Here is a 144,179-nt window from a genome sequence, read left to right on the forward strand (position 1 = left end):
CATTTCCACTTTTCAAGTCCAGTTAAGGGTCTAAAATGCAAGTCAGATGAATCTTGAGGCCATTGTATATGAGAGAGCATTTTATGAATTAACTTTGAGAAAAGTGACTCCAGGACCAGCTTTATGCATACACTAGATGACAAAAATCTGTCTACAGGACAGTCTTTGCTTCGGTGCAGCCCAATTGATAAGACAGAGATTTAACTGAAATTGTCAGAGAGAAAGCTAAAATCCATGGAACCACTGGGAACAAAGCCAGTCATGAGATAAACGGGGAAAGGAAAGAAAATGATGGGAAATTGGGCTGGTCCATTTAGTATCTTTAAATCCTGCTGCCATGTCATAAGCACCTGGTGAGATTTCAATTAAGATGAATGCCTTCAACTTACACTTAGAGATTCTCACTTACATGGCCTGGGGTGTGGTCTGAGCATCTGTAGTTTCAAAATGCTCCCATGTGATTCTAATATGTGGCTAAAGATGAGAAGGACCCCTGGTCTACTATGACCTCAGGTTACCAACATGGAAGTGCCACATATGTGTGGCTACTCCACAGAAAAGGCTGAGCCTCTATCAGACTTTGATGGGATCTGTATTCCCCTCTCAATAGTACTCTTCGTATAGCATAGAAAAAAAAATCAAGAAGAAAAACAAGAAAATTAATAGATTAGACTTTTAGCCTCTGCTTGAAGCACACTTGCTGAATTTTGAATACAAGATAAGTAAGAAATAGTCATGATATTAACACCTAATGTATGGAAATAATACCTGCCATATTACATGTAGTGGAATTTAGTATTTTCTTTTGCATTTTAAAATAAAACTTCCAGTTTACATTTCCCCACACCCATTTTATAGCCCACCAATGGTCTCACCACTGCAATGTGAAAATTTTACTTTTGGTCAATTATTGTCCTTCTGCAAAATCCCCAAAGAGAACTCATTGGTCCCCCTGTCCTGAAGAGCATACAATAACAAATTAAGACTGAAATGCTGCAAGAGATTGTATATGAATACTTCTTCATGCCTCTCTTCACACTGGCATAAAATATTAAAAAGAAACCTTTCTCATAATGTACTTAGGGAAAACAATGAGTGGGATGGGAGACTGTAGTAAAACACAAACTAATCCTTTTCACTTTGTACTTCAGAGTTTTCTTGGTCTAGATATTGAGAATATTTCTAGAAATGCCTTAAGGTGGAACCAGATGTGGAATCAACTTCAGGGCATTAGGGAAAATAAGTTGGGCCATGGTTACAGTCCCTGTTCTCACTTTGCTAACTCCATTTTGAGTCTCTTTTTTTAAACTCCCTTTCTTTCCTGATGACCTTTGGACAAAAACTTATAATTATATATATTTTTTATTTTTTTTAACCAACCAAAGAAACAGCAGCACCATCATATTTATCTGTAAAACCTTATTCCTGTCCTAGCCAAGGTGACCCAACCACCACTCATGACTGTTGAGACCTCCAGATTGGAGCCTTTCCTCTCGCTTTCTCCGATCTTTATTGAAAGGCCTTAGTGGGTGGATTCTAATTCCTGGGTTGTCAATAGCAAGTCATGTGGCCTTAGTTCCATCTTACCCCTGTGGCATCACTACTCCTCTGTTGTAAAATGTGGACCTGGACGTGGATGTTGTCTGAGGTTTCTGCTGCTTCTCATATCCAGGGTTCTTCCCATGGCCCTCCCGCTCCTCCCTAGAAGACTAGGACATGGAGTTGTAAGGGGGTGGGTTTCTCTGCAGAGGCTCCTGTCCTTCTGCTCCCCTCTGTTTCTTGGCATGCATGATTGATGCTGAGTACATGCTCACTGGGAGGAAAAGCCATCACTCTGCTCCAGACAGAGGGCATCAGGAGGAAAGGGGATGATGTTGCCCACTGCTGGTTGGGCATAGGTGGGGTCCTTATATCCTGCACCCCAGGCTGACTGGAAGTTCAGGAGTGTTTTCTTCTCACTTGTGGATGGTGCTTCCCCCTTCCGACGGCCCAGGACTCACCCTTCAGCTCATCCTTCCAGCAGGAGATCCCAGTGAGATATCACTGCTTAGCAATCCCTCCAGACTCAGCCATCAGGTGGACCTGACAAAAATGCTCATTTGATTTTTTTCTCTCTCTCCCCTACAGATACCAAATACTGCTGGAAGGACGCAAAGGATGATAGGATGAAAGAATGTCACAAAAAGCAGCTTTTCCACTTGATAGAAACAACTAAAACAGCAAAGCAAGTTTAAGTCCAAACACAATATTGCAGGGGTCCTTCACTGAGGATTGAATTTCAGACACAGAATACTCTTGATGACTTCAAGCCACTATGCTTCTTTGATTTGAGGAGCCACATTCCATCCCCCTCCAACTGTGATCAATACCTAGGGAGACCAATGCCCAGATGGACAAATAGCATTGACCGGCGTTAGCCCTGTTTCTCAATTCCCATCGTGTAGAGAACAGGAGTCCGCAGCTGCTGACAGGAGACAGCATGTCAGCTGGGACTCTGCCAGGGCAGAGTATGAGCAATGCCATGTTCTTGCTGAAAACGCTTAGCCTGAGTTTCATAGGAGGTAACCCTCAGATAACTGCAGAATGTAGAACATTGAACAGGACAACTGACCTGTCTCCTTCAAACAGTCCATGTCACCACCAAGAACACAACAAAAAGGAGAAGAGATATTTTGAGTTCAAAAAGAGTAAAAAGCCTATGCAGCTTATGCTTTTTTAGTCATTTTGAACCCAAAACATCTCCTCATCTTTTTGTTGTTGTCATCGATGGTGGTGACATGGACTTGTTTGTGGAGGACAGGTCAGCTGTCTGGCTCAACGGTCTACATTCTGAAGTTATCTGAAAATGTCGTCATGATTAGATTCAGCCTAAACATTTTGCCAGGAACTCTGCAGAGTCCATGCTGTGAGCTTCCTACCTCAGCCCATCTGCAGGCAGAGAAGGCCCAGTGTGTCCATCCCCAATGCGGTGATACTAGGATGGTCACTTGGTTAAGGAGGGGTCTAGGAGCTCTGTCCCTTGTAAAGACATCTTATTTGTAAGTAATTTGGAAAGTGGTTTGAAATAGTATAAATATCCTGTATTCTAATGATCTTCTTCAGAACATTTTATCACCAATTAATCGCCCCGCCTGTGTCAGTTATTATATTTATGTTTGTACATTGAAAATTTTCTATCTCAAAATCTTACCTTATACTTGCTTTTGCTGGCATTCTTCGTAAAAAAGATTATTCCCTGCCCAAATTTTAACTTTCATCCAAAATTAATTTTAATTTCTTTTTGCTGGCATTCTGTTGTGAAAAAGAATATTCTCTGCCCCAATTATAACTTTCATCCAAAATTAATTTTAGTTCATCAGTTAAAATTTTAAGTTTTAAATCTGTTTAATTAAAACATTTCTTGCCTCTCACTCTGGACTATTGGATTTTTTACATATAATGTTTTAAGCTTTTATTACTATGATTGATTTTGGCGGAGAAGAATTTAGATTAATAAAAACATTCTTATTTCCTTGTTCATATTCAAAACTCTTCCATGTTCTAGTCTATGTTTACCGTATGTGGTAGATTGTATTTCCTGTATTTCTTTGTTGATGTTATTTGTTTTCTTTTTGTGTTTGTGTAAGTGTGTGTGCTTTTTGTTTGTTATTTAGAAAGAGTTGTATAGCTCCCATTTAACATTGCACTGAAAAGGTTTTAACGTCACTAATCCCCTTTTAACTTGACACATTTCCACTGTTTGGTTTATACATTTTAAATTATTTCTTTGAATGTCAAATTTTTACCACTATGATAATCAAAGACATCATTTTCCTCTTCTCTAACCTCATTACCTACCATTTCTTATTTTTTATTTTAACCCAAACATAAAGTGACAGCCTATGTGACACATTGGTTTTTGGTTGAGATCTACAATTAAATATGTTGATGCACATGAGCTGTTCAAAAGTGTGTCCTAAGCATCACTTGTTGAGTGGAATTTATCCTTAGTCCTCATGAGGGAATCAGGTCTCGCTGAGTTTTACAGACTTAATCATAAACTTTTCCCAATGTCTTGATACATGGATTGCATCACTGGATATAAGGTACTTGCCAAAAATGACTTTTGCTTGGGATTTTAGGAAATATTGTCTGGCTTTGGGGGACAGGCCTGTGTGCTCTCAGTCTGGGATTCTATTTTGTTCAACCAGGACCTTTAATTTCTGCCAGTTCATTCTCTTCACCACAAGTCTCCAGAGGATGCTCCCTTTGTCCAGGCCTCCCCGTCTCCCAGCGATTCTGCCCTTTGAAGATTGGCCCCTCTGGTCCTCTGCACTGTGAAGCCCCTGCCTTTCAATTCCCCAGTAGCAGGGTTCTGACCCATCAGGTCTCAGGCCTGATCTGTGTTTCTCCACACTCGCTTTCTGAGAAAGGTTTTACCTGTGTTTTGTCATTAACAGGCCCTTGCTGCTGTGCTGGCCTCTATTTGCGTGGTGTTTCCTGCTCCCTGTGCTGTTATGTGGCTCCCAGACCTGGCTAAATAAAATCACTTGGGGTCCCCAGTGTTCCCTAGCCCTGGTTGGGGGCAGGATTATGGGTGGTATTTTGGACTCTGTGTTAATCCCTAGGGCTTTGAAGTGTATGTGGAGAAATTCAGCTATTATTCTAACCTACTTCTTCAAATGCAGAACCTCAGCAGTATGAAAAAGGAGACAAAACCCTATACTAGAACATCCCCATAATCACTGGCCAGCTTCAACAATTATCATCGAATGGCTGAGCTTTACAAAATCCAATCCTTCCTACCTACCTATGAAGTGTGTGTGTGTGTCTATATGTATATATTAATATATATGTATATGTATATGGCATATATGTGTGTGTGTGTGTGTGTGTGTATACACACAGTTTAGACATGAGATTCTGGAGGCTGAAATTCCCAAGATGGAAAGGGGGATACCCAGGAAAGTATTTCCTTCTTATTAGGCCTTTTACTTCTCCTCTGGCCTTTGGTTGATTGGTTGGGGCCCACTCACCTTAGGGAGGGCAATCTGCTTCACGTAGACTGCCTATTCCTGTGTTAATGTCATCCAGAACCCACCTCCAGTACAAACACAGAATAACATAGGAACGAATGTCCTGGCACCCCGGGGCTCGGTCACAGTGACACACGACCATCACACAAGTTCTTTGTCATATTACTGATTTCCACATTCTTCTCTCAATCTGTAAGATGTCTTTTTATTTATTCTATGAATAGTGTCTTGTGCTGACCAAGAATTTTTAATTTGTATAAAGTTGAATTTACCAATGTCTTCTTTAATAGTTTTGTTGATGTGATAACTAAGAATACTTAGCCTAACTCCACATCATGAAGATTTTCTCTTATGTTTTCTACTGTAAGTTCTCTAGTTTTGCAGTTTACATTTAGTTCTGTAATTAATTTTGATTTAATTGTTGTGCATGTATGGAGGTTTAAGTGGATTTTTAAAATCGTTGTTTAGTTTTTTCCTTCAACTTTTAAGTTCAGGGGTACATGTGGAGGATGTGCAGGTGTGTTACATAGATGAACATGTGCCATGTGGTTTGCTGCACAGATCATCTCATCATTTAGGTGTTAAGCCCAACATCTATTAGCTACTATTCCCAATGCTCTCCCTCCCCCCTCCCCCATCCCTCACTTCTGACAGGCCCCAGTGTGTGTTGTTCCTCCCATGTGTCCATGTGATATCATCATTCAGCTACCACTTATAAGTGAGAACATGTGGTGTTCGGTTTTCTGTTCCTGCATTAGTTTGCTGAGGATAATGGCTTCTAACTTCAACTGTGTCCCTGCAAAAGACATGATCTCGTTCCTTTTTATGGCTGCATAGTATTCCATGGTGTATATGTACCACATTTTCTTTATCCAGTCTATCATTGATGGGCAATGAAAACCATAAACCCCAAATATCCCAGAAAAATAGTGTATCCTAAGGACAAGAAACATGAAGAAAACTACACCAAGGAACACCATACTCAAATTGATCAAAACCAGTGATGAACAGAAAATCCTAAGAGGAATAAAAGGAGAAAAAACACATTGCATACAGAGGAGTAAATGTAAGGATGACATTCAATTTCTTATCAGAACCATTACAAACTAGAAGTTTGCAATAGTTTTTAATACTGAAAAAAAACACAAGCAATCAAAACTGACATCTGAATAGACTTCTAAAACTAAAGAGATTGAATTAGCAATCAAAAAAACTATATGCCAACAAAAGCCTGGGCCCAGACGGATTCACTGCTAAATCCTACCAAATATCTAAAGAAGAGTTGATAACAACTTTTCACAAACTCTTCCAAAAATACAGGAGAGAGCACTTCCCAGCTTATTCTATGAGGCCAGTATTACTCCAACACTGAAACCAAAGACATCACAAGAAAACTACAAATGAGTGTCGTCTTTAAATACGGACACAAAATACTCAACAAAATATTAGCAAACTGAATCCGGTAACATCTGCAAAAATTATGCATCATGACCAAGTGGGATTTATCCCAGGGATAGAAGGTTAGTTTAACATCTGAAAACCAATTAAGGTAGCATCAGTAGAAAATAAACCAAAACTAATGTGATAATCTCAATAGACATGGGAAAGGCATATGGCAAAATTCAGTATTCTTTCAACAAACAAACAATAGAAGGGAACTTCCTCAACCTGATAGAGGACATCTGTGAGAAAACTTCAGCTAACATCATGTTTAGTGGTGACAGACTGAATGCTTTCACCTTTAGATTAGGAATAATACAAAGATGTCCACTCTCACCACTTGTATTCAATGTTGTACTGGAGATAGTAGCCAGGACAATTAGGTAAGAGAATGAAATAAAAGGTATCCAGATTGGAACAGAAGAAATTAAACTACCTTTATTTGCAGATGTTATGTTCTTATATGTAGAAAACCTCAAGGAACGTGCTAAAATACTACTAGAATTAATAAATTCATCAGGGTTACAGGACATGAGGTCAGTACTTAACAATAAATTGTATTTCAGATTTTCAGATTAGGGATACTCAACTTATACACTTAAGTCTCTGGACAGTGAACTCATGAGTATTTTTTCTTCTGTGATCTACATTTTCTATGTGGTAAATACGTGCCAGTTTCATAATCAGAAATGAAATTACAAAGATCTTTTAAAAATAGCAAAAGAAATTGGTATGAAGGAGATAAATTTAAGGTCGCTGAAAAAAATCATTCTAACATAACCCAGTTAGCTAATGTAGTTTGTTTTTAAGATTAATTGCTTAGACAGCATGTAATCAGAATAAAACAGGTGTATTTTAATCTATTTTTAAAATTTAGTTATTTTATAATAGTTGATTTTCTTAGTCACCACTACTTTCATAAATAACCTTTGTTCTTCAAGGTGGAGCATGGTAACATTTCCATGCAAGCAAAATGTTGTTTATAATGCTGTTCATTGATGCATCCTGTCGGGTCGCAAAAGGCTACCTGGAAGTTTGTGAAAGATGTTTGGTGGGTAGCAGGAAGTTGTGAGGTTTAACAAATAAATTTGGCTAAATAAAATTCTGATGGGTGCACATAGTAGCCAGTACTCCAATTCATTCATGTGCATTCTGGATTACTGCAGCCACGTCATAATTAGGGTGGTAATGACTTAATAAACCAAATAATTGAATGGGCTGGTGGCTCACACCTGTAATCCCAGCATTTTGGGAAGCCAAGGCGGGCGGATCACTTCAGGACAGGAGTTCGAGACCAGCCTGGCCAACATAGTGAAACTCAGTCTCTACTAAAAATACAAAAATTAACTGGGCGCAGTGACGCATACCTGTAATTCCCACTACTTGGGAGGCTGAGGCATGAGAATCACTTGAGTCCAGGAGGCAGAGGTGGCAATGTGCCAAGATTGCTCCATCGCACTCCAGCCTGGGCGACAGAGCAAGATTCTGTCTTGAAAAAAATAATACTGATAATCCAAATCGTTTTTTAGATTCAGCGATACAAATGAAGAACAATGGTCTTCATTTCTCTACTTCTATTTTTGGTAGCACTGTTATTGTTTTTAGACCAATATACCTTTTTTTAAATTAAAAAAGATTGTTTTAGAGTCGATGTCTCACTCTGTCACCCAGCCTGGAATGCAGAGATGTGATCGTGACTCACTGCAGCCTCAAACTCCTGGGCTCAAATGATCCTGTCACCTCAGCCTCCGGAGTAGCTGGGACTACCAGGCATATGCCACCAAATCTGGCCAGCTTATGCTTATTTTTAAACATTTTTTCTTACGAGAAGACATAACGGCATTTAGTGTGATAGTATATTCTAAACAATTTATGATGATGATTTTTGGTCCTCAAACACGTTATTACTTCCAGTATAATTCTTCTGTCTGCGGAAGAGTGAGGACAAAAGGTATTGCTCTCTTCCACCAATAATAGTATTCTTGAGTTAATGGAGTGCTTTAGAGTGTAGTGTGTGTATCTCATGATTCTTTCAATATTCTTTGGAGGACGGCAGAGCAGGCATTATGAATTTGGTCTTGTACATAAGGAAACTGGAACTTGGAGATTTTCAGTTAATTTGCTAGAAGATGAAGATGTCTGAGAGAAGGAAATGTGAACTAAGATGATATTTAGAAAGGACAAGGTGGTTGGAGCCAGACAAACATGGATATGAGTCATGATTCTGTCATTCGGGAAAGTCACTCAACCTCACTGATAATCACTTTTCACATACGTAAAAAAAGGTATTAAGTCCAACTTTGAGGAAATGTTATAAGACTTAAATAAGAATAATACATGTTAAGCATCTAGAATTTAGGATGTTTCTTTAACAGCTATCTCCGTTCATTTCTCTTAAATATCTTTATGTTTAGGAGACAGTTGTAGCTGAATGTTTTAAGTCTGGAAACAAGCATGCCTGGCAGATGCAATCATAGACAATTTTAACTGTGATTCCCCGGGTCACTTTGAATTTCTTCTGTGGGATAAATTCTTCCCTTGCTCTAGATGAAAGGGCAACTCCTACAACTTACCACTTCCAGTTAATGAAAGCTTCTTCCAAAAAGGAATTCATATGTTAGACCCAGGGTGGTCATCAAAACTTTAACCTCAATTTCAAGCTAAAACTTCTTCTCCCTGCACTCAGGCCAGCTCAGACCAAAAGCCTGCAGTGGAGAAAGTGGATGTGTTTGCCTTTTTCTTTTTTCTCCGTCTAGGATTCTTCCTTCTCTAGCTCGCTAACCACATCAGAGTCACAATAGGATAGCAAGGAGAGGAAGCGGGCAGTTAGCAGGTTCTTACTTGACACTAATACAGTTGTGAGTAGCCCTATGTTCTCTGCCCTGAGAGCTTTTAAAGCCCTCTCTTTCTCTTATGGGTCTGTTTTGTGAGTTATGTGGAGACTCCCTACCCCACCTGTTACTATGGATCTCTCATGTAGTTGCTTAGTGGGGATCATGTACTCTCCCCCTGGCTGGTCACTTATGTCTCCTTTTTCAGGTGCTAGACATCTGATGGTGCCTCAACATTTTTTCCCCTGCTGAAATCTGTATTTCTTCCAGAAATCCCTTTCAGAAAAAAATCTAAGACAACCCCACCCTGGCTGTCTTGCACAGCTCGCATCTGGTACAGGAGAAAAATTCACATATTCTTTGTTTCAACAAACTCTGAGCAAGTAACTTGCCCAAGGCAGCAGCTTCTCTTTCACTTTATTGTGAGAACTGTTAGCTGACATTTCTTAATTATATTTGCTGTGTCCTCAAAACCCATGACACTTGCATCAAACTTTGTGTCTGTCATGAAGAGGGGATAAGAAATGTGGTGTATACATGCAATAGAATATGATTCCGCTTTTAAAAAGAAAGGGATTCTGACATGTTACAAATGAATGAAACTTGAGGACATTATGCTAAATAAAATATGCCTGTCACAAAAGGACCAATGTATGATTTACTTATATGAGGTACTTAGAGTAGTGAAATTCATAAATAGAGTAGAATGGTGGTTGCCAGGGGCTTCCAGGAGGGAGGAATAAGAAGTTACTCTTAATGGGCACAAAGTTTCCATTTTGTAAGATGAAGAGTTCTGGAGTTTGGTTGCACTAGTTTGAATGTACTTTATGCCACTGAACTGTACACTTAAAAACGGTTAAGACGGTAAATGTTATGTTATGTGCATTTTACCACAGTGAAGAAATAAGGCCAGGCATGGTGGTTCATGCCTGTAACCCAGGCAGTTTGGAAACCCAAGGAGGGAGGATTCCTTGAACCCAGGAGTTTGAGATCAGACGGGGCAAAATAGTGAGACCCAGTGTTTACAAAAAAAAATTAAAAATTAGTTGAGCATCGTGGTGTATGTCTGTAGTCCTGGCTACTCGGGAGGCTGAGGCAGGAGGATCACTTGAGCCCAGGAATTTGAGGCTGCAGTGAGCCATGATTATGCCATTGCACTTCAACCTGGGCAACCCCGTCTCAATAAAATAAAGCAAGAAAAGAAAAGAAAACTAACTTTAACCATCTCAGTCCATTTTTGCAGCTTAAAGTCACATTATACACTTCAGGCTTAAATAGATGACTGAGTCATGGATAAATCATTCACAGGAATCATAAAAGTCCTGACTCAATATGAACCTTTAATTTTATTATTGGTGGAAGGATGCTGATGTAATCGATTTTGCAATATATAATATAATTTTAAAAGATAAATGTATTACATTTCTTTTGTTGTTGTTTTTTCGTTATATTGTAGTGCACAGTGAGTGAATATGGACAGAGAATATTTTTTAAAACAAAAAAGTGTTACACTCAGGTTTTAAATCATATTTTAGCTCTGTATCATTTGTTGGTGTATTTCAAGGATCTATAACTGTAGTGATGTACTTTCAAAAAGTAAAGATCCACTTATTTTTCTTTCCTCTTACCTCCCTCCTCCTGCCTGCATTCACCTTTCAGCTTTCATAATCTATCCGAGAGCCATTCTTCAGCTTTAAGTTACAGCACCCTCTACTGAGCTGTTAGCAACATTACATTGTGGCCGTTTTTCTTTTTTTTCTTTTTTTTTTTTTTTGACACAATAAATTTTATTGTTTCCATAATAATAGGCTCTGGACAAAGACAATGGAGACAATGACAACACATTTAAACTCCTATAACAAATTAATCTGTTACAAATTTCCAGTGGCTCAACATATTAAAATGCAAAATATATAAAGAGAAAAACAAGAAATATAAATATTGAGATTTTTGCAGTACAATGAAATGTCCTTTAAATAAAGTTTGTTGTAATTGTGTATGTAATTCTGACAGTAATTCAAAACACAAAATCACACATTTTCCCTAACTTCCCACTATCTGGATCTGGGGATTGCAATATTACAGAAATATGCAAAAGTAAGTTTAGTGCTCAGAGATATATAATTTTCCTTATTTCAATGCATCAATGTGCAAAAATTTCAATTCAAAAAAGCCAATCACTGCTATATGCAGATAAATAAAACAGATTTGACAACACTTTAATAATCAAACCCAACACTATAAAAAATAATGTGTGCGCGTGCATGTACATGTGTGTGCATGTGTGTAGGCAATGCCCATTTTAGAAAAAAGGTGTCTTGATGAAAATGATTTTGAAAATAGTCACTGATACACATTATATACAAAACCTTTTGTATAAAAAATTAAACTATTTTCAATGAAATTCCATGTTCACATCCTATCTGAAAACTGTAATAGAATCATAAATAGGTCTAGTAATGGTTTCTCTCTGAAATCATGGCTAAGGCACTTCTCTTTCCAAGGGTTTTCTTTTATATCCACCTGATGTCACTAATACTAATGTAGTGAAATATACAGATGCAACCTGACATGCCTATGCATTATTACCTGGAGCTCTGTTCACTGTTATAATGGGAGAATTTACAGTTTCTACAAAGAATATTTTTCTTTTTAAAATTATACTGGTTTCTGTATTCCAAATTAAGCACTTACTTAAGACATTAAGTTTTTCCATTAGTGGTTGCCTTTCTTTCAGAAGCAAAATATAATTTTCAAAATAATATTTTGAAAATGCACTACAGAGATGAACTCTCTGCAAATCCAATTGCTTTCAAACTATTTGAAACTTATTACAATCATACATTTACAGCCACATTACTGCAAAGATACAAGTAGTCATGAGTTTGAAGATACAGTCAGACTTTAATGTAAAGGACATTCAGTTTTTGGGTATATTTAGCAGAAAAGCACGAAAGAAAATAGCAAAAAGTTCTACTTTAAAAATGAGTAATAGACACTTTAAAATAAGAAATGTGCATTTAAAATTTTTCTCTGCAGAGTGTGTTAGCTGTTAAAATGAATGTTAGGGGAGCAATTTTTATAGATTCTTAGGTTAATTGTTATTGATATGACCCAAATTTCTTCTAGCTATAAAACCCTTTAAGTGTGATAAAATTATTTCCTGTGTCCCCTGACTAGATGATATGCTGTAGGAAGACTGAGAATTTTGGTTTTCTTTACTGCTGCATGCCCATATGAAGATCTGTGTACGGCACATAGCAGACACTCAATAAATATTTAATAGTTGACTGAACAAAGTATGTGGGAAGAAATGTCTATTCACACCTGCTTAGCACTTTAAAAGCACAAAAGACTTTATTACGGAACCACTTGTGATTAGTCCTTTTATTTCCATCTTACTTACAGCCCTTTTCTTCTTAGAACTTTGATCACCATTATTATAATATGGTACCGAACTCTTCAGTGTTTGGATCTCTTCTTGTAAAACTTTACATATGTAAGACGAGTGGGGGGAAGTAGTTTACATAAGATAATTCATGTAACTGGCCTTCTCTTTAAAGAATTCTATGTAAACTTTTTATTAATATGGTAGCAATTCCTCTGTCTTCTCAAGCGAAGAATGTAGATAATAATTAGTCTTTTTTGGAGTTATGCTTTCCTTGTGTTTGTTTTAATATTTTTGATTGCTTTGCGTTGTAATGAAGTTCTAGCTTGGATGTTAGCTCTTCCTCCACCCACTAGTCTCTTCTGTCACTGTGCCTGGCTCACACATTCCTGACCACTCCCCAGCTACCCTTTATACTCTCCTGCTTTGAATCTGCTCTTCTGCTAGAAAGCAATTAAGCAAATATGACAAGAGCCAGATATTAAATAAAATTGAATATGTCTCCGAATAAGGACCAAAAATCACAGTTTCAGTGCACAGCCTCTGTGCGGGGTTGAGAATTCCATCTTCATATGAATGAGGTGTTATCCCCATGTACCACCCAACAAATAGAACAAATTTTTCTCCTGGCTCATGATATCTTAAAATGAAAGCTGGGAAAGTTTGGAGTCTTTATGAACTTTTTTGTAGAATGTATTATAAAAGTACATAAGAAACAACATCAATTATGCTCAGTGCCCATTACATACATTGCATCTTGCCAGTGCTTATTTGAAATGTCTCCTACACAAGTAGGAAGAAATGTGGGTATCAGGGGAATTTGGTTTATTCTTCATTCACCCTTCTTTTAGACATTTGGCCCCAAAATAAGCAGGAGGAAGGTATTCTAGAGGGAATTTTTGGAACGAATGCCAGCGTAATCTTAACTTGGGATTCTCTCAGGTTAAGGATGGATCATACGCTATGCACCTAGTATGCAATTCCCTTTTTCCTTAGCGACCTTTGTGGGTATGGAATAATCACTGCTTCCACTCACCTTTGCAGCCCTCTTCATGCCAGCTTTCTAATTCCTTCTCTGTGATGCTAGCAGCATCAGAGACAGCATCACAAGTGGAGAGATTGCAGGAAGGTAAATTATCTGCTGTAGCTTCATTCATGGCCATGAAACTAGGCAACAACGACAGGTATTCCATCAGTCTAGCATCACTTTGACCGCTTTTGCTATACTGCGCTGCTGATCTGATACAGTATTATAGGTTGGTTTTGTATAGATCACACAGAGGCAGTTTGCAAGGGAAAATATATCACAGGCAAACCTGAGGAGTGGTACAATCTGAGGAAGTTAGGGAGGGCTTTTTAAAGGGCGTTAGAAGTTTGTACATTAAAAGAAATTAATTGACAAAAAATTTGCAAGCACACTTTAAGGAATGCCTACATATGTTCACCCAGAGATTTCCATCCAAGTTTCACACCAAATGTCCCAACAACATCCTTTGGGATCACATGTTACACTTACTTGTCAGATTTCTTTAGTTTCCTTCAACTCAGAACAATACAGTCATTCCTGATCTTTCTGGACTTTACGTATTTGAAGGTTACAGGCTGGCTATTCTGTAGAATATCCTCAATTTTGTTTTCTCTGATGTTTCCTCATGATGAGATTCAGGTTATGCGTTTTGTTGGGACTATCACAGAAGTGATGTTATCTCTATCACATGACCCATGATCTTATTTCCTGTTACTGGTGATCTTAAGTTTGGTCATTTGCATAAGCTAGTATTTGCTAAGCTTCTTCACTATAAATTCTTTGTTCCATTTGTAATATACAATATTTTATTGAGACACAGTTTGAAACAAGGTAAATATCACATTTCTTATCCAACTCTTACACACTGAGTGCTAGCATTTTTTGATATTTCTTGCCTGAATTAATTACTTTTACCATGATGATCACCAGATGGTGATATCCTAATTCCATCATTCCACTAACATTTATTAGTTGGCATTCAACTTTAGAGAAGGAATTTCTGTTGTCTCCATGGTATGACATCCATGTGGATTAATGGATTCCTGTTTCATCTAATGTGATCTAATCTGCTAACACTATTTATTTTGATGCCCAAATTGTCTTAGGCTTTTCCAGGGAGAGCCCCTTCAAGCTGACTCTGTGTCCTTTTGACACTACTCCGTTCTTTGAGCACTTACTATCTGGTGAAACGAGATGTTCTGTGCTTATTTTGGACCTTTGTTGTCCCTACCCTGCAATCAGCTATTTCTCCGAGGTCCCCTAGTTTCTTTCAGAGAGTGATATTTAGAAAGAAAGATCTGGGTACTGTATGTTCTCATTGCTACTAGGCCCTGTCAGTGGACAGAGGTAGAAAATATATGTATGTACGTGCGTACATACATACATACACGCACATTACACACATACACATCCCTTTATATTTCTATATCTAAAAATATTTAAAACCATGAACTCACACCACTACTACTAATTATAATCCAACACTATAGGGTTCATTCTAGCTTAACTCTTTTCATATTTGTAACTCACTTCTCTGACTTAGCTCTCATTATCCTCAACATATTTATTTGCTTAGTCTCCTTGTGTATAACCAATCCCTCAGCCTCATTAGGCTATTGCCCTTCTCAGCACCTTCCTTCCTGAGTTCTGACTCTGGTTGTGCAGCTTTCCTCATTCTAGCCTGCCTGATGACTTTAATCTGATGAGGAAGGAAGGAGGAAGGAAGGAAGGAGGAAGGAAGGAAGGAAGGAAGGAGGGAAAGGAGGGAGGTGGGGGCTTTACATATAAAAAATAAGTGTAAAATATCAATTCAAGTTCCGTGATTATTGATTCTTGGAAGTACAAAGTATTCTTTTAATTTAAATAAATTCTGAAAATCTAGAAACAGTCTTAATATAGTCTTTTTAATCATTTCAAAATACTGAGGTATGTGGTTTTTAAAGCAGTTTGAATTTAACACAACTATTTTGAAATGAGAAGTATTTACATATTTTAGTGAGGATGGCAACTTTCTGGTAACTAAGAGCCATATTTTTATGATTGAGAATTGTTTGCATTTATTTTGGAGGATAGAATGGGGTTAGGAGATAGGCAGAGCAAGAGATGGAATTTGTTTTACTTCGAATTCCATCTCCTAAATGACTTGGAAAACCTGATGAAATTTCCAATTAGCTTAATGTGATGTAAGTGAGCCAAAAACTTAAAATGATTGTTTCACTAAAGACTAGTAGGACACCCAAATTCAAAATTTATTGCACAATAAAATTATCCTCCCAGGGATCTTTTGTGGGGCAAGATGGCTGAATAGGAACAGCTCTGGTCTGTAGCTCCCAGAGAGACCAACATAGAAGGTGGGTGATTTCTGAATTACCAACTGAGGTACCCGGCTCATCTCACTGGGACTGGTTAGACAGTGAGTGCAGCACACGGAGGGCTAGCAGAAGCACAGTGGGGTGTCGCTTTACCCAGGAAGTGCCAGGGGCGGGGGAACTCCCTCACCTAGCCAAGGGAAGCCTTGAGGGATTGTGCCCTGAGGGACGGTGCTGTCTGGCCCTGATACTACTCTTTTCCCACGGTCTTCAAAACCCACAGATCAGGAGATTCCCTGGGGTGCCTACACCACCAGAGCCTGGGTTTGAAGCACAAAACTGGGCGACCATTTGGGCAAGCACCAAGCTAGCTGCAGGAGTTTATTTTCGTAACCCAGTGGCGCCTGGAACACTAACGAGACAGAACTGTTTCCTTCCCTGGAAAGGGAGCTGAAGCCAGGGAGCCAGTGATCTTACTCAGCAGATCCCACTTCCAAGCAGCTCAGCAAGCTAAGAACCACTGGCTTGAAATTCTCACTGCAAGCTCAGTACTCTGAAGCCAACCTGGAATTCGAGCTTGGTGCAGGGAGGGGTATCGGCCATTACTGGGGCTTGAGTAGGTGGTTTTCCCCTCACAGTGTAAACAAAGCCCCCAGGCAGTTTGAACGGGGTGGAGCCCACCAGAGTGCGGCAAAGCAGCTGTAGCCAGACTGCCTTTCTAGATTACTCCTCTCTGGGCAGGGCATCTCTGAAAGAAAGGCAGGAGCCCCAGTCAAGGGCTTATAGATAAAACTCCCATCTCCCTGGGACAGAGCACTTGGGGGAAGGGGCTGCTGTGGGTGCAGCTTCAGCAGACTTAAACATTCCTGCCTGCCAGCTCTAAAGAGAGCGGCGGATCTCCCAGCACAGCGCTGGGGCTCTGCTAAGGAACAGACTGCCTCCTCAAGTGAGTCCCTGACCCTCAAGCCTCCTAACGGGGAGACACCTCCCACCAGGGGTTGACAGACACCTCATAGAGAAGAGTTCCTGCTGGCATCTGGCAGGTGCCCCTCTGGGACGAAACTTTCAGAGGAAGGAGCAGGCAGCAATCTTTGTTGTTCTGCAGCCTCTGCTGGGGATACCCAGGCAAACAGGCTCTGGAATGGACCTATGGCAAACTCCAGCAAACCTGCAGAAGAGGCACCTGACTGTTAGAAGGCAAACTAACAAACAGAAAGCAATAACATCAACATCAACAAAAAGGAAGCCCATGCAAAAACACCATCCAAAGGTCACCACCATCCAAAGGTCACCACCATCAAAGATCAAAGGTAGATAAATCCATGAAGATGAGGAAAAACCAGCACAAAAATGCTGAAAATTTGAAAAACCAGAATGCCTCTTCCCCCCCAAAGGATCACAACTCCTCGCCAGCAAGGGAACAAAACTGTATGGAGAATGAGTTTGATGAATTGACAGAAGTAGGCTTCAGAAGGTGGGTAATAACAAACTCTTCTGAGTAGAAGGAGCATGTTCTAACCCAATGCAAGGAAGCTAAGAACCATGATAAAAGGTTACAGGAACTGCTAACTAGAATAACCAGTTTAGAGAAGAACATAAATGACCTGATGGAGCTGAAAAACACAGCATGAGAACTTCATGAAGCATACACAAGTATCAATAGCTGAATAGATCAAGCAGAAGAAAGGATATCAGGGATTGAAGATCAACTTAATTAAATAAAGCGTGAACAAAAGATTAGAGAAAAAAGAATGAAATGAACAAAACCTCCAAAAAATATGCAACTATGTGAAAAGACCAAACCTACATTTGATTGGTGCACCTGAAAGTGATGAAGAGAATGGAACCATTTGGAAAACACACTTCAGGATATAATCCAGAAGAACTTTCCAAAACTAGCAAGACAGGCCAACATTCAAATTCAGGAAATAAAGAGAATACCACTAAGACACTCCTTGAGAAAAGCAACCCCAAGACACATAATTGTCAGATCACCAAGGTTGAAATGAAGGAAAAAATGTTATGGGCAGCGAAAGAGAAAGGTCAGGTTACCCACAAAGGGAAGCCCATCAGACTAACAGCGGATCTCTCTGCAGATACCCCACAAGCCAGAAGAATGTGGGGGCCAATATTCAGCATTCTTACAGAAAAGAATTTTCAACCCAGAATTTCATATCCAGCCAAACTAAGCTTCATAAGCAAAGGAGAAATAAAATCCTTTACAGACAAGCAAATGCTGAAGGATTTTGTTACCAGCAGGCTTGTCTTACAAGAGCTCCTGAAGGAATCACTAAATATGGAAAGGAAAAACTGGTACCAGCCACTGCAAAAACATACCAAAATGTAAAGACCATTGACACTATGAAGAAACTGCATCAAATAATGTGCAAAATAACCAGCTAGCATCATAGTGAGAGGATCAAATTCACAAATAACAATATTAACCTTAAATGTAAATGGGCTAAATGCCCCAATTAAAAGACACAATGACAAATTGGATAAAGATTCAAGACCCATCAGTGTGCAGTTTTCAGGAGACTCTTCTCACGTGCAAAGACACACATCCGCTCAAAATAACGGGATGGAGGAATATTTACCAAGAAAATTGAAAGCAAAAAACAAAAAACAAAAAAGCAGAGGTTGCAATCCCAGTCTCTGATAAAACAAACTTTAAACCAACAAAGATCAAAAAAGACAAAGAAGGGCATTACATAATGGTAAAGGGATCGATGCAACAAGAAGCACTAACTATCCTAAATACACATGCACTGAATACAGAAGCACCCAGATTCATAAAGCAACTTCTTAGAGACCTACAAAAAGACTCAGACTCCCACACAATAATAGTGGGAGACTTTAACACCCCACTGTTAATACTAGACTGATCAATGAGACCGAAAATTAACAAGGATATTTAAGACTTGATCTCAGCTCTGGACCAAGCAGACCTAATAAACATCTACGGAACTCTCCACCCCAAATCAACAGAATATACATTCTTCTCAGCACCACATAGCACTTATTCCAAAATTGGCCACACAATTGGAAGTAAAAGACTCCTCGCCAAATGCAAAAGAACGGAAATCATAAAAAACAGTGTCTCAGACCACAGTGCAAATTGAAACTCAGGATTAAGAAACTCATTCAAAACCTTACAACTACATGGAAACTGAACAACCTGCTCCTGAATGACTACTGGGTAAATAACGAAATTGAGGTAGAAATAAATAACATCTTTGAAACCAATGGGAACAAAGACACAACACACCAGAATATCTGGGACACAGCTAAAGCAGTGTGTAGAGGGAAATTTAAAGCACTAAATGCCCCCATGAGAAAGTGGGAAAGGTCTAAAATCAACACCCTAACTTCACAATTAAAAAAACCAGAGAAGCAACAGCAAAAAAATTCAAACGCTAACAGAAGACAAGAAATAACTAAGATCAGAGCAGGACTGAAGGAGATAGAGACACGAAAAACCCTTAAAAAAAATCAATGAATCCAGGAGCTGGTTTATTGAGAAGATTAACAAAATAGACTGCTAGCCAGACTAAAAAAGAAGAAAAGAGAGAAGGATCAAATAGACACAATAAAAATGATAAAGGGGACATTACCACTGATCCCACAGAAATACAAACTACCTTTAGAGAATACTATAAACACCTCTACGCAAATAAACTAGAAAATCTAGAAGAAATGGGTAAATTCCTGGACACATACTCTCTCCCAAGACTAAGCCAGGAAGAAGTCGATTCCCTGAATACTACCAATAACAAGTTCTGAAATTGAGGCAGTAATTAATAGCCTACAAGCTAAAAAAAAAAAATAGCACAGAACCAGATGGATTCACAGCCAAATTCTACCAGAGGTAGAAAGAGGAACTGGTACCATTCCTTCAGAAACTATTCCAAACAATGGAAAAAAAGAGACTCTTCTCTAACCGTTTTATGAGGCCAGCATCATACTGATACCAAAACCTGGCAGAGACACAACACAGAAAGAAAATTTCAGGTCAATATCCCTGATGAACTTCAATGAAAAAATCCTCAATAAAATATTGGCAAATTGAATCCAGCAGCACATCAAAAAGCTTATCCACCCTGATCAAGTTGGCTTCATCCCTGGGATGCAAGGCTGGTTCCACATACAGAAATCAATAAACGTAATTCATCACATAAACAGAACCAATGACAAAAGCCACATGATTATTTCAATAGATGCAGAAAAGGCCTTTGATAAAATTCAACAGCCGATTCATGCTAAAAACTCTCAATAAACTAGGTACTGATGAAACGTATCTCAAAATAATAAGAGCTATTTATGAGAAGCCCACAGCCAATATCATACTGAATGGGCAAAAGCTGAAAGCATTCCGTTTGACAACTGGCACAAGACAAGGATGCCCTTTCTCACCACTCCTATTCAACATAGTATTGGAAGTTCTGGCCAGGGCAATCAGGCAAGAGAAAGAAATAAAGGATATCCAGATAGGAAGAGGGGAAGTCAAATTGTCTCTGTTTGCAGATGACATGATTGTATATTTAGAAAACCCCATTGTCTCAGCACAAAAACTCCTTAAGCTGATAAGCAACTTCAAGCAAAGTCTCAGGGTACAAAATCAATGTGCAAAAATCACTAGCATTTCTATACACCAATAAGAAACAGAGAGCCAAATCATGAGTGAACGCCCATTCACAACTGCTACCAACAGAATAAAAAACCTAGGAATACAACTTACAAGGGATGTGAAAGATATCTTCAAGGAGAATTACACCAATGCCAAGGAAATAAGAGACAACACAAACAAATGGAAGAACATTCCACGCTCATGGATAGGAAGAATCAATATCATGAAAATGGCCATACTGCCCAAAGTAATTTATAGATTCAATGCTAATCCCATCAAGCTACCATTGACTTTCTTCACATAATTAGAAAAAACTATTTTAAATTTGATATGGAACCAAAAAAGAGCCCGTATAGCCAAGAAAATCTTAAGTAAAAAGAGAAAAGCTGGAGGCATCACTTTACCTGACTTTTAACTATACTACAAGGCTACAGTAACCAAAACAGCATGGCACTGGTACCAAAACAGAGATATAGACCAATGGAACAGAACAGAGGCCACAGAAATAATGCCACACATCTACAACCATCTGAGCTTTGACAAACCTGATAAAAACAAGCAATGGGGAAAGGATTCCCTATTTAATAGATGGTGTTGGGAAAACTGGCTAGCCATATGCAGAAAACTGAAACAGGACCCCTTCCTTACACCTTATACAAAAATTAATTCAAGATGGATTAAAGACTTAAACATAAGACCTAAAACCATAAAAACCCTAGAAGAAAACCTAGGCAATACCATTCAGGACATAGGCATGGGCAAAGGCTTCATGACTAAAACACCAAAAGCAATTGTAACACAAGCCAAAATTGACAAATGGGATCTAATTAAACTAAAGAGCTTCTGCACAGCAAAAGAAACTATCATCAGAGTGAACAGGCAACCTACAGAATGGGAGAAAATTTTTACAATCTATCCATCTGACAAAGGGCTAATATCCAGAATCTACAAGGAACTTAAACAAATCTACAAGAAAAAACCAAACAACCCCATCAAAAACTGGGCAAAGGATATGAATAGGTACTTCTCAAAAGAAGACATTTATGCGACCAAGAAACATACGAAGAAAATCTCATCATTACTGTTCATTAGAGAAATGCAAATCAAAACCACAATGAGATACCATCTCACACCACTCAGAATGGTGAACATTAAAAAGTCAAGAAACGACAGATGCTGGAGAGGATGTGGAGAAATAGGAACGCTTTTACACTGGTGGTGGGAATGTAAATGAGCTCAACCGTTGTGGAAGACAGTGTGGTGATTCCTCAAGGATCTAGAACCAGAAATACCATTTGACCCAGCAATCCCATTACTGGGTGTATATATCCAAAGGATTATAAATCATTCACATGCACATGCACGTTTATTGCACCACTATTCACAACAGCAAAGACTTGGACCCAACCCAAATGCCCATCAGTGATAGAATGGATAAAGAAAATGTGGCACATATATACCATGGAATACTATGCAGCCATAAAAAAGGATGAGTTCATGTCCTTTGTAGGGACATGGATGAAGCTGGAAGCCATCATTCTCAGCAAACTAACACAGGAACAGAAAACCAAACACCGCATGTTCTCAGTCATAAGTGGGAGTTGAACAATGAGAACACATGGACACAGGGAGGAGAATATCACATGCTGGGGCCTGTTGGGGGTGGGGAGGGGAGGGAGTGGGGAGGGGAGGGATAGCATTAGGAGACATACCTAATGTAGGTGACGGGTTGATGGGTGCAGCAAACCACCATGGCACATTTATACCTATGTAACAAACCTGCACATTCTGCACATGTATCCCAGAACTTAAAGTACAATGAAAAAAAAATTATCCTTCTAGTAATGGTTATGGCTTTACACTGAACCAATCAAATTCTCTTACAGAGCCTATGCTGTGATTACTCAAATTTGAGGGAGCAATGACCAGGATCTTTTTTTCCTTTCTGAATATTCTTGAAGGATTTTGAAATAGAATTGTTCCTTGTGGAGAGGCAGATTCTTTGGTCTTATTAGCACTACACAACAAGTAAGTGATTCAGTGGATAGAAAGAAGAAATGTGTTTATCAACTGAAACTAGCCAAATCCAGAATGATTATTAAAAGATTCCAAAGTAGGTGCTGAAAGAGGTCTTCAAGGACTGAAACTGGTCAAGTCTGAAGGTTATTCCAGTGGAAAATGGTAGTACATTAGAAGGCCAGAAGTTGGGGACAATAGAAGTAGCTAAATTGGGCTGAACCCTAGACTTCTGTTCTGACCAAGGAAATGAATTAAGGAAGTGTGAATTCTGGGTTTCTACTACTGCCCTCTAGGGATCACTGGTCTTTGGGAATTGCCAGTAGAATTAAGCAGGGGTGCCTTCTTTCGCCCAGATGTTTAAATGTCCATGTAAAGGTTTCTTCTCTTATGCAGGAAGTTGCTAGCGTTAATTACACCTTTTATCTTCATAGTGTTATCTCGATTCCTTGCAGACATAGTGTCGTAAAATACAGTAAAAACGCAATACTAGAAAATTGAAATTAAAAAGACAAGCTCGGAGTTTTATTATTAGATATAACAAAATTACTTTATCAAATTGCTATAAAGTTTCTAAATCCTTCCTCTCAATGTCTGACTCATTGCAGACAGGTAACAGGTTGCACTTCGAGTGGTTTGCTTCATACTAGCTGTGCTTCTCAAACTTTATGAAATGCTCATCCAGGGTTCTTGTATAAGTGCAATTCTTACTTAGTGGGCTTGGGCAGGCCTGAGATTATTTCTGACAAGCTCCCAAGTGACACTGCTGCTGCTGGTCTGTGGCCCACACTTCATAAACGCTTTGATTTTCACAGTAACACTGATGTGACACCAATGCTGCTGGTGTGTGGCCCATACTTCATAACTATTCATAAACTGTTTTGATGTTCACACTGATCTTTTGAGAATTTTTATTCCATGTTTAAGTCAGATTTATTGATACCCCAGAGTAAATTAACCCATGTTAGTGTGCAGCTCTGCTGGCACACACATGCAGTTGTGTAACCACTACCACCATAAGCAAGATGTAAAATAGCTCCATCACCCCCACAAGCCTTCTGATGCTCTTTTGTCATCAATTCCCTTCCCGCGAGTCGCAACCCCTGGTAACTACTGATTTGTTTTCTGTCCCTACAGTTTTGCCTTTTCCAGAATGTCATTGTTGACAGGTATCAGTAATTCATTCCTTTTTATTGCTAATTACTATCTCACTGTATGAATGCAACACAGGTTGTTTACCAGTTCACCCGTTAAAGAACGTTTTGTTTCTGCGCTTGACAGTTATGAATAGAACTGCTATAAACCCTCAAGTAAAAGTTTCGGTGTGAAGATAATTTTCTCAGCAAAAACGCTGACAGGTAATTTTTCTAAGTATTACTTTTTTAAAAAAGTAAAATAGCCTGTAGCCCCAGCTACTCAGGAGGCTGAGGCAGGAGAATCGCTTGAACCCAGGAGGCGGAGGTTGCAGTGAGTCGAGATTGCGCCACTGCATTCCAGCCTGGGCGACAGAGCTAGACTGTCTCAAAGAAAAAAAAAAAATAAATAAATAAAAAGTAAAATGAAAGCATGTAAGTGTAAGATGACTAGTTCAAGCAACCTCTCTTCAAGTACAGAGTATTCAGAGTAGAGATTAAAAGAGGTTTTCAAGGACAGAGAAAATTTGAAGTTTGAAGGCAGTTCCAAAGGAAGGCAATGATTCTTAATAAGACTGGAAGTTGGAAGTAATATAAAAAGATAAATCAGTTTCAAGATGATTTTACTAAGCAGGCAGCCCTTAATTTACAAATTCTAGATTCATATATATCTTAAGCATACAAAATGATATGAGGGGAGGTAAGTTCAGGGTCTGAGTTCCTGGCTGTTGTTGGAACAACTGATTTCTGTGTAGTGATTCAGAAGATGTGAGACACCCTAATTTACAAGTACAGAGGTATCTTCTTTTCTGCAAACAGCAGTACAACAATAGTTCCTCTTAAGCAGCTGTGAATGAACAGAATTATTACAATTAATGATATCTCATTTGATTGGCGCCTTAGAGAATTAAGACCTTTCACTCATAATATACAACCTTGTTGTGAAGGCAGATATTTATACTCTCATTTTACTGATGAGAGACTACCCGGAGACGCTATGTCACATCTGAAGGATTAGGTACTTTCTCTGTTAAGTCCAATGTTCCTTCCGTTATTCCATGCTAGGCAGTAATAAGTTCTGTCTTGCCTGAGTAATAAGCTCCAAACCTCGGAACTGCACCCATCTTGAGAAGGAGGAGGGCGCTGTGGTTTTTTCTGATAAGTGCAGCTGGCAGACACTCTATACGCTTAATCACGGGCAAATCCTAGCTAAGCTGCCTACCAAACTAGTCCTTCTTTTCCCCGTTGCCCACGCAGATGGCTGTTGATCTTTTCTGCAACAAATCCAGGAGTTTCTCCTTTTTGTTTTATAATTGCTCCAATAGATGCTTTCGGATTTAACTCTCTGCTTTTTAAAGCAGAATCGCCATCCCAGGTGTGCAACCACGAAAAAGTTAGACATCCGTGAGAGACAATGCCCTCCATGGCCCAGTTTCCAGGCAGAGAGAAGCAGCTCTGGGCTGACCGCCAAGGCTCCGGCCCAAGGGGGTCTTTAAGTGGAGTAACCAGTCTTCAAGACCCCGCTCCCAAGCCACCGACGCGCTGACGCTGCAGCCCTGGACCTGCTGGGGGCCTCTTCCTCGGACCTGCGCTGCTGACAGCGGGACTGGCAACTGGGCGGAGGTCGACCCCGGGTCCGCACAGCCCCTCCCGAGACCCAGCTCGCAGCTCCCTCACTTCCTGCTCTGCGGAGGCGGGCCCGGCCAGTGCCGCCGAGGCCAGCGCGGCGAGCTCCTCCCCAGCAGCGGCGGGACGGCCACACCCTGCGCGTCGCGCGGGCTCGGGTGGGGTCTCCGCTCCTGCGCCCTGCGCGCCGCAGCCGCACCCCCGACGGCGCCCCAAACGCTGTTGCGCCGCGCGCCCCGCCCAGCCCGGCCTCGCGCTGGTCCCGGTCTCGCCCCGCAGCCCTCGATCTCCCGTGACTTCCTCGGCCAGGCCGCCCGCGCCTCTGGGACCATGTTGCGCTGGCTGCGGGGCTTCGTGCTGCCCACCGCGGCCTGCCAGGACGCGGAGCCGCCGACGCGCTATGAGACCCTCTTCCAGGCACTGGACCGCAATGGGGACGGAGTGGTGGACATCGGCGAGCTGCAGGAGGGGCTCAGGAACCTGGGCATCCCTCTGGGCCAGGACGCCGAGGAGGTGGGTCGCCGCCGGGGCGCCGCCTGAGCGTAGGGAGGGCTGCGGGAGCTGGGGACACTGCGAGGACCGAGGAGGGCGGCCGCTTGAGGCGTTGCCAGGAGAGGAAGGAGGAACTGTGGCGCCCAGCGCTCCGGTGGCTTCAGAAACTCGGGCGTGGGGCCGCGACCGGCGACCCCGGTAACAGAAGTGGGTCATAATACGAAAGTCTACTGGTATTTGTCCAGATAAAATGAGTGTTGTGGACACTCTGGCCCACGGGCACTGTTAAATTTTTAAGACAGTTTTGTCCTGAATCCATCCCAGGTTCTTTGTTTTTTGTTTTAATACCTTGCAGACATGTAATCCGTTTTAGCTGTCAGACTTCAGTGGGTCCCAAGTTTTGTAAAAAGGCGCACACATTCGATCTCTTTCGAAGCTGCTTTGTTACAGCAGCTATGTGTGTTGTCTACTGTTTCAAAACTGAAAACCAATCGCGTGTTTCCCCCACTTCCTGTTGAGAAGGAATGGCGGCATTCCATTGTTTAAGACATTCCTAGGTTAATGCCCTAGGTACATAAATTGATCTGAAGGGTTGACCTGACCTGCGACTGAGCAATTTCATTTTCTCTGAGTCATCTTAACTGTGCCCCTGAACTTCTGCCCCTTTAGTAGGGTGGAGATATGTGGAACTTCTCCAACCCTGTTGAAGCGTTCCCTGACACTGGCATTCTCTTATCCAAAGAGGGAAAGTGATTAGGTTACTATGAGGGCCAACAACTGTTACATAGTTATATTTAACTTCTCTTTTAATGTCTTTGGTAGTTATAGGCCTCTTCAGTTTACTGTTTCTTCTAGAGTCAGATTTAGTAAGTTACAATTTTTTTTTGAAACTGCCCGTTCTGTCCAAGGTTCGTCATACTCACCGATGATTTTATAACACTTCTGACTGAATCTGTAGGTAGGTTCTCTATTTCATTCCTGATATCTATCCTTTTCTCCCCTTCAGTCTTGCCAAAGTTTTGTGTATTTTATTCATACTTTGAGGGAACCAACTTTTGGTACTTTGTGCTGATTGTCCCAGAAATGGCCCAGTTGGAGTTCCCCACCATGTCCAATCATTGGCTGGAAGCAGCCCAGGAAAGGGATGGCCTTGCTGCAGTGCATCAGCAGATGCCAGGGTTAGAGGCTAGAGAGTGGAAGTCAACTGTGTTCCTCACAGTAGGTGCCTTTGAAGGGAGATCTCAGTGGTACAACTCCATGGTCCCTACAATATACAAAAGCTCTTTGGAGTGCTCAATGATTTTTAAGATTGTAAAGGGATCCTGAGATCAAAAAGCTTGAGAATTGCTGCTGTATCACCATTTTTACATAACTGCATCATATTCTGTTATATGTTTGTGTCATAGTATATGTTACCAATTCTTTTTAAATCACCTTTTACTTTATTGATAGTTTAAAAACGATTGTAAGTGAAATTGCAATGGATGTCCTTTGTATTCATTTTCTCATTCTGGTCCAGTTACTTTCATAGGATAAATTTTGAGGAGTGGACATTGCTGAGTCTGAAGGTAACACACATTTTAAACTGGGATACGTATTGCCTTTCGGAAACCTTGGACCCATTTTCACTCTTTTGACTGACAGTGCTTGCTTCTCCACATCCTCGCTCATTCAGGGTATCAGTCTTTGTAAAGTCTCCTATTCTGCAGGTGAAATTCCTTTTCATTTCCTGTCTTAGTCCATTTAGTGTTGCTATAGTGGAATATCTGAGACTGGGTAATTTATAAAGAAAAGACATTTATTTAGCTCACAGTTCTGCAGGCTGGGAAGTTTAAGAAGCGTGGTGCTGGCATCTGCTGGACTCCTGGGGAGGGCTTTCCTGCTGTGTCACAACAGGGTGGAAAGTCAAAGTTGAAGTGGACATGTGTGAAGAAGCAAAATCCGAGGGGTGTCCTGGCTTTATAGCAACCCAGCCTCGAGGGAACTGATCCATTACTGAGGGAACTAATTCAGTCTCATGAGAGAGAGAACTCACTCACTACTGCAAGAATGACACCAAGCCATTCATGAGGGATCTGCCTCCGTAACCCTGACACCTCCTGCTAGGTCCCTCCTCCCAACACGGCCACATCAGGGATCAGACTTCAACATGAGTTTTTGTGGGGACAAACAAAACGTAGCACTTGCTTTGCCTTTTGGTTCTATTCACATCCTCCACAGGATTGCATTATGCCTACCCATTTGGTGAGGGCAGTCTTCTTTAATTGGTTTACTGATTCAAATGCTGCCCTCCTCCAGAGACATCCTCACAGACACACCCAGAAATCATGTTTTACCAGCTATCTGGGCATCCCTTAGTCCAGACGAGTTGATACATAAAATTAACCATCACACATGGGATAGAATTAGGATTACACAGTCAACCTTTATGGGAGAAAATTTCAGAGGCATGTCAGGGGTTTGTGTAATGTCAAGGAGTGAGGACACTGGCTACTTGAGCATAGAAATGAGAACTGTGGGGTGACTCTTCGGTGGAAAGTTTCAAGGTAGTAGTTTGTATCTAAGCCAAATACTCAACTTGAAGCAAAATCTCTATAAATTTTCATCTGATTTGATCTCATCTCTGTGTTTCCAAGCATTTGTAATGAATTGAGCATTTAGAAGAGAACAAATTTCTGTTTAAGTTTCTTTAGATTTTAGATGGAAAGAATGTAGAAATAAGAGTAGAATGTAGAAATAGGCATAAGGAATATAATAGCTAACCATTACTAAGTGTTCCAGAATTATCCAGGGAAGAGAAAAGAATTCAAGGCAAGTCCTGAGACAAAATTAAGAACCAATTGGAAGTGAAAGCGCTACATTTTTTTTTTCTGGTATGACCTTTCTTTTCTATATGTTCCAAATCTCCTCACTATGAAATTAGTGAAAAATTAAAGTTAAAAATTAGAGAAAATTCACATTAAGTTCTCCTAGGACTCAGTAGTATAAGGGTATAGACTGAGAGTAGAATGTAGTGTGAGAACAAGAAGATACAGTATTTAACCATTACTAATTCTCTTATACATGTCTAGTAATCCTATTTCCTTTTAAAAGTCTTCAGTTATTTTCTCTTTATGCACCTCCTTCTCCCTCTTGTCTTCCTTCTTCTACCCCCATCTTCTTTCTTCCTGTGGAGCCTTCATGAATGGGATTAGTGCTTGTATAAAAGTGACCTGGAAGACCTTCCTTGCACCTTCCACCGTGTGAGGACACAGTGAGAAAACAGTGGTCCATGGAACCAGAAAGTGGGTCCTCACTAGACACTAAATCTCCTAGCACTTCGATCTAGGACTTCCAGTGTCTGGAACTGCAAGAAATCAATGCTTATTGTTTAAGTAAGCCAATAGTATTTTTGTCATAGCAGCCCAGTTGGACTAGGACAATTACCAAGAGCAAGAAGGGAAGCAGCAAGCTACAAGAGAGTTCCGTCCTTGGTGTAAATTGACCGTGTAACCCTTGTCAAGTTTGAGCCTTACTGGAGCTTTACTTTCTTATTCTTAAAATGCAGATATCTTGCCTGCATCCTGGACAGAGCTTTTAACAAGGTCATATGTTGCAGAATATGAAAGTTCATGTTAAAAAACCCTTTAAAATGTGGTATCCCATTTACTAGCTGGTGAGCTTCTTGAGGAACCTCTGTGTCCATGGGTATGAAGTGTATGCTGAATGATCACCCAATGTTAGAGGAGTGGGTGGACTGGTAACCTGACTTAAGGGCCATTCTAACTTACATTCTATGATTTTTTAAATTCTCTGTCTTTAAGTTTTTACATTTACAATCACAGAAAAAATAGAGTCACATAGAAGAATAGTAGCTTAGCAAATGTTTATTGCATTGAATGGAATCAGGATTTCACTCCATTAAGTAATTCCTCTGTTAACAAGGAGGGTTCATTTCATTTTTATTTCGTTAATATTGCTTTTTTTTTTTTTTTTCTGGAGACAGAATCTTGCTCTATCACCAAGGCTGGAGTGCAGTGGTGTGATCTCGGCTCACTGCAGCCTCTGCTTCCTGGATTCAAGTGATTCTTGTGCCTCAGCCTCCCAAGCAGCTGAGATTACAGGCACATGCCACCACACCTGGTTAACTTTTGTATTTTCTAGTAGAGATGGGATTTTGCCATGTTGGTCAGGCTGGTCTTGAATTCCTGGCCTCTAGTGATCTGCCTGCCTCTGCCTCTGAAAGTGCTAAGATTACAGGCATGAGCCACCATGGCCAGCCCATTTCCTTAATATTTTAATTGTCAGACATGTTATGGTTTCTGGCACAATATTAAGAAGACATGATATAGAAATCACAGGGTGAATTTTAGGGCATCACAGCAGAAAGATTATGGTATAAGAAAAACAATGGAATTCCAACTACATTTCTGTCAAATGTTCTAAAATATATAAAATCTGTATCTTTTGTGTTCTCTCCTGATTTATATTCTGAATTTGATGTTATCCTCTGCAGAAATAAAGTGTCTGAAAGAATGAAAAAAATGGAAGAATTCTTTAGTAAGGTATAAAATACCCTTTCCATCTTTGTAGCATTCTAAGCCTTTTGTCACCTTTCCAAACTCCCAACATGCCATATTCCCTGACTAGGCCACAGCCATGTACATTGATCCCTTTATTTTCTTCTCTCTGCCTGAGATTTCTCTCATTTCCCCTTCTCTGCCTGGTATATGATTGCCCATTGTTTAAGGCCCCAACTCACCTTTATAATTTTCCTAGCCCGCTTTCTTTATCGGTATTCCAGAAAAAACATTTAGAAAGAAGCTTCCACAAGACAACATTCTGTAATACACTGCTTAACTTCTTTTGACCCTGCTGAGTTCAAAAATCTTATCTTTTTAAGGATCGAATGGAGTCCACCAAGGTATCTATATTTGACAGGATTTATGAAAACAAAAGGATTTGTTGAGAAAGTTTGAAGCCTGACTCTGAAACGTGGATCATAGTGTTTACTACACATTAACTGTTTTAGTGGATATAATGGTTATTATTATAGGCTGTGGAATCAGAACAGGGTTCAAATGTTTTCACTGCTTGCTAGACTGTGGCCTTGGGCATGTTATTTAATGCCTGGAGGCCTCAAATGTTAACTAGGAATGGTGAGACCTACCCATTAACTTAGCATAAATAGTAAATTCGTTCATTTAATGTTTTCAAACAGTGCCAGACATTGTTTAATGAACTGGGGATATAGTGGTGAACAACACTGACAGCGTTCTTCATTGTATTCTCAAAACCCTCCCTATAGTAAGTAGGTCTGTCTGTGTGTGTAGGTGCATGGGGAATAAAAAATAATAAGCAAATAGTGAACAGGGTAATTTCAAAAAGCAGAAAGAGCTATTCAGCAAAACTACCTGCCTTTTATTAGATGAAACTCTCAACTCTATGGTTTGTTCTCTCCTGTCAATTCTGTTAAATGCTGTCAGCCTGTTTTCCTTATCACCCTGGCCATGACTTCTGTCTTTTCTGCTTGGTCCTGTAGACTCTAACCCAAGGCTCATTCTCTGCCTGGCTATCTGCCTTCTGTGGCTCTTTGCCACTACCTACATTCTCTGTGTTGCACAGGGAAGGACCATTCCCCGTGGACCATAAATTCTCTTTTTGAAAGAATTCATTCTTGATTGGGCCACAGCACATCTTGTGAAACAGCATTAGACATTTGCCACTGCTCAACAGCTCTGGGGGAAAATGTTTATTGAAAAGCGTACGGTAGTTTTTTTGACTAACCATGGTGCAACCTCCTCCCAGAGGGAAACCTATGAGTATTTCAAGGACATGTGATGGTCTGTTTTTGTACCCAGTATCTGACATGATGGGTAGTGTAGAGCAAGAGCTTACAGATAATGGCTAAATTAAATTTTCTTTTTGAATTTTAATATTCAACTTTTTAGGGTACCCAATCTCCATATTTAGGAAAATAAATTACATAAAAAGTGGAGAGTTTTTATTGTGAAACGGCACCTCCATATTCCCAGTGGTGCAGGATGAGGGAGCACAGGTGTTGGTCTGGGGAAGCCAGGGCCCTCTGTGGTTCCGGAGGGTGAGGATTAAGAGGAAGCCTTAGATAGTATTTATGAGTATCTCCTGACTTCTCTCTGGGACCCAAGATCACTGAACTTTTGCCTATTTTGAGATCATCTTTCCAATCCAGCCACTAACAGCTGAAGGATAGGCTTGCCCTGGAGCCATTGTAGTGGTTGGATGAAGATAAAAGATAAAAAACTGTGAGGGGAGGTGTCACAGAAGAAAGGGCCCATGTGGGCAGATTTTCATTCAATTCCTAGTCTTTATTACAGCAATTCTCCAGTGCTGCAACCTTAGAAAAGGATTCCTACAACACAATGTAGGTACCCATCAGCAGCAGATTGGATAAAGAAAATGTGGTACATACCCACCATGGAATACTATGCAGCCATAAAAAAGGAGCAAAATCATGTCCTTTGCAGCAACATGAATGCAGCTGGAAGCCAATAACTTAAACGAATTATTGTAGAAACAGAAAAACAAATACTGTGTTCTCATTTACAGGGGGAGCTGAACCTTGGGTAAATGGGGCATAAAGATGGGAACAATAGACACTAGGGACTCCAAAAGGGGGGAGGGAGGGAGGAGGGCAAGGGCTGGAAAACTTCCTACTGGGTACTTTGTTCACAACCTGGGTGATGGCACGATTAGGAGCTCAAACCCCAGTATCACACAGTATACCCTTGTAACAAGCTGATGGTGTAACCCCTGAATCTACAATAAAATTATTTTATTTAAAAAATCATTATAAAGATTTTTAAAAAGAGGGATTCCTAGACAGGTGCAGCCAAACAATTTTTTTTAAATGTTGGCAGGCCGCCACCGCCAGTCACTTATGCTGCAATAGCCCATGTCCCAACATTCCCAACCTACTTCTCTCCAAAAGAGAAGCTATACTTTCAGATGGCCCTGTGCTGGGTTCTCCCTGGAAGTTTCTGGGGAAAGGGGCGTGAGTTGCCCTGACTGGACTCTTCCTGGAGTGGGAGCCGGGGTTTCTGATCAGACGTGAGTGAGGCAGGAACTCCGCGGTCTCCCAGCGCAGCCCAGAGTGCGGTCCCACGCAGGTCCCGGGTCCTGCGCGCTCGCGCCTTTGCGCTGAAGCCGTTAGGATGAGCCCTCTCCTTCCAGAGCTTTAACCCATGAAGGTGCTTTGTGTTTGGCGCCCCTGAGGAGGATGCTGTCTTAGGCCTCTTCCCTCTGGACGTGTGTGGTGGGCAGAGATCCCGTTGGTCCGTCGCACTTCCACCCCCCTGGGGCTCACTCAGGCCGCGGAGCTGCGAGGGAGACATCCTCGATGGACTCCCTCTACGGAGATCTCTTTTGGTACCTGGACTATAACAAGGATGGGACCTTGGACATTTTTGAGCTTCAGGAAGGCCTGGAGGATATAGGGGCCATTCAATCTCTAGAGGAAGCGAGGGTGGGTCTCACTGGGGCTGTAATCAGAGAGACGTTGGGGCTGGGAGCCCTGGAGAGGCATTGGGCAGAGAGGGCAAAATTCACATGTTGTCAAGCTTGACCTGGGCCCACTGCAGTGTTCAGGTGGTTGACCAGCGTTACCGTTTATTAAGAATAACAACACAGGTAACACATTTCTCAAGTATTTTTCTCCGTTTTCTCCCTGGCTGTAGTAAAATCTCCAACTTCAGATTGCTCTAAAGATGTTGGCTACATACAGCCTTGTCTTAGGAGTCACCTTGTTCAATGTGCTCACCTGTCATTAGTCACCCAGAGGGGCGTCTAGGCCAAAGATGCGCCCTCCCCAGTTCAGAGAACTGGGATAATCACTCTACGTGTATTTGGGAGTGGGGTGGTGATTGGAAATTTTCCGATGTTATGTTTTGGTTTCTGTTCCTGGAAGGGGGCAGTGGAAGTGGCTTTTACTCTTGGGTTTCACTAGTGCTGAGGTTTCCTCATAATATGCCTTAATTAATAGACCCTAGTTATCAGTACCGAGCTTAGGCTAACCCTTCTCTTCCCCAGGAGGCTAACCTACAGGCTCCTTCTCAGCATGTTGTGCTTCGTACATACTCCTATTGCAGTATTTCCAAGTCATTTTTCATTTGGAATTTATTATTGTATATAATAATTACTTTATAAGTATGTTTGCTCTTTGGATGTTTGACCCGGTAGACTGGGAGATCATGAGCATGTGGACTATTGAATTTATTTTGGATAATTGGTACTTCGTGCCCAAAAAACTGTCAGTTGAGTTCTGTCATGTTGAAATTTAGTAAAACTCTTTCTATTAGCCATGTGAACTTTGGGAATATTGAAGCATCCATTCAGTCATGGGTCAGTTCTAGTTTGAGCACATTCTATATTCCAAGCCCCATACCCTGGTATCCTCATCTATTATATCAGAGGCCTGGACTGTGTACTTTCTGTGGACCAATTCAGTCCAAAATGTTATTTCTGCAAAGCTTATCTGAATTTTTAATTCCTAGAAAAAAGCAGTGTTTCTCCTTTTAAAGTTAAGTTCTTGTTCAGGTGCAGTGGCTCATGCCTGTAATTCCAGCACTTTGGGAGGCCAAGGCAGGTGGATCACTTGGGGCCAGGAGTTGAAGACCAGCCTGGCCAATATGGTAAAACCCCATCTCTACTAAAAATGCAAAAATTAACCGGGTGTGGTGGTGGGTGTGTGTAGTCCCAGGAGGCTGAGGCAGGAGAATCACTTGAGCCTGGGAGGCAGAGGTTGCAGCAAGCTGAGATTGCATCACTGCACTCCAACCTGGGTGGCAGAGTGAGACTCCATCTCAAAAAGAAAAAAAAAAAGTTAAGTGTTCTTCATATTTGTTTAAAGACACTCTTATATTTAGATTTGCAAGTGTAACTTGTATTTGTTTATTTGATACAAACTAGCCTTTCATAAGAAATTCTGGGTTAGCTATCAAGTCGAATCTTTTGAAACACATTTCTTCCTTATTGAAACAAAAGGGTTGTAGATCTGTCTTGCATTTTTGGCAAGGACGCTTTGTGTACCTAGTGGTGACTGATGAGGGTTCACATGTCAAAACCCAAGGGAGGGGTATCCCCAGAGAATTCTGCACCAACCACACAGAACATTCTGTTTCAGAGGAGCACCACTGTGACTTTTCCTCAAGTGGCAGTCACATCGTTAGGAGGTTTTGATGTGAGGTCTCTTCCCACACGTCTCCACCTCCCCAGTAGGAAAATTTGTTTATATAGACAAAACTCAACTGATTAAAAAAAAAAAAGAAATGGTACTTACATTGTCGTGTTAAGATACAAAAGCAATAACTTTTTATTGTGAAAATAGTCTGTTTTTGAACAATGTATTGTTTTGTTTTTTCCTGTGAAAGTTGAGAAACTAAATATACGAAGAGATAATGGTCAGACCATAAATAAAAATAGAGCTTTGACTCAAAATTTACAGCAGTCTGCCCATAAAACCAGCCCTTTATCTAAAATAAACAGACCAGGAAACCAGCCTGTTATGTCAGACTTATAGGAAGTCAGGTTGCTATCTCTAGAGACAATACACAAAGCTATGCAATAACTGCTGTAACAGCCCGAAATGGTCAGAATTTGATTAATAACCGATAGCCCCCCTAATTTTTTTCTTCACTTCCAACTTAGGATGAACCAGAGAAAGCTAAATATGCACCACCTACTAATCAAATAGGGTGCCGCGTTTCTAGTGAGCCCTCCTACAGCTTCCCCAGACCAGCAGCCCCCAATCAGGAAACGCCTGAAGCCTTCCCTTTTTCCCATTGTAAAGCTTTCCCACTCCTCTGCCTGCCTTTGAGTCTCTGTCAATACACAAGTGAGGGTGTCTGACTCCCTTGCTATAGCAAACTCGGGCCAAGTAGATTTTACTTTTCTCATTTGATTGGTCTTTTATTTCTAGAAGGAACATACAAGAAAATTTAAAGGGGAATCCATTCCTAATCTTTCATATTATAGTAGTCCCCTTTTATCTGCAGGGCATATTTTCTAAGACCCCCACTGAATACCTGAAACTGTGGGTAATATTGAACCCTATATATACTCTCTCTATATATACATATATATATATATTTTAGTATTTTTTTACTTTATCTTTAATTAGCTTTAGCTCTTTTTTTTTTTTTTTTTTTTGAGATGGAGTCTCACTCTGTCACCCAGGCTGAGTGCAGGGGTGCAGTCTTGGTTCACTGCAACCTCTGTCTACCGGGTTCAAGCAATTCTTGTGCCTCAACCTCCGGAGTAGCTGGGACTACAGGCGTGTGCCACCACTCCTGGCTAATTGTTTTAAATTTTAGTAGAAACGGGATTTCACCAAGTTGGCCAGACTGGTCTCATACTTCTGACCTCAAGTGATCCGCCCACCTTGGCCTCCCAAAGTGCTGGGATTACAGGCATGAGCCACCATGCGCCCAGCCATAGACTATATATTTTTGATCTGATAAGTGGTTCAGCTACTAAGTGACTAACAGGCAAGTAGCATCTATAGTGTGGATATGCTGGACAAAAGGACATTCACCTCCTGGGCAGGATGGCACAGAATGTTGAGAGATTTTATCATGCTACTCAGAATGGTGTGCAATTTAAAACTTATGAGTTGTTTGTTTCTGGAGTTTTCCATTTAATAGTTCAGATCATGATTGACCACAGGTAACTGAAACTGTGGAGAGTGAAACTGTGGATAAGGGAGGACTATTGTATTGTTAAGTCAGACTCATTAGGCAATCATAACTCTTGATTTACCATAAGAAATGCTGCAGAAATATGGGTTAAAAAAAAATGTTCAAAAATAGGGTCAGGGATGTCCTTTAACTTGTTACTTCCAAAATGTTAGTGAAAACTGTGGCCCAAAGAGTGAAAGGAACCAATGACTAAGAGAAAATCTTGTTTTCAGGATGACAGATTAAAAAAGAAGCAACTTGCTGAAACACTGAAAATCTCTCCACTTGTAAGATAACACAAAACTGGCTAAAACTGGTTGGAATGAATATGGCCAACTCAAGTCTGCACAGGACTAACTTGGTTAGTTACAGCCCAAATTTCCACCACATATTTTATACTAACTCCCCCCGGATTTTCACACATGATCCGTGAGGTAGCATGAAGAGGTAACTATGCATGCCTAAGGACTTGGGAGACCTCCCCATTTCCTTCCACCAATCACCCACTAATCCCAGAATCCACCCCCAAACCTTTTCTAATAACTACCTTAAAGCAGCATAGGGAGACAGATTTGAGCTGGACTCCTGTCTTCTTGTGGGTCATCTTGCAATAAAAAGCTTTTCTTTTCTCAAAACCTGGTATTATAGTATTGACTTCTAGTTCATCGGGCAGCAAGCCCCTTTTGGTCGGTGACTATTCTTGTTTGCTGATATTTCCATTGGCCAAAATATAAACCTCTCAGATGAAACTTCAGTACGTAAATGGCGCCACAGAATGCTGTGACATTTTTCTCTTGGATTATAGCAGGTTACTTTACTGAATACTGTAGGCAGTTATAACACACTGAGTATTTGTGTATCTAAACATAGAAAAGATACAGTAAAAATATGGTAATTTTTTTCAACTTTTAGTTGAGATTTGGGAGGTATGTGCACATTTGTTACAAGGGTATGTTGCATGATGCTGAGGTTTGGGGTACAATTGAACCCTGTCACCCAGGTAGTGAGCATAGTACCCAATTGATAATTTTTCAACCCTTGTCCATTCCCTCCCCGTTCTTGTAGTCCCCAGTTTCTGCTTTTCCCATCTTTATATCCGTGTGCACCCCATGTTTTGCTCCCATGTGTATGTGAGAACTTGTGGTGTTTGGTTTTCTATTTCTGCGTTGATTTGCTTAGGATAATAGCCTTCAACTGCATCCATGTTGCTGTAGAGGACATGATTTTATTCTTCTTTATGGCTGTGTAGTATTCCATGGTGAAAATATAGTACTATAAACTTACTAAATCACTGTCATATATATGGTCTATCATTGACTGAAATGTATACAGTGCATGAATATATATATATATATAATGTCTTATCCATTTTGTGTATTATTAGATTTGATTTGCTAATATTTTATACAGGAGTTTTGCATCTTTTTCACTAGTTGACATTGCTTGTAATTTTCCTTTTTTTGTGATGTCCCTGTTAGGTTTTAGAATCAAGTGTATACCCGCCTCATAGAATGGGTTGGAAAATGTTCCCACCCTTTCTGTTCTCTGGAAAATTGGTGTTTTTTTCTTAAAGTTTGGTAGACATTATTGTTAAAACCATGGGGGCCTCGATTTTTCTTCATGGAAATGTTTTCAAATTACACTTTAAATTTCTTTAAAATCTGAGTATAGGGCTATCAGACTTTCTGCTGTCTTATGTCAGTTTTTAATAAGTTGTTTTTATAGGCGTTTATTATCTCACTTTCATATTTTTGATATAAAGCTGTTCATAATATCATTAATGTCTATAGTGTCTAGTAGTTTCCATCTTTACTTTCTGACATTGGTTATTTGCCAGTTTTAGGAGTTTATCAATTTTATTAGTCTTTTCAAAGAACCATCTTTTGGCTTTGTTAATCCTCCCAATGGTGTGTTTTCTTTCTCATTACTTTTTGCTCTTTATTTCCTTCAACTTCTTTTTTGCTTAATTTTAAAATAATTTCTTGAGATTGAGATAAGCCTCAATGATGGGTCACCGATTTCCAGTCTTTCTTCTTTTCTAATTATGCATTTTAAACCATAAATTTTTCTCTAAGTGTAGCTTTAGTTGCAGCTCACAAGTTTCAGATCTGTCTCTCAGTCTGGAGGTTGGAGATCTGACCATGACCATGAAACCATCCAGTCACAATGTGGCATTATTTTTTTAATTTTTTTTTTTTTTTTGAGATAGAGTTTCACTCTTATTGCCTAGGCTGGTGTGCAATGGTGCGATCTCGGCTCACAGCAACCTCCACCTCCCAGGTTCAAGCGATTCTTTTGCCTCAGCCTCCCAAGTAGCTGGGATTACAGGCATGTGCCACCATGCCCAACTAATTTTGTATTTTTAGTAGAGATGGGGGTTCTCCATGTTGGTCAGGCTGGTCTTGAACTCCCGACCTCAGGTGACCCACCCGCCTCAGTGGGTGGGATTATAGGAATGAGCCACTGTGCCCAGCCCAACTTGGCATTATTTACCTAGAAGAGCATGACCATCAGAACAGTAGAATTTTGTAAGCTTTGAGTGGGTGACTATGAGTGTCATAATAGGTAGATAGGTTATATTTTGGGTGGTGGTAGGAAAGGGCTTACAGTTTGCTATGACAGCTTTTTATATGGATCATCCTTAGTAAAAGATTATTTAATTTTTGAAATCAAAGGGGAAAACACTATTTTAGGCTTTCTTCTTTCTTTCTTTTTTAGAGACAGGGTCTTGCTCTGTCACCAGGTTAGAATGCAGTGGTGCAATATTGCTCACTGTAACCTCAAATTCCTGGGCTCAAGTGATCCTCCTACCTCAGCCTCCAAGTAGCTAGTATTTACAGGCATGTGCCAACACATCTGGCTAATTTTAAAAATTTTGTATGGAGATGAGGTCTCACTATGTTGTCCAGTCTTGAATCCTGACCTCAAGCGATCCTCCCCCATCAGCCTCCCAAAGTGCTGCAATATTTTAAATCCTGTGGTAGGTCAAGTGTTTGTCGTCTATCTTGGGGTTTATAAAGTACATGTCAAGAAATTTAGGGGGTGGTTAGATTAGCTTTAAAAATGTCATGTTTTTTAAAAATGCATCATTTTTCTGATTGAAAATTTAACACAAGACTCAGAATCTTTTTGCAGTAGTGGAATTACTTTTATTATAGATCTTTGCGATAATGAATGATGATACATCTGGCCAAAAATAGGTACTATAGTCTTTTAGGAAAACAGCTAATCTGCTTGAAATATGTGTAGAAATAATTTAGTGCATCAGCCCATATTGGCAATAACTTCTCTCTAATTTTTTTTTATAGAAAATTTTTACTACTGGAGATGTCAACAAAGATGGGAAGCTGGATTTTGAAGAATTTATGAAGTACCTTAAAGACCATGAGAAGAAAATGAAATTGGCATTTAAGAGTTTAGACAAAAATAATGATGGTGTGTCTTTCTTTTGTATTTATCACCAGCTATGAAGAAGCATTTATCATGCTTTCAAGAGTCTAAAAGGATGCTTATTTAATCTCTCTGGTTTTAGATGATAATTATTATTTGTGTTAATACTTTTTTTTAGTAATGTGATTTTTATGTAGAGTTTATATTATTTAGTGAAGAAAACTTATAGATAGCTTTTCTTTTTCATTACTTTGAAATGTAATGAATTACATTGCTGAATTAAAAACTGGGCAGGGCCTGTTGTAAATGTTAACTATGGAACATTATGCTGATTTGAGTTAAACCTGTAGGTTAAAAATAATAATTATATTTTCTTGTCCTCTGGGTAAAGTGAGATTTCTTTTTATTTGTATAGAAGAATGACAGTTGTGTAGTCTAAAATTTAAAAAACTTTCAGATTATCTGGTATCTGTTAGTATTTTTGGAAGAATTAATTTAGAGAAGATATCTCTGATCCTGGAAATTAGGGAAAAATAGCATATAAATGTTTAAGTATGTACCTTCTGGTTAAGATTATGACTTCTATATTTCGATTAATAGGTTGGAGTTTGTCTTAATCTGTTTTCTGTTGCTGTAATGGAATACCACAGACTGGGTAATTTATGAAGAAATGAAATTTATTTCTTATAGTTCTGGAGGCTGGGAAGTTCAAAGTTGAGGAGCTGAGTCTGGTGAGGGCCTCTTACTATGTCATAACATGCTAGCAGGCATCACAGAGCAAATGCACTACCTCAGATCTCTCATCCTCTTCTTATAAAGCCACTAGTCCCATCATGGGGGCCCTACTCTGAAGACCTTATCTAATTCTAATTGGAAATAGGGTCTTGAAGCCCTCATCACTAGAGGTAACCTTTAACAGGAAGAGAGAATTTATAAAAATTATAATGCAGCACCAAACCCCTCCCTACTTGTGAATAGTCAGGGTCATTTCATTTACAGACTTGTTATTAAAGAAACAGGTTAAGGCCGGGCGCGGTGGCTCACGCCTGTAATCCCAGCACTTTGGGAGGCCGAGGCGGGTGGATCACGAGGTCAGGAGATCGAGACCATCCTGGCTAACACGGTGAAACCCCATCTCTACTAAAAATACTAAAAATTAGCCGGGCGTGGTGGCGGGCGCCTGTAGTCCCAGCTACTCGGGAGGCTGAGGCAGGAGAATGGCGTGAACCAGGAGGCGGAGCTTGCAGTGAGCCGAGATCGCGCCACTGCACTCCAGCCTGGGCGACAGGGCGAGACTCCGTCTCAAAAAAAAAAAAAAAAAAAAAAGAAACAGGTTAAACAAATAGATTGAGAGGAAATGTGGTTCATGTCTGAGATCAGCAAACTTTTTTGTCCAGAAGTCCAGATAATAAATATTTTAGCTTTGTGGGTCATGTGGTCTCAGTTGTAGCTACTTGTCTCTGCTGCTGTACCTCAAAAGCAGCCATGGATAATATGTAAATGAATGGGGATGACTGATTTCCAATAAAACTTTATTTACAAAGATAGTTAATACACCTTATTTGGCTTGAGGGTTATAGTTTGCCATCCCCTGATTTACAATGAATATTAAAGTTTAATTCAAAGCAAGTTCCTTCAAACAAGCAAACTAAACTCTAAATGGTTTTGAAGATTATTCACATCTGTGACTCTCAGCCAGGAAGAGCTGAGTTTGGGTTGGAAAGTAGTACTATTGGAACGTTTGTTGCCCCTAAGCCTTACAATATATGCCCCTAAGTCTAGCCTTAGTCCAATCTTCTAGCAAAACTCAGTTTTCTTTCTTCTCTGCAAACTTTCATTCCAACATCAACCCTCTGCAGTTCAGATTGTCTTGCAGGTCAGATTGTCTGTGTGCTGCTATGGCAGGCAGTAGCTGAGAGATGGAGCTACCTTAAGATCAATTGCCAGATAATCAGAGGTCAATTATCCCAGTGCATAAGTAGTGTACATATCAATTGTTCATTTTATAAAATTCTAAATGAACCAGAGGCAATAATTAAAGATGAAATTTTGATGGTATATTTGTAGGAAATCTACACAATGTTTCCCTAATTTCCCATGTTTGTGTATTTTAAAACAATGTGGCATTATTGGTTCATATTTTTATTTTTTAGACTTCCTTAATGCAAAACATATACAGTTGATCCTAATTATTTGGGGATTCTGTATTTGCAAATTTGCCTACTCAATAAAATTTATCCCCAAAGTAACCCCAAAATATATACTCACAGTACTTTCCCAGGCATTCATGGACATGCACAGAGCAGTGAAAAACTTGAGTTGCTCAGCATGTACATTCCTAGCTACTAGAATAAGGCAACACTCTGCCTTCTTGTTTCAGCTCTCATACTATTAACTAGCAAGTATCCCTTTCAAGGTCTATTTTGTGCCAGTTTTTGCATTTTTGTATTTTTGTTGGTAATTTCCTTTTTAAAATGTTCCCCAAAGGTAGTGCTGAAGTGCTGTCTAGTGTTCCTAAGTGCAAGAAAGCCATAGCATGCCTTATGGAGAAAATATATGCATTTGATAAGCTTTGCCCCAAATTCAATGTTAGTGAATCAGCAGCACACGTTAAATGAGGTGCCTTCAAACAGAAACAGACATAAGACATGGTTATATATTAATCAGTTGATGAAAGTGTTGTAATCAGAGGCTCACAGGAACCTAACCCTGTTTTTCCTGTAGGAACAATGGTTTGGTGTTTGCTAATTCAGTGTTTGCAATGAATATAGAACTTTATGGAAGATGATTGCTGTGAATAATGAGAATTAACCATATCTCTTTAAGAGTGCAGTTCTAAAGGAGAATATTCAGAAGGGTATTTGCATAATTTCTTTACTAACAGATGCTGCCTCTCACTGTCCTTACATGGTCCACATTCTCATGCTGCTCTTTCCCTCTCCCCAGGAGGATTCTCTCAGAATCCTGTCATCTCTCCAGGGTCCTTTCTCCAAGAAAGTCTATCCTTTCACCACTAACAGTAATTTTGGTCTTCCTCTTTTTCTGGAGAAGTCAGCTGTTTATGCTGCTTCAGCACCAGACCCTCTCTTACTTTGTTTTGTTTCATTCTTTTTCATGTACAGTAGTCTTAGGATTCTCATGAGCCTGTGAGCTGCTAGAAGGAAATACAGCAGTGCTTACATTTATTGCTTCTATTTTATTTTCTATTTTCTCTTCCTGTCTTCTGATTGTTCTCCTTCTGTCCACAAACATGCTCTAATTTCCCTAGTATTAAAAATTTTCTGTCTTTTGTTGTTCTTTTATCCTTGCTCCCTTATTTTTACTGCCAGATTTTTATTTTTATTTATTTATTTTTGAGATGGAGTCTCCCTCTGTCATCCAGGCTGGGGTGCAGTGGCGTGATCTCAGCTCACTGCAACCTCCGCCTCCCAGCTTCAAGCAATTTTCCTCTCTTAGCCTCCCAAGTAGCTGGGATTATGGGCACCTGCCACCATGCCTGGCTGATTTTTCTATTTTTAGTAGAGACGGGGTTTCACCATGTTGGCCACACTGGTGTCTAACTGCTTACCTCAGGTGAACCACCCGCCTCAGCCTCCCAAAGTGCTGGGATTGCAGGTGTGAGTCACTGTGCCTGGCCTTTTACTGCCAGATTTTTAAAAGAATAATCTGTGCTTTAGCTCTATTTCCTCATTTACTACTTCTCTTTAACTCAGTCATATATGATGTTTTGCATAGTAAATGTCTAGTAATTTATTAAAAATGTAGAAATAGGTACTTTTAAAATGAATAGATCCTACTTTAATTGAATTTATCTTGGAGTTAGAATATCTTGATTTGGATCTTAGTTCTGCTACTTCTTAATTACATTACTTGGTAAGGCCACTTGAGAAGTCAGTCTCTTTGGAGGAATATTATTTATCTATAAGGCTGTTATACTTACTGAATTTCAAAAAATGTGTATTTATTTGTTTAATGTATTTGTTACATTTTTAGTATTGATGTTGGGATAGGCATTTAAGCAAGTCTATAACTCACCTACATGCATAATTTTGCCTTAATCAGTTTAAGGCTTTCTCTTAAATGAGAGATTTGAAATTCATAATTTCTGTGGTTCTTATCAGTTCTGAGTTTTATTTTTTGCCCTTTTTATTTTTTTAAAGGAAAAATTGAGGCTTCAGAAATTGTCCAGTCTCTCCAGACACTGGGTCTGACTATTTCTGAACAACAAGCAGAGTTGATTCTTCAAAGGTAAGCTCTTCATGTTGGTCAACAATTGACTTTCACTTTAATATCCTGCATTAGAACTCTGTGTTTGTAAGTGTGGCTTTAAAACACCTCCCTAGTCTTCATTATGTATATCCAAGATCTTTTTGTCTTTTTTCCTCCCATTCATTTTGTATGTGTACATTTATCTAAAGTGTAAGAATGGGAAGTGTAAGCTCAGACTGGACTCTTTCTTTCAAGGCCTCAAAGGATAGTGGAATGGCAGGAAGTAAGGTTTTAACTCCATAGATGAGGAGCTGAAGAGTTTTGGTGTTGCTTTTTCTCCATTTGGTTTCTAATGTGACAGTAAAACTCATTGATTCAAACTAAGAAGACTAGCAGATTCATCACATTATTTAACCTAGATGTGACTGGAAAAAAGGGAAATTACTAAGCTCTCCAAGCTAACAAAGAAATACGTGTTTAAACTTTCAGAAAACAGAAATGCAAATTTGAACCTTATTGTCTGGGGCAATCAGTTTGACTATTTAAGTCAGACTTTTATACTCTTAATGTTTTGTTTCATGGGATAGAGCAGGAATCTCTGCAGCCCAGGTGCTCTCAAATACTCTGTTGCTATAAACACAGGGCAGGAACTGATTTTTTATGATAACATAAAACAGAAAAGGACAATTACATTGTATTAATATTGTTGTGAATATTTTCAGTCCTCACATTGTCTAAAAAAACTTTCTAAATGGCTTTGTTATTGAATTTATCTCATTTTATATCTGTGCCAGTAGCATTTTCATCCTTTCTCTCTCTTCATAATTTCTTTTACAAACAGCTGCTCAAGAGGAAGGCTCAAAGTCTCAAGGCTGAGCACTTAATGACTTTTGTTAGTACTAGATGAGAAGGGCTTTCCTGAGGAAATGAAAACCTAAAACATGAAAAGAGGATAAACAGAATTTGGACAGTGAGATATAGAGCATATAATATTCTGCTTCTAAAGTAATATTCTTCTAGGAAAGTGAGGGCGTTTCCCTGGCTGTTAGGGCAGAAATCATATTCCTATATTTTCTTTGATAGCTTTAGGAATAATGCAAATTCTAAGCCCAAGCTTCAGAATAGACTAAGAAGTATTAGCTTAGCTGCCATGACAAAATACCATAGGCTGGATGCATTAAACAACGGAAATTTAGTTTTTCACAGGTCTGGGAGCTTGAAGTTTAAGATGAGAGTGCCAGCATGGTTGGGTTGTAGTGAGGGCTCTCTTTCTGGCTTGCAGATAGACCCCTTCTCACTGTACTGTCATATGGCAGAGAGAGAGAGAGAGAGATCTTTCTCTTGCTTTCTATTATAAGGCCATAGTCCTGTTGGATCAGGGTTCCATTCTTACGACTTCATTTGACTTTACCCCCTAAAGATGCTATCTCCAGATATAATCACACGGTGGGTTAGGGCCTCAACATTTGGATTTGGGAGGGACACAGCTCAGTCCATAGCAAAGGATAATGCAGAGGGTTGGATATTTAAAAGTAGCTACACAATTTTTAATATAAATATTTTATGGTAACTTTTTTTTTTTTTTTTTTTGAGATGGAGTCTAGCTCTGTTGCCCAGGCTGGAGTGCAATGGTGCGATCTTAGCTCACTGCAGCCGCCACCTCCCAAGTTCAAGCAATTCTCCTGCCTCAGCCTCCTGAGTAGTTGGGACTATAGGCACGCGCCACCACGCCTGGCTATTTTTTTTTATTTTTAGTAGAGACGGGTTTGCACCATATTGGTCAGGCTTGTCTCGAACTCCTGACATCAGGTGATCCACCCACCTTGGCCTCCCAAAGTGCTGGGATTACAGGAGTGAGCCACCGCACCCGGCCAGCAGCTTTACTGAGATGTAATTCACATGCCATAAATTCACTTTTCTAAAGTATACAATTCAGTGACTTAAAACATTTATTTATTTTTAAATTGACAGAATTATATGTATTTATCATGTACAACATGATGTTTTGAAGTATATGTACATTGTGGAGTGACTAAGTCTAGCTAATTAACATGATACATCTCATACTTAATGATTTCTGTGGTGAGAACACTTTACATCCATTCTCTTAGTATTTTTCAAGAATATAATACATTATTATCAATTGTAGTCTTCATGTTGTATAGTGGAGCTCTTGAACTTATTCCTCATGTCAAGCTGAAATTGTGTGTCCTTTAACACAAACCATACCCGACTCCCAAAGTATTCTGCTCTCTGCTTCTATGAGATTAACTTTTTCTGATTCCACGAGTGAGATCATGCCGTATTTATTTGTCTTTACCTGGCTTATTTCATTCATGTTGTTACAGATAACAGGATTTCCTTCTTTTTTTTATGGCTGAATAGTTTTCTATTGTATATGTATAGCACATTTTCTGTCTTCATGCATTGGTGGACACTTAGGTTGATTCCGTATCTTGGCTATTGTGAATAGTGCTATAATGAACATGGGAATGCACATGGATCTTTGACATATTGATTTCATTATATATATATATATATGTATACACACACATACATACAGTGGTGGGATTGCAGGATCATATGGTAGTTCTATATTTAATTTTTAAAGGAACTCCATACTGCTTTCCATAATGGCTGTATTAGTTTAACTCCTCACCAACAGGGTGCAAAAGTTCGCTTTTCTCTACATACTTGCCAACACTTGTTATCTTTTGTCTCTTTGGTAATAGTCATTCTAAGTGTAGTATGAGGTGATATCTCATTGTGGCTTTTATTTGCATTTCTGTGGTAATTAGTGATATCGAGCTTTTTTTTTTTTTCTTGTACTTTTTGGCCATTTGTATGTCTTTGAAAAATGTCTATTAGGGGTTTTTGGTTGTTTATTTGAGGTTTTTTGTTTTTATGTAGGCATTTACTGCCATAAACTTTGCTCTTAAAACTGCTTTTACTGTGTTCCATGGGTTTTGGTATTATGTGTTTCCATTTTTTTTTCATCTCAGGAAATTTTTGAATTTTGCTTTCAGTTTCTTCATTGACCCACTGATCATTCAGGAGCATGTTGTTTAATTTCCATGTATTTGTGAATTTGCTGAAGCACCTCTGTTACTGATTTCTAGTTTTTTGTTTTTTTTTTTTGAGACGGAGTCTCACTCTGTCCTCGAGCTGGAGTGCTGTGGCGCGATCTTGGCTCACTGCAAGCTCCGCCTCCCAGGTTCCCGTCATTCTCCTGCCTCAGCCTCCCGAGTAGCTGGGACTACAGGCACCCGCCACCACGCCCGGCTAATTTTTTATATGTTTAGTAGAGACGGGGTTTCACCGTGTTAGCCAGGATGGTCTTGATCTCCTGGCCTCGTGATCTGCCCGCCTTGGCCTCCCAGAGTGCTAGGATTACAGGCGTGAGCCACCGCGCCTGGCCTGATTTCTAGTTTTTTATTATTGTGGTCGGAAAAGAAACTTGATATGATTTCATTCTGCTTAAATTTGTTAAGACTTGTTTTGTGGCCTAACATATGATATCCCCTGGTGCATGTTTCATGTGCAGTTGAGAAGAATGTGTATTCTCTTGCCATTAGGTGAAATGTTTTATGTCTGATCTGTCCATTTGTTCTAGAGTATAGTTTAAGTCTGATGTTTCTTAGTGATTTTCTGTTGAGATGATTTGTCCATTGCTGAAGGTAGGGTGTTGAAGTCCCCTACTATTGCTGTATTGCAGTCTATCTCTCCTTTCAGATGTATTAATGGTTTTTATTTTATTTTATTTTATTTGTTGTAGTTGTTGTTGTTGTTTTTGAGACGGAGTCTCGCTCTGTCGCCAGGCTGGAGTGCAGTGGCAGGGTCTCGGCTCACTGCAGCCCCCGCCTCACGGTTCAAGCGATTCTCCTGCCTCAGCCTCCCGAGTCGCTGGGACTACAGGCGCATGCCACCACGCCCAGCTAATTTTTGTATTTTTAGTAAAGACGGGGTTTCACCATGTTGGCCAGGATGGTCTTGATCTCTTGACTTCATGATCCCACCCGCCTTGGCCTCCCAAAGTGCTGGGATTACAGGTGTGAGCCACCACCCCTGGCCAATGTTTGGTATTTATCTTTAGGTGCTCTGATGTTGGGTTCATATATATTTATAAAAAACAATAGCTACATAACTTATTAAGGGATATGCAATATAAAATATATAAATTGTGAAACTGAAAATTTAAAATGGGAGGAGTGGAGTAAAAGTGCCTTCATATAACTTACTATTATATCCTCTTATTGAATTGACCCTTTTATCATTATATAGGAACTTTGTTTCTCCTTTACAATTTCTGACTTAAAGTTTGTTTTATATGATATAAGTGAAGTTACTCCTGCTCTCCTTTGGTTTCTGTTTCCATGGAATATCTTTCTCCATTCCTTCACCATCAGTCTGTGTGTATTTTTACAGATGAAATGAGTCTGTCATGGGCAGCATATAGTTGGATCTAGTTTTTTTTATCCACTCAGACACTATGTTTTTTGATTGGATAATTTAATCCATTCATGTTCAAGGTAATTATTGATAAGTAAGGACTTTGTACTGCCATTTTGCTTATTGTTTCATGGTTCTTTTATAGATCCTTTATTCTTTTCTTCCTCTCTTGCTGTCTTTTTTTGTGGTTAAGTGATTTTCTCTAGTGGTATGTTTTGATTTCTTGCTTTTTATTTTTTGTGTATCTCCTATTGGTTTTTGGTTTGTGGTTACCAAGAGGTTACAAAAAACATCTTAAGAGTTATAATAGTTTATTTTAACTTGATAACTTAATTTTTATTGCAAAAACCCCCAAAACAAAAAAAAATCTACACTTTTACTTAATCCCCTGAAATTTTGAATTTTTGATGTCAGTTTACATCTTTTCATATTGTGTATCCCTTAAATTATTGTAGCTATTATTACTTTTAATAGTTTTCTCTTTCCTACTACAGATGTAAGTGATTTGCATACCATCATTACAGTATTAGAGTATTTTGAATTTACCTGTGTACTTTCTTTTATCAGTCAGTTTTATACTTTCAGATGTTTTTGTGTTACTCATTAGCATCTTTTTCTTTCAGCTTGAGGAGCTCCTTTTACGTTTCTTATAAAATAGGTGCGGTCATGATTATCTCCCTCAGCTATTGTTTGTCTGGGAAAGTATCTCTCCTTCATTTCTGAAGGACACTTTGCTGGGTACATTACCCTTGGTTGGTATTTTTCTCCTTGAACACTGAATATATCATCCCTTTCTCTCCTGACCTGTTAGGTCTCTGCTGACAAGTCTGTTTCCAACCATATTGGGACTCTCTTATATGTTATTTGCTTCTTATCTTTTGCTGTTTTCAGGATCCTCTCATTGTCTTTGATTTTTGATAGTTTGATTGTAATATATCTTGGGGTAGTCTTGTTTGGATTGAATCTGATTAGAGACCTTGGACTTTTTCTGCATGTAGATATTTACCTCTTTCTCCAGGTTTGGAAAATTTTGTTACTGTTTCTTTAATTAAGCTTTTTACCCCTTTTATCTTCCTTTTCTCCTTCTTCAACTCCTGTGACTCAAAACTTTGCTCTTTTGATGCTGTTCCATAAATCTTGTAAGCTTTCTTCATTCATTTTCATTCTTTTTTCTCCTCTGTGTATTTTCAAATAACCTGTCTTTGAGTTCATAGTTTCTTTCTTCTTCTTGATCACTTCTGCAGTTGATGCTCCCATATTGCATTTTAATTTTGTTCATTGTATTTTTCAGCCCCATGATTTCTGTTTGATTTTTTCTTTTATTATTTCATCTCTTTATTACCTTTCTCGTTGTGGTCACTCGTTATTTTCCTAATTTCATTGAATTGTTTCTTTGTATTTTCTTGAAGTTTGCTGAGCTTTCTTTGAATTCTTTGTCAGTTCATACATCTCTGTTTCTTTAGGGATGGTCACTGGTACTTTGTTTTGTTTCTTTAGTGGTGTCATTTGTTCCTGATTGTTGTTGATGCTTGTGGCCTTGTGTTTACGTCTGTGCATTTGAAGAAGTAGGCACTTATTTCAGTCTTTGCAGACTGGCTTTGTCTGAGAATGCCCTTCAACAGTCAGCCTGTCTAGAGATTCTTTAATATTTAATTAAATATCTTTAATATTTTGAAGAACTTCCAAATTGTTTCTAAAGTGGCTGCACCATTTTATAATCCCAGCAGCAATGAATGAAGGTTTCAGTTTCTCCATAGCTATATCAATACTCATTACTGTCTGTCTTTTGATTTTTTGATTTTTATTTTTTTTTGAGAAAGGGTCTTGCTCTGTCATCCCATCTGGAGTGCAATGGCACAGTCATGGCTCATTGCAGCCTCAACTTCCCTGGCTCAATTGATCCTCTCACCTCCTGAGTACCTGGGACCACAGGCATTGTGGTACAATGCCTGGCTAATTTTTATATTTTTTGTAGAGATGTGGTTTTGCCATGTTGCCTAGTGTATTAGTCCATTCTCATGCTGCTATAAAGAACTGCCTGAGACTGGGTAATTTATAAAGGAAAGAGGTTTAATTGACTCACACTTTTGCTTGGCTGAGGAGCCCTCAGGAAACTTACAGTCATGGTGGAAGGGGAAGCAAACATGTCCTTCTTCACATGATGGCAGGAAGAGCAGTACCTAGCAAAGAGGGAAAAAAACCCTTATAAAATAATCAGATCTCATGAGAACTTACTCACTATCATGAGAACATCAGAATGAGGGTAACCTCCTCCATGATTCAATTACCTCCCACTGGGTCCCTCCCGTGACATGTGGGGATTATTGGAACTATAATTCAAAATGAGATTTGGGTGAGGACACAGCCAAACCATATCATTTTGCCCTGGTCCCTCCCAAATCTCATGTTCTCACATTGCAAAACACAATAATGCCTTTCCAGCAATCCTCCAGCGTCTTAACTCATTCCAACGTTAACCTAAAAGTCCAAGGTCTCATCAGAGACAAGGCAAGTCCCTTCTGCCTATAAGCCTGTAAAATCAAAAGCAAGGTAGTTATTATACTTCCTAGATACAATGAGGGTACAGGCATTGATTAAATATACTTGTTCCAAATGGGAGAAATTGGCCAAAATGAAGGGGCTACAGGCCCCAAGTAAGTCCGAAATCTAGTGGAATAGTCAAATCTTAAAGCTCCAAAATGATCTCCTTTGACTCCACATCACACATCCAGCTCATGCTAATGCAAGAAGTGGGCTCCCATGGCCTTGGGCATCTGCACTCCTGTGGCTTTTCAGGGTACAGACCCCCTTCTGCCTCTTTTCACAGGCTGGCGTTGAGTGTCTGTGGCTTTTCCAGGTGCATGGTGCAAGCTGTCAGTGGATCTACTATCCTGGGTACTGGAGGATGGTGGCCCTCTTTTCACAGCTCCACTAGGCAGTGCTCCAGTGGGGACTCTGTGTGAAGGCTCCAACCCCACATTTCCCTTCCGCACTGCCCTAGCAGAAGTTCTCCTCAAGGGCTCCACCCCTGCAGCAAACTTCTGTTGGACATCCAGGCATTTCCATACATCCTCTGAAATCTAGGCAGAGGATCTCAAACCTTAATTCTTATCTTCTGTGTACCCGCAGGCTCAACACCTTGTGGAAGCTGCCAAGGCTTGGGGCTTGCACCTTCTGAAGCCATGGCCTGAGCTGTACCTTGGCTCCTTTTAGCCATGGCTGGGATGCAGGGCACCAAGTCCTGAGACTGCACAAAGCAGCAAGGCCCTGGGCCTGGCCCAGGAAACCATTTTTTCCTCCTGGGCCTCTGGGCCTATGATGGGAGGGCCCTCCCTGAAGACCTCTGAAGTGCTCTGGAGGCATTTTCCCCATTGTCTTAGTGATTAACATTTCACTCCTTGTTTCTTATGCAGATTTCTGCAGCTGGCTTGAATTTTTTCCTCAGAAAATAGACTTTTCTTTTCTGTCACATCATCAGGGTGCAAATTTGCCAAACTTTTGTCCTCTGCTTCCTGTGGAATGCTTTGCCACTTAGAAATTTCTTCTGCCTGATACCCCAAATCATCTCTCTTAGGTTCAAAGTTCCACAGATCTCTAGGGCAGGGGCAAAAAGCCACCAGTCTCTTTGCTATAGCATAACAAGAGTCATCTTTGCTCCAGTTCCCAACAAGTTCCTCATCTCCATCTGAGATCATCTCAGCCTGGACTTCATTGCCCATATTACTATCAGCATTTTGGTCAAAGCAATTCAACAAGTCTCTGGGAAGTTACAAACTTTCCCACCTCTTTTTGTCTTCTGAGCCCTCCAAATTTCTAAGAAGTTCCCAACTTTCCCAGTCTTCTTCTGAACCTTCCTAACTGTTCCAACCTCTGCCTGTTACCCAGTTCCAAAGTCACTTCCATATTTTTGGGTATCCTTATAGCAGCACCCAACTCCTAGTACCAATTTACTGTATTAGTTCATTCTTACGCTGCTATAAAGAACCGCCTGAGAATGGGTAATTTATAAAGGAAAGAGGTTTAATTGACTCACAGTTTCGCATGGCTGGGGAGGCCTCAGATAACTTACAGCCATAGCAGAAAGGGAAGCAAACATGTCCTTCACATGGTGGCAGGAAGAAGAAGTGCTGAGCAAAGAGGGAAAAGCCCTATAAAACCATCATATCTTGTGAGAACTCACTCACTATCATGAGAACAGCAGCATGGGGTTAACCACCCCCCCATAATTCAATTACCTCCCACCAGCTCTCTCCCATGACACATGGAAATTATGGGAACTACAATTCAAGATGAGATTTGGGTGGGGACACAGCCAAACCATATCATCTAGGCTGGTATCGAAATCCTGGGCTCAAGCAATCCACCCACCTTGCCCTACCAAAGTGCTGGGATTACAGGCATGAGCCACCATATCTGAACTGTCTTTTGATTTCTTTTGATTTTAACCATCCATTGGTTCTGCTTCTCTAGATAACCCTGACTAATATATAATTGGTATGAAGTGATATCTCGTGGCTTTGATTTGTATTTCTTTCATGGCTAGTGACTTTTTTTGTACTTTTGGGATATTGTTATTATTATTATTATTATTACTAGTGTTTATACTTCTTCAGTAAAAGTGTTAGAAACAATTTTTAAAGGCAGAATGTGACCAGAGTTTCCTGTAGTTATATAACCATCATGGACCTTCCCTCAAGTGCTTAGCCATTAGTGTTACTCATGTCACTCCAAGTGTCAGCTTGTTTTCTTCCATTTCACTGTCTCTTTGTGTCCCAAACCTGAATTCATGGGAAAAACATCTGAATGGTGCTTAATATGGTTTGGATATTTGTCCCCTCCAAATCTCATGTTGAAATATGACCTCCGGTGTTGGAAGTAGGGACTACTTGGGTCACGAGAGTGGATCCTTCATTAATGGCTTGGTAATAAGTGAACTCTATTAGTTCATGAAAGCTGGTTGTTGATAAGAGCCTGGCATCTCATTTCTCTTGTCCTTCTCTCACCATCTGACACACTTTCTCACCTTTTTTCTTCAACCATGAGTAAAAGCTTCCTGAAGTCTCACCAGAAACTGAGCAGATGTTGGTGCCATGCTTGTACAGTCTGTAGAACTGTGAGCCAAATAAGTCTCTTTTCTTTATAAATTACCGAGTCTCAGGTGTTCGTTTAAAACAACACAAAACAGACTAACACAGTGTTGATTAAAACAGCTGTGACTGGGTCATCAGGGTGTAAGAGAGGAGTCACTGAGTTGAAATATAGCCTCCTACTTACACCTGTTCAGTAGAAGCTGTAGATATGAAGTAGCTAAAGCAGGCATTCCCTCTGAAACATGTGTTTCACATATATCATAATTATCTTCTGCTCTCATTTTTCTTTTAGGCTTTCGTCTCCATCTCATTTCCCCTGTTTACTCTCATTTTCGTATCTTTACGTTTCTTTCTCCACAATTGTTCAGAAGCTTGGAACCCTTCACTCCAGTTATTCTTTGACTATGCAACTTGTTTCTGTGCTTCATGGCACTTATGGTTTGTAATCCTTGACTTGTTTGTATAGCTCAGTGGTTAGGAGTACAGTTTGGAGTTAGAATGCCTGGGTTGAAACTCTTAATTCTACTCTACTTACTAGTCTTGTGACTGTAACAAAATTCTTAGCCTCTCTTTGTCTGTAAAATGGAGAGTATAGTAAATACATGGGCTTGTTTTAAGGATTAAATGAGTTAACATGTGAAATACTTAGAACAATGCCTGGCAAATGCTCAATGAATATTGAGTATTCCTTGCTTTTGTTTAGTGCCATGCCTGTTGTTCCCACTGAGGGCACAGACCATGTGTATCTGGTTAACAGTTCTATGTCCACCACATTGCAATAATGGACTCTCAGAAAATATTGAAGAATATGTTAAAGAATGAGTAGAATTATGCTACTGAAAAGGGTGAGTGGAAGGTAGGTAGGGGAAAGGACATATACAGCCCTGGAAGCAGCATATATGGGGAATGGGTCACACAGTGTTTCTTGGTACTCTCTAGACCATAGTGGGCCACCTCTTAGCTAGTGGCCTATGGATTATTTCAGCAGTCTGTTGGAAACATCCATGAATATGATAATAATAATGACCCATTTGTGGGTTCTAAGAAAAAGGACAACTACAATACTAGACAATAATAGTATGTAAGTTAGAAGGGAAGGGGATGATTTGTATTAAACTGTTCTAAAATTCTTACCTTATTTAGGATGATGGGGTCAGACATTAACTTTAGACTTTGTTATATATATGTGGTAAAATTTCAAGGTAAACCATTGAAACTGTAGTAGTTGAGTATATAACTTCCAAATCGGGGGGAAACAAATGGAATAAGAAAATAAATACATAAACATAAGATTGAAACAATCCAATGAAGAGTAGAGAGAAGAGGGAAAAACATAGAAAGAATGAGATAATTAGAAAGCAATAGGTAAGATGTGAGAAATAAATTCAAGTACAGTAAAACTCCACTAAAATGTGCCCTGCAATAATGTTGGGGCATGATTTCCCTTCATCCCCATTCTCAAATCGGGCAGGCTAAATAAAGTTCTTATCCTGTTTCCTTGGGGGTTTGAGGTGGGTGACGAGTAAGTTAGAAGATAATCACCTTCTGATCAGTTAGGACTTTCTCAGTTTAGTCTTCAATTAATAAAAATTAATGTAAATTTCGTCAGAAGGCAGAGATTGTCAGATGAAAGAACAAGCAAAATAAAGTCTTACTAACTGAAAAAAAGCTGGGGTAGCTATGTTAATATCAGCTATGGGATAGCTATGTTAATATCAACTGTTAATATTAATTATTATTAATAATCTATTAATAGATTATATAGTAAAAACATTAATAAAAATAGAGTGTCACTACATTTTAAAATTCAGTATGAGGATATACAATTTTTAAGCTGGTTGATAAAATTCTGGGGATTAATTGGCAAATCCATCATAGTGGTGAGAGATTTTAACACAATTCTTCCTTTATTTGATAGGTCAAGCAGAGAAAAACTTTAGTGAAGACAAAAACTTCTAAATACATAAGCTTGATTTAATGGGCATGTAATAGGACCTAGCATCAAAAAATTAGAAAAAATATTTTTTCTTAGGTACTTATGGAACATGTATAAAAATTGATTTCATAGTAGGCCATAAAGCCAGGTTCAACACATTTCAAAGAACTGGTATCACAAGAACTACTTTCTCTGACCACTATGCATTAAAATAGAAGTTAATTACAGGCATAAATTATAAAAATGCCAATATTTTAAAATGTGATATACACTTCTCAACTTATGGTCAAAGGAAATCGTAAGTGGAAATTCAAGGACACGTTGACTTGAAAACATTAAAACTTATGGAATATTTCTAAGATGGCACTTGTATGAATTTTATAGTCTGAAAGCTTTTATTAGAAAAGAATTAAGTCTGAAAATTAATGTGCTAAGTTAGGGGAGAGAAAATGGAATAATCTCGAAGAAGGTAGGAGGAAGGAGATAATAAAGAATATATAGCAAAGATGCAGTAACAGGATCAACAAAGCCAGAAGCTGTTTGTTGGAAAAGACAAGCCTCTGGAAAGATTGATGAAGAAAAAAGAGAAATGAGATGTAAATAAATCATGTTCAGTTACAAATAGGCACATAAGAACTTTTAAAAAACTAATAAAATAATATGAATCATTAATGCCAATAAATTTGAAAACAGACAAAGTAGATGAATTTCTAGAAAAATATAACTTACTGGGACTGAATGAAGAAGAAACAGCTGATAGTACCTAAGCAATTGAAGAGATTGGGTCAGTAATTTAAAATTTTCTCATAAACAAAACGTTAGCCCCAGATGGTTCTTGCAAATGGTTAAAGAACAGATGTACAAACATTTCCAGAGTGTAGAAGTACACTATCCTATCCTTTCTAGGAGATCATTATAACACCAAAAGCAGACAGTATATGAAACAGGGAAATTAGAGGCCAAGATACCTATGACTTATATGTAAAAATTTAAAGAAAATATTAGCAAACTGAATCAACCATTTTAAAAAATATACCACAATCAATGCATTCATAAGAGCAGCTTAACAAAATTTATTAGAAGGCATTAAAGAAGACTCAGTATAGAAAAGATGTACCTTCTCTCCAAATTGGTGATAGAGATTCAATGCCATTAAAAAAACCCACCTGGTTTTTTTGAGGAACTTGTCAAGCTGAGTCTCAAATTTATATCAAAGAGCAAAGGCCTAAGAATATCCAGGACATTCCTGAAGAACTGTAAGGAGCCAGGGGCCTGCCCTATCAGATACCAAGGGTTGTTATTAAGCCATAACCAAGTCAGTGCTGTTTCTATGGAAACAGACAAGTTAACAAGTGAAACATAATAGAGAGCCCAGAAACAGACCCATCCATATTTTGGATTTGTCACGTGAAAGAAGTAGCTTTGCAAAACTTTGGGAAAAGGAGAATGTGTGCAACAGATGATGCTCGTGCTCATGCAGACAAGAAGGAAATTGGGATACCTGCCTCTTACCGTACACAAACATCAACCTAAACGTGAAAGTTAAACTATAACAGCTTGAGGTGGTGGGGAAGAAATATCTTTATCTCAGTGTAGGGAAGAATTTATTTTAAAAAGAAGACACAAAAGGCCATACATAGAAATGAAAAGATTGAATTCAGCTGCATTAAAAAGATTAAATTCAGCTGTGTTAAAATCAAGAGCATCTGTACTTGGACAGCATAGAGTGGAAAGACAAAGAGAAGGTATTTGCCAGCTTATAACTTGAAGGATTAGAATGAACGATATAAAGAACTATGTAAATAAGAAAAAGACATACAACCGGTTAGAAAAATGGGCAAAGACATGAACAGCATATTTCACGTGAAAGAAACAGCAGTAGCAAATGAACATGGTAAGATATGCTCAACATGTTTAGTAATTTGAAGGGAAATGCAAGTTATACCCACAGCAAGACTATCTTATCTAGGAAGTTTGTCAATACCCTAAATGTTCTGTGGTTTTAAGCTACAGAGTTTGTAATTCATTTATTTATTCAATAAATACTCAGTGGCAGGCACTGTTTTAGAAACCTTGGTTATAACTTTGAATGAAATAAAAAAAAATCCTTGCCTTGTGGAGGATGCTTATTTGTGGGGAGTTGGGTGGTGGGGTCAAACAACAATTACGTTAAAATAGAAAATAGTGACATAAATAAACCTATAAATATTGCAACCCAGAGTGATATTATAAATGTAAGTAGTGACTAGGACTCTCATGCAGATATACCTCTGTGCTGGTACAAATGAAAGTTTAAGTGTAATGTCCCATATGCAAGTCAAAATAAAAAGTGACACTAGAAAACACAATAATGAATATCTGAAAATTGCATTTTATTTGACTGCCATCCTTTTGCATCATTTTCATACTAATTATAAAATAAAATTTGTAGGATGCACCAAAGCTTTTTTTAGAGACATCCATTAATTCAATAAATAAACGAGCACCTTCTTTGTGCCAGCCGCTGTAAGAGGTGGCCCAAGGAAGGGAATAAGACAGTCAAAATCCTGGCACACTCAGAGTTTCTTTTAGGAGAAAACAGATACAAATGGCATTAATTACCAAGAAACTTGTAAAACAAGCCAAATATTAATGATAAATATTTGAGTACGGTATGTTAATTTTAAGATTGAAAATGAGGTGCCAGGATTTCTTAAGACTCAAAGGCGAAGATGGCCTAATAGGAACAGCTCCGGTCTACAGCTCCCAGCGTGAGCGACACAGAAGACGGGTGATTTCTGCATTTCCATCTGAGGTACCGGGTTCATCTCACTAGGGAGTGCCAGAGAGTGGGCGCAGGTCAGTGGGTGTGCGCACCATGCGTGAGCCGAAGCAGGGCAAGGCATTGCCTGACTCGGGAAGCGCAAGGGGTCAGGGAGTTCCCTTTCCGAGTCAAAGAAAGGGGTGACAGACAGCACCTGGAAAATCGGGTCACTCCCACCCGAATACTGCACTTTTCCGACGGGCTTAAAAAACGGTGCACCAGGAGATTATATCCTGCACCTGGCTCGGAGGGTCCTACGCCCACGGAGTCTCGCTGATTGCTAGCACAGCAGTCTGAGATCAAACTGCAAGGCAGCAGTGAGGCTGGGGGAGGGGCGCCCGCCATTGCCCAGGCTTGCTTAGGTAAACAAAGCAGCCGGGAAGCTCAAACTGGGTGGAGCCCACCACAGCTCAAGGAGGCCTGCCTGCCTCTGTAGGCTCCACCTCTGGGGGCCGGGCACAGACAAACAAAAAGACAGCAGTAACCTCTGCAGACTTAAATGTCCCTGTCTGATAGCTTTGAAGAGAGCAGTGGTTCTCCCAGCACGCAGCTGGAGATCTCAGAACGGGCAGACTGCCTCCTCAAGTGGGTCCCTGACCCCTGACGCCCGAGCAGCCTAACTGGGAGGCACCCCCCAGCAGGGGCACACTGACACCTCACACGGCCGGCTGGGTACTCCAACAGACCTGCAGCTGAGGGTCCTGTCTGTTAGAAGGAAAACTAAGAAACAGAAAGGACATCCACACCAAAAACCCATCTGTACCTCACTATCATCAAAGACCAAAAGTAGATAAAACCACAAAGATGGGGCAAAAACAGAACAGAAAAACTGGAAACTCTAAAAAGCAGAGTGCCTCTCCTCCTCCAAAGGAACCCAGTTCCTCACCAACAACGGAACAAAGCTGGACAGAGAATGACTTTGACAAGCTGAGAGAAGAAGGCTTCAGACGATCAAATTACTCTGAGCTATGCGAGGACATTCAAACCAAAGGCAAAGAAGTTGAAAACTTTGAAAACAATTTAGAGGAATGTATAACTAGAATAACCAATACAGAGAAGTGCTTAAAGGAGCTGATGGAGCTGAAAACCAAGGCTCGAGAACTACGTGAAGGATGCAGAAGCCTCAGGAGCTGATGCGATCAACTGGAAGAAAGGGTATCAGCAATGGAAGATGAAATGAATGAAATGAAGCAAGAAGGGAAGTTTAGAGAAAAAAGAATAAAAAGAAACGAGCAAAGCCTCCAAGAAGTATGGGACTATGTGAAAAGACCAAATCTACGTCTGATTGGTGTACCTGAAAGTGACGGGGAGAATGGAACCAAGTTGGAAAACACTCTGCAGGATATTATCCAGGAGAACTTCTCCAATCTAGCAAGGCAGCCCAACATTCAGATTCAGGAAATACAGAGAATGCCACAAAGATACTCCTCGAGAAGAGCAACTCCAAGACACATAATTGTCAGATTCACCAAAGTTGAAATGAAGGAAAAAATGTTAAGGGCAGCCAGAGAGAAAGGTCGGGTTACCCTCAAAGGGAAGCCCATCAGACTAACAGTGGATCTCTTGGCAGAAACTCTACAAGCCAGAAGAGAGTGGGGGCCAATATTCAACATTCTTAAAGAAAAGAATTTTCAACCCAGAATTTCATATCCAGCCAAACTAAGCTTCATAAGTGAAGGAGAAATAAAATCCTTTACAGACAAGCAAATGCTGAGAGATTTTGTCACCACCAGGCCTGCCCTAAAAGAGCTCCTGAAGGAAGCGCTAAACATGGAAAGGAACAACCACTACCAGCCACTGCAAAATCATGCCAAAATGTAAAGACCATCGAGACTAGGAAGAAACTGCATCAACTAACGAGCAAAATAACCAGCTAACATCATAATGACAGGATCAAATTCACACACAATAATATTAACTTTAAATGTAAATGGACTAAATGCTCCAATTAAAAGACACAGACTGGCAAATTGGATAAAGAGTCAAGACCCATCAGTGTGCTGTATTCAGGAAACCCATCTCATGTGCAGAGACACACATAGGCTCAAAATAAAAGGATGGACGAACATCTACCAAGCAAATGGAAAACAAAAAAAGGCAGGGGTTGCAATCCTAGTCTCTGATAAAACAGACTTTAAACCAACAAAGATCAAAAGAGACAAAGAAGGCCATTACATAATGGTAAAGGGATCAATTCAACAAGAAGAGCTAACTATCCTAAATATATATGCACCCAATACAGGAGCACCCAGATTCATAAATCAAATCCTGAGTGACCTACAAAGAGACTTAGACTCCCACACATTAATAATGGGAGACTTTAACACCCCACTGTCCACATTAGACAGATCAGTGAGACAGAAAGTCAACAAGGATACCCAGGAATTGAACTCAGCTCTGCACCAAGCGGACCTAATAGACATCTACTGAACTCTCCACCCCAAATCAACAGAATATACATTTTTTTCAGCACCACACCACACCTATTCCAAAATTGACCACATACTTGGAAGTAAAGCACTCCTCAGCAAATGTAAAAAACAGAAATTATAACAAACTATCTCTCAGACCACAGTGCAATCAAACTAGAACTCAGGATTAAGAATCTCACTCAAAACCGCTCAACTACATGGAAACTGAACAACCTGCTCCTGAATGACTACTGGGTACATAACGAAATGAAGGCAGAAATAAAGATGTTCTTTGAAACCAACGAGAACAAAGACACAACATACCAGAATCTCTGGGACGCATTCAAAGCAGTGTGTAGAGGGAAATTTATAGCACTAAATGCCCACAAGAGAAAGTAGGAAAGATCGAAAATTGACACCCTAACATCACAATTAAAATAACTAGAAAAGCAAGAGCAAACACATTCAAAAGCTAGCAGGAGGCAAGAAATAACTAAAATCAGAGCAGAACTGAAGGAAATAGAGACAAAAAACCCTTCAAAAAATTAATGAATCCAGGAGCTGGTTTTTTTTGAAAGGATCAACAAAATTGATAGACCGCTAGCAAGACTAATAAAGAAAAAAAGAGAGAAGAATCAAATAGACGCAATAAAAAATGATAAAGGGGATATCACCACCGATCGCACAGAAATACAAACTACCATCAGAGAATACTACAAACACCTCTATGAAAATAAACTAGAAAATCTAGAAGAAATGGATAAATTCCTCGACACATACACCCTCCCAAGACTAAACCAGGAAGAAGTTGAATCTCTGAATAGACCAATAACAGGCTCTGAAATTGTGGCAATAATCAATAGCTTACCAACCAAAAAGAGTCCAGGACCAGATGGATTCACAGCCGAATTCTACCAGAGGTACAAGGAGGAACTGGTACCATTCCTTCTGAAACTATTCCAATCAATAGAAAAAGAGGGAATCCTCCCTAACTCATTTTATGAGGCCAGCATTATCCTTATACCAAAGCTGGGCAGAGACACAACCAAAAAAGAGAATTTTAGACCAATATCCTTGATGAACATTGATGCAAAAATCCTCAATAAAATACTGGCAAACCGAATCCAGCGGCACATCAAAAAGCTTATCCACCATGATCAAGTGGGCTTCATCCCTGGGATGCAAGGCTGGTTCAATATACGCAAATCAATAAATGTAATCCAGCATATAAACAGAACCAAAGACAAAAACCACATGATTATCTCAATAGATACAGAAAAGGCCTTTGACAAAATTCAACAACCCTTCATGCTAAAAACTCTCAATAAATTAGGTATTGATGGGACGTATTTCAAAATAATAAGAGCTATCTATGACAAACCCACAGCCAATATCATACTGAATGGGTAAAAACTGGAAGCATTCCCTTTGAAAACTGGCACAAGACAGGGATGCCCTCTCTCACCCTCCTATTCGACATAGTGTTGGAAGTTCTGGCCAGGGCAGTTAGGCAGGAGAAGGAAATAAAGGGTATTCAATTAGGAAAAGAGGAAGTCAAATTGTCCCTGTTTGCAGACGACATGATTGTATATCTAGAAAACCCCATTGTCTCAGCCCAAAATCTCCTTAAGCTGATAAGCAACTTCAGCAAAGTCTCAGGATACAAAATCAATGTACAAAAATCACAAGCATTCTTATACACCAACAACAGACAAACAGAGAGCCAAATCATGAGTGAACTCCCATTCACAATTGCTTCAAAGAGAATAAAATACCTAGGAATCCAACTTACAAGGGATGTGAAGGACCTCTTCAAGGAGAACTACAAACCACTGCTCAAGGAAATAAAAGAGGATACAAACAAATGGAAGAACATTCCGTGCTCATGGGTAGGAAGAATCAGTATCGTGAAAACGGCCATACTGCCCAAGGCAATTTACAGATTCAATGCCATCCCCATCAAGCTACCAATGACTTTCTTCACAGAATTGGAAAAAACTACTTTAAAATTCATATGGAACCAAAAAAGAGACTGCATCGCCAAGTCAATCCTAAGCCAAAAGAACAAAGCTGGAGGCACCACACTACTTGACTTCAAACTATACTACAAGGCTACAGTAACCAAAACAGATGGTACTGTTACCAAAACAGAGATATAGATCAATGGAACAGAACAGAGCCCTCAGAAATAACGCCGCATATCTACAACTATCTGATCTTTGACAAACCTGAGAAAAACAAGCAATGGGGAAAGGATTCCCTATTTAATAAATGGTGCTGGGAAAACTGGCAAGCCATATGTAGAAAGCTGAAACTGGATCCCTTCCTTACACCGTATACAAAAATCAATTCAAGATGGATTAAAGACTTAAACGTTAGACCTAAAACCATAAAAACCCTAGAAGAAAACCTAGGCAATACCATTCAGGACATAGGCATGGGCAAGGACTTCATGTCTAAAACACCAAAAGCAATGGCAACAAAAGCCAAAATTGACAAATGGGATCTAATTAAACTAAAGAGCTTCTGCACAGCAAAAGAAACTACCATCAGAGTGAACAGGCAACCTCCAAAATGGGAGAAAATTTTTGCAACCTACTCATCTGACAAAGGGCTAATATCCAGAATCTACAATGAGCTCAAACAAATTTACAAGAAAAAAACAAACAACCCTATCAAAAAGTGGGCGAAGGACATGAACAGACACTTCTCAAAAGAAGACATTTATGCAGCCAAAAAACACATGAAAAAATGCTCACCGTCACTGGCCATCAGAGAAATGCAAATCAAAACCACAATGAGATACCATCTCACACCAGTTAGAATGGCAATCATTAAAAAGTCAGGAAATACCAGGTGCTGGAGAGGACGTGGAGAAATAGGAACACTTTTACGCTGTTGGTGGGACTGTAAACTAGTTCAACCATTGTGGAAGTCAGTGTGGCGATTCCTCAGGGATCTAGAACTAGAAATACCATTTGACCCAGCCATCCCATTACTGGGTATATACCCAAAGGATTATAAATCATGCTGCTATAAAGACACATGCACACGTATGTTTATTGCGGCACTATTCACAATAGCAAAGACTTGGAACCAAGCCAAATGTCCAACAATGATAGACTGGATTAAGAAAATGTGGCACATATACACCATGGAATACTATGCAGCCATAAAAAATGATGAGTTCATGTCCTTTGTAGGGACATGGATGAAATTGGAAATCATCATTCTCAGTAAACTATCGCAAGAACAAAAAACCAAACACCGCATATTCTCGCTCATAGGTGGGAATTGAACAATGAGAACACATGGACACAGGAAGGGGAACATCACACTCTGGGGACTGTTGTGGGGTGGGGGGAGGGGGAGGGATGGCATTGGAAGATATACCTAATGCTAGATGACGAGTTAGTGGGTGCAGTGCACCAGCAAGGCACATGTATACATATGTAACTAACCTGCACATTGTGCACATGTACCCTAAAACTTAAAGTATAATAAAAAAAAAGACTCAAAGGCACAGTCACTGACAGTTTGATTTTTTATAATAGCTGTTAATTTTCCTAACTTCGAGGAAATTGATAGCATGTTTTGAGTATATTTCAAAACTACATTCAAATGTTGCAATAGAACATTAAGAATTATCTTCATGATCCACTAAGTGCATGAAAAAAATGGATAATGAATCTATTCATTACCACCTTTTAATATTTTATCTTCAAGTTTTTGTGTTTTGTAGCTCATTGGCAGAGTTTGACAGAGTGCTGAAAGTAGTCTTTAGTGAGCTGGCTGTAATTTTTGGGCCCATTTTTATCTAGATAATTAAAACTATCTGACAGGACCATAAAATGCTTGCTGCCATTTCCAACAACCTATATTTGTGGATGGGGTTTTTTAATTTAATAAGAATATTATGTTAGAAAAGAAACTGTCATTCTGTAAAGTGGCCAATAATGTTAGTTTTATTTATCAATTTAGTTTTGTACTTTGATCATTTTTAAAAAAATTTCAGCATTGATGTTGATGGGACAATGACAGTGGACTGGAATGAATGGAGAGACTACTTCTTATTTAATCCTGTTACAGACATTGAGGAAATTATCCGTTTCTGGAAACATTCTACAGTAAGTCTACTTTATGTATTTATACTTATTTGGAGCTATAAACCATAGGTACAGTTATCACCCAAGAACACTCTGTAACACTTATGGGCCAGGATACCTGAGTCCCAGTAGCTCCTTAACCTGTGGAGTTCTATTTATTCTATTAGGCATAGATTTATAGAGTATTAAAAAAAAAAACAACCCAAGACTGCATAAATGTCCATTCTGAAAACTTGGAAGAAGTACCACCTTGATGAATAAGCTGTCTAGCTTTTATTGGCATTTAAGTATTCTGCCATAGGGAAGTGTAAAAGTTGTAGGCTTTTACTTTTTATAGGTACTATATTGTCCAAATAATCTCAGCACCTCATGGTTGCTGAGGATCTGTGTCCTTGTTTGGTCAGATTGCCTAGGTTTATCTCTGGCATAAGGCACTTAACAATATTCATTAAAGATTACAGAATCTTTTTGCTTCATCTGCTTAGCATTTCATACCAGTTTGTTTTCCACAAAACTTTCAAATTTTGATTGTTTCATTAATATTCTGCATACTGATGTAAACCAAGTTCTATTATTGTGCAATCTGCTCCTGAAACCCTTGGGAACTCTCTGAAGGAGTTTTATTTTTGTTTTGTTTTTTTTTTTTTGAGACGGAGTCTTGCTCTGTTGCCCAGGCTAGAGTGCAGTGGTGCGATCTCGGCTCTCTGCAAACTCGGCCTCCGGGGTTCACGCCATTCTCCTGCCTCAGCCTCCGGAGTAGCTGGGACTACAGGCGCCCACCACTGCGCCTGGCTAATTTTTTTTGTATTTTTAGTAGAGATGGGGTTTCACCATGTTAGCCAGGATGGTCTCGATCTCCTGACCTTGTAATCCGCCCGCCTCGCCTCCCAAAGTGCTGGGATTACAGGCGTAAGCCACTGTGCCCGGCCTTTTTTTTTTTTTTTTTTTTTTTTCTTTATGGGCTTGTCTTCTACACTTCAGATTTGACTAAATTAAATATGCATTAAATGAAGTCAGGAGTTCACATTGCCACTAGTAACAATGCCTAAGCTTACATAAAGCGTTATAAAATTGTTGGTGATTAGTGCCTTCTCAGCTATGAGTATAAGATAATATTATACTAGTAGTTCAGTTGCCTAGATAAATTGTACACTATGTGAAGTTTTATTTACATAATTCTTACGGTATTTTTTAAGGTAGTTGATAACAGTTGAGACTACAATTGTATCTCCATTTTATTGATAGTAAAATGAAGGAAGAGAGGGTTACTACCATAGGAGAGCTCCTCCCCGTTGCACTCTTGCCTGTAAAAATTTTTCTGCCAAAACAATTTAGATAACAGAATTGTAAAAATATTATTATAGTTTCTCTCAAGCTATAGTAATGTAGAATAGGTTGAAGGGGTGATGATTTGAAACAATACCTCTCCATTAGCTAAATTTTATATAGAATCTATTGCATGTTTTAAATGATAAGTTAGATTTATAAAAATATTTTTATAAACAGTAGGAAATGAGTTTAAGGGTATTCACACACAGTTTTAATTTTTATTTACGTATTTAAAACATATCATGGTATAAAGTATGATGTGGATATAAATTTGAGATAAAGGAAGTATTGTTTAAGAATTGATGAGTTAATTTCTTAAAAGATGTCATCACCAGTTGGTTTTCTAGCCTTATGAAAAATGGTTGCAATAAAAAAGATTGACTATGATAAAATGCTGCCCTTTCATTCTAACCTAGACCAAGAGAAGAAAACATACTGTGAATCTATGATGAATGAAAGAAAGTTGTAGCTGTTGGTTTTGTATATTTGTAATTACTGTTTATTTTCATTTCTTGTGAACTGATACTGTACTTTGTTCATTGTGAGTAGACAACTTATAATCTATGTACTCAAATTGGTTTAGTATAAGTTCTAGGGAATGAAGTTCATATTAACTGGAAAATAACATGATTCTTCTCTAAAACAAAACGTCTTCTGGGATTATTTTTAACTAAGGCGCATGGGGATCTTTTTTTCATTTTAACAGGGAATTGACATAGGGGATAGCTTAACTATTCCAGATGAATTCACGGAAGACGAAAAAAAGTCCGGACAATGGTGGAGGCAGCTTTTGGCAGGAGGCATTGCTGGTGCTGTCTCTCGAACAAGCACTGCCCCTTTGGACCGTCTGAAAATCATGATGCAGGTGAGCTTTATTATCATGTGTCCAGGTTTGCCCTAAATATTCTAAAACAATGAGAAATGTGGTGCTTTGAAAAAGAAGTTTTAAAATTTCTCAGTAATAATCTTTTATACCCTAAAAAATAAATCTATTTTGTTGCTGTTAACTCTAAATTCAGTCCATGTAAGTATGGCAGTGTACCAAACCTTAAATTGTTAGTACATGTGTGTAGTGAACTTTTAATCTTTCGCATTCTATGACTATTCAAACATTTAATTCAAAAAATATCTCTAGCTATTGTTGTAGGATTCTCCTTATTTATAGTTTCCTTCTTTTTAATATACTTTATCAAAAGTAAAGTATTTTTGAAATCTAGAATCTTAGAGCAGCAATGTAATTTTGAAAATTATTCTAAAGCTGAGGTTAGCAGAAAAAGATCTGGCTTTATAGACTGACTTTGCTGTTTACTAGCAGTGTAGCATTGGGCTGGCCAGAGTGGAAAAAGGGAATGGAAAAGAATTAATATGTATTTGCTCACTGTGGTAACCCAGTTAATCCTTGCAGCAGCCCAGTGAAGTAGGTATTTTATCATTTTTCCAGGGGGAATCCGAGGCCCAGAGAATTTACTTTTCCTTTACAACAAATGAGAGGGGGAATGGGGTATCTTTGCCTCCAGTGCTCCTGGTTCTCATGCTGCATGAAACCTCTGAGGTCTCATTTTCCTTCATTCTGGGATGGGGATAAGAATATCTAATAAGAATGGTTTAAGAATCAAGCAATATCAGGTATGTGATAATGTCTGGTACACTGGAATAACCTATTGGAACATAGTAGTTGTTCACAAAATATTTTTAAAACTTTGTTATACTTATGGTCAACACTTTTTATATTTGTCTGTAGATTTCTGTACAAAAAGATTTCTGACGCTGTTTTAAGCCAGCATTCCTTCAGAATGTACCCAAATCTCAAAATTTATTTAGGGGCAAAGCTAATGCTTTAAAGAAAAAGGAGAGGGGATTGGTGTGTGTTTTTCTTTAGGAACAGTAGTAACTTGACTTTTAGAGAACTTGAATAAGCATTTATTTTTTCCTTTGTCCTATTTTATTGTGAAGTTTATTTATTTAAAATAAAATGGATTTCTCTGGAATTTAGTTTCTGCAAATTTGAGGAGTTTCCAAAGTCAACCTTCAGGTTTGATACTTCTCTAGAAAGACTCACATAACTCACTGAAAGCTTATTACCCCTGGTTATGGTTTATTACAGGGAAAAGATGCGGATGAAAATCAGTCAAGTAAAGAAGCACATAGGGCAGAGCTTCTGTTGTCCTCTCCCTGTGGAGTCTCCATGTCTTACTTTCCTGGCACTGTTGTGTGGCACTAGGCATGGAATATTGCAGACCAACCAGGGGAGCTCACCTGAGCCTTTGGTGTGCAGAGTTCTTATTGGGGCCCATTTTCGTACTGGTCACATGGCTGGCCTTCAGAATTCAACCCGTTCTGTGAGTGTGTGTGTGTGTGTGTGTGTGTGTGTGTGTGTCTGTTTAGTGGTAGTCACCCCTTTTATGTGAGCTGAAACAATCAGAAGAATAGCTGATTTGTTTAATTATTTTTGGTGTATTGGACTTAATCGGTTTCTATCTGTAGGTGGTCATAAGGTACAGTATTTTTAAGTGACTACCACATCTGTAGTATAAGCCAAGTAATTTATCAGTACTCACAGGATGGGTACATGTTGTAATGAATTTATTGCCTAGAGAGGGCCTCAAAATATGCCAAAGAGGGTGCAATTTTTATTTTTGGTTTCAGGCTGTATGCATTCCAGTGTTGGTAGCCCTGATATACACAATATCCAAACCATTTCAGACCCATTTACAGTTCATGTCTGTACTACTTCTTGAGGAGAGGGAGTAACATATTACTTTAAATTATATGTAATAATATACATACATTAAATTATATGTAATAATATAATATTATTATCTGCAGTATACTTTTTTATTTCTCTTTAACTGAGCTTCTTCATGTTTCAAAGGGTGATCCATTGCCTGATACATAATTTAGTTAATATTATCTTATGAAGGTTGTTCATAATTTTAATATTCTTCTTGTCTTCTCTTTCTGCTTTCTCACACTGAAGATACCAATTATTCTTAGTTTTAGAGTCAGAGACAGGCCTCTAAAATCATGGCAATACTCCCTCTCATCATTATATATATTTTTCAACCTTTCTATATTTTATTTTCAAATATATCTTCTTGCAGTTAGAAACGGTATTGAAAAAGATTGTGTGGTTGTTTTAGAAAAAGTAATAGTAATATGCCACCAGCATTTTATATCATTCTGCTTTTATTTTTAGGTTCACGGTTCAAAATCAGACAAAATGAACATATTTGGTGGCTTTCGACAGATGGTAAAAGAAGGAGGTATCCGCTCGCTTTGGAGGGGAAATGGTACAAACGTCATCAAAATTGCTCCTGAGACAGCTGTTAAATTCTGGGCATATGAACAGGTAATTGTTATCACCTGTGGAATTTATTAACAAAGAGGAGTTAGTAAATGGATTCAATAAATGTTAATGTATAATGCTTTTGGGATTCTTGTTTTAATGCATGATAATCTTTCACATATACTCCATAAGGAGTATCACTTATAGGAGATTAGACTAAATAAAATCAGAGATTTCTCATGACCAAGTTATGGGATCCTTAATTCATCATATTATTTATAAAGTTTTTTTTTTCTAAGTAGTTCTTAAAGGAAGGGTAGAATTTTAGTTTATTCATTCTGAATCCTGAGCAGAAGCAGCACACTAACATAAGTTTTATGAAAGTGTCACAATCTAACCTCTGGAAGGAAAACTTATAAGTTGAAGTCCTTTGTGTAATTTGACGTTGCTGTAAAATTGAGCTGAGTTTGGAGTGACAGCTCCATGAAGGCAGGGGCGTGGCTTCTTCCCCATGTACTCCAGCACCTAGACAGAGCTTGGCATGTGATAAGTTTCAAGCGAGTGTTGAATGAGTCAATGAATGAACAAATGCATTTACCTCTGAATCACTTCTCTGTCGGCTTTTGTTAACTTGGATTATTTGAGCTATCTCTTCAGCCTAACTCAATGTAAAGGGGAAATACAGAGGTAAGTTTTAGAATTTGGGTTCTTTTTATGGTCATTAGCAGAACTGTCTAGTTGAGCAGCCACAGATTATGTTTTCCATTATTTATTCCATCGTTGTTTATCAAGGACTGTTAGGGCCTTGAAATTCAACTCCCCCCTATAGTTTTTGTATTATTCCATGTAGATTTTAGATTATTCTGGAGAGTGTTTTGTTCTTGAGCAACAGAATACTCTTGAGAAGATTACGAAGTCCAGTGGTATCCTTTTCTTTGCCTAGGAAATAGAGAAGCAAAAAAAAAAAAAAAAAAAAATTAAAGAAAATCTAGTCTCCAGGATTTTAATTAGAACCTATCCTTGGGAAGGCTATTTTCCTTATATGAAGGTTTGAAGATTCAAATCATGATTATTAAGGGCTAATGTTTGAGATACCCTTAGGTTATTCTGACCACATACTTGGATTTTATGATCGGAAAGCCAGAGCCTAAAATAAATAAATATTCAATGCAGTTATTTCAGTATGCAAGAAGTTTGGTATTTTTGAAAGTCCATGGGTATTGCAAGCAAATATGCACGTTTTGCTTTATGCCATTTGTCAGATTCTTACCTTGGATACCACCAACAGGCATCGTCTGCTTCTGTCCACCCAAGCTCCTTCCTGAGACCTCTTTATAGTATTGTGATTTCTGCACACTAACTTTCTTAGACATGAAGAGAAAGCTGTCTACACAGTGTGGTGTAGTGTTCTTATGGGCTCTGGACCTATGGTGCTGTTTTCTCTCCTCCTGCTGAAGGTCCATTCATCCCTCGGGGATCTCTAAAAGCCACCTTCCTGTGACAAGCATATCGTAAGCATCTCAACCAAAACCAGTTCCTCCCCTGTCCAGCCTCCCTTGAGTGCTGAATTGCAGAATATCCCATTTTTCACTGGATGATGGAAAACCCATTGTTTTCCCAGTGGATTGTAAATTACTTCGGGGTAAATAGGTTGTATATATTCTCGAATTTCCCAGAGTATGTAACTAGGTCACTTTTAGATTCAGATAGATTTTGTTCCTTGAATAGCTAGCACTTTAGGAAACTAAGAAAAAGATCTTTTCAACCTGGTATGTAGCTCTGTCAAACACATCATCAGTATGGGGTAAACCTGTGTTCTCTGTGGGTTGTCATTACCATAGTAGTGTCATTGTATCATTGACAGTGTAGTAGTGTGGGGTAGTGTTCTTGTGGTTTCAGCTGCCATCTCTGTACTGACTGTTTTCCACTCCAACAACTTCCTCTTTATCTCAACACTGTAGGTCTACCTGTGAACTGTGTGTTTCAGCATCTCTGCTTGCATGTCCCAGGAGTGCCTCCCACTCAATATGGCCACCATGCATGGTCATCTTTCTGCTACTCCCTGTCTCCTGACCCTGCTCCAGCAACACACACAGACACCCTTCCTCTTTCTATATGTCATATGGTGGGGAATGTCCTTTAGTACTTACTCAGGAGTTAGTTCCTCTGGGAAGCCTTCTGTTCTAGTTTCCTTTTGTTACAGCACTTTCACATTGAATTCTGATGTTCTCTGTACTTATCTGCTTTGTGAGACTGTGAGCTTCCTTAGGCAGTAGCTACTTGTATTCTTAGCACCTTGCCCAGTGCCAGGAAACCCTTATTAAGTAAATGAAAAGACAGAACTGACAGACTGGAATTTGAGCTCAAGCTTGCCTCAATCTCAAGCCATTAAGATGAAGGGGAGCCGGGCGTGGTGGCTCACGCCTCTAATCCCAGCACTTTAGGAGGTAGTTTGCTTGAGCCCAGGAGTTCAAGACCAGCCTGGGCAACGTGGCAAAACCCCATTTCTACAAAAAATATAAAAATTAGTTGGGCATGGGGGTGTGTGCCTGTACTCAGGATGCTGAGGTGGGAGGATCACTTGAGCTCGAGAGGCAGAGTTTGCAGTGAGCTGGGATCACACCATTGCAATCTAGCCTGGGTGATAGAGTGAGACCTTGTCTCAAAAAATAAATAAATAAGGGGAAGATAAGGATTGGAAACAGAAGGAGCAGCATGTGGACAGAAATGTAGGCACAAGAAGGCATCACTCACTGAAGAGACTGGAAGTGGTTCACTGTGCCTCAAGAGTGGTGGAGTGTGTTTCTGGAAAGATAATGATGAAAGAGAGCTGGACAGATAAACAGGGGCCAAATGTAATAGGAGTCTGGATTTTATTCTGAATATGGTAGGGGCTATTGTAGCATCTTATATAGGGAAGTGAAATGAGTACATTCACATTTAAGGAATATCAACCTGAAAAAAGAGGGGAGACATTGTTGGGGGAGAGTGAGGTAGACTAGAGGCAGGGAGAATATTTCAATAATTGAGGTAAGAAATGATGAACACCAGTATAAGGTGATGTCTTTAAGGAATGGAGAAGGGAATGAACTGAGAAATATTTTGGAAGTAGAATCAACAGAACTCACTGACTGACTGGATATGGAGGTGAGAAAGAGAAGAGTCAAGAATGATATTCTAATTTCTAACTTGAGTGACTGCATTCAAAGAGAATACAATATCAGGTTCCATTTTGTGCCTGCTGAGTTTGAGATGTATGGGACATGTACAGGGAGCTGTCCAGTAAGCAATTGGATATATCAGCTAGCCATTAAGAGAGAGATCTTTGATAGAGAGGTTGTTGCTGAGTTGAGCCATTGGAATGGGCAGGATCACTCAAGAAGAGCTTATAAATGAGAAGAATTCTAGGAATAAGTCCAAAGGGAGAAGTAAAAGAAGAAACTTGCAAAGGACACTGAGAAGAAATAGCTCGAGGGATGGGAGAAAATCCAGAGAGAGGGATGGGAGAAAATCCAGAGAGAGGGATGGCATAGGAGTCAGTGGAAGAAAACGGTTTCATGGGGGTCAGTGCTACTGGGTAGTGAATATAATAAGAGTATCTTTTAGGATTTCTCAACCCAGAGATAGGTAAGCTTAGTATAAATGCTTCCGTGAAGTAATGAATTGAGAAACCATGCTGAAATGAGCTTAAAGTGAACGGGAGGTGAAGAAACTTGGACAGTAGAGACACATTTTTAGGGAGTTTGACAGTGAAGAGAAGGAAACTAGAAGAGGGAGAGGGTGATAGATAAGAAAGATGTTGGGTGGAGGGGATTTGTTTTTTTGTTTTTTTGTTTTTTTTCTGTTTGTATGTTTGTTTGTTTTTGAGATGGAGTCTCACTTTATCAGCCAGGCTGGAGTAAAGTGGTGCAATCTCATCTCACTGCAACCTCTGCCTCCTAGGTTCAAGTGATTCTTCTGCCTCAACCTCCCGAGTAGTTAGGATTACAGGAGTGCACCACAACACCCAGCTAAGTTTTGTATTTTTAGTAGAGGTGAGGTTTCACCGTATTGGCCAGTCTGGTTTCAAACTCCTGACCTCAAGTGGTCCTCCTCCCTCAGCCTCCCGAAATGCTGGGATTGCAGGAGTGAGCCACCGTGCCTGGCCTGGAGGGAGGATTTTGATTTGACTTTAATGTGCCTGTTGCTGAAGGAAGCATGTCAATACAAATAAAGAAGTTGAAAACATAGGTAAGAGAGGTTGATTAACCCAGTAGGTGTTTCAAGGGAGTTTGTGTGTAGGGAAAGGGAGTGGGACATGGAAAGGGGCTGGGGGAGACAGGTTCTATCCAGAGACTGTTAAAAGGATTAGCCTTTGATTACAAGAACAACTCTTCTTATACCTGTTTGGGAAGAAAAAATATGTGAGTAGCTGTGGATAATTTTGCAGGAGGTGGGCAGAATACCAAGATATTCTGCCTGGTGGCCTCTCTACTCTTTCTTGAGCTCCTGAGAAAGGATGTGATCTGAGAATGAGGGAGGAAGTGGTATTGGAAGCTGGAGGAGAATGGAGAAGATCAAAATGGTTAGTCTAACAAATGGGAGAGAACTGAGATAGACAAAAGGATTTCAGGGTGGTTTTGAGGGCTCAGTTAAGTCTCCTTTAGGAAGGTTCAGTTCTGTAGCCTTGTCAAGTTACTTAAAGTCTCTGTGACTATTACTCATCTCTAAGATGGGGATTAAGCTTGGTGACACAGTTTTACATACCAGGCACAGTGCCTGACTTTTTGGCTCTGTCCTGAAGTCTTCCCTTTGTGTATGGTATGTTTCGGGGAATAGGAGCCTCAAGCACTTATCCTTTAAATATTTATCCTCCATCAGCCACTAAATGTTTACTCTGTACTTTTGATAGGTGCTGTGGGGGTCCAAGGTATAAAAGGTACCTTCAAAGTTACTGTTAAAGTGCAGGAAGGTTTTTAAGCAAATTATGTTTAATGATTTTGACAATCTGACATGCAGGAAAATTAATAGGGCCTATGCAGAAGAGGAGTTTTATGTAACACTCTGTAGTTCAGGAAACAGAGCCCTTGGAAGCAGTGATCTCTCTGGGGAGGAATGTCTGGTATTTGGGAATCTCATGAAATGATAATATACTTAATTTTTATCATGAGCAGCAAAACACAGATTTGCTAGGAGAAAGTTATCGTATGTTGTTGCATTGGGCACTTTAGATCCCAGGGAACAGAAACTGGCTGGCACAGGAATGGGCATCACTGTGGGGATGGATCATGTAGGGGAAGGATCCCTGGAGAAGTCCAGGAGGTGAGACTTCCCCCTTCCCTTCTCCATGCATGAGTCCACTTCGCTCTGTTGACTTTCCCCTTGTCCCTCTGGTGACAGCAGCTGCTTACCTCTGGAGACCCCCTCACATTTCTGAGAGAAGGAATCTGGCTTGCCTGGCTAATTCCCATGGTCTATGTTTGGGCAGAATGTCTTTCCAAGTTGTGTAAAGATAGTGTATTTGTATATTAATAATAATAATAACATCTACTGAACATTTGCTGGGTGTTCAGACTTGCACTAACCGTGTTACAAGTATTATTTTTTTGTAATCCTTTCCATAAACCTGTGAGGTAAGTACTGTTATCACAGACAAGGAAACCACAATGTGGACCTGTTCATGAACTTGATTGAGGCCACGTGGCTCTGGAGTTCCAGCTCAGGTCTGCCTGACTCTCAATCCCATGATATTAATATACTGGCCAGTCACTATTTTGGCTGTATTGGGGTCATATTTATACCCTTGGTCCAGTTAGCTATGTTGGGTCACTTTGGTACTGATAGCCAGGGAGATGCTGGGCTTGATAGGTTAGTATAATTCTATGTATTGCCTACAAAAACTGTTTTTATAAATTGTTTTGTTAATATTTGTTTGTCACCTATTTATTCATTTTATTTGCACTGGTGAAAATAAACTCATCTTTTTAAAAACTGTGGGGAAAATATCCAAACATTGTGAAAAGTTGATTAACCTTGTATTTTCTGTACATCTGGGGAAGAATGCTGTTATGCTGTTTCAGCAAAGGAGCAACTTGGTCCAATCTGGGAGACATCTGTGTTTTGTGGAAATCTGACTTGAAAACCACTGTCCAGTCACTGAGTGTATTAGCATTTAGGCCTTGCTCTTCTGCTATGTATTATTAATGTAGTGTATACATTTCGAGACACATCATCACATTTGTCAATTTATTGATTTCTAGGAGCTGATTTGTATTCTAGGATTGTCTAGTTGGCTTGGGCTGCCATAAAATACCACAGAGTGTGTGGAATCAACAACGGAAATTTATTTCTAACAGTTTCAGAGGCGGGAAAGCCTAAGATCAAGGGCCAAGCCAGTTTGATTTCTAGTGAGCGTTCTCTTCTCAGCTTGTAGACAGCTTGTGTGCTCACATGGTCTTTTCTTGGTGCACATGTGAGGGGGGAGAGAGAGAGTGGGCTCTCTGGTGTCTGCTCTTATAAGAACACTGATCCTGTCATGAGGGCTCCATCCTCATGACCTGATAACCCTAATTACCTCCAGAAGCCTCATCTCCTAATACCATCACATGGGAGGTTACAGCTTCAACATATGAATTTGGTGGGGGTGCAGCTCAGTCCACAGCAGGTAGTAATGTGCATTTTAAAACTTATTTATACAGTACAAGAAGTTACTTACTGAAGAAGGACAAAAAATAGGAACATTTGAGAGATTTATTTCTGGTTCCATGGCTGGAGCAACTGCACAGACTTTTATATATCCAATGGAGGTGAGTACCATTGTAAAGTCTGACTGTGTGATGGTGTTCGTGTTGGTTGTCTATTGCTCTCTAACAAGTTATCCCAAAATTAACAGTTTAAAACAAGCATTTATCATCTCACAGTTTCTCTGGGTCAGGAATCTGGAAGCAGCTTAGCTGGGTGCCTCTGGCTCAGGGTTTTTCACAGCCCACCGTCAAGATGGTAGTCAGAGCTTGGAATCAGCTGGAGGCGGATTCCAGGCTCACTCATGTTGCTGCCAGGCCTCACTGGCCATTGGCTGGAAACATCGGTTCCTTGTCACGTGAGCCTTTCTGTAGGCTGCCTGAGTATCCTCAAAACACAGTAGCTGGCTTCCCTAGAGTCAGTGGTCCAACAGAGAGAGAGAGAGAGAGAGAGTGCCTAAGATGAAAGCTGATATCTTTTGCCTCTTCTGCTGTATTCCATTGATCATACAGACCAACCCTGGTAGAGTGTAGGAGGGGCTGGTATAATGGTGTTAATAACCGGAGACAAATATCACTGGGGGTCACTTTAGAGGCTGGCTGCCACTTTAGAGGCTGGCTGCCATTCCTGTCCAAAGAGTTTCTGTACCATAAATTTAAGAATGGAATCTCAGGATTTGATTATATGGTGATTATCCTAATTAGACATCCTTTCATTAGTGCATAGGCTGGCAAAACACAGACCTACAGACTGTTCCGTACAGCCCTTGACCTAAGAATGCCTTTTACATTTTTAAAAAGTGGGCAACACAGGAAAAAGCGAGAAAGATCTAAAATCGACACCCTAAGATCACAATTAAAAGAACTAGAGAAGCAAGAGCAAACAAATTCAAAAGATAGCAGAAGACAAGAAGTAGCTAAGGTCAGAGCAGAACTGAAGGAGATAGAGACACGAAAAACCCTTCCAAAAATCAATGAATCCAGGAGCTGTTTTTATGAAAAGTTTAACAAAATAGACAACTAGCCAGAATAATAAAGAAGAAAAGAGAGGAAAATCAAATAGACACAATAAAAAATGATAAAGGGGATATCACCACCAATCCCACAGAAATACAAACTACCATCAGGGAATACTATAAACACCTCTATGCAAATAAACTAGAAAATCTAGAAGAAATGGATAAATTCCTGGACACATACACGCTCCCAAGACTAAATCAGGAAGAAGCTGAATCCCTGTATAGACCAATAACATGTTCTGAAATTGAGGCAGTAATTAATAGCCTACCAACCAAAAAAAACCCAGGACCAGACAGATTCATAGCCGAATTCTACCAGAGGTACAAAGAGGAGCTGATACCATTCCTTCTGAAATTATTCCAAACAATAGAAAAAGAGAGATTCCTCCCTAACTCATTTTATGAGGGCAGCATCATTCTGATACTAAAACCTGGCAGAGACACAACCAAAATAGAAAATTTCAGGCCAATATCCCTGATGAACATCAATGTGAAAATCCTCAATAAAATACTGGCAAACTGAATGCAGCAGGACATCCAAAAGTTTATCCACCATGATCAAGTTGGTTTCATCCCTGGGATGCAAGGCTGTTCAACATATGCAAATCAATATAACGGAATTCATCAATAAACAGAACCAGTGACAAAAACCACATGATTATCTCAATAGATGCAGAAAAGGCCTTCGATAAAATTCAACACCACTTCATGTTAAAAACTCTCACTAAACTAGTTATTGATGGAATGTATAACAAAATAATAAGAGCTGTTTATGACAAACCCACAGCCAATATCATACTGAATGGGCAAAAGCTGGAAGCATTCCCTTTGAAAACCGGCACAAGACAAGGATGTCCTCTGTCAGCACTCCTATTCAACATAGTATTGGAAGTTCTGGCCAGGGCAATCAGGCAGGAGAAAGAAATAAAGCATATTCAGATAGGAAGAGAGGAAGTCGAATTGTCTCTGTTTGCAGATGACATGATTGTATATTTAGAAAACCTCCTTGTCTCAGCCCCAAATCTCCTTAAGCTGATAAGCAACTTAAAGCAAAGTCTCAGGATACAAAATCAATGTGCAAAAATCACTAGCATTCCTATTAACCAATAATAGACAAACAGAGAGCCAAATCGCAAGTGAACTCCCATTCACAATTGCTACAAAGAGAATAAAATACCTCGGAATACAACTTACAAGGGATGTGAAGGACCTGTTCGAGGAGAACTACAAACCACTCCTCAAGGAAATAAGAGAGGACACAAACAAATGGAAAAACATTTCATGCTCATGGATAGGAAGAATCAATATCATATCATAGGAAGAATCAGTGGCCATACTGCCCAAAGTAATTTATAGATTCCGTGATATCCCCATCAAGCTAACATTGAATTTCTTCACAGAAATAGAAAAAACTACCTTAAATTTCATATGAAACCAAAAAAGAGCCTGAATAGCCAAGACAATCCTAAGCAAAAAGAACGAAGCTGGAGGCATCACACTACCTGACTTCAAACATACTACAAGGCTACAGTAACCAAAACAGCATGGTACTGGTACCAAACAGATATATAGACCAATGGAACAGAACAGAGGCCTCAGAAATAACACCACACATCTACAACCATCTGGTCTTTGACAAAAACAAGCAATGGGGAAAGGATTCCTTATTTAATGTATGGTGTTGGGAAAACTGGCTAGCCATATGCAGAAAACTGAAACTGGACCCCTTCCTTACACCTTATACAAAAAATTAACTCAAGATAGATTAAAGTCTTAAACATAGACCTAAAACTATAAAATCCCTAGAAAAAAACCTAGGCAATACCATTCAGGACATAGGCATGGACAAAGACTTCATGACTGAATCACAAAAGCAATGGCAACAAAAGCCAAAATTGACAAATGGGATCTAAATAAACTAAAGATCTTCTGCACAGCAAAAGAAACTATCATCAGAGTGAACCAGCAACCTACAGAATGGGAGAAAAATTTTGCAATCTGTCCATCTGACAAAGGGCTAATATCCAAAATCTATAAGGAACTTAAGCAAATTTACAAGAAAAAAAAAACCCCATCAAAAAGTGGGTGACGGATATGAACAGACACTTCTCATAAGAAGACATTTATGCAGCCAACAAATGTGAGAAAAGGCTCATCATCCCTGATTGTTAGAGAAATGCAAATCAAAACCACAATGGCATACCATCTCACGCCAGTTAGTTAAAAAGTCAGGAAACAACAGATGCTGGCAAATATGTGGAGAAATAGGAATGCTTTTACACTGTTGGTGGGAGTGTAAATTAGTTAAAGCATTGTGGAAGACAGTGTGGCAATTCCTCAAGGATCTAGAACCAGAAATACCATTTGACCCAGCAATCCCATTACTGGGTATATACTCAAAGGATTATAGATTTTTCTACTATAAAGACACATGCACACGTATGTTTATTGCAGCACTATTCACAATAGCAAAGACTTGGAACCAACCCAAATGCCCATCAGTGATAGACTAGATAAACAAAATATGGCACATATACACCATGGAATACTATGCAGCCATAAACAAGGATGAGTTCATGTCCTTTGTAGGGACATGGATGAAGCTGGAAGCCATCATTCTCAGCAAACTAACACAGGAACAGAAAACCAAACACCACATGTTCTCACTCATAAGTGGGAGTTGAACAATGAGAATACATGGACACAGGGAGGGGAACATCACACACTGGGGCCTTTTTGGGGGTGAGGGGCTAGGGGACGAATAGCATTAGAAGAAATACCTAATGTAGGTGACAGGGTGATGGGTGCAGCAAACCACCATGGCACGTGTATACCTATGTAACAAACCTGCACGTTCTGCACATGTATCCCAGAACTTAAAGTACAATTTTTAAAAAGTAGGCAAAAACAAAAGAAAAGTAATATACAACCGAGACCTAATATTTTAGGCTTGCAACGACAGATATTTTACTATTTAGTCTTTACAGGAAAAGTTTTCCAACTACTGCTTTATAGCAAAAATAATATTGTAGATGTGGAATTTATTGATATAGCAGAGGGGTTTTTAGTAACTGATGACTTAAGCAAGATAAATACAATTTTCACCGATATGTGGTATGCATGCTAATACAGCTTTTTTTAAGCATCTTAATATGATTGCTTATATTACTCCACACACCTCTCAAAAAAATCTTGATACCTATTTTTCCTCTCATATCCTCCATATCAGTTAATAGTATCACCTTCCCAACTCCCACTGCCCCATCCTGTGTTCCAAGCTAGAAGTACTGGGGTTATCCTTTATACTACCATTTCCCTCACCTTCCAGATGCAGGTGGTCACCAGTCAGTTTTGTTAAGACATCAATAGATTATCTTGCTTCCATTTCCTTGGTCACTTCCTTCATCAGATCCTCCTTGCAGTAAACGGGTCTCTCTGGCTGTGGTCTTAGCCCCTCAATAGAGGTAATACATGAAAGAGAATGTATCAACAAATTGTACAGTCTTTTGAGTGACAATATATGCTAGGTATTTGTTCCATGTAAAATTACTTCATTTGAATTCCATGATGGTAGAGTTAATATGAGCAATCATATTTTGTTATTTTTTTATATCCAGGTTATGAAAACCAGGCTGGCTGTAGGCAAAACTGGGCAATACGCTGGAATATATGATTGTGCCAAGAAGATTTTGAAACATGAAGGCTTGGGAGCTTTTTACAAAGGCTATGTTCCCAATTTATTAGGTATCATACCTTATGCAGGCATAGATCTTGCTGTGTATGAGGTGAGTTTATAGAAATCTTTTGAATTGGAAAATGCAGTTAGATCTTGTTAGAATTGGACTTTATATGAAGAAGTAGATATATACCAGAAAACGGTGTGTGACCAGAAGTAAATTCAAGCATGTGTTATTTGAACTTTCAAGTAACTTGAGTGTGAATATGCATGGGGTCACTTTTGTATTAGATTTTCTTGGGAATTGCTTTTAATGAAGAGTAGACTCAAAGTTAGGTATAGTTGTTCACCTTAAAAGGTGTTTCTAGAGATTTTTTCCTTTGTTTTGGATTTGCAAAAATCTGACATTAAGCCAAGTGACTAATGTGACTAACATGAGTAATACAGTTTCATTCCTTGTACGGAAGAATACAAATCTTGGATCAACCCTGCAATCTAAATCATTTAATAATTTATGAATCTCACAAAGTTATTGAGCACACACTATACAAACCACTAGGTTAGACACTGGATCTGGGGATTCAAAGGACTCAATGTGTGCCTTGAAGAAACTGAAGGTCTGGTGGGGGGGACAAACAAACGACTAACACTCAGCGTGGTTATCTGTGCTGCGATAGACATGAGCCAGGGTGCAGGTTAGGATGGGACCTAAGCTACAGCGGAGAGGAAGAGTGGAATGTGTAATGAAAAGAAGAGTCGACTTTTTTTTTTAAAGAGCTTTATTGAGATTTAGTTCATATTCCTTACATTTCAGTCATTTGAAGTGTACAAGCAAATGGTTTTTGGCTTCTTACATAATTTTCAAAAATTATTATAAAATATAAAATTTGCCATTTTACTAATTTTAAGTGTACAATTCAGTGGCATTAATTACATTCACAATATTGTGCAACCATCAACACTATTTCCAAATTGTTTTCCTCACTCCAAACAGAAACACCTTAACCTTTAAGCAATAACTTCCTACCCTCTGTAACTCAAACCCTTGGTAACCTCTAATCTGCTTTCTATGTCTAGGAATTTACCCATTCAAGATATCTTATAAGTAGAATCATACAGTATTTTTCTTTTTGTGTCTGATTTATTACTCTTAGCATAATGTCTCTAAGGTTTGTTCATGTTGTAGCATGTATCAGAACTTCATTTCTTTTCATGGCTGAGTAATATTCCGTTATGTGTATATACCACATTTTGTTTAGTCCTTCATCTGTTGAAGAGCATTTGGATTATTTCTACTTTTCCAATATTGTGAATAATGCTGCAGTGAACATTGGCATCTGCGTATCTGTTCGAGTCTATGCCTTCAATTCCTTTGGGTATATATCTCAGAATGGAATTGCTGAGCCATATGGTCATTCTGTGTTTAGCTTTTAGGAACTATCAGACTGTTTTCCATAGTGGCTGCACCATTTACATTCTCACCAGCAACATACAAAGGTTCCAGTTTTTCCACGTCCTTATTAACACTTAATTTCCGTTTTAAAAAAGCTTATTTTTATTCTAGCCATCCTCTTAGGTGTGAGGTGGTATGGTTTAGGACTTTACTTCTTGTGCTGAGTTTTTTAAAAAATTGTGATTAAAAACACATAAAGTTTATGATTTTAACCATTTTTAAATATATAGTACAGTAAGTGTTAACTGTTTGTGGTTTGTTGTGCAACAGATCTCTAGAACTTTTTCACTTCTCAAAACTTAAACTCTATAGTCATTAAACAACAGCTCCCAATTTCCCCTTCACCCTGGCGCTGTGTAACCTACTTTCTCGTTTTATGAGTTTGACTACATTAAATACCTTGTATAAGTGAAATCATGTGGTGTTTCTCTTTCCGTGACTGGCTTATTTCATGTAACATAGTTTCCTCAAGGTTCATCCATATGATAGCATACAACAGGACTTTTTTGTTTTTAAGGCTGAATAATAATTTGTTGGGTATATATATCACATTTTCTTTATTCATCTGTTGATGGACGTTTGGATTGTTTCTACATCTTGGCTATTGTGAATAGTGCTGCAGTGAACATGGTTGTGCAAATATCTCTTCAAGATACTGTTTTCGGTTCTTTTTGACATATACTCAGAAGTGGAATTTCTGGGTCAAATGGTAATTCTATTTTTAAGTTTTTGAGGAACCTCCATGTCATTTTCCATAGTAACTAGACCTTTTTGTTTTTTAACATTTCTATCAATGTACACCAAGATTCCAATTTCTCCATGTCCTCCCCAACACCATTAAGTGGGATGGTGAAGTCTACTACTATTACTGTGTTGCTGTTTATTCCTCCCTTCAGTTCTGTAAGTGTTTGCTTCATATATTTAGGAGCTTAATATTAGGTCCATATGAAGTTATAATTATTATTTCTTCCTGGTAAAGTGACCCATTTATCATTATGTAATGTCCATCTTTGTCTCTTGTGACAGTTTGTGTCTTAAAGTCTATTTTGTCTGATGTAATTATGGCCACCCCTTTTCTCTTTGGGTTCCCATTTTTATGGAATATGTTTTTCCATCCTTTCACTTTCAGCTTATGTGTGTCCTTAGATCTAAAGTGAGTCTCATAGATAAGGTATAGTTGATTCTGTATGTGTTATTCACTCAGCAATTTATATCTTTTAATTGGGGGATTTAATCTATTTACATTTAAAGCAGTTGCTGATAGGGAAGGACTTACTGTTGTCATTTGGCTAGCTGCCTTTTATCTTTGTCCTGTGGCTTTTCTGTTTTTCCCTTCCTCTCTTCCTGGCTTCTTTTGTGTTTTGTTGATTTTTTTTTTTTTTAGTGATATGTTCTGATTCCCTTCTCATTTCCATTTGTGTGCATTCTGTAGATGCTATTTTTGTGGTTACCATTGCAACTACATAAAGCATACTAAAGTTATAGCAACTTATTTTAAGCTGTTTACAACTTAACTTCAGTGGTATATAAAACTCTATTTCTTTACATCTTTCACCTCCTCCCCACCAACTTTATGTCTTTTGATATTGTATATCCTTAACATAGATTTATAGTTACTTTTTATGCTTTTCTTCTTTAAATTCTGTTTAAATTTTGTTTTTGAAATTTAGATTTTCAAGTTATTTATATACCTTCATTACAATACTATAGGATTTTATAATATTCTAAATATTGACCTTTACTGTAGAGTTTCATATTTTGTGGTTTTGTGTTGCTATTTATCATCCTTTTGTTTCTCCTTTTAGCCTTTCTTGTAGGGCCAGTCTAGTGGTGATAAGCTGTATCAGCTTTTGTTTGTCAGGGACAGTCTTAATTTCTCCTTTTTTGAAGGGCAGTTTTGCCCATACAGTATTTTTGTTTGGCAGTTTTTTTAAGTTTCAAAACATAGAATATAACATTCCATTTCCTTCTAACCTGCGAGATTTCCATTGAGAAATGCACTCAATGGATTTTTTAATCCATTGAGATAATTTTTTAATCCTGTAGGATTTAAAATTTTTAGTCTTACAGGATTAAAAAATTAAAAAGTTAAACTAGTTATATAACATATTAACATGTATTTTATACTTAAATTATCTTATGTTTAAAAAATTGATTATCATATATATTTTATACAGTTTCTCCTAATTATTGCCTTCTAATGAAATACAGGGACCTAGAGTAACAGGGATAAAGTATGGCCTTTTGATCAGCATGCCTGGTTCTGAGTCCTTCTTAAAAAACACTGGGCCTGGTGTGGTGGCTCATGCCTATAATCTCAGCACTGTGGGAGGCCGAGGCGGGCGGATCACCTGAGGTCAGGAGTTTGAGATCAGCCTGGCCAGCATGGTGAAACCCTGTCTCTACTAACAGTACAAAGATTAGCTGGGCATAGTGGTGGGCATAGCTGTAATCCAAGCTACTCAGGAGGCTGAGGCAGAAGAATCGCTTGAACCTGGGAGGCAGAGGTTGCAGTGAGCCGAGATTGGGCCACTGCACTACAGCCTGGGTGACAAGAGCGAGACTCCATCTCAAAAAACAAACAAAAACTCCGCTGAGATGAATTTTTCTCATTTCTAAAATCAGAATAATAGATTTATGTAAGAGTTTTTGTAAGGCTCAAATGAAATACATGTAACGTGTAAAATGAGATACAATGAGTAGAATTATATTATTTTATTAATACTCACCATAAGAGGTGTTCTTTAGATCCTGCAGCGTTTGGTATGCAGTTCACGTTTGTTTAGAAGAATGTCAGTAACCGGTGCAAACCTCATGTGTTCTGCATCCCCAGTGGCCTCCCACCTCTCCACAGAGTCACTGCCTCCTGCAGTGCCTGCTGCTTCTGCAAATGTGTGGCCTCATCCTGCAGAAATGGGGCTTCTCATGAGGTTGAGAATAGCTGTGAAAATGTTTACATTGAAGCTGTAGAGTTCGTTAATTATTTTCTTCTTTATTTCTCTGGCAGCTCTTGAAGTCCTATTGGCTGGATAATTTTGCAAAAGATTCTGTAAACCCTGGAGTCATGGTGTTGCTGGGATGCGGTGCCTTATCCAGCACCTGTGGTCAGCTGGCCAGCTACCCATTGGCTTTGGTGAGAACTCGCATGCAGGCTCAAGGTGAATTTTTGATTACAGAACCACACCGATAAAAGTGCTGCACCAGTAATGTGCTTTTAGAACTCCAAGTTCTACTAAGATGCAGACTGTAGTTTTAAGACAGTATTTCTCAACCTTTTTTTCATTATTGCCTCCTTAAGGAATCTTTTCAGAAATTCTTTTTCTAAATGCTCCCTCGTCATGAAATTTTAATGTGACAGAAGCATTGCATATGTACTGTATGCATACATATGCCTTATACATAAACAGAGTCCTATTTTTTTGACTGTGTTACATGCACATTTTAAGATTATAAGCTTTAGTATCTGATGGATTTGGGTTCAGATCCTTGCCTCAGACTTCTTGGGGTTTTTAATGGGAATGAAAATTGTACAGTGTTGTAAGAATTACCAACAATATAAATAAAGCATCTTGGGTTTGTTAAATTTTTGGTAAATGGTGGCTGGAATCATTTTTTAGTGTTGCGTAGACCCTACAAGTTTTGAGCTGTGATTCCTCCTCACTGTGACACTGTCTCCATTGTTGGCTTTGATTACACTGTACCATCCTGGTTGTTCTGCCTGCCCATTGATAACTTTTACCATTTGCTGGCTTTTATTGCTATCCCCACTCTATTAAAGTATGCATTCAAATGCCTTTCTTTTCTCTTTGATGCTTTCCCTGGTCAGTCTTATCCATTGTTTTCTTAAGTAGTACACCTTGGGCATCTACAGCTCTATTCCCAACCTCCCTTCCAAGTGCCAGCCACAGCAACCCCAGCCAAGCAGTCAGTCACTAATTGGCAAATACTCCCTGAGCCATTGTCCCATTCTAGACACTGCCAGATGCTAGGGGTAGAGCAGTCAACAAGTCAGATGTGGCCCCGCCAGTGTAGAGTAGAGAAGACGTTATGTCCAGCAAGTAAACAACCTGGTTAAACCAACTCCTCTTTTGTTAGGGGAGCACAGAGCAAGGAGCTATAACCTAACTTGGGCGCTGCAGAATGCTGTCAGTGAAGCTGAGACTGGAAAGATGAGTGGGAGTTAGCTGGGCACAGGCCAGTGGAGTGGGAACAGAAAACATTACCGCTGAGGGAAAGCATGTGTGAAGACACTGAGGCAGGCACCAACATGGTGTATTTGAGGAGCTGAGAGACAGTCATGGCTGTAGAGAAAAACACAAAGTAGTGAACTACACGTTTCTTGTGTATTCTCTCATTTCACCATCATAACCATCTTGGGGATGGGAATACTAACATTATCCCCATTTTTCAGATGAGCAACTGGGGCAGAGAGAAATTAAGTAACTCCCACAAGATTACACCTGTGGTAAATAGTGGGACTGAAATTCAGACACATGCAGTCTGATTCCAACCCTCCTGTCTGCCAGCTCTGATCCAGAACTTTGCATGACTGATATGGCTGATAGATTGTCTATGGCTGATAGATTGTCATTTCTGACCTAAAAGTCTGATCATTTTACATCTGTTCAGACATCTTTGCAGCCTTTCGGTGTCAGTTCCAAAGTTGTTAGTGGGAATTTCAAAGCCTTTAATAATCTGGCCCCACTGTATTCACTCTCTGTGTAATAACCACATACAACAATCAGCTGCATCTCTATAGCACATGGTGCTCCTCTCGTTGTCTTGGTTGTGCCAGCAACACTGGATTTCGCTTTCTCTTCTTGCTTGTTGAGGTCCTTTCCAGGGCCCAGGTCCTTGTGCTTTTTCCCAAGCTTCCCAGAGCTTCTTCCATACTCCCCTTACTTCCGAGATTTAACTGTTCTCTCTTCAGCGCTTGTCTAGTAAGGAGGCAGCAGTAGCAGTGTGGGATCTTGGAAAGTGTACCAGCTTTGGAGTCAGACCATTGGATCTCAGCCCTAACATTTTCTACTTAGATTTTTTAGGACAAATTTCTCCATCTTTCTAAGCCTCGAATTGCTCACTTATAAAATTGATATAATATTTACCTTGCAAGATTGGTATGGAAGGTAATTAACCCAGTATTTAGAACATAGTAATTAATAAATAACTATTATTACCATCGTTACTATAGTTAGGACACTCACTGTTCGGTGCTATACAAAGAGGATCATAAAAGGGATATTGTCTTGGGCTTCTTGGAATAAATGTTGTCCTTTTACTGTATTCTAGAATATCATTCTGAATCATAATTGTTTGTTGTCATAATAATGAAACATACTTGAATATTAAATTACCCTCTTTTTTTATTTTTTAGCCATGTTAGAAGGTTCCCCACAGCTGAACATGGTTGGCCTCTTTCGACGAATCATTTCTAAAGAAGGAATACCAGGACTTTACAGAGGCATCACCCCAAACTTCATGAAGGTGCTCCCTGCTGTAGGCATCAGTTATGTGGTTTATGAAAATATGAAGCAAACTTTAGGAGTAACCCAGAAATGACATTGCATTTTTTGCTTTAGCATGATAATTGAAACTTTCAACAATCCCTGGAGTGACTTTTTCTCCTCGAATTGAAACAAGTCTATGGCAAAAGAAGCTGCATTTTTTTCACAAAAGGGAAGATGATAACAATGGTCACATCAAACTTTTGGGCTCAATTATATGTACACAGAAATGTTAAAAATCATAGTTTTAATGTGTTTTGAAAAGGCCAAACAATTATACTTTATCCTTTCTTAATAATCCTGCAAATCTCTGCCCTGAATCCGAAATCTGAAAATGTACTGGCTTGAACAAAATTTGTTTTGTGTGTTAGAGTTATAAATCATTAATCTTTATTTCCGGTGGTTCATGTTTATGCCAGTTCCTTTATATTTAAATGTCTTGTTTTATATATTTTGAATGTCTTTATAGATTTCTTTAAATTTCCTTGTAGAACCATTAATAGAAAATCATTACATTTAAAATATGCCTTACAGCAAAAGCATCCAAATAAGTGTAGGGTTTATGTCCTTATTTTTCTTTCAGCTGAATAGGAATGAACACAGTGGTAGAATTTCTGAAGAGAAGTGATGAAATTATATTTATTTCAGTGGGCACTTTTCCATTTTACATGTACCATTATATGGTTCCTGGAGTTATACACTAATTTTCAGTATATTACTGTTAAATTATCAACACAAGGCAACTTATTTGAAAGATTCTGTTTATCCTGCCATTGCTTTGAAAAGCAGCAGGAAACGAAATCCTTTGACTTGTATCCGCTTCTGAAGAGCATCTTTGTTTTCCTTTGTCCTTTGTTTCCTACCTTTTGAATCAGATTCCGTTTTAGTCAGGAAGATTTCTTGGGACCATTCTTAGTAACCTGAAATTTCTTTTTTAATTGCATGAAGTGGGTTGATCATGAGCAAATGATGTGCTTATTTCTCCCTCACTGTTGAATATCTTTGAACTTGCTGTTTTCAATATGGGCAGCACAAAGGTGAGAGATACATATTAATAGTAGTATGTATTACTCTTATACATTAGATACCTATATTTAAATGAAAGGCCCAATTTGTAAACGTATACATTCATATTCTCTCTTGCCCCAAGTTTTAGGAACATGTTAGGATATAGGAGACTTAATTTATAATAATGAGAGCATTTTTTTTATTTTACTAAAGCCATTTTCATAGTCAAATATCTTTTATTTGTGTGATTAAAACTTAGAAAAATATTTACTAGTTGAAGTTATTATCAGTTTTTAATTTAGTTCTTAAACTCATTTCACTTCTAATAATTTCTGTTATAAATTGCCAGCATTTTAATGAAAATCTAATGACGTAATAGGCATTTTCTTTATTTGAACCTACCTCTTTTATTTTCTGAACCAAACAGAAAGATGGACTGGTGTTTGTGAAACATTTTTAAAAATGTAGTTTCATTTATATTAGTTATGTTTGATAAATGTCTCAGTATTTTTATAATATGATAAGCCTGGGATTCTACTTTAAGGGTTATTTGTACTTTTAAGTAATATATAAAGTGACAATATTAAGGTACATGATCAGCTCTTTCTATTTTTACTCATAAAAATTATGGAAATGAATAATTTTGCTAACAACTTCGAAATTTCAGACTCCTGGAAAATATGAAAATATTCATTGTTCATTATGAATTTAAATTGTAAGGTATGAATGTGATTTGTTTGTACATCTTGTATCTTTTCCAAAAAATGATTGTGTATCTTTTGGAAAAAAGCCGAGAGTTGAAGATAGTATATTTCTGGTAGTACTGAATATTTACTTACAGTTTCTATCAAAAATATATATTTGTTTCTAAAATTACTTGTTTTCCAGTTTTTATTTTTTTTAGAGAAAATTCTTAAGTCTCAGTTTCCTAATTGAAAAAAAAATTATAAATAAAGCAAAAATTGTGTCCTACAGCTTAGCTAGCTTAGATGTTTGGCACCAGTTTGAATCATGCTTTTTATACAGCTGGCTCCATGTAGTCTTTCCAAACATTTTGGCCTTTCCTGAGCAGCCTTTGTAGATATTGTCTGTATGATGCATTTTGACACAAGATGATATTTTTTGTGATATAAAAATTCCACATTTACCCATTAGAGTTACAGCTCTGGGGTTCACAGTACCAAGGGGGACCCAGAGCCTCAGGATTGGCCAGGCTCATTTTGCCGTGGAGTATCAGTTTGTCTTGAAATTGTGGGAAAAAATTCTAAGTTGAATTCACTGGTAAGTAATTTTTTAAAATTTCATAATGCAGATTACATCCAAAATTTGATTTAAAAATTAAAACATAAGACTGCAGAGAAATTCTGCATTTCAACTCCAATACTACAGACTTCAGAAATAACTTATCAGTTATTTCTGTAAGCTTCTCGCTTACCTGGATACCTGACAGGTGAGATGGCTGTAGCAGACACTGGTAGTTCCCTGCCCACACACCTGTCCCTGTCCACAGCTGCACAAGGCAGCTCTGTGTGCAATTGCCAGCATCTGCTCCTGTGTTCTCAGGGAATCTTTGTTAGAAAAATGCTGCCATATTTGTTTCTCACCTATTAGTCTTGTCTCCCAGTCAAGAGAATAAATTTATGCAAGCAGAGATTGTACTTTACAGTATTTTGTCTTTGAGCTTGGCATTAGGTTGCATTTGTAAAAATGTGGCATGGCTTCCTTATCCCCCAATAGGAACTTTGCCAGCCCTTTTGTTCTCATGGAACTTCCTTTTTTGAAAAGAGCGCCAAAGGAGTAAAAATACTGTGGAGGGAGCAACCCTCCTTTGCCATATGCTCTCAGACATGTGGAGCAGTCTGAAGTCATTTAGGCCACTCTCTGGGAGAGCACATCCTATGATGTTCTCCCAGCCTAGCCCCTTCCACTGTGCTCAAGTCCAAGCTGACCAGCTCTCTGACCACAGTGTAAACAAAGATGATTGTCAGTGGGCCCCAGAGTCCTATACCCAGACACTAAGCCACAGCCACTAACCCCAGGCCACTTCAGCATTTATTCCACCAGCATTCACTCACTCATTTGTTCTTGCAGTGTGCATTTAGTAGGCACCTGTTATGGCTTGGCTTTATCCCCATCCAAATCCCATCTTGAATTGTAACTCCCACAATTCCCACATGTCATGGAAGGAACTGGTGGGAGGTGAATGAATTATGGGGGTGGGTCTTTCCTGCACTCTTCTCATGATAGTGAATGAGTCTCATGAGATCTGATGGTTTTAAAAACAGGAGTTTCCCTGCACAAACTCTCTCTTTGCCTGCTGCCATCCATATAAGATGTGACTTGCTCCTCCTTGCCTTCTGCCATGATTATGAGGCTTCTTTTGTAAATTGTGCAGTCTTGGATATGTCTTTATCAGCAATGTGAAAATGGATTAATACAGTAAATTGGTACCCATAAAGTGGGGCGTTGCTGAAAAGATACCTGAAAATGTGGAAGTGACTTTGGAACTGGGTAACAGGCAGAGATTGGAACAGATTGGAGGGCTCAGAAGAAGGCAAGAAAATGTGAGAAAGTTCTGAACTTCCTAGAGAGCTGTTGAATGGCTTAGCCCAAAATGCTGATAGCAATATGGACAATAAAATCCAGGCTGAGGTGATTTAGGATGGAGGTGTGGAACTTGTTGGGAACTGGAGCAAAGGTGACTCTTGTTATGTTTTAGCAAAGAGACTGGGGGCGTTTTGCCCCTGCCCTAGAGATTTGTGGATCTTTGAACTTGAGAGAGATAATTTAGGGTATCTGGCAAAAGAAATTTCTAAGCAGCAAAGCCTTCAAGAGGTGACTTGGGTACTGTTAAAGGCATTCAGTTTTATAAGGGAAGCACAGCATAAAAGTTTGGAAAATTTGCAGCCTGACTATGCAACAGAAAGGAAAAATCCATTTTCTGGGGAGAAATTCAACCTGGCTGTAGAAATTTGCTTAAGTAGCAAGGAGCTGTTAATGTTAATCCCCAAGACTGTGGAGAAAATGTCTCCAGGCCATGTCAGAGACTTTATGGCAGCCCCTCCCATCACAGGCCCAGAGGCCCAGGAGGAAAAAGTGGTTGTGTGGGCCAGGCCCAGGGTCCCCATGCTATTGTACAGCCTAGGGACTTGGTGCCCAGTGTCCCAGCCGTGGCTGAAAAGAGTCAATGTACAGCTGAGGCTGTGGCTTCAGAAGGTGGAATCCCAAGCCTTGGCAGCTTCCATGTGGTGTTCAGCCTGTGGGTGCAAAGAGGTCAAGCACTGAGGTTTGGGAACCTTCACCTAGATTTCAGAAGATGTATGGAAACGCCTGGATGCCCAGGCAAGAGTTTGCTGCAGGGGCTGGGCCCTCATGGAGAACTTCTGCTAGGGCGGTGCAGAAGGGAAATGTGGGGTTGGAGCCCCTACACAGTGTCCCTACCAGGACACTGCCCAGTGGAGCTGTGAGAAGAGGGCCACTGTCCTCCAGACCCCAGAATGGTAGATCCACAGACGGCTTGTACTGTGTGCCTGGAAAAGCTGCAGACACTCAACACCAGCCCATGAAAGCAGCCGGAAGAAAAGCTCTACCCTGCAAAGCCACAGGGGCAGAGCTGCCCAGGATCAAGGGAACCCACCTCTTGCATCAGCATGACCTGGATGTGAGACCTGGAGTCAAAGGAAATCATTTTGGAACTGTAAAATTTGACTGCCCTGCTGGATTTCGGACTTGCATGGGCCCTGTAACCCCTTTGTTTTGGCCAATTTCTCCCATTGGGAATGGCTGTATTTACCCAATAACTGTACCCCCACTGTATCTAGGAAGTAACTGCTTGCTTTTGATTTTACAGACTCATAGGTGGAAGGGACTTCCTTTGTCTCAGATGAGACTTTGGACTGTGGACTTTTGGGGTTAATGATGAAATGAGTTAAGACTTTGGGGAACTGGTGGAGGCATGATTGGTTTTGAAATGTGAGGACATGAGATTTGGAGGGACAGGGGTGGAATGATATGGTTTGGCTGTGTCCCCACCAAAATCTCAACTTGAATTGTATCTCCCAGAATTCCCACATGTTGTGGGAGGTACCCAGGGGGAGATAATTGAATCATGGAGGCAGGTCTTTCCCATGCTATTCTCATGATAGTGAATAAGTCTCACAAGATCTGATGGGTTTATCAGGGGTTTCCACCTTTGATTCTTCCTCATTTTATCTTGCCGCTGCCATGTAAGAAGTGCCTTTTGCCTCCCTCCGTGATTTTGAGGCCTCCCCTGCCATGTGGAACTGTAAGTCCATTGAAACCTCTTTTTCTTCCCAGTCTCAGGCATGTCTTTATCAGCAGTGTGAAAATGGACTAATACAGCAGCCAATGTGGGCTGAGGTCACAACATTGAACAAAAGACTCAGTACTTCTTGTCTAGTGGGGAGAGATAGATGATAAACTATTAAGTAAAACATGTAGTGTGTCAGATGGTGCTAAGTGCAGAAGGGAGAGCTGGGGCTGTGGCCAGGGCTGCAGTTTTACAGAGATAGATAGAGAAGGCCTTATTGAGGAGGTGCTGTTTGAAGGTGGTGCCGGAATGCTCTGTACTGAGTCTGGGAAGAGCATCCAGGCAGCAGAGGGAAGCAGATGCAGTGGCCGCAGGAGGGAGGAACCTGCAGGAGGCCCGTGTGGCTGCAGGAGAGGAAGCCCAGGGAGGCAGCAATCCAGGAAGCAGAGGGGACTCTGAGGGAGCCACATCATCATTCATTTCTCCATTTCTTGCTTTCTAGTTCTGCAATAGAAGCAGTTTCTTGAGGGTGTTCCCTAAATAAGATTCAAATGTCTCTCCTCGGGGGGTGGGGGACACTTGGGGTAGTATCACTGGAAATGATGGAAAATACCTCAATTTCTGGGAACTGTCATGTCCATCACAGACAGAATAGCTTACCGCTACCTGGACACGTAGGCCCATTCCCCAGGTAGCATGTCTATTGGCTTCTCTGTGCCTCTCCTCCTCCAGGGAGAATTGTAATTTTTAAAAAGAGAATTAACTTAGAAACCTTAAAATCTAGATATTTTCTGAGAATTACAGAGGATTTTAATCTTAGCAAACTAACAAGGCTACCACTGTCCTCACTTTCTTCTCTGATCACTTTGTATCTGCCCAGGGTTTGTTTGTTTATTTGTTTTTAATTTACACAAGTTTGACAATGTTGGAAACAATCCTTTTATTTGATTTTTTGTTTTGTGTTCATTGATAATGTCCTGTTTTAAATTCACTTCCACAAAGTCAAGATAACCATAACAAACAAGTGATTTGTATTTTGTTACTCCAGAAAGAGAGGCTGGTTTGTCCAGGGATTTTAAAGCTTTCTAAAGTACGCTTCGAACCTAAGCTTATCACAGACTCCCAGTTTTCCCTAGTCAGCATGAGTTTACGCTCATCTAATTACACCGGTTCTACCTCACAGTCTCAGCCACGGGCTCAGGATGAAGTGGCCTGAATCCCAGCACCTGTAATCAGTGCCTTCTGTAGCTATGTGTCACCCAGCCAGTCTTTGCCATACTGCAGGGGGTCCCCACATCAATCTTACTGCAGCAAATGGGATGGTAAAAATGTGGTTTTTCCTTATTTTATTTAAATCAACTTAAGTCCAGCTCCTTAACCACTCAGTGTTGTGCCAATGATCTAGGATGTTGGCCTCTTTGGACACTGGCCATGGTCTACACCACTCACAGCTGAGGTGCCCTTTGTTCTAGCCTGCATGGTCCCTTGGTTCCAGCAGTTGTGCCATGCTTGGGATGGGAGCAGTTGGGAAGACATGGAGCGTCTGTGTCTGGGGTCTGGCCTTTCCATGCTGAAAGGGTGATGAGTAGAATGTGGATCTCCCTTAGCCTTGGGACCCACTAACCTTTGTCTTCTTCCAAACCTCTGACCCACCTCTTTTTCTCTTTGCTCTTAAAATTATCCCTCTCCTCTTCCCTCTGAGGCCCCTGTCATCCTCTCTGTAGGTAGCTTCGGTGTTTGCAAAAGACAGAAGAGCCTTTGATCAAAAGTGACTTCTGATTTCTACTTTAAAAAATCACCAAGGGAAGGAAATGCTAAAGGCCTGACTCCTGCCCTGAAATGAGAAAAAAGGGAAAATATAGGGAAATAAATACAAGTTAGTATTTTACTCAGTTATCTTGCTACAGGCTCTCAAATTGCCTCCTGTCTCCTGGTACTCTGTCTCAGGAGTAAGCCTTGTGCCTTGCAGCAGTAGGCTCTGCACATAAAAGGAGATGGCTGTTTTATTTGTTTTAACATAAACAGATTGTTATACCTATTGAATCTCCAAGTTCCCACAACTATATTGATATGTGGCAATGCAGTTTCACAACCAGACAGTTCAATAAACGGTGTCCATGTTGAAGGGTCAACTATGTACTTAAAATTCAACACTTTTCAATGGCCTGGGGAGGAGATGGGAAGAATGGGAGAGGGTACAATTACTTGGAATGCTGAAAAGAATGATAAGGTGAGACTCCCTCTCTGCAAGGAGTCTAGAGCTGTTTCTAAATCTGTTTTGGTTTTGGATGTGTTGGTGAATATGAGTGCAAGCTCTCAGAAGACACGGCTGATAAAGTTGCAAGTGTAGAATTAGAGGTGAAATTGATGAGTTGGGTGCTTGAGTTTCTAAGTAGAAGAATCTGGTGGAATTCTACCAGAAGATGAGGAACACGGTTTAAAGCTCATCCTTTAGTGATCTTTGTTTTTGTCCTGATTTTATTCCCTTCCTGCTTTACTCTTTGTAAAGATGTTCCCCCTTAAGATATAGGGAAATGTTCTATAAGGTAATAAAGCTATATTAAGGTGAACAAAAAGTAAATGAATGGAGACTTTTGCTGGAGTTTGAAAAGTTAGCTATTTTATATGTATGTTTTCTTTGTCTAGTAAAAATGTACGACTATTGTTTTATGGAATTCCAATCAGAGACTGTGGGAGACTTTCTTTACTTTGACAAGCCTTAATAATTCACTTACTCTTTTTATAAGGCAGTGAGAAACATTCATTGGTCAAATGGTTTGTTCAACAATGTTCTTTCTATTTTATTCACATAGCATTAACTAATAATCTTTCTATTTTATTCATGGTACCATTGACATCATCAAGACTTTATTGAGTGTAACTGGATTTATTATAACTGATCACAATAAACTGCACATGTTTAAACTGTATAATTTCACAAGCTTTGACATATGTACATACCCATGAACAAAAGACGGTGAACATACCAGTTTCTGAGTACATCAAGAAACCACTGATTGCTTTCTTTCTTTTTGTTTTTTTTTTGAGACGGAATCTCGCCCTGTTGCCCAGGCTGGAGTGCAGTGGCGCGATCTCGGCTCACTGCAGCCTCAGCCTCCTGGGTTCAAGTGATTCTTCTGTCTCAGCCTCCTGAGTAGCGAGCGTGCCACCATGCCTGGCTAATTTTTGTATTTTTGGTAGAGACAGGGTTTCACCATATTGGCCAGGCTGTTCTCGAACTCCTGACCTCGTGATCTGTCCACCTCGGCCTCCCAAAGTGCTGGGATTATAGGCGTGAGCCACCTCACCCAGCCTGATTTCTTTCTATCACTGTAGATTCATTTGTATTTCATAGAATTTTATGTAAATGTCTAGCTTTTCACTCTGCAAAGTTAATCAGAGTTATCTGTGTTGTTGCATGTCTCAATAATTTATTCTTTGTTTTGCAGAGTAATATTCCCTTGTAGGAACATTCCACAGTATGAGACAAGGCCCTGCAGAGAAACTCTACATAGAAAGGGTCTCCATGGGGCTGGGCACTGTGGCTCACACCTGTAATCCCAGCACTTTGGAAGGCTGAGGTAGGCGGATCACAAGGTCAGGAGATGGAGACCATCCTGGCCAACATGGTGAAACCCCATCTCTAATAAAAACACAAAAATTAGCTGGGTGTGGTGGCACATGCCTGGAATCCCAGCTACTTGGGAGGCTGAGGCACGAGAGTCACTTGAACCCAGGAGGTGGAGGTTGCAGTGAGCTGAGATCGCGCCACTGCATGCCAGCCTGGGCGACAGAGTGAGACTCCATTTAAAAAAAATAAAAAAATAATAATAATAATAAAAGAAAGAGTCTCCATGGAACACTTGATCCCTAATTGGCAGAAGAGGTCAAGGAAAAACACTAATGTGAAACAAGGGCAAAAGGTGCAAGAAAATTAAAAGGCAGTTAATAACTTCAGGAAAAATTAAAAAGCTCTATTATAAAAGAAATGTGGCCAGGTGTGGCGGCTCATGCCTATATAATCCCAGCACTTTGAGAAGCTGAAGTGGGCAGATCGCTTGAGGCTAGGAGTTTGAGACCAGTCTTGGTAACGTAGCAAAACCCCATCTGTACGAAAAATACAAAAATTAGCTGGGCATGGTGGCCTATGCTTGTAGTCCCAGCTATTGAGGGGAAAGCAGCTAAGGTGGGAGGATTGCTTGAGCCTGGAAGGTCAGGCTGCAGTGAGCTGTGATTGTGCCACTGCACTCCAGCCTGGGCAACAGAGCGAGACCCTGTCTCAAAAAAAAAAAAAAGAAATGTAATTATAGTGAACACTAGCTCGACAGTGAAAAATACTGCAAAGTCACATCATCAATGTGCTTTCAAAATCAAACTGTAGGCCTAAATATAGCTATAGAAGAATGTAAACAAGGAAGCAAATGTAATCAGAAGCTGAGCAGTAGGAGAGAGGAGGTGGGGTGAAAAGGGAAGGATGAGGAAGGTGGGGGTGTGCAAGCCTCCTGCTTATCTGGGTACCCGACAGGTGAGATGGCTGTAGCAGACACTGGCAGTTCCCTGCCCACACACCTGTCCCTGACCACGGCTGCACAAGGCAGCTCTGTGTGCAATTGCCAGCATCTGCTTTGGTGTTGCTCTTGGTGCTGGAGCTTACTTGCTGCCCATGTGACCGGAGCAGCTCTAAACCAGTGGTCGTGAGCTCTGTTTCGCACTGGCTCCCATTTCTACACTGGGTCTGGTGCAGGTGCCTATGGTGGCAGCTGGTGTGATGATTTGCCCTTTACTGATGGCCTTCTCCTCATCTTACTTTCTCATCCTGTCCTTGAATCATCCATTTCAGGGTCTGCCTCTGAAAGAACCCAAACTAAGGCAGTCAATCCACCACAGACAGACAAGGAAATAGAAGCAGAGCGTTTTATTTAGAGATTATGGAGGAAAATATGAAAAGAAGCAACTAACAGAACTACAGGTCATTACCTCTAGGGACCAAGACTAGAGGTGGGAAGGGGCGGAAGAGGAGACCATGCTTTTAAATATATGCATGGCATGTGCTACTTTAACATAATTAAAAACAATCACTTAAAGCAAATTGGAACAGTGTAACAAATGAAATCAAAACGAGAGAGCACAAATATATCTGAGCGACCTGGCCTGAGGTCTGTCCCCCAGCCCCCTTAATGTTGTTACCTGAATATGTCAATCGTTGTCAAAAGACAAGCATAAACTGAAATCGATTATTGTGTGGATCTGAACAGATGGAAAATATTCTCTGTACAGCAATTTTAAAAGTATAATGGTAATCACTGTGTTAGGGATTAAGTATACTTCCCACCCTGTGTTTTTGCCATTGTATAGGAAAAATCATGCAGAATACATTGATAATCACTGTAGAAATGAGATGAGATTTATTTACTAAAACACTTAGCACTTCACCTGGCACTACTTTATGAAGAAGCACTTTGTATAGGGCACTATGTATAGTTTATATATATAAAGAAACATTTGTGTATTGGGGTTGAATGTTACTTGTTGAATATTCTTCTGCTAGTCCACCCTGTCCCTGATGGAAGCTATGCCCCCGGATCAGAAACGCTTGATGCTCAAGCGGTCCTGGGAAACCACTATTGCAAGTAACTGTCAGTGCCCCCTACTTTCCACTAGATGGCAGACTTCCCCCAGCTCTGTGGACGGCAGATACCCAGGAGAGGAGTGCAGAGCTTCAGATCTTTGCTTTCTCCCGTTCCCTTGACCTGGAAAATCACTGGGCTGCCTCTGAGGCCAGATTTAGATTTCCTGCACAAGCCATCATTACCTTGTTTAGAGGAGTGAAATTAGGGTCGACCTGTCCTGTCATTCCAGGACAGAAGGTGACAAAGAAGGTCCTTTATGTGTAGCACTGAGGAGAAGGGCTTGTTCTTAATTTTTAAGATATTTTCCAAAAATAGAAAAATTCTGTTTCACAAGTCAAATAAGAAATGATTGAAAAACAAGTATCACTGTTCATATACAGAGTCGTAGGTAAATGTTCAGATACGAAAATTGTGACCATAGAGCATATTTTTGGATATTTGTTTTCATAGTGTGATGAATATTTTTGTTTGCTTAAAATAATTTCAGAAGTATAATCATAATTCAAGCTTGAAATACAAGAGTGGTAAAATGAGAGCAAAAATAAACAAGTAATAAAATGCACCACAAAATTGCTGACTCCATTCCCTTTTAGGGATTTCTTTTTTTTACAAGAGTTATTTTTATTGATTTGTGTGACACCCTGGCTGACACGTTTTAAAATAAATAAACTTTGGGTTTCAGATGAACACAGTTTGCATGCTGTCTCTCTGGAACAATACACATCAGAGGAAGAAGTTAACAGGAAAATCAGGCAACCCAAACTGTGTTTTTGGATTAATCAGGAATTTCCTTCAATTCTAGTAAACAGGTGGAAATAGAAATTTTGAGCTGAGAAAAGTAGGAATCGGGACGTGGAAGGGAAAAGCTGGGTTCTGCTGTGGTGATGTGGGTGACCCTCCATGATAAGCCAGCTGTCTGTTCTCCCAGCTCTCTCCCGGCGGTAGGAGCTGAGAAGAGGCGCCCCTCGCTGCAGGCCCTTTGGTGCCTCTCCTCTCCCCTGTCCTTTCACCCCCGACTCTGTGAGTTGCTTTCAGATATCGTTCTTTACTTACCAATTGTCTCTTTCTCCCCTGCTTGTTAACGTATCATGAAAAAACTGTGATGTGATGACCCCCCATGAATGCCTCTGGAGGAAAAGTGCTAGAAAATTTAAAAAGAAAATTAAGGTGATAAAACTGGCCTCACTAATCTGTTAAACTCCTTCAACATTGCCAAAAACAGAGGTGAGCTTCTCAGCTCAGTTTCCCCAAAATTCACAGAAAAAATTACTGTGCTTCAAAAGAAAACACAGCGGGCTAAGCACAGTGGCTCATGCCTATGACTCTAGCACTTTAGAAGGCCATGGTCAGAGAACTGCTTGAACCTAGGAGTTTGAGATCAGCCTGGGAACATAGTAAGACCTCATCTCTACAAAAAAATGAACAAAAATTAACCAGGTGTGGTGGTGCATGCCTGTAGTCCCAAGCTACAGGCTGGGAGGCAGAGGCAGGAGGATCACTTGAGCCCAGGAGGTGGAGGTTACAGTGAGCTGAGAGGGCGTCACTGCACTGCAGCCTGGGCAACAGAGCGAGACCCCATCCCCTCCCCACAAAAAGAGAAGAAAAACACAGAGGATGTAAAATGCAGCTGAGATAGTGATATTCTGCCCAATATTTTAGGCAGTGCTGGGATTTTCTCACTAAATGATCAATATTGAAAACTAAAATATTTTATTAAAATGAGAAAAAATTATCAGAGTGAAGATTAAAATTATAAGGCTCATTCAAAGAGACGAGGGTGTACTTAAATAATCTCCCAGTTTTAACTGCAAGATGTTTCATGATTTATGATGGGGTCATGTCACATCCTGATAAACCCATAGTAGGTCGAAAATAGCATAAGCCAAAAACGCATTTAATACCCCAATAAACCAATCATGAAGCTGAAAATCATAAATCAAACCGTCATTAAGTTGGGGACTGTCTGTATTGTTTATGTTAATATTTTGGAAAGTTTTTTAGTGTGTGATACCAAAATCTGCTTGACATTTAAGCACTGATTAACGCTAATGATTTTCACCGGGTCTTTTTGAAGCCCTAGCCCAGCTGTTTGAAAACATGGCTGCACATTAGAACCACCTGGGCGGGAGCTGGGATTAGCTTTTAAAACTCTCAGGTCATATCCCAGACCAATTAAAGCAGAATCTCTGGGGTGGGACACAGGCATCAGCATTTTTAAAAGTCCCCCAGGTGATTCCAACTGCTGCCAAGGTTGAGAACCACTGCAGTCTGGCTTCATTCTGAGCACTGTCTACACATGATGTTAGTAATGGTTGGGATTAAAGGACTATAAATACAAGGACAGTGTTTCCCAGTGCCCTCCCAAGTGGAGGAGGCCAGGAGGGAGAGATGACAGGATTTGCTGACCAATTAGATAGAGGTTTAAGAGAAGCTGTTAGGCCGAGGCAGACAGATCGCTTGAGGTCAGGAGTCCGAGGCCAGCCTGGCCAATATGGTGACACCCCCATCTCTACTAAAAATACAAAAATCAGCCAGGTGTGGTGGTGGGTGTCTGTAATCCCAGCTACTCTGGAGGCTGAGGCAGGAGAATCACTTGAACCTGGGAGGCAGGTGCTGCAGTGAGCCGAGATAATGCCGCTGCACTCCAGCCTGGGCAACAGAGCAAGACGATGTCTTTAAAAAAAAAAAAAAAAGAAGAAGAAAAAAAAAGCTGTTGAGTCAAGGATGACTGTAATTGTTTGACCCAAGAAAGACAGAATGATGAAGTTGCTTTTGAGATGGGAAGGTAGCATGAATAACAAGGTGGGCAGAGTGGGAAATGGATAATTGGGTTTGGACACATGAACGTTAAGATGCTCATGAAATATCCAGGTTGAAAGTTCAACTAGGAAGTTCTGGAATCCAGGGAGGGGTCCAGGCTAGTAGACACACACATTTGACAGTTATCGGCATTTAGATGGTGTTGAAAGCCATGCGGTCAGATGATTCTCTAAGGAGTGAGGATAGATAAGGAGGGGATGAAGGCTGGCCCCTCTAGGAAACGGCCAGAGATGAGGAGGGAGCCGTGGAGGTGCTGAGAAGCAGAAGCCAGCAAAGTGGGAGGAAAACATGGGGAATGGGATGGGCTGGGGCCACATCAGGTAAGACGAGGACCCAGAACCGAACCTGCCTCACACTCCTCCTCGGAGGTCACCAGGGGAAGGAGAGGAGGAAAAGAATCCGGTGGCACTAAGGAGAGTCCTGCTCCACCACACTGGATTTTCTCCAGCAGCGCTGATATTATCCAAGGTGTGAGCACAAAGCCGGGTGCCTGATTGGCCCAGAGTGGAACCGGGTAAGTGCTGAGAGCAGAGGGGAGGGAGACTGAGAGTGCTTTGGAGGGACTCTGGTTAGAGCCATTGACTCCGAGTTAGGGGAAAGGAGGAGGTGGAGGCATAGAGAAGTGTAGTGGTCGATGGACAGGGCGGTCCCAAGGAATTCGAACAAAGGGCTGGGAATGATTGGCAAATAAATTGGAAGGGAAGCCTTGGGTCAGACAGATTTTGAATCATAAAGCTGACAGGAAACAGTTTGGGGTGATGACAATTTCTAGTGACCTAGCTACCTTAAAGTCTTTAAGGGGTGAGGGGTGAGCAGCACGGGGGAATGTAACAACAAGGGGTGGGTAAGCGGTCAGACACGGGACCGTCGACGGTGCAGGGGTTTCACACGACGGTCTGTGGTGGTGGGTGGAAGTACTGTGAGGGAGAGGAGGGGGACAGTGAGGGGCACACACAGGCTGCCTGCCACTCTGAGGAGGGCGAGGGGCGTCCTCCTCGGAGGCCTTGGTTCAGTGAGAAGGGAGGCTGGGAGGAGGCACCTGGGCGAGGGCTGGGCGGACCTTTATGATGCAGAGATTTGAGGGCTGAGGAAGGAGGGTCCAGTGAAGACTGGTGCCACGCCTGTAGTCCCAGCTGCTCTCGGGAGGCTGAGGCAGGAGGGCCGCTTGAGCCCAGGAGTTAGAATCCACCCTGAGTAACACAATGAGACCCCGTCTCTAAAACCCAAAAAAAGGCCAGGTTCGAGACCGTGCCGGTGCCCCACCAGTCCCCTCCCCTTCCTGAGGCTCCTGCTCCAGGCAGTTATCCTAGGAGCAGGCCCGGCCTCTGGCTGCACTGGACGAGCGCAAGGCAGATCTGGAGGCCCCCTGCCGGCGGGATGCCAAGATCAGCTGGTCACTAAGTCCCAATGGAGTCATCATCCGTGTTACTAAGAAAGTGAGGGGCCCGCGGCACAAACCACAAGCGGGAGCGAGGAGAATCTGGAAAGCCGAGTGGGAGAGGTAGCTGGAAGGGCCGGCTGCGCGGGCCTGGGAGTATCCTGGAGGTCGGGCATGTACCGGCATTTTTGTGCGGTGATTTTTTCAATTCAGTCCCAAAGAAGTCCGGGGTGGGTGGGCGTGGCGCGTCTAAAAGGGCAGGAATGGGATGAGCGGAAGGCACGGTTTCCTAAGAGGGCTATGCAGTAATTACTACAACAGTGACAAGGTTGGAAAGAAAAGAAGGAAACCAAACATTATAAAATATAGAGGCTGTGCCTTTTAAATCAAGAATAGCCAATTAGCCTATTGTGTTATGTAATATCTCATTCATTAATGATTGAATTACTTCTGGCTGCATGTACTGTTTCCCTGAAGTTAATTTTTATTCCATTATGAAGGAATAAATCAAATCCATTGAAAGGAAATCTGACCTCTTTGCTGTCTACAGGAGGAAGGCCTTGAACCAAGTCTTTTTTGTGGTTTAATATTTTCGGTTTCAACTTAATAAAGAGGAGCCTGAGGGATAAGAAAAGAGGTCGGGTTTTGTCTTTTCCACTTGAAGTGCATAAACAGAATAGAAAGAAGTAATGACATGTAGTCAATTGTAAAGAACATGAAATCAACCCAGAAAATATCAAATGTTGGTGGGGATGCACAAGCACCAAGTGTTCGTGGTACCACTGAGAATAATTAATTCAGAAAGTTCTTGCGGATGCCTGCTAACCTTCTAGCAGAGCCTTTGCTAGGCGGGAGGCTTGTACAAAGCTAAACAATATGCTGTTTTTCCTTAGAGCTCACAGTCTGCTGGAAAGGCTGACATGAGAAAATAATACAGAGCGCTAAGTGCTGTAGCAAAAGCGTGTTCAATGATTTATGAGAACAATGGGCAGGGCAGTCGACAAGGTGTAAGAGGTGAGATGAAATTTTTGCTGTCTTTGGGGGACATGGAGAATATTTCCACACAAAGAAGGTAAGTGAAACATGTTCTGGAGAAAGGAGACGGCGTATGTAAAGGCATACAGGCAGGCAGGATAGGTACATCTGGGGAAATTGCAAAGATGTTCTGTGAGGCTGGAGTGCTCCCTGGGGAGAGTGGTGAGAGCTTTGGTTAGAAAGATAGGTTAGTACCAGTTATATGCCACGCTGAGGCACTGGGTTTGATAAGAGAACCACTGGAGGATTTAATCAAACGGGAATGCATGCTTAGCTGCATCTTTCCGAAAGGTGGATGGGTTGGAGAGGAGTGGATGGGAGGCAGGTGCGGACTGAAGGCAGAGGCTAAGTAAGCCCTTACCTCTCTCATGTCTGTATCCCCATGCGTTGTGTACCTTAGTTGGCACACGGTTGGTACTTGATAAATATTTGTTGGATGAATAGCTGAAAGAAGGAAAATGAAATTTCTGATTTTGGGTGGTGGATGCAAGGTTTTGGGGGGAGCCGTATCTGGGAGAGTTGTGCCTCTCTTCTGCCCCTGCCAGATTTGTCAACCCATGACCCTCATGGCTTCACTGGCTCATAAAAGTGAAGTGTCAATTAGGGAGACTGTGAAGGAAAGAAACACCAAAGAGCTGATATCACAGTAGTTAGGGAATGAGTGTTTCCAAAAGAAAGGAGTGATCAACACCGTCCCATGTAGTACAGATGTCCAAAAAGAGCAAGGTCCTTGAGTTGTGCCAGGTCTGAGGCTTCAGTGAGAACAGTTTGGTGGAGTGGCAGCTACAGACTCCAGATGGCAGTGAGCTGAGGAGTGAAGGGGAGGGAAGGAAGAGGCGTTCAGGAGGGTAGACATTCTTTCCAAAAGCTGGGCTTGAAGGGAAGAAGGGGAGGAGGCAACCTGAGAGGGACGCGTTATCAAAGTGATGCTTTTTTTCAAGGGTGGTAGGCTTATGAATTTGAGAAAAAAACAGCGAGGGAAGAGGTTAAAGTCACTAGGGAGAGATGGAATAAGAGAGATGGACTCAAATATAGATAATTACAATTCAGATACCGTTTTTAGTATGAAGTTTGAAATCTGATTTTTGAAAGAATGAGTAAGTGACAGCTAGGGAAGCAGTAAGGGGTGGAGGGGAGAATGCTGGATTGAGGGTAGGAAACCTGGGTTCTGGTCCCTGCACCTTTCCTGACCAACTGGGAGTGTCCTCAAGCTATCAATCTGCTCTGCGCCTTCGCTGTTTCACCTCCCAAACAAGCCAAGTTCTCTGGAATGATTTCCTTCAGCAAAAGAATTCTATGATTCAAAGTATTGTAAGCTTGGCAATATCTACATTTGAAGGTAAGACTCTTCCCAAAGTACAGTTTGCTTCCCTCATAAATTAGCTACTTCATTTTTGGAATTTTTGCTTTATTTATATTATCTTTAAGAAGAATTGACATAGTAGGTGAGAAAGAACTTTGGAGACTGAAGAAGTAAAACAGTATGAAAGTCACATTTCTGGTTATTAATAATCATGCTAATATTCTTGACCTACAGACCTCACATGTTTTTCCTATTTTGTATATATTACCCCAGAGTAAGAAATCTTAGCAAAAGGAGAACCAAAATTAAATTAGCTCCTTATCTAAAGCTTTTAGATGCCCTGCTACAAACCTCTCAAGGATAATAAACTAATCACTTCCCTGTGGATGGTGAATTTATGGTTTGCACAATTATTTCCTCATGATTTAATTGAAAATATGAAAGATTAAGCACACAGATACCAGGGATTCTAATACAGGATTACATACTTCCATCCTTTGTGTCTGCAGCACTTGTGGCCTGGAAGATTTAAATAGAAATGCTTGCGAAAGACGATGAGTCAGATGTGGGGCTGGGCCATTCTAGGGCATATTGAAGCACGTGATCACTGGCTGGTGGATGCCATTTTCCAGGGTTCTGTGGAGAGCAGAAGGCTAGCAGTTGCCTTTCCCTACCTCTAGCTTCTTCCTAATCTTGCCCATCAGATCACCCTGCAGGATCTGGCAACGCCACCAACCGTTCACACCCTCAGGCCTGGCAGCACAGGAATTGGCTGGCTTGTTATAATATCAGCCTTATGAACCCACCCATTGCACAGCTCTCTCCTGAACTCTGTATTTCAGAGGCACAACCAGTTGCGCCAGCTGGAAGCCTGACAGCCATCTTCAGTCCTCTTTTTCTTTCTTCCCCCATGTCCCATGCATCATCAATGACTGTGGATTTTGCCTCCTCCACAGCCTGTCTTCTGTAACCCCTTGCTCTTGCTGTGTTCATGAGCTGACTCCTCCTCTTTCAGCCTACTCCCTTCATATCCACACACTGCTGCCAGGGTGAAGTTCTGCACCCTGGCATTCAAAGTTCCTCCTGTTTTTGGCCTCAGATGCTTCTGGAGTCTGGTCTGTCATCCCTTTTACTTTCACATCTATTAATAGATCCCCACAAATGTGGTGGCTCCATTTTTGCCTAAACTGTCCTTGGTACATGGCTTTTCCTGCTGCCGGAACTTCATGGTTAATGTCAGCTTCCCTTTGAAGCCTTCCTAGTCCAGTTTCTCCAACCAGCTGAAGAAGGAATTGCTAGTTTCTTTGTTCTACTCCTCTTGTTGCACAGATTAGAGGCTCTACATCATACTTAGAGGTTTAGTTTAATCTATCATCACAATTAGACTCTGAGCTTTTTAAAGGCAGGGGACTAGGTCCTACACATCTTTGTATCTTAATGTCTAGTATATAATAGGCACTCAATACATACATACTAAATGGAGCTGAGTTTTGTCTTATTCTTTCCCTCATCAGCTAGCTAACTTTTTCATTTCTATTTTCACAAACATGTTAATTAGAATAGAGAGATTTTTACACATATTTTAATAATACTAATACTAATATTGCTACTAATAATAATTACTTTTGTGTATTATGTGCTTCCAAAATGCCAGGCACCATTCTACGAATTTCACATACATTATTTCTTTTATTCCTCACAACAGCCAGGTGAATGAGGCATGATTGCCCTTATTTTATCTACCCGAAGAAACTTAACCTCAGAGACGATGCAATTGGTCTAAAGTCCCACAGCAAATAGACACTGGAACAGGCCTGCAGACCTGGGCCCACCAGGAGCGTGCAGCCTTAGTTGTCTTGCACGGGACTCTTATTAATTGTACTTACCATTTCTCGAATGTACTTTAGCAACAAAATGCTCATCAATTGTTTTAAAGAAGTTTTAAAAATTGCACAAAACCACAATGAGATACCATCTCACACCAGTCAGAATGGTGATTATTAAAAAGTCAGGAAACAACAGATGCTGGTGAGGCTGTGGAGAAACAGGAACACTTTTACACTCTTGGTAGGAATGTAAATTAGTTCAACTATTGTGGAAGACAGCGTGGCGATTCCTCAAAGATCTAGAACCAGAAATACCATTTGACCCAGCAATCCCATTACTGGGTATATACCCAAAGGATTATAAATAATTCTACTCTAAAGACAAATGGACACGTATGTTTATTGCAGCACTATTTACAGTAGCAAAGACTTGGAACCAACCAAAATGCCCATCAATGATAGACTAGATAAAGAAAATGTGGCACATATACACCATCGAATACTATGCAGCCATAAAAAAGAATAGATTCATGTCCTTTGCATGGACATGGATGAAGCTGGAAACCATCATTTTCAGCAAACTAACACAGGAATAGAAAACCAAACGCCACATGTTCTCACTCATAAGTGGGAGTTGAACAATGAGAACACATGGACACAGGGAGGGGAACATCACACACCAGAGCATGTCAGGGGATGGGGGACAAGGGGAGGGAGAGCATTAGGACAAATACCTAATGCATGTGGGGCTTAAAACCTAGATGATGGGTTGATAGGTGCAGCAAACCACCATGGCACATGTATACCTATATAACAAATCTGCATGTTCTGCACATGTATCCCACAACTTAAAGTAAAATAAAAAAAAATTGCACACTGTGTGAATACTTTCTCTTATTTAAAAGAAAAACATCACAGAGAGTTCTTTGACCACTGTAAGGGATAGAAAAAAGACAGTGTTTTCCCTACTCTCACAACACATCCTACTCAACACAGCGCATCCTGCTTCACTTCTCACTCCGGATGTGCGTGAAGTTTCCCCACACACCAAGCAGTTCTCCACTGGACTCCAAGGGGGTGTTCTGTCATTCAATTTAATTCTGACACTGTCTACCTGTAGTCAGAGTCAGATCCCACAGGTGAAGGGCTCAGTCCTATGAGACTACCTGCCATTTGAAAATGCCAACTGCAATTCCTAGCCTCTAGAACATCTGACTGACTGGCTATAAACTGGGGGTTTCCACAACCCCCTCTTCAGGTTTGTTCACTTGCTAGTGTGGCTCATGGAACTCAGGGAAACACTTATGTTTACCAGATGTTATATTAATAAACATATGATAAAGCATACAGATGAGCAGCCAGTTGGAAGAGAAGCATGGGGCATGGTATGTGGGAAGGGTATGGCGCTTCCATGCCCTTTTAGGGAGTGCCACCTTCCAGGCACCTCTGTGAGGTCAGCAACCTGGAAGATCCCCAAACCCTGCCCTTTTGGGTCTTTGTGGAAGTTTTGTTACATAGGTTTGATTGATTAAATCACTGGCCATTGATGATGAACTCAACCTTTAGCTCCTCTGCCCTCCACAGAGGGGAATGTTCTAATTCTCTAACCACAAGGTATACTTGTCACTGAATTGTGTACTAATACATTCGTGTACTAATACTAACAGGGAAGGAACAAGCTATTTCAGCAAAGAGACCCCCAAATATAGCTGATTAAACAAAGTAGAAGTTTATGTTCTCTCATGGAATAGTCCCAATGTGAGCAGTTGAAGAGGAACGTTGGCTCCATTCACATGGCCATAGATCATGTTTTAGCCATGTCTGCAGGGTTGAAGCTAGGTGGAAGGTAGTTCCAAATTCTATCCTAAGTAAAGAGGAATGCATAGAGGAGCTCATGGTGGTGGTGTTCTAAGAAGCAGACCCCAAAAAGGTACACAGCGCTTTTCCTGATATGCTATTGGGGGGACATGGACATTTCATATCTTAATAGACGCTATCAAACAGCTTTCCATACTGGGCAACTCTACTTGTTTACACCGTTGCCAGCAGAATATGAGAATCTTCTATGTTCTCTTTATCACTTGATAGTAATGGATTTATTTTTTTGCTACCAGTTGAAAAGATGAAAAATGATACTCATTTTTCTGTTGAGACTTTTTCTTATTGATTTGTAAGTCTCTCTTTCTATTAGAGTCTGATCTTTTATCTGGGATATATATGCCAAACAACTTCTCTCAGTCTTTAACTTGTTTATTAACTGTTATGATTGGGTTTCTTAACCTTGGCACTACTGACTTTGGGGCTGAATAATTCTTTGACTGGGTGGGGTGGGGTCTGCCCTGTGTGTTGTAGGATTTTTGGAAGCATACTTGGCCTCTATCCATTAGATGCCAGTCGGACCCTGCCTCCCCTTCTGAGTTTGGCAACCCAAATGTCTCCAGGTATTGTCAAATATCCTCTGAGGTACAAAATTGCCCCAGCTGAGAACAACTGACTTACACAAAGTGTAATTCTTAGAGCAATAAAATTGATAAGGTGTTTCCTTATGATTTTGCTTTTTGTGTCTTGTTTAGGAAAGCCTTTCCTACCCACAAATAAGGTATCTTATTGTTTCTAGTATTTTAATTGTTCATTTTTCTTTTAAAAAAATAGGTCTTTAATGCCCCAGAATTTATTTCTGTATAAAGTAGGAGGTGGGGATCTGTAGCAAACCCAGTTTATGCACCACCCCAGATATGTCTGGGTCTGCCGACTGCCCTGGATCCTGGCCACCTGCCTTGTTTCCTGGCCAGAGCAACCCTGGCAATGGTTCATTCATAGTCGTAAAGTTATGGCCCCCAGTGCCACAGACCGAAGAGCCCCCTGTGCAGCATTGACTGACAAGCAGAGTTTGCCACACAGGCCACATGGGACCTGTGAAGCCTCTAACTTCCTCAGCGGCTCTCCAAGGGGTCAGGAAACATAACCAGGAAGTGCCAGGGAGTTAAAGCCTCAGCAGGTGGGCTTCTGCTAATGATAGCAAGGAGGGGAAGGGAAAAGCCAGCATTTAGATTGCTTCCTTTTCCCATGGTGTTCCAAAGTGCAGTGGTTTCCTATGGCCTTCCCGAAGACATGCTGTGAGAGCAAGCAATGAGCTGTGTTGGTGGCAAAACTGTGGCCAGCTCAGTAATTTGCTCTTCCTCCTTGCCGCAGTGAAGTGTTAGCCCATAGGCCCTTCCTTGGGCCTGTTCTAAAGTCAAACTCTCACTTTAACATTTATCCCACATGGATAACTAGTTTTCCCCAAATTTTTTTATTGAATTGACCATGTTTTTTTCACCCTGGGGATGATTTTGGCTGCAAGTAAAAAAAAAAAAAAAAAAAGAAAAAAGAAAAGAAAAGAAAAAGAAAATTGCAAATGAAAGTAACTGGGTAAAGAGTAGGGTGAGGTGAATGAGGGACCAGCCTTGGATGAAAAATTTAGGAGGGACACCAACAAACTTAACAAGAAAGGTAAGTATTATTTTGATATAATATTCTTTTTAAATAAAAATCATTGCAAGAAACCCATGATGAACAAAATATTAAAAATTTAAATGAAGACAGAATTCAATCCTGCACTTGCACAATCCTGCCTCACTTGCCTCACCCTAATCCTGGTCCTGCCAAGCAGCTTAGTCAATAAGGAATTACTGTATTCCATAAAAAGAAATCCACAGGAAGAAAAATACAGGCCCCAGGCATGTTGCTATCCTGAGCTTGATGATACCATCAAGAGACAGATTCTTTTCATCTTCTGTTCCATCATCCTCGGTATCAGCTTCAGCCCCAGGCTGGCTCCCAGTGGGTTTACAGCTCGCTGCATCGGTCCCAGGAATTACACCCAGAGGAGATCACATCCAGAGCCTAAAGGGGGACACATCTACTGGTGCTTTATTTCATGGCATTGTGGAAAGGCTTGTGTGATATGACACCTGGACGTTCAGTACTGTAATGAATTAAGATTTCTTAAACTCCTGCTCTGTTTTAGGTCACTCCACATATTTTAATTTTTAATCCTGGAAGTTCTGTAAAGTGTACACTACTCTATTTTAAATATAAAAAAACAGAGGCTTTAAATCATTATGGACTTTATTTAAGAACCAACTGCTGACCGGGTGCAGTGGCTCATGCCTGTAATCCCAGCACTTTGGGAGGCCAAGGCAGGCAGATCGCAAGATCAAGAGATGGAGACCATCCTGGCCAACATGGTGAAACCCCATCTCTGCTAAAAATACAAAAATTAGCTGGGCGTGGTGGTGCACGCCTGTAGTCCCAGCTACTCCAGAGGCTGAGGCAGGAGAATCACTTGAACCTTGGAGGCGGAGGTTGCAGTGAGCCGAGATCCCACCACCGCACTCTGGCCTGGCGATAGAGCAAGACTCCATCTCAAAAAAAAAAAAAAAAAAAAAAAAAAAAAAAAGAACCAACTGCTAACAAGTGACTGAGCAGCTATTCAAGCCCAGATTTTGCAGAATTTCAAATTTCATGCTCCTTCTACTATGCCACTGTGTAGATACTCGTTAAAAATTATTATCAGCCGCTTTTCCAACTCCCTTGGTGTGTGTGGTCCATGGAGGACCAGGCTGGGGCTAAAGGTGGTTTTTCCTGGTTGTGTCTGACTCCAGCTTGACTGGGATCCTTGGTCAGGTGCACCCCATAGGTCGTTATTCAATCTCAGGAGAATGAAGGTATAGGGTTGGTCCTGGGCTCAGAAGGCAGCAGAATGGATTCAAGGAACTCATCTGATCCAATTGCCGTGTCAGTCAGAGGAAGGAGAAAAAATAAACTGAAGAAGACAAAGAGGTGCCCTGTAGCTTTCTGGAGTTCCTGTTCTCAGGCAGGATTCTGCCCTGGCCCAGGTGTTCCAGTGTGACAGATGTCCTTGACCTCAAGTTGGGACACATGAGGAGGCCAGGCTTGGGGGGTTCTAAGGCCATGGTTAGTTTAGGGCAGTGCAATGAGAGTTAAAAGATAAAGACTAAGGTGGACATACAGGAAGTTCTGTTTCTTTCTTTTGAAGAGAAGTTACCTAGAAACCACACAGATGGTCCTATCTCCTACCATTTCAAGGGAGAAACAAATACTATGCCTTAAAGGCTATGGCAAAGGCTCTCCTGTCCCCATTTACTCACCTGGTGAAATTCTACTAAGTTATGTTTTGGACAAAAAGAGGGAAACCTTTGTATGTGTTGATTCACTAAGATGTTTCCTTCCCAATATCTAGTTTGGCTTCCCTGAGGGAGACTGAGTTTTGGGAATGTGAGTAATCATGGGGAAAATGGCCTAATTTTGTGATTTTTGAGACACTTCAGGGGAGGCAGGTCTGGGTGGGTTCTGGGACACCAGAGAACATGAGGTACAAGGGCACTGGGAATTCACGTGGGGAAATAGGGTGCCGGAAGGAAAGGGGAGAATGAGAGAGAGGAGCGGGAGAAAGAGGCTGAGTAACGACTGCTGTAAAAAGTGTGTAGGACCTGCCTGCTCCCCGACCCTCAGCAACCTTTTGACGAGTCCCATTTCCAGAGAAGCTCAAGCTGTTATTTGACCTTCAGGATGTGCCTGGTTTCTCACTGGTTCCAGTGAAAGTCTCCATTGCTATTCACTCAGAACCTGGGGAAACTTCCCAAGCTGCCTGGGCAGAGGCCTAGCAACTTTTTAGTGCTCTGTGTATATGTGTGTGCCCAAGCACCTTCATGGATGCCTTTCCAACTTTGATGGCGCCATGGAGGCCATCATCCTCCCCATCCCCTGATGGAGCAGGCTGGAGGGCCAGGTCTGGAGGACTCTCTCTTGGTCCCATGTCACACTGAGTTGGCTGGCTCTTCGGAGGCTGAGCATCATAACCTTTGTTTGGGGCTCACTAGATTCCCGGTTGACTGACTGCTGTTCCAAACGAGCCTGGGCCTTTCCAGGATAAAGTGGTGTGTCTTTATCCATTAGGCCAAAAGGAGAGGCTGGCCACAGCTGAGGGATATTGTACAGTCTCTGAAAGGACATACTGTTAACTTTTGTTAGGGGAACCTCCATTTCACAGCCTCATGTTTCCCAGTGGGAAGACTTTACCTCAGTTGGCACTTCTGGCCTTGTTCTTAATCCATCCCTTAGCTCATTTCTCCCCAAGTGTGGAGGGTGGGAGGTGGCAACTTGATTTACTTGGGGAGGAGCTGAGCCTGTGTGACTCAGCCATCACCCTAGTCTTTTTTTTTTTTTTTGAGACAGAGTCTCACCCTCTTGCCCAGGCTGGAGTTCAGTGGCATAATCTTGGCTCATTGCAACCTCCGACTCCCTGGTTCAAGTGATTCTCCTGCCTCAGCATCCTGAGTAGTTCGGATTACAGGCATGCACCACCATGCCAAGCTAATTTTTGTATTTTTAGTCGTGATGGGGTTTCACCATGTTGGCCAGGATGGTCTGGATCTCCTGACCTCATGATCTGCCCTCCTCGGCCTCCCAAAGTGCTGGGACTGCAGGTGTGTGCCACTGCACCTGGCTACTTTTTTTGTATTTTTAGTAGAGACAGGGTTTCACCATGTTAGCCAGGGTGATGTCGAACTCCTGACCTCAGGCAATCCACCAGCCTCGGCCTCCCAAAGTGCTGGGATTACAGGTGTGAGCCACCACACCCAGCCCACTCTCCTCTTTTCACTCTCTGATATGGCTTGGGTATATATCCCTGCCCAAATCTCATATTGAACTGTAATCCCCAGTGTTAGAGGTGGGGCCTGGTGGGAGGTGGTTGGGTCATTGGAGTGGATTTCTTATGAATGGTTTAGCACCATCCCCTTGGTGCTGTTCTCACGAAATATGGTTGTCTAAAAGTGTGTGGCACCGTCCCCCTCACTTGCTCCTGCTCCATCTTCACCTTCTGCCATAATCAGAGGCTTCCTGAGGTCTCTTCAGAAGCAGATGCCACTATGCTTTCTGTATAGACTGCAAAACCATGAGCGATTAAATCTCTTTTCTTCATAAATTACACAAGTTTCACGTATTTCTTTATAGCAATGAGAGAATGAACTAATACACTTTCTTTGAGAGCCACCTGTCCACAAGACAGACTTATTTTGATTGGCTTTTTGCTGTGTACAATACGGCCTGACCAGTCAGGGAGGCCTCCCTTTATTATTATTATAATAAAGCTATCTGATTCCTTTTTTTCTCAATGTTCTAAACTATTGGCCCCTGGTTATCAAAATCCCAACCTAAAATGGGATTCATTTCCAAGGAAAGAGAAATAGAATCTTTTCCTATAGGAAAGTTTAAATTTACTTGACGAATATTTATTGGTGAATACTAAGTGGATAGTATGGCTCCAGGTGCTGGATATATTGTGGTGATCTAATCCAGCATTATAGAGGTAATAGTCCAGCGTTTGTGTGTGTGTGTGCATGGTGGTGGTGCTGGTGGTGGGGGAGGAGGGGAGTTGGTAGCAGGCGATTCCCCAATTAATTCATTACAAATGTTAGAGAATTTTACCATGGAGGAAAAGTGCTACAAGAGTCATTGTTGCTACTCAGCCAGATTAGCCTGCTCTCATATAGCCTTGCCACACCCCATTTCCCACAACGCCTAGGGTACGCGTGCAAAGTGAGTCTGAGCAATATCCTTCGTCACAACGGAGATAGGCTAATAGTGATTCTCGGTTACAGAAATACCTTTAATGAGATATGTTAAATTGTCAAAATTAAGAGACGAGGGAACAACTGCCAAAGAAACATTAAAAAAGAAATTGCATCAAGGAAATAATTGCTGAATAACCCCACACTGTCCTATTCTTTTAAGAATATGAACAGAAACACTGTTTTTGGTCTTTGAGAGTTTGGAGCGGGTGTTGGACTCCTCTCAGAAGTCTGGAGCAGTTATTGAGCAACTCTACAACACGAGGGTGTGGAAAGAGGGACCAAAGAGCCAGGGAGAACCCCGTGTTCAAGAGTATTTTTACAATATCTCCAGTAATTAGAGATTTGTCTTGTTAACAACCTATTATTAGGGTTAAAGCTGTTAGCAATTTATTTGTTTAGGGTAAATTGCAGGTTTTGAAAGGTAATCTCTTTCCAAGTCCTGGAGAAGATAATCAGCATTGGGATAACAGGAATTTGAGTTGAGGAATTGAGGAGGTCCTATTACTATTCCATGGTATTTAGAGGAAGGACATGACTGCTTAAAGTTGTACCCCTATTAGTTGGCAGAGTTGGAATTGGAACCTAGGATGTTCTGATTCCAGAGTTGATGCTTTAGTTTTATGGAGCATGTCTGGAAAAATAGGGGTGGTGGTGTGGTGCAGGGGGAGGAAGACCCAGAATCTGGTGAGAGTGGGATGGAATAATAAAGATACATTAATGTTATAAATTATTATTAGTATACAGATAGCTATAGTATGCTGGGTATCTACTCTTTGCAACCTATAGGAGAAGAAAGATAATTTTCCCTCTACCTTTCTAAATTCTCGGCTGGGACCCTGTAACAAAGGACAGATTGATAAGAGAAAAACAGCAGTTTATTAACATGTATATCACATATGTAACCCATAGGAGTACCCAGAGATGAGTAACTCAAAGGTTTGGTTAGAACTTGAGTTTTTTACAAAATCTTAGCAAAAGGACAACTCATTTTTAGTGATAGACAAAGGAAAAGGATCTTGAGTCTCTAGGGGAAGCAAATTGTGTGATGGCAAATATATGGTAAACTAATAGCAGATGAAGGCTTGTTACTAAAATTTTTTGTATAGATTCCTCTGGTGCCGTCCCTAGGCTGATAAAAGTTTAAATTTGCCCTCCCTGGGAGAGAGGGGAGGAGGGATACCTTTGTAAATTTATGTCCTGCTTTGTGGCAAATAGGAGGAGGCCAGAGAGCTTTTCTTGCGTCTGTTTCTTCTCAGCTGCCTTTAGCTCAAAATAATTCTTATGCCAAAGTGACATATTTTGGAGAGGCATATTTTGATCTCCTACAAGCCCATCTTATATATATATCATATTATTAACCCTCTCAACAACTCTAGGAGGGCTGTGTGACCCCCATTTTACAGATGGAAAAAGTAAGGCTGAGAGAAGTTGCATGAAATTCTCTTAGCCACACATCTCCAAAGTCCAGAAAGCAGCCTGATTGCCAGGCAAAGTAAGATCACCTGATTTCCTTCTTACCAGGGCCACAAATTGCTGGTGCTGTTTAGAGAGGGACATGCTCTTAGAACCAGAAGTTGCTTCAACATTGTAATTCTGTCAAAAAAAAAAAAACTGCCTTGGGAAGCAGTTGAGACTCCAGAACTATAATTTTATTAGCTTATTTTCCTACTTTGAATTTGTTACATTAATATATCAAATTAACCCAGAGCCACATGTAGAGTTTAATTTGTATGTCTTCCTTGGGGAATTCTGGGCCTATTGCAGAAATTCACTTCCACATGTAGCCCTGGACCGTGGAGGGTAAGATAGGGAGGAGTTGCAGGAGGTGCCTCAGATGGAGTCCTGTGGTCCCTGGGCTTCCTGGGAGTGGCCTAGCCTGGCTGTGAGTCAGTTCTGTGTCATCTTCTCCAGACTCTTGATTCCTCTCAGAACAGCATGGAAATCCCCAAGTCACTTAGTGCTACTCTCAAAGTCACCAGAAGACACCTCATCCCAAAATCATTCAGGAGCATAAGCCCCTGGGAGGCTGGATGACACTAAGGCTGTTTTTAGAAATGTAATAACCTGTTTGCCACTTGTATGTCTTCTTTTGAGAAATGTCTATTCAAATCTTTTGCCCGTTTTTTGATTGGATAATTGGATTTTTTCCTATAGAGTTGAGTCCCTTATATATTCTGATGAAACACATCATATACCACAAAAATATATATACCTACTATGTACCCACAAAAGTTTTGAAAAATAATAATTTTTTTAAAAAATGTAGTAACCTCCTGAGCTATAATAATTTGTGCTATGGAAGCTTTTCAGGGAGACTGATCCGGGGGCCCTGAGTCTCAGAATGGGCTCATGAGGTTTTTTTTGCTGGGGGCTGCGGTGAAGGGGCTCCTAGCACTGTTGCTACTCATGCCAGAGCCTAATTTTCCTTTGTGCTCTGTTTACCACCTCCATTTCTTTTTCATGGACTCCCAAGGAAGTCCTGGTTTTCTTGCCATATTACTCAAGTCCTAGGAAGAGGATTGGGTTCACTATTTTCCCTTGGTGTATAAATATAAATTAAATGCCAAGAGTGATGCTGGGCCATACTCACAGATTTGGTAGCTTAATTAACTGTGTTTTCTGGAAATGGAATTAGGCATGCTAATAAGACCTTAAGTCAAACAAGCCAGGCTGACTGATGAAAAAGGGCTTTGCTGACAACTTCATTAAATATATATAAGGAAGTGAGTTAAGCGTTTCAGCAGAAAGGAAATCCAGGAGACAGTGGGCAGGAGATAATAGGAGCACCAGCACGGCTTAGAGATAAATGAACAAGAAAAGCAGAGTTCTGAGGATGAGAATAATTGGCTTTGGCTTGGATGTATGCCATTATAGAGAATTAATGAGGCTTTGTTTATACACTCATTACAAAATATTTATGGAGCTATTTCTCCATCCAGATGCTGTACTAGACAATGGAAAATGGGATGAAGAACAAGATCTACTGCCTACACTTTTGGTACTTCCAAGTCTAATGGACTAACATTATTGGTATTTTGTAGACAACCGTAGCTAGTTGGCAGTTTGGGCAAATTAAATTACTAATATTTTTATTTTAAAAAATCACTATTTTTGAAATATGCAGTCAAAGGTGTCTAAAACTCAAGCATACAGTTTAATAAAAAATCATAAAACAAATACCTGAATAGCTATGTCTCAGCTTAGAAACAGAATATTACTAAACTTCAGAAGTCTCCTGGGACCCCTGTCCCAGTTTAATTCATTTCCCAGCCCCCACCCAAACGTAACTCCCCTGAAATTTCTGTTAGCTATTCTCTTCCTATGGCTGTTTTCCTTTTGTATGTTTCTCTGGACAATATTTTGGAAATCTTAAAGTACGTAAGTGAATCTAAAGATCATTTTATTAACTTCATTATAATATTAACTCTTTCCGTCCAAGAATATGACAGATCTCTCGTTTGTTTAGGTCTTTCACAAGGTCTTGAAATAAAGGTTTATATTTTTTTCTGTAAAAGATTTTTACATCTTTTGTTAGTTTTTCCTCCTAGATAAATGTATCTTTTCTTAAAAATATATATCAAATATATCTTTTAAATTTTGGTTTCTGACTGCTGAGAGTATAGAGCAATATAATTGACATTTTTATATGGACTTGGTAAATAGCAATGCTAAAATTTGTTATTTACTCTAATTTTTTGTACTGGTTTTGGATTTGTATGCAAACAGTCATATAACGTGCAAATATTGACATGTGTCTCCCTTTCAAATCTTCATTTTACTTTATTTTATTTCATATTTTTCTTATCTTATTGTACAGGCTAGGATCTCTAGTACAATATTAAATAGAAGTAGTGGTAAATGGACATTCATGATTTGTGTCAAAGGTGCCTGATAGTACAATGCTGAAAGCACTCCTTTTAAGCATGAAGTTTGCTATTAGTTGTTTTCAACTGTCCTTTAATAAGTTAGAGACTTTCTATTTTTAGTATGCTGAGTTTTACTCTTTTTAATCATGAATAAATATTGAATTTTATTAAATGCTTTTCTTATGTCAAATGAGATAAAAAATTTAGATTAATTTATATTAATTAGTGCTTAATTTTAAATAAAACTTTCATTCCCGAGAATGAAAAACAACTCGATCATGTTGTATTATCATTTTACATGCTTTGAGATTCAGGGTGCTAATATTTTCCTTAAGATATTTACAGTTGTGTTCCTGAGTAGAGCCTGACTTTGGTGATAAATCTCCTTCGTTGTGCTGTCTTCATTTGGTTTGGGTGTGCAATTGTAACAGTAGCCCATAATTTGAGTTGAATTTTTTTTAAATGTTCTCTGGAAGAGTTTATGTAAGATTAGAATAATTATTTATTAAACGTTTGCTAGAATTTGCCTATAAAGCTCTCTGGGTCTAGTTTTCTTTGTGGGGAGGTTTTACAGTGTTGATTAAATTTGTTTAATGGTTATAGAAATATTCAGATTTTCTATTTCTTTGGTTATTGCTGGCAAGGACTTTTCTCCCTGGGGGTTGATAAGTTTCAAATGGCTTTCAAATTTACAAAAAAAATTGTTCACAATTCCTCTAGCATCTTTATGTTTCCTGTCTCAGGCCTGAAATCAACTGTTCTTCCAAGGAGCCCAATTTCCTTTGGTGAGGAATAGTATTTACACACCATAATCAAGGTGCAAGCAGTGTTTATTGGTACTAAAATATTATTGCCTTTAAGCAATTTCAGGGACACAGCTAAGAAAAATGTGTTTTTTGAAAACACTGCAAAAATTCTGAGTTCAAACTGATGATTTTACTTCCAACTTAACACCCAGTATTTTTACTTCTTTGACTTTTTAAATTGTATATTTAAAATCTCACAGTGAAAATTCTGGTTCCTAATAATATTAATATAAGTCTTTATTTGATTTATCCTATAGAAGATATTAATTAGTTTCAAAATAATAATAGCAAATATTATATTAACCATAAGACTATTGGATGAGGTTAAAGATTTCTTTGCATCCTTATTTATCCTTAGAATATATTCTACTAAATAATTACAATCAAATCAGTGTATTCTAAAGTCACTTGAAATACTTTTCTCTATGTTATGTAACCAACTGACATACAATTAAGTTCATTTCTGTTTCTATTCAATTTCTAAGGATTGCTCTTTAACTTAATTATGTATTTTACAATATATAAAACAACTATATGATTCAAAAATAAAACCATATAATACAGTATGTTGAGATAAATCTTGCTTCCAACACTGTCCCCTTCTCCTTCCAATAATTAACTACTTAAAAAAAGTTTTTGGTTTATCCTTCTTTTTGCAAACATGAGCAAATATGTATAACTTGCATTTAAAAAACAGCCTCAAATCCTAGACAGATACAGTATCTTTTCCCCTGAGCCATTATTCCAGTGAAGCATTTCTTGGTTACCACACTGCTAATTCAACCTTTACTCCCAGCCTTTAATCAATTTGAAGGTATTTATCCCTGAATTCTGCTGTCCATACCTTTGTCTGGATTTTTGCCCCCAAACTGAGTTTTAATTGGCCCTTATTGTGCCCAAACTTCTTCAATGTTATCTTTTACTGTTTAAGATTGAGAAGATTGCCTTCTGTACTGTATTGACTCCCAGATTTCTCTTTTCCTCCTTTCTGCAAACCAGCCAAATCTGCTGTGAACTCACACCATCCCTATGGCTCCTTGTTGAATGTAGACAATCGTAACCAAAACATATAAATAACATTTTGTTTTCTGAACTCTTCCCCTAGGGTTATAAATTCACTAGACATATGATCTGCCTTCCAGGTTGCTATAATGACAGCTTTATCAAATGCTTCCCACAAAGCATAAAATGAATCGCCACTCTAGCCTCTAATTACAGTTTATCTGCTCCTGACCAATGGACCACTAAGGCAATGTCACATATTGAGGGTTTTTTTGTTATAGCGGAATCCCACTTCTGATACCAATTTTTGTTCCTGCGAAGGTAAGCCTAAGTTGTGCTGCAGAACCAAATGACTTCAAAATCTCCATGGCTTAACACAATACAAGTCCAATTTAGGTCTGCAGAGGCTCTGCTAATTGTTACTCCTTGACAAGTGCTTCCATGAGCATAGTGGTAAGGAAAAGGATGGCTGGGCTGGTCATTTGGCTTTTTGCTCATGGATCTATTTTTTGTCTCTCCCTTGCCTTATTCTGTAATGTAGGAAGTTGACACCTTATTTCACAGGTTTCCATGTCAGCTGGCTTTTGGTGGGTTTGCTAATGGGAGGTACTGTTTGGAGATTATTGACAATTTCTGAGATTTGTCATGACTGGGATGACTGTCATACTGTGGATGTTCTCTCATTCCCCCGTGTAGTTTTTGCTCTACGACTTGATGCCTATGAAGACTTCTCTCAGTTTCACCAGTTGTTCTCAGGTGTGCTTCCTGGGCTGCCACTTGGGTGGGCTCTTCTTTTGGTAGCAAGCACTTGCCAGCATTTTTAGGCTGTTATATTTGGTTTTCAGGGTGAGTTTTGGGAAGCTTCAATAACTTCAGATTGCTGTCATTATTTTTCTTTTAGCACCTTTTTTTTTTTTAAAGAGATAGGGTCTCACAATGTTGCCCAGGCTGGAGTGCAGTGGCTATTCATAGGTGGAGTCATAGCTCACTGCAGCCTCAAGCTCCTGGCCTCAAGTAATCCTCCTGTTTCAACCTCCAAAGTAGTTGGAACTGCCCATGTCCACCTGGTTGCTGCCATCATTCTTTTCCAGAGAGTTCCCTGGGGCTACTTAAAATTTTCTGCTTGAATTTCTGGGCTGCATAGTTGATATGAATTTAGTCTGTGAACCCCCTGAGAGCCCTGTGTGGCTATGAGATCTCAATAAAAATACTGTTTTTCCCTTTCATGCATCATTAAGGTGGAGGCAGATCGTCTCTTTCTGCATGCATGGAGGCATTTATATTTCATTCTCTTTATTCTCAGAGTATAGACCTTTGCAAATTCAGCTCTATAAAGGGGTCTCCCATTTGATTCTCTGCTTTGCATAGTACCTGTGATTTTACCTTTCCTGCCTGTGTACTGTGCAGTTTTTCTAAATATGTCTCCAGGTCTCCAGGTTTCAGCACAAACTCTCGCTGCAGGGTTTGGTACTTGCTTACCACTCAGGGTTCCTGCTTTCATCTCATTTTTGGATTCTACAGATTCTTTTATACCTGCTCAGTGATGCATTTAAAGTATTTTTTAAACCACATTTTTTTTTCTGAATTCTAGTTGATTCGGTTGAGAGAGTTGTTTAGGGTATCTAATTTGTCCATAATGGCAAAAGGAAGACTATATCTAGTTTACTTTTTGTTCTTTCTGTAGCACAGGAGCAAAACTCACTGGGACAATAGTCCTCTTTTTAAAGTGCTGCAACACCACCAAGAAGACATGGGCAATAGAAAATGTGCTTAGTTGTGGATGACTGGGTTAGTTTTGATTACTAGCTAATAACAAGGTAATTTGATACACTTACCTATTTATCAGTTGTCCAAAATTTCTCAGGTCCTCCTGTCTGCTGAAAGGTAGAAGGTATATTTAATGAATTTAAATACAACTGGCTTGAAGCCCCACCTCAAATTAAAAAGAGAAATATACACTCCCTTCAGTAGAGCAGAAGGTTCTTGGATGGAGGAGGCTGGCATTTAGAGTTCCAGATTTAGCAAATAAAAATACAATTGTATTTAGCATAAAAACTTATCAGGTAATATTTGGGATGTACTTTATTTTTATAAAAAATATTATCTGAAATTAAAACTTAACTAAGGATCCTTTATCTGGCAATCCTATTTGCATTTCTCCTAGTCATCTCTTGCTCACATTTTCTGCTTCCACCAAGCTCTTCCTTGAGGTATTTCATCTTTCATGAATATTTTTCTTACTTTGCTCTTGGTCAACCTAAAGGGAACAGTTTCTTTTTCTTATTTCAATGAAATAAGATGATGATGGTTTGGAGGTTGATGTCAGGTTTGTGTGACACTGCAGCAGAGCCCAGAGAGTAATATGAAATAGAATATTAGCTGTCCCTGTTCATCAAGATGGACCACCATGCCCACAATTTTGAATTTCTCCATAGCGATCTCTTCTCTGGTATCAACCTCCTGCCACTGTACTTGCCTTGTCTCTCTATCTTATCTTCTCCCTTAGTTTCTACACTGCTCTCAGATTCCCTCTACCTCTTCCACAAAAACTTATTTATTATGTAGAACAATTTAGTTATCTCTACTTCATCCGTGGCCTATCCTGAACCCATCTTAAGGGGGATCTTTTTACAATCAAAAGCCAATATGTTACAAATGATCCCTCTGTTTTAAAAGGATTCTGCCACCTAGTTTTTAAAACGATCTTTCTTCTCCCTCCACTCCTCCCCATGTGGTCTTTAATGATTGTAGATGACAGCAGGAAGAAAGAGCAAGGCACGAAAATCTTTATTGGAAGTTCTGAGACTAAGCTGTATTGGAAGGAATCAGGAATACAAGTGTTTTGAAATTTAGCTATCTTTTTTAAAATTTATTTTTAAATGGACAAATACAAATTGTATATGCTGATGGTGTTTAACAACAGTTCAAGAAATTTGGCTTTCTTGGTAGAAAAATTATTCAAAGACATTTATAGGATTGGTGAAGCCAGCAAATGTATTCATATTTTTCTTCTAACTGGTGTTAAAATGTTGCTTATGAATACAATATATACCATCAAATTATACAATTGCTGTTCACATTGTGAAGATTTGTAGTTAAAATGGCATGCTTTCACAGTATTGTATGGCTGAAACATTCTTTCTTAGAAATTCTTTTATTGCATCAATAAATCAAAAATTTATAGCACCGTAAATACTTCAGTACTTATGATTACCATTAAGTTATATTTGTGTTTTTAAGACTATCAAATTCACATAGTAAACATAGTAGCCTCTCTCATAAATAGAACTCAGTAACAGAAGCAAATCGGAGCCTTTAAATGAAAGTGACTGTCACTGAATGCCTGTGAGATTATAGTAAGTGCCTCTCAGGGAGCAAATAGAGCAAATAACTGAATAGATAGTTATTTTTGTCATTGTAATTTTAATAAAACATTGTTCTTAGGTTTCAGATGCATAGCACTGATATTTTCCTTTGGATAGTAATTTTTCAAAAACAATTTCAAGTTTTATTTTAGGTTTCAGGGGGTATACATATAGGTTTGTTACATGGCGATATTGCATGATGCTGAGGTTTGGGGTACAAATGATCTCATCACCCAGGTAGTGAGCATATTACCAATGGGTAGTTTTTCAGCCCTTGCTCCCCTCCCCTCTCCCACTTTAAGTAGTCCCCAGTGTCTATTGTTCTTATCTTTGTGTCCAGATGTACCCAGTGTTTAACTCCCACTTATAAGTGAGAACATGTGGTATTTGGTTTTCTGTTCCTGCATTAATTCAGTTAGGATGATGATCTTAGCCACTTTAATATAACCACCACTCTTGCTATAGTTCTATGTGTTGGCTTAGAGTCCCAAGAGTAACACTTCCGCAACCAGTGGATTTCATGCTCACCTCAATTCTCCTAGGGTCAATTGTTCACTTCTATTGTTAGCTGACATGGGTAAATGCCTTATGAAATAAGGCAGAATTTTTCAAGGTTGTTGGCACTGAAAATTAGAGATTTTATTACGAGCTGACAATGATCTTTCATGAGGGCCTTATGGTAGATTGCATTAATGGATTGCATTATCCAGTTCTTTGCTGCTCCCTGCTTCTATACTCTTGCCATGGCTTCATTGTGGCTGAAATGTATTTCCCTACTCCATGACTTTGGGCTCAGCTTTGTGATCTATTCTGGCTAATGTCATGTGTGTAGAAGTGACAGTGTACTGATTCCAAACGTAGGCCATAAGAGGCCTTGTACATTTCTGCAGGCCGTCTTGTGCCTCTGCCATCACCATGAGAAGGACATGCCTGGATTAGCCCATTGATCCAAGGAGGATGAGAGACATGTGGAGCACAGCTGCTCAGCCATGCCTAGTCTAGGTCAGCCCACTTGTAGATGTGTTAACAATAACAAATGAGGGTTGTTTAAACCACTGAATTTTGTGTTTTTTTAAAATATAATTTTTGTGGTAATAACTGTCTGAGACCAGCAGATGTTGTGAAGTCTCTAAATGAATGATTTTCAACTTCAACTTCAATTTTACCATCATTCTGGTTGATGTTCCTACCTGGATGCGTTGTCCTGAAAAGGAATCTGAGGTCGGATCCAGGTATAGCACAAAAGTGATGTGATTGATTACTAATGCCTGCTACAGGACTGGGAAGGGAAGGTAGAAGGATGCACACTCTATGTCTTCCATCCTCACTTAGACTCATCCTACATGTAACTGGGTATTAATGACTGGTAGGGTCAGTGGACTACCAGGAGCTTTCCAAAGTCACTTATAACTTGTCATTGAACCCCAGTTAGCTCTTTTATTTTGTATTTTGTTTGTTTTTAAAAAATACATGTTTCTCTAAGTATTTTATCTATGCATGGCATGGCAGATACCCCTCCACATCCACTCTAATGTCCTTTTAGTATGCCTTCCTGTACAGCAGAACCTAGAAAGCTGAAAACCACATTTCTATCACTCCCTTATGGCTAAGGGTTCTGGTTGTAACGTAGGTTTTTCCCATCAGGTGCAGTTGAGTGATGCAGAACTCTGCCCAGCATCTCTTGGGTGGAAAGGGACTGTGATGGAGTACCAGGGGTCTTCGGTCAGCGGTCTACTCCTTTGGCAAGTTTCTTCCATTGGAAGGGGAAGCTTTCTGGAGATTGTTGCAGAGGCAGCATGCTTCTGGAGTTGGGAGTTTTTTCTGGTGACTCAGGTCTCCAATCCACCCATATTTAGGATTTTGTAAGACACCCTAATACTTGGAAATGGCTATCTTTCAGTTTAAATTGGCTAGAGTGTGTCCTGTTGTATACAGTGAACTTTAACCTGATACAAGAAGTCTTATCGGGATATTAAAATATAGTAGAAAGAACACTGGAATTGTAATCAAAAGATTTCAGTCCAAATGACAACTCTTACACTGATTTTTAGGACCTTGGGTAAGCCACTTACCTCTCCATCTGTAAAATGAGATGAATATTATCTACCATGTAGGATTGCTTTAAAAATTAAATAAGAAATGGATAAACATTCTTTTTTGTTTGTTTGTTTTATGGAGACAGAGTCTTGCTCTGTCGCCCAGGCTGGAGTGCAGTGGCACGATCTCCATAAACATTCTTTACAAACTGTCAAATGATCAGAAAATGTTGTGTATTTCCCCCCTCTTTTGCCATAGAGCAGGAGTGAATGATTTTTCTCCCTTGGTTTCCTCCTGCCCCTCATCCTCAGTTCTGAATGAGTCCACTCCACAACAGATCCTCTTGGCTACTCTAGTGGCAACAGGTGTGTCCCCCCAGCATGCCCTTACACAATGACTGTCTTTGTCACCATTCCCCCTATTCCTCCAAGCATCATCGGTGACAGCATTCCTTTGAAGATATTTGATTCTCATTTTTGGAAGAAATCAGGAGTAGCATAAAGTACTATGAGTCCCATAGGTGCATGTCTGAAAGGGAGCCACACAATTGAGTGCGGTGTTGGAGCGGGAAGTTCCCTGTGGGGCCAAAGATTGCATTTCTCGACTAAGAAAACTCTTTGTAGTCTGATCCTGGGAGTGAATGACCTTATGTAGGTTGAGGGGAAAAAAAATCCAATCCTTATTGCCCAGTTATGTTTACCATTTAATTAATGGGAAAACTTCCTCCCCCTTTTAAAAAATCAATAATAAAATGAAATATTGAAGATAGAACAATCAGATTGCAGGCATGAGGAAATCATCAATAACCGCAGAGTAATGGCATGTTGAGTTGAAAGGGACCTCAGAGGTAGTTTAATCTATACCACTCAATAGAGAAATCTCATATCACTCTTAAGAGGGCTTATCTCTCACTAAACTTTCCAGAAAAGGGGGTTGAGAGAAATCACTACTTCATTAGAAAATTCTAATTTAACTCAACATTTTCCAAAGTGTGCTCCAGTTTGGAAAGTGATCATTTGCAGAAAAAGTTTCTGAGGTCAGATACATTAGGGAAATATTTTACAAAACTGTATCCTCTTGAAGAGCCACTGTGTAAATGAGCATAATAAGAGCTCTGAAAAAGCATGGGGCGGGGGAATTTTTCTATTTTGTTTAACCCAGAGTTTTCCAAGCATTTGATTATGGGACATTTTTCCCCTCCACAGAAGTGCTCTGAGGATATATTTGGGAAAATGCTGCAATAATTGTAAAACTCTTAATAATGAGTGAAATGTTGTTTTTGTTTCTTTTCTCATATTTATACCAATTAGTATTAATTATAACCCTGTGTCACAGAGAAGAATGACTAATCTCCATTTTTCATAAAACTTGATGTCTGGACTGGGTGTGGGGAGAGGTAGAGGATGTGGGTAGAAAGAAAGGGAGTCATGAGGGATAGAGGAAAAAAAGCCTCTCAGTTTGTCTTTCTCTCAGGCTTGTGACATCTGCTATCTTGTCCTGATTCCTTCTTCACTCTGCCCATAGAGTGACCTTTCTAATCTGACCAAGCTGCTCCCCTCAAAATGTCAGTGCTCCCTATCATGGAATGGATAAATCCCAGCTTCCTTGGCACAGCATATAAGGTGTTGCGGGATCTTGTTCTTTCTTCTTGCATTGTCTTTGTGGGGGTGTGGGAGTGTTAGGATTTTTTCACCCCATTTCACTTGCACTTGCCTACAGCAGTAATGAATTATTTCTTTGCCGTTCTCGGACCCAAAGCACCTTTCACACCTTCCAGGCTTTGCAGAGGCTGGTTCCTGTGCTGGAAGAATATCTTCTCATCCTCCACCCCCGACCTTGTTCAATGGTCTTCATGCAGCTATCCTGGATGCTCAAAATCAACATTGCTCTATCTGTGAAGTTTTACCCAAATTCTCCCCACCTGGATCCCCAGTAGAGTTAACCACTGCTCTGTACTACCCTTGAATGTTATGCATGATTTTATTTTTTGGTCTTATTACTCCATGTTTGTATGTTTGTCTCTTATTGGACTATAAGTTTCTGAAGTTAGGGACTGTATTAATTTCCTGTGACTGTCCTATCAAAAGTACCACAAACTGGGTGGCTTGAAAGCAATAGAAATTATTGTTCTGCAGCTCTGGAGTCTATCAGTCTGCAAACACGCTCCCTCTGGAATGTGTAGGGGAATCCTTCCTTGCTTCCTCCTAGCTTCTGGTAGTGGCTGCCAATCCTTGGTGTCCCTTGGTTTGTGCCTGCATCTCTCCAGTCTGTCCTCTGTCATCACATGGTGTTATTCCTGTGTGTCTCTCTTATCTTCTCATCAGGACATCAGTCAGATTAGATTAGGGGTTCGCCCTACTCCGACATGATCTCATCTTAACTGATTACATCTGCAGCCACCCTAGTTTTGAGCAAGGCCTCGTTCTGACGTACTGGGAGTTAGGACTTTAACATCTCTTTTTGGAGGGCACAATTCAACCAATTACTGAAATTACATCTCGTTTATCTTTTACTACAGAATAGATATTTAATAAATGTGTGTTTAATAGAGATCCATGTCTAAAGTTAGACATTTTGGTTGTAGGATTACCTACACTTTTCTTCCTTATTGTTTAAAATATTGCTATGAACATCTTTGTGCATCTGTTTTTCTTTGTCTCTGCTGAATGAGGCCTAGGATATAAATTCTTGAAACTAAGATTCTTAAATATGGGTTGGGCATTGAATTAGGTCCACCAAAGAAATGACTGCAAAGTTGCAGCCAGGTGGGAAGATGATTCATTCACAATCTATCATTCATTCATCAATTTGCCTACTGTCTACTAGACAACTGGGGAGTTACCAGGAATGCAGCAGTGCATAATGGTGCGATGGCCTATGCCTTCATGAAGTTTATAACTCAGAGCCCCAAGCACTGTGTAGATAAACCTTCATGGAGCTCTAGTCTAGTGGGAGAGATTGACACACTCAATGGTAATTATAATACAGCATTGAATGTAAGAAAAGAAATATGCTGGGATTGCTTTGATGAGGAGCACCTAAGCCAGCAGAGTGGGGAGTTGGGGAGTAAGTGAGGTTTTCTGGAGATGGAGATAGCTCAGGTGAGTGTGGAGTGATGAATAAGAGTTGGGTGTGTTTTTGTGTCTGAGGCTTCGTGGCCTGGGGGATGGTCGTCACTGCATCACCAAGGCAATATATGCAAGTTGTAAACAAGAATCAACATATAATTCCATGTGGTGAGAGAATAAATTGACAGGCAGGTAGAAGTGAAGATGATTGGAAAGCTAGAGAGTTTCTAGATCATGAAGGATTTCCTAAGTCATGATGCCAATTGTTTTTTTGCTGATTATAAATATAATACATAGGTTGGTGGTGTCCAAACATTAGCAAAATATAATATCAAAATAAATTCCACCAAATCCAACTCCAGAATAACTATTGTCAACACTTCAGCTCCCATTCCTCCAATTACTTTCTGTACATGCTATAATTTTATCACAATGGGATTATGTTACATATACACTGTTCTTCAGCTTTCTTTTTGAATTAAGTGATAATTCTTGAATATCTTTCTGCATTACAACACATGGTTCTACTTTTTGAAAAACCGCCTGGTGTTCCATGATGTGGATGTACTGAAGTGTATTTAACCACTTCCATACTGATGAATATTAGTCGGGCTTCCAAGTTTTGCAGTTACAAATAATGTTGTAAAGAAGATTTTAAAATGTGTGTTTTGGGGGGTAGTTGTGAGAATACAAATAAATTTATATAATTAAAATATGAACTTTTTAAAAGGAAAAATCAAATTGCTCTTCAAAAAGATTATCAATTTGTCTTCCTATCAATAGTATGTGATTACTGATTTCTCCAGGGTACTATAAATTATTTAAGAATATTTACCTATATAAAGGCAAAACTCACATTCAGTTATAATGTTGCTTAATATAGTGAGAATGATTGTTTTTTCAAATATTTATTCACCATAATTATTTATAAATTTTGTATTTATGTACTGTGTATTTTTCAATTTAATTTTTTTCCTATTATTTACAAGAGCTCCTATATATTATGGATACCAATTATTTGCTTGTTAAACTTGTTGAAAATCTTTACTTCCAATCTGTACTTTTGCCTTTTAACTTTGCTTATAGTGTCTTCTGCCATATAGAATTCTAGTTATATAGTGAAATCTCTCTCTCTCTCTCTCTCTCTCTCTATCTATATATATATATTTTAATGACTTTTGGGTTTTATATTTTGTTGAAAGTGACCTTCCACATCTCACAATATAAAATATTATATATTTTCTTATAGTCACTTATTTTTGTGTTTAAGTTGTTTTTTATCAGTCTGGAATAAATTCTTGTATATGATGTGAGATGGGGATTTAGTGATATTGATTTACTTGCTTTCCCATTGGATTATTTTTTCTTGTCCCACTGTCTTGAAGATGTTTACTTTTTCATATACGAAATCCCCATATATCTGTAGCTCTGTGTGTAGGCTCTAAATTTTATTCTATTGAGCTTTTCTCTATTCCTCCTCCTTCCATCCTACTGGAGTTTTGATGGAACTACATTCAGTTTACAGATGAATTTGAGGACAGTTAATATTGTTATGTATCAGATCTCTCTACCCAGGAGTGTGGCTTGAATCTTCGTTTCTTTGGGTCTTTATATTTTTTTAAGCAGTTTTGTGTTTTTATTTTCTCATGCACATTAGGCACATTTGTTTTAAAATTTATTTCTTGATATTTTATATTTTATTTTGCCAGTGTGAATAGTACCACCCTTTCATTATTATTTTTTATATCTGGCTACTACTTGTATGTAAGAAAATTGTCAATTCCTATATATTATGCTTTTAACTGGCCAAATTGTCACTCTTCTTATTAGTTATAATAGTTCATCAGTTGATTCTATTTTCTTGATAGACAACTGTGACACTTTGAAAGTCACGGTAACTTTTTCCTGCTAATATTTACAATTATTCTTTTTTCGTCTTGTGAGGGTTAGGTTTTCCATATCAACACTGAAGCAAGGAGGTGACATGGTCAGATTTACAATTTAGATACACCATTCTAGCTAAGTGGAGAATAGATTTAAGGGGACATAATGCAGGCAGGACATAAATTAGGAGATTATTAAAGTAGTGTAGGTGAACAGATAATGAAGTCTTAAATTGACTGTATGGAAGTAGGGATAGTGAGCAAGAAAAATTTTAAAGAAATATTTGGGCAGTAAAGCCAGCAGGACTTTGATGACTGATTAAATTATGTTGGTAAGAGGAAAGCCTCTTCTTGAAGGGATTATTTATATGGTTTAACGGAGGGAAGATTGTTGTTAGGGCCAAGGCCCTGACTCCTTGGTTGATCTGTCATCTTGTACCCCCATGTAGTTCTTGGTAAAGATAGGACAGAGGTAGGCTAGGAACAAGAATTTTATTTTGCTAGAGCTTCAGAATCAAATGTGCATTTAGAATATTCTTATTCTTACGAGTGAGTTGTTGAAGTAGAGTGCGAATGACGGCTCTTACCATCCAGAATCTTAATAAATTTTGAATCTAATGTATGATCACAGGGAGGTTAACATTATTCATGAGGATGACAAAATTCCAAAGTTCTCAATATGAAACGGTGGGTTGGTGATCCTGGGCAACAGTAAAAGGCAGTAAGTAGTGAGAGGAATAGAATGCAGTACGGCCGGCATGTATATCCTGGAAGAAAAAGTTTGGGGAAGACAGTAAAAAGGGAACTGTATGGATGTTGCAGCTGACAGACAGAAAAGTGTTCTGTGGAATATGAGGTATGGGAATTAAATGACAAGGTAATGAGAAAAGCTTGAGTGTGTAGCTGGATGTGGACAAGACTCAACAGTATGGGTGCTCTTAGAGCATGAGAACTGATTGCTGGTGGAGGATGCCTAAGAATGAGATGGGAGTCATGGGTTGTCTATTCTATCCTAGGCATATCTATACAATAGATACTATACTATATCTATACTGGACTAAAATAGACTAGACTAGGGGTTTGGCATGAGCAGCTGAGATTGAAAGGGTAACACAGGTTTCATGTTAGCAAAGAGCAGTCTTTGTTGATGAGATGTCTTTCGGTATCCCAGATGATTAAGGGGAAGGATTAGCTGGTCATTGCAACACTATTTCAAATGGAATCATGGGTGCCCGAGGTAGCTGAGAGGCATAGAGTGAATTGGAGGAAGTAACCATTTGCCAGTATTCTCTCCATTTATTTGGGGAAGGGCTTGGTGGAATCCAGGATTCTTATTTGTGTGGAGATAGGCATGGAAGGGGAGTCAGGGTATATGCAGGTATTTTCAGGTCAGAAATTACTCTTAAAATTAGACTAAAGAGGGACAAGTTTTGTGGGCATGAGTACTAAGCCATACTACAGGAAGCCTCCCTACAAGTTGACATCAATCTTGACTTATGCGACAGCTGGGATTAATAGATGAAGAGGAAGGAGCAGGAGGAAGAGGAAGAGGAAAAGGAGGAAGAGGAAGAAAAAAGGAGGAGGAAAAGGAGCAGGAGAAAGAGGAGGAGAAGGAGGAAGGTGGGGGAATGTCCAGTATTAGTCTGCCTGTTTCTTCTTTCTCACTCTATGCCTGCCTCTAGCTGCCCACTTTAACGTGTGGCTAGCTGTCCTGGATAAATGAGTAGAAAAGGGTTGTCTTTACTTTCTACATATTGGATTTTCACATTAAGTGCAAAGAAAATGCATATCATTATAAAACATTTTAAAGCAATCCTTGGGTAGGAGTTTTAGTAACACCCATGTGATCAAGACTTGAAATTCATTATCCTAAGAGTTGTGTGATAATTTAGGACCATGCCTGTCTCTTGCATGTTTGGTTAGTTTCATTTTCCAAATTAAGAGGTCACTAGAGTAGTTCTTGATCCATGTGACAAAGTGAAGGTCCTGATCAGCTGACAAAAATCTTAGACATGTGGGGTTAGAAAAAATTACTTGAAAATAATATGAAGGCAACATAAACCTGAAAGTAGAAGTTACGTGAGCAATTATTGGGAGAACAGAAGGCATATCACTACTACCTCTTTTTTTAACTTGTTGTATTAAAGATCTTACGTTATTGACCTCATGATGTAAGAGGAAATTTAAATAGTTGCTTTTTTGGGAAGTGGGAAAATTGGCTAGAGTTTATGTCCTACATTTTTGTTGATTTTAGGCAAGAGTTATATGAAGTCAACTTCTAGACATGGGGTACCCAGGTAGAGAAATGGAGCAAGTAAAATTTTCCTCGACACTGTCAGATTTTTTTTGTTTTGTGAGATGGGATATTTCATTCAAGACCTTCCTACTTTGGTTGATAGAGAGTCCTGGGTCATCTTTAGGATATATAGCTTGGATAAAACATACAATACATTTTCTCATGATGATCTACTCCTCTATTCTGTATAAAGTAAAACTAGATTAAAATGAACATTAATAGCAGTGGTAGAGGAAAAAAAACAAAAACAAAAAACAAGGGTGTATGATTGAAAACATATATATATATATATACACACACACACAAACACACATACATATATATATATATATTTTTTTTTTTTTTAAGACACAGTTTTGCTCTGTCACCCAGGTTGGAGTGCAGTGGCACAATCTTGGCTCACACTGCAATCTCCACTTCCCAGGTTCAAGCTATCCTCCTGCCTCAGCTTCCCAAGGAGCTGGGATTACAGGTGTGCACCACCAAGCCTGGCCTGAAAACATTTTTGAAGAAAGAGAGGTAGTTTCCCTGGTGGAAGTAATGTGTACTTTGAAGTCATATGAATATGGCTTCAAATCCCAGCTCTGCTACCTTCTTGGGTGAACTTAGACAATATCTCTGAGTCTCAGTTCTCTCACTTGAAGAATGGGGAAGATAAACATGTATTTCATAGAATTATAAGGATTAAATTTAGAAATATTAATAAATACTGTCAACTCCTATAAAACTTCTACTCACTCTTTAAATATCAGCTCAAATTCTACCTCCTTTGAGAAGTCTTCCCTGACTGCTCATGGGCAGCTTCAGGCACTGCCTCCACGAAGCCCCCACCATATTTTGTATATACCTCCAAGAAAGCAAGCCTTAATTGTATTGTAATTGCGTATTTGCCTATTAGCCTTCCCAAGTGTCTTGGGAAGAGGTCAGTGATTATATGTTATTCAGGGTTGTATCCTTAGCATCTAACACAGAGCCTCACATTTGGAATATGCTTAAAATATTTTATTTTTAGTAAATGAATGCATGAATAAGCACTTATTAGGATTTCTGGTACTTGGTAGGTGTTCAGTGACGATTAATTTTAACTCCCTTCCACTGTTTATTTTTCTATCGGTAGGTATATGATGCAAGGATGGGGAGGGAAGGAGGAGTTAGATGGAGATATGGTTTGGGATTAATATATACATAAATATAAAAATATTTTGTTTTTCCCATCCTCCCAGCCTGCTTCCTTGGATCACTGTGTATCTACCTGATGAAAGCATGGGTGCCTTGCCACTCACTGTTCTGAAAATAGCTTTGATTTCACTCCAATCTTGTGTTCTCTTCCTAAGGAATATTTTCTCATTTCCTTAAAGTTAAATGTTGGTAACAGGAGTTGAATACAATCAAATATAGTTCATTGATCAAGTAATATATTTTGTCCTAAATTCTTGAATTTTTGGAATCTCTTGAATCCCATATTCAAAAGGATATTGAGGAACCTAGACTATCAGGGAAGGAGCATGTAATCCTATTTGGCAAGGGAATCGGGGCTCATGCTGGCTTACATCCTAGACTTCCAAGTGCAACATCCATTTGATGACTTCTTGTCGTCAGGCCCAGACCCTACACTGATGTAAAACAGTTCCTTGGAATCCCATTTGTTGATCCAACCTCTGGGCCTTGCTATTTGTTAAAGCAAAAAAAAAAAAAAAAAAAAAGTGGTGCAAGTTGTTTCTCATGAGGTCAGTGCACTGGGTTTCTAATATTGAAAACAGCTGTGTTTTCTGTGAACATCTTCCTGCCACTGCATCATCTCTGGAGGATTTCCCATATATCCCAGTATGCCAATATCCAAAATTGTCCATTTATTCTCATTTTAGTTGGTCTACTAAGAGTGAATGAATGTATTTCATTTCTATACATCTCTTATTGTGAAAGGTACAAGAACTTCCTCTGAAATATTTGGCTGCTAAATATTGTTTGGGCATGGTCCAATGAGGAATGTATACATCTTTTGCAATAAGCATCTTTCTGCTCTCAGATTATACATACAGCATAGGTTTTAGCTGTGCTTCAAAGCAGTGGAAGGGTTTGTAAGGACACTGGGCTAGGAGATAGGAGACCAGAGTGGTAGCTTTTCCTTTTCATTTAATAACTGACTGACTCTGAGCCACATTTTTCAACCCACTTCTGGATAATACTTGTGTAACTGCCAATATTGAACAGATGACATTCCAAGAGAAAAGTTTCTCTTTCTCTAAGAACTGTCACTTTGCCACTCAGATATACAACCTATTTCCTAACACATATGAAACTAGTATGCAACATTTTGAGAATAGGGAAGACTCACTGAGATATTAGCATATTATTACTTGCCAAATCTGACATTATTTTAGGTAGAAAAATAACCTTATTTCTTTCTAAACTCTTTTGATAAAGTATTTCTGAATTAGCTGAGCACAGTGGCTCACGCCTGTAATCCAGCACTTTGGGAGGCTGAGGCAGGAGGATTGCTTGAGTCCAGGAGTTTGAGACCAGCCTGGGCAGCATAGTGAGACCCTGTCTCTACCAAAAATAATTTTTTAAAAAATAAGAAAATATATTTCTGAATAAAACATTCTGAAATATCAGTGACTAAGAGTTATCATGACTAGAAATGTATAAAGACAACAAATATTGGTTTTAAATATCAGATGTCTCTAAGTTTTCTAAAAATAATATCTTTTACGTTGTGTTCTTTGTCCTTCTGCTTGCGTATTTTTAGATCATTTTAATAACAGTGCACATACTGTTTGGTATTCTGCCTTTGTTTTGGCAATAGGAGATAAAAGAACAAGTACTATAATCAAAAATAATTCTTTTGTTGAATATAATTGTAACTAAAAACATCATTCATAAAATCACACAAGTTGGAGGAAAAACAAAGAAAACAGTGTCTTATTTGTGGAACCTGTCTTTTCTAAGCCACATCAGCAGAATATTCTACCCTTCTTGCACTTTCTGAATCTCCAGCTTGTTTGAAAGAAGCTTACATGTGTTTGCAGAGCCCTTGGGATGTCTCCTAGGTGCTTGGGAACCCGGCAGCTTCAGCTATCTCATCCCATATGCCATTTTCTTCTGCTGCTCTGGAGCTAACTTCCCAGGCGCTGTGTGCTGCAAAGGTTGCAGCTGACCAGCAAGTCCTGGGCAGGTATTTCCCTCTGCTGTGGAGTTCTCTCCCACTGATGGTGGTCTATCTCCTTGTGACCATGTTTTGTTGGGCCATAGCCCCTCATGTGCCAGTGTCCTCGATAAGGCATCTGTTCATCTTGTCTAAGATGAAGTAGACAGAATTGCTTCACGGGCTGTGGTGTAATATGCTCTTGGGTGAGTCCTAAAGCAATTTTAGGACTCTATCTTCCCTTTGTGTTTGTGAAAGCAGCTATTTCACCTTTTGCCTGTGATTTGTTCTGCCATCTCCCAGTAATATTACATCGATGCTGGTAATATGTTTGTACCCTAAGGGCCTGTTATTAGTCCATACTTAGAGAAGAACTCCATAAACACATTGTTGACTCTCAGCTGTGTGTACTTGTACTTTGGCAGCAGGAAGTTTAGTTCTGATGAATGTATTGAGTTTCAATCCTGGATAGAATAGTTGGCAAAGGCAGAGCGTGGCTCCTAACCTCTGGAGCTAGGTTAGGGTGTAAAATAAAGAGCTTGAAGGAGATGTGTCAACAGATGCCTGCTCGTGAACTCAGATTTAGGAGTTTGCCAAGGACATGAATGAATATTCAGAAATATTCCCCACAGAGCTTCCAGGAGGTCTGGGGTGACAGGGTTCCTGTAGGATTTTCTGTCCACGGGCTGTCCCTTTTGTCTTCCTTTCTGCAATAATGCCACGGTTCTCACCTGAATACTTCAGTTCAGACTCCTGAACTTGAAGAAGGTTTTGGATCCTCTGCCATTGATGAAACTGGGCTGACAACAATGGCAGAGATACTTTTGCCCCTGCTGCAATTCTGTCTGTCCTACGTGTTTTTGAACTAAGGATCTAATAGGGTTGCTGTTTGTCAAGGTGTAACAGGAAGCCTGTTTCTCCCAAATGGAGAGCAATTTTATGTTCATGATCCTCCAAGGTCTTGCCAAATAAAATTAGGTCATATAGACAAACTAGCATTTTCATACAATTTATGCCATTAATCATTTTCCCATTGATTTCTAAAATATAACAGTGGCCCCAAGATCCCTGGGGCCATACTTTTAAATTGGACCCCTACAAGACAGAAGAATGCCATCTTTTCTTTATCTTGGTTAGTCCTATATGCATTTGATAATACCCATGTCTTAAAACAGTCACCTAAAACACCTGGCTTCCTAGCATTTAGTTGGGAATATCCTTGACTTGTAGCTTTTTTTTTTTTTTACACAGATCTATTTTGGTGAATCTATTCAGAATGCCATAGTTCATATTACATCTAAATTTTGCCTTGTTTTTCTTCTGTAACCCAATAGAAGAAGCATACGAACTACAGGATTTAGAGATGATTAGGTGACTATGCATTTTGGTTGGTCTGGGACAGTCCTGGCTTTATGCCTATTATTCAGGTGTAAATATTAATTAGTAGGACTCCATTTCATGCCTAAGTTATCTTGGTTTGAACAATAAAGCACATGGTCACCCTAGAGATGATACACTTAATCATTAGCTCTAATCAGCTGTTAACGTTAAGCAGAGTACACTTTCTATGGTGTTATTTTCAGGGTGAAGTTTCCTATCTCTCTATTTTATGCCTTTTCCCTGACACAGACTGTATTACACTTCAGAAGAGCATAATGTTACTCCTTGCTTTGATCTTCTTCCTCAGTTTCTTTTCCCACACTTCAAAATAAAAGTTTCCAAGATTTAAACAAGGTGTTCCAGTTGTGACAGCTTTAGGAGAGGAAGCAGGTTCTGTCCTTTGGCAGGATCTGCACTCAGGACGAGGACAAGAAAAAAAAATCCAGAAAGTCCCTAGCCTCTCACCTGCAGTATTGGGCAAGTACTTTAGACGGGCTGAGGTTGTACTCCATTCGTGGGCCACCCCTTACACATCCATCCCCAATCCAGGCATGCAATTGCTGCCGTAACCATCTCTTCCTTAGCCCTACCCCTTCTTCAGGAGATTCCACCTTCCCATACCCCAAGTAGACAGACGCATTTGGACTTGGGCATGGAATCCCAGTCCACATAATGCTTACAAGGGGAGGGGCTCAGGGGACTATCATAAGATGATTTTGGAATTATGGTCGCTTGTCACAATTAGGCCCTCCAGAATACCAGGCTAAATTTGCCTTTTCGTTTCTTTTGAAACTCTTATAAGTAAAAATTTCAAAGCAGTTTTTAATGTCCCTTTAATTTCAGTTTCACTGGCACCCATTTCTGAATGCATCCATACTTTTTTCTGTACAATAACAGTGCAGGCCAAACATCAGATAATTTTTGTTCTAGATATAGTACGTAGTCTGTGGGGCAAGTGTGTACTGGAGAAAGATTCATCATCATTCTGGACAGGCTGTCCACTATTCTCCCCTTCCCCCTGCACCATCCCCCATGCAAGTATAACTAGTGTAGATAGGCAAGTTTCCCTAGACTTGGCCATGCTTACATTGACACTTATGACTTCCAGACCTCTCTTTAGCCAAATTAGCAGGAAGGCCAGCTTTTCCCAGCCTCTTTCTTCCACTGGTGTTTCTGAGAATTACAGAGGCCACTCATTTATTCCTAACAGTTGTCCTGATCTTTGTATCTGTAGGCAGTGTTGGAACTCAGACACCTTCTTGAGGCCACCACTGGTCACGGGGCCAGTTCCCCAGAGAGTTTATCACTAGCTGGGAATAGCTGGCTCTGAAGTTGCAGAACAATAATGTTGATGTTGCCTATTAATTCCGAGATTCAAATGTCACTCTCACAGGGTGAGAGTGGCTCTTTCTCGAAAGCAAAGTTGTCTGTGCTCCAGTGACTCTGGTGTCAATGGTGAAGTGGCCCTTGCCCTGACCACTGGGACAAGCTGGTATCACTGCCAACTTTGCAGAGGCCCTGGCATCCCCTCAGGGATCTGGACAGCTGGACCTCACCTCCTGCTGGCCCTACTACTTGCTCCATCGACCACCATTGCTGGGGCAGGCGACAGTGGTGGGACATCTAGAATGAAGGAGTACTTGTCTGCCTTACTTTCCGAGCTTCACAGAAATAGGCCCTGGCCCCTGAGGGCCAAAGCTCTTCTGATACAAATCTGTCTCCAGGACAGCTGAGTTGGGGAGAGTTCTGAGAGAGGCCACCATCCTGACCTAGAACCAGGCTCCCTTTGATCCTTAACCCTGAGGCCAAGACCCGTCTACTACTCCTGATTCCTCTTCCCCACAGGGGGAATTCCATTCAGAATTCTCACTCCTCTTTTGGTCTGCCCTCTCACCCCAATCCTTCAGACAATTTACAAAAACTTTGAATCTCACAAGTATTTGGGATTTTCTAAAAGTCTTTTCTCTCTTTCTCGATTTAGGGCGCATAAATACTGTGGCCAGAGACTCTGTAATTCTCAAGCTGAAATGCAAATAGGTATATGGTGAGGGGCCTGCAAATCCACCAGCCTCCTGAATCAGGGCCAGCACTTGCCCAGGAAAGCATTTTGTACGCTATGGTAATAATTCATTTAAAAATAAAATTCGGATCATACTAAATCATCTCTTTTATAACCTTCATGTTTTTTCCTTAACATCACGAACATCTTTTTATAACAATAAATATTTTATGGCATCATTTCATAGCTGCATGGTATATGTTGCTGATTCTCTATTATGAGATATTTATTTCCAGTTTTGCCACTATCATGAATAATGATGAGGTGAATATCTTATTATAAGCAGCTTTGTGTACAGTGATGATTTCTGTAGGGTAATTTCCTACAAGTGGAATTTACTGGTTTAAAGGGCACTCTGGTTTACACCAACACCAGCAGCCTCTGCGGCTTTGCAAAGGGTTGTCAATAGTTACCTAAAATAATTCAGAAGATGCTCTCCTGTGGCTGTTCTTTTAAATGGTCTGTAAGAGAACACAATCAAGGCTTAGAATTGCTTGAACACTCTACTTTTGAGCCCCTGAATGTCACATTAGATAGGACAGTTTAGTTTTCTAAACTGTTTTTTGTTTTCTCTTAAAATATCTTTTATTAAATATATTTTTCATATTTCCTTTTCAGCAAAACATAATGATAGCTATGATACTAATAATTGCCAGGAAGGGTTTTCCCTAATCCTCTGAGTATTTGGAGGTCAAAGGAAGAGCTTTTATATCCTTTCAAAAGAATAGTAAATATGGTGGGGTGAGGGTGGGGACAGAGTTGTATCTCAAAGGCCCTCCTGTTTCAGAGGAGATGCTATAGAGAGGTTAGAAATTATTTACCAGGGGACGTAGGGTCATTTTCCCAACATTATCACACCCTTAAGAAGAATTCTGTGTCTTACCCATGAGAGATGTTTGTCATTTTGATTTTTTGGTTATTACCTGGGACCCTTTTTTTTTTTTAACCTTCTTAAAGCATCCTATGGTATTTTGGCTCTAGACTTGTGACATTTTGTCTTCTTTCCTAAAGGCACAGGGAGAGTTAGGGAGCCATCTGTGCTTGCCCTCAGTACTGTGTTTAAGAGATAAATAAGCAATTACTTCTCTCCTCAGGCAAGCTCTTTTGTTTGTCAGGAAGTCTCTGTCTTGATCCTGTCTCAGTAAACAGAAAAAGATATGTAGCAATTCCACAGCCATAGAAGACTGTGGCTGGCTTCAGACTACATTCATAGAAATACAACATATGGACTGATTAAAGTACAATCCCATTGTACTCTGCATATCTTCATTCTGCAAACATTTCCTATGTATTACGCAGTGGACACTGGGCCACATGTTAAGATTCAGGGCTAAAAAGACAGTCCCTACACTCTAGAAGCTCAGGCAGAAGGGAGAGAGACATGGCGACAAACAATTGTCATAGGATGATGTAATAATTTTAATAGGTATTTGTTCAAAAACAGGAGGTGTGTAGGGGGATGGAACATCTGAGGCAAATAGCCAATGAGCTCTTGGAGGATAAGTAGGTGTTTGCCCAGCATGTGAGTGGAGGGGATTCTAGGCAAGAAAACAGCATGTGCAAAGTCAGGAAACTATACTAGTTTATGGAGTGTAGGGTGAAACATCAAGTATTCTAGTTTTGCTATGAAAACAGGAAAGGTAGATGGGCAGGAAATGAGGTTAGAGGCGTTGGCAGGAACAGGAGATGAGGAATCTTATATGTCATGTGTGGGAGAGACTGTTAATTGTCTCCCTTATTTGTTTTCTCCCCTCTTCAACTGGTGATAGACAGGTTAGCTGGGCACAAGGCCGCCTGCATTAAACACTACATTTCCCAAGCTCCCTTGAATGTAGGCATGGCCCGCTGACTAAATTCTGTAAAGGGAAGTGTCACATAGCAGCTCCAGGGAGTCTGCTCTTAAAGACAGACAGCAAGACAGCATCTCTCCCTCTTTCTCTCTCTCTACTCGTCTTTGTCTTTGTCCCCATTTCCATCTAAATTCTGGAAAGCAAATAGCGTTGGCTATACAAAACAAGATAGAAAGATCCTGGGTTCCTGAAGCCATGAAAAACTTTGCAGCCATAAATCACTACCCAGATTTCTACCCAAGAGAGAAAGAAATTTCTGTTTTGTTTAAACAACTGTTATTTTGAGTTTTCTGTCTCTTACAGATATATCTAATGTTAATGCATTGAGCAAAGGAGTTTAGATTTCATGCTGTTGCTGATGGACAGGTGGTGGAGAATTTGATCATGGGCAGCACCATGATCAGAGTTGCGTGTTAGAACCATCTCCTGAAGACGCTGGGAAAGACTGATTAGAGTGGGACCAATTACCAGCAGGTAGAGCCACATGATTCAGGGGAGAGACGATGCAGGGAGTGGCTTTGCACTAGGTCAGCTTAGCTAACTGAAAACAGATTTCCCAGAATTCCTTTCCCTGGATGGCTATGGTTAGGATTGGGAAGGGGGAAGTGAGGCAGCAGCCACATTGTCACAGGAAGTCAGCATAGGATCAGGAGCTACTGCAGCTCACATGCGTAGTCCAGGATCTGCTGGCTCACCTTCTTGGCATGAGGCAGCCGCTGGGCTTGCAGCTACTGTGACTACTGCCAGCTCTCCTCTTTCAGTGTGTCCAACTCCTGGGCCAGCCGTGGGTTTAGATTCCTGACAAAGGGTGCCAGCATCTTTGGCAGGTCACCCACATCATTGAAATTGAAAGCTTGGAGGTGGTGAGAGACCGACATTCATTCCAGTTTGTCCTCTTGGGTTCCAGCTTGTCCTTGCTCTCCCCCACTTCCTGTCCATCTTTCCTTCCTGACTGCCTACCCTGATGACTTCAGGCCAGCACCAAATGAAGAAGCAACAGCTGTACATAAACTTGTTAACCAGCTCCCACAATTGTATAAGGTCAAATCCATATACCAAACCTCTTATCACTCTGAGTGGTTCTGCTTTTTTGATCAAACCCTGATCGATATTGAGTACGAAGATGGTGAGGGCAAGGTTTCACTTTCTTATTTACCACTCTGTCCAGAGTCTAGAACAGTACCTGGAAGATAGTAGATGCTCAAGAAATATTTTTGAACAATGGGAGATTTTTAGGAGGTAGAAGTAATAGGACTTGGTGATTGGATGTAGACTTAAAAGAAAGGTGAAATTAGTAGGACTCTCAAGTTCTTTGCTTTGGCAAGTGGGTGAAGATGGTGTCATATGCTCAGATAGGGAATTCAGGAGAGAGATTAATCCAAAAAGTCTCATCAGGAAGATATTGAGTTAAATGGACCACAAGGTAGCTCTTGGGCAGCAATGCTTGTGTTCTTAGAGAGTTCTTGAAGCTGTAGGATAAAAATCGAACCAGATAGACTTTGCAGTCCCTTTCGGATTTAGAATTCCTATCAGAGAAGATGATGAGTTCAGTTTTGAATACACTGGATTTGAGAAGAATTGTGGGATATTCTTTTGGAGATATGTAGTGAACTGAAATTCAATTCATACATCAGGAAAGGGGTCTGGGCTAGATATTTATTTGGGGAAGTTGCCTGTTAAAAGCAGTATTTGAAGCTATGGGCATGATTTTTAAAAATGTACATGTCATTATGGGACCACACTGGAGTCTTAGGGACCAGCAACATTTAGGAGTCTGGTGGAAGAAGAGAAGCCTGCAGAGGACACTGAAAAGTAATGATAAGTGAGATAGGTGATGACAGGTGAGCCAGGAGAGTGTGGCTCCAGGAAATGGGTGAGGACATGGTTTCAAGAGAGAGTGACTATATTCAGCACTAAATGCTGTAAAGCATTCCAGTAAATGAAGATTTAGAAGTATCCCTAGAAGAAGGAGTTTTGGTGACAAGATGAGGTGAGAAGACAGAGTGAAGTGAGTTGAGGAGTAGGTGGAAGATAGCAAAATGGGCACTGGAAAGCACCGGAAAGAGTGAAACCATTGGAAAAAGTGAAAAGCATTCTTTCTTAAAGCTTGACCAGGGGGTAAAAAAGAATGATTGAGATGGAGTAAAAAGAGTGAGAGCTTAACAGAGAATGGTTAGAATGGAACAGTGGGATTTAATATTTCAGAGGGGAAGATGTTCTGAATGATGACAAAGTGTGAGTGTGGTCTTGGGTGTAGGTGTCTGTGGTGGGGTGGTGATGAAGGTCACTGGAGTTGAGATCAAGGAAGTGGAGGCCAGGATGTGGAAACACAGTCTGTGTGGGTGCTGGTCCCCAAGCAGGTGATGAAAAGATGGAGGAGAAGGATGGCAAGCCAAAGTTCATGACGAATATGAGAGAATTGACAAGAGATCACCAAATGACGAGGTTGAAGAAGCAGACAGCTTATCATTCACAGAGGGTGTGGGTCTCAAAGGAACATGAGGCTACTTATTCATTCAATATTTGATATTAAGTGC

General features: G+C 39.9%; 2 protein-coding genes across 3 annotated transcripts in view; both read left to right on the forward strand.

The window, feature by feature from the left end:
* The window catches only part of LOC101141937 (neuroblastoma breakpoint family member 4), a 21,242-nt gene extending 17,832 nt beyond the window's left edge, over nucleotides 1-3,410 (forward strand). For both annotated transcript variants that reach the window (XM_063705954.1, XM_031016070.3), the window contains one exon: nucleotides 2,128-3,410. In XM_063705954.1, coding sequence (XP_063562024.1) covers nucleotides 2,128-2,169 — 42 coding nt within the window. In that variant the 3' untranslated portion in view covers nucleotides 2,170-3,410. The remainder of the gene's footprint in view (nucleotides 1-2,127) is intronic.
* A 19,746-nt stretch (nucleotides 3,411-23,156) lies between these two features.
* Nucleotides 23,157-89,859, forward strand: LOC101140953 (mitochondrial adenyl nucleotide antiporter SLC25A24). Its single transcript, XM_019039334.4, has 10 exons — nucleotides 23,157-25,925; nucleotides 39,904-40,030; nucleotides 44,146-44,233; nucleotides 64,899-65,010; nucleotides 67,025-67,183; nucleotides 69,515-69,667; nucleotides 76,282-76,389; nucleotides 80,960-81,127; nucleotides 85,479-85,629; nucleotides 87,846-89,859. The coding sequence occupies exons 1-10, from the start codon at nucleotides 25,743-25,745 to the stop codon at nucleotides 88,028-88,030; spliced, it is 1,434 nt and encodes a 477-aa protein (XP_018894879.2). The 5' UTR covers nucleotides 23,157-25,742; the 3' UTR covers nucleotides 88,031-89,859.
* The last annotated feature ends 54,320 nt before the right edge of the window (nucleotides 89,860-144,179 follow it).

Source organism: Gorilla gorilla, chromosome 1, assembly GCF_029281585.2.
Source record: "Gorilla gorilla gorilla isolate KB3781 chromosome 1, NHGRI_mGorGor1-v2.1_pri, whole genome shotgun sequence".
Classification (NCBI taxonomy): domain Eukaryota; kingdom Metazoa; phylum Chordata; class Mammalia; order Primates; family Hominidae; genus Gorilla; species Gorilla gorilla.

Excerpts from the sequence above, each read along its gene's own strand:
- LOC101140953 (XM_019039334.4), top strand. The coding sequence starts at position 25,743 with ATGTTGCGCTGGCTGCGGGGCTTCGTGCTGCCCACCGCGGCCTGCCAG. Across the intron at positions 44,234-64,898 it reads GCAGAGTTGATTCTTCAAAG|CATTGATGTTGATGGGACAA; the intron begins GTAAGCTCTTCA and ends AAAAAATTTCAG. Across the intron at positions 81,128-85,478 it reads TAGATCTTGCTGTGTATGAG|CTCTTGAAGTCCTATTGGCT; the intron begins GTGAGTTTATAG and ends TTTCTCTGGCAG.